Raw genomic sequence first — 144179 nt, 5'->3', positions numbered from 1 at the left:
ACTCATCATGGTTCTCACCTGTGTCTAATCCAGTCATCACTCCCTGTGTATTTAAGCCCTGCTTTTTGTTCACTCCCGGTCGATTGTTGAATGTTCATGTCTGGTTTCCTGTGGTGCATTTGCCCTTGTTTCTTGCCCTTCGTGTTCATTCTTCCCGCTGTGTGTTCGTTGGTGTTTAGTTAAGTTTTTCCCATCGTGGACTGTTCTTTTGTTCTTGTGTTTGTTTGTTTTGCTAGTTTGTTAAATAAAACCTGCTTTTGGATCCGCAACCCCTGTCTGCCTTCTCCTGCTTCCCGCATTCGTTACAAATTGCATATTTGTTTGTTTTTGAGTAGTCTGTGGGCTATATAAACATTGTATTTTATTGAAAGACTTCGTAAAATAGTAAATGATTAATTTGTGGCATGGCTCTTTCGAAAAATAAAATGCAAAATTAAAACATTGGCTCCTTAATGAAAAAAGTTTCCCGATAGCCTACCTGTACTAGTATCTCTTCAATAAGTACCAGAACCTAATGAATAAGAACTAGTGTCAGGTGAATAAGTACTAGTATCAAATGTAATACTTGTCAACAGAAAAAAGTAACATAAAAATAGATAATAGTAATTTAAGGAATAAATGTCAAAACAGCTGACAAATAGACTGTGGAGGATTTACCCAGACTGTCTTCAGTGACGAAAAGACGGCACGAGTTGCACACCGATGTAAAGATGGCGGCTGCTCGAGGTGTGAGGATATTACACGGAATTGGGCTTCATGCAATTCGAAATACAGCTTTAAAAGCAACAACGTTCCTCCAGCGACGGGCATTCCGCGTGAATGTAAGTTTTAAACGTTCCATAGTTACAGACACTTAACAAACTGACTGTCTGGTGTGGAAAAGTTGCTGCGTGATCCTCAAAACAGTTGGTGTAATTTGACCTGTGTGGCTTTCATACTGATAGTATAACGATACTCCAAAAGTAATATCAAGTCTTGAAGTTATGGTACTCCTTAAAGTAATGCTAATGTTTAAACGTTGTCAGTCTGACTGTTAGCAGATGTTGTGACGAAATTGGTGAAAGGGAAAGCTGTGACTAGAGGTCACTGTTAATCAAACGTTGGCGCGAGTACGCGCTTGGCGCAAGTGTACGATATCATGAGCGCACTTGGAGAGTGTTAACAATATACGTTTTTCACAGATTTGGAACGCGGAAGTAAATTTTATTATTTTTTTTTATTTTATTTTTTATTTTTTTTTTTTTATTGAACAGTATCATATAGGCCTACAAAAAGCATGTCAACAAATCGTACATAATTGCAATCTAACAATGAGATCAGGCGCAAAATTGCATTACATGAAATTCTTTTTTTATAATAATAAATAAATGAAACCAAAAAAAGTTTTTGTTTTTCAAATAATATTCTTCTATTATGTCAAAGTTTTTTTGCATTTTATTTTTCATCATTATAAGGGCATTTATATAAGAAATGTTCCATATGAGATTTCACTTTCAAATATTTAGGTTTGTGTATATAAAATTTCCCAAGAGTAAGGATTTTATTAACCAGAAAATCGTCTTTGTTGCTGTTCATAACAAGTCAATGGACAATGTCCTTATGAGAGGAAGAGGAACCTTTTGGTAAAGCCACTCATGAATATCAAACCATAAAACATCTACATACATACAATGGCAAAATAAATGATCAGTAGTTTCAATATTATCACAATATACACAATTATTAGTTTAAATTCCAAATCGTTTTCGTACAAATTCACTGGAAAGATAAACATCGTAAAAATTTTTTTAATGGATTTCCTTTGCTTTGGGAGTTAATGGGAATTTTAAACAATTTGTTTGTAACCTGTAAATTGTTTCTTTTGAGAAAAACTGTGAAATCAATTTTCTTTAAATTACAGTAGGGAATAAAATGTTATCAAACATATTTCTGATGGTTTTGTTTGGAAATGTAGTTTTTTGAAATCGTAACCTCCAGTTTAATGTGATGGGAGACAAAGGGTGGTGGGATTAGAATTTGAAAGGAATCCTTTGATTAGACATGTAATAGAGTTGGGGATAGCTTTCATTATAGAATTAAATGTGTTTCCGATTACAGGTTATATCGTATTTAAGACAGAAATTCTCATATGATATAAAACATCTTCTGCTATTGACTAAATGAAGCACCTTTCTCCATCCAGTCCTCATTATACAGTGATTTATTTCTTGTTGTGATATATCTATTATTCCATATTGGGATCTTATGTGGCATGCAATTATGATTGTATAAAATCTTCCAGTACAACAAGACTTCTGGTGAAACTGGGATAGTTTTATAGGGAGACGTTGGGGAGTGAAATCAAATCTAAATAAAAATTCTATCCCTCCCAATTTATTACAAATGTATCTGGGAATATGAAACCAAAGGTTGTTGTTAGTTAGAAAAATTTTAACCAGTTAATTTTCAGGGTACCATTTATTAAATCAAAGTCAATGGCTTGTAGACCTGCATCCTTGAAATCTGACAGCTGCTTCATAAAAATGGTAGTATTGTCAGCTAACTGGGGAAATGGAACTATTTGAATTTTCATCAAGAGATTCTATAATGCTTCTAAATTTCTCTCCAAAACCAAATAAATTGAAAATAAATCAGAATCAGCTTTATTGCCAAGTATGCTTACACATACAAGGAATTTGTCTCTGTGACAGGAGCTTCCAGTGCACAGTAATACAAAACAAAACAAAACAGAAACAACAGCAAGACATAGATAATAATAGAAAAATAATTATACACATAGTGACAAATTTTGTGTTTTTTGTTTCTTCTCTGGACTATCGATTTTCCGGATGTCCCAAACAGTCGGAAGGGGGGCTTCATCAGAGAAAATAACTTTGCACCAGTCTTCTGCTGTCCAATCCTTATACTTCCTGCAGAATTTCAATCTGTCGTTGATGTTTTTCTTGGAGAGAAGTGGCTTCTTTGCTGCCCTTCTTGACACCAGGCCATTGCCCAAAAGGCTTTGCCTCGCTTTTGCGTGCAGATGCACTCACACAACCTGCTGCCAATATTGAGCAAGCTCTGCACTAGTGGTGACACAATTCTGTAGCTGACTCCTCAGAAGGAGAAGGTCCTGGCACTTAATGGATAATCTGGGACATCCTGAAGCCTTCTTCACTGCTGTTGAACCGCTCTCCTTGAAGTTCATGATGATCCGGTAAATGGTTCTTTCAGGAACGATATTCTTTGCAGCAATTTCCTTGCATGTGAGGCCATGATGGCTGTGTGTTTTTCTTTAGAGGTAACCATTGCGAACAAGAACACAATGATTGTAAGCACTTCTTCCCTCCTTTTATACCAATCAGTCTGCTCTTATAATCCAATCAGAAAGATAGTGATTTCACCTTACTAGTACTCGTTCACACTTTCCCAGCTGCTGCTGATATGATTAGTGAAATTATGTTAGCTGGTCATTTTGTGCCAGGGCCAAAAAACAGTGAAATTTGGGTTTTTGTAATAAAGTTCATTATTTTGGCCAATTAAGCTTTTTGCAATGATTTAAAATGCGTCTGATCACTCTGCACAATAATCTAGAAACAATGTGGATCAACATCACTACAACTGAAGCAGAAAAATTTGCAAAACACAAATTGTATGTCACTGCCATGGCTGTACACACAGATACACACATACACATACATAGTGCAATTCTAAACCAATAATCCTCTCAGCAGTCCGAACTGTCATTTGTAGTCTTCTGATGTCTGATTTTGTAGCTGAACCAAACCAGACAGTTCTTGAAGTGTAGAGGACAGATTCAGTGACTGCTGAGTAGAACTGCATCAACAGCGCCTGTGGCAGGTTGAACTTCCTCAGCTGGCAAAGAAAGTACAACCTATGCTGGGCCTTTTTCACGATGGAGTCAATGTGTGTCTCCCACTTCAGATCCTGTGAGATGGTAGTGACCAGGAACCTGAATGACTCCACTGCTGCCACAGTGCTGTTTAGAATGGTGAGGGGGTCAGTGTTGGGGTGTTCCTCCCTTTGAGCGTGTTCAGCTCAAGGTTGTTTTGACTGCACCAGACAGCCAGCCGTTCAGCTTCCCTTCTATATGTATACTCATCGTCATCTCGGATGAGGCCGATGACAGTGGTGTCATCTGCAAACTTCAGGAGCTTGACAGTGGGGTCCTTGGTGATGCAGTCATTGGTGTAGAGGGAGAAGAGTAGTGGGGAGAGCACACATCACTGGGGGGTACCAGTGCTGATTGAACAGGTGCCGGAAGTGAATTTCCCCTGTCTCACAAGCTGCTGCCTGTCTGTCAGAAAGCTGGTGATCCACTGACTGATAGACATGTGAACAGAGAGTTCTGGAATATAGCTGGGATGATGGTGTTGAAAGCCAAACTTAAGTCCACTAAAAGGGTCCTTGCATATGACCCTGGTCTGTCCAGATGTTGCAGGATATGATGCAATCCCATGTTGACTGTATCATCCACAGACCTGTTTGCTCGATAAGCAAATTGAAGGGGATCTAGAAACGGTCCAGTGATTTTCTTCAAGTGGGCCAACACTAGTCTCTCTAATGACTTCATGAGCACAGACGTCAGAGAGGCAGGTCTGTAGTCATTAAGTCCTGTGATTTTTGGTTTCTTTGGGACAGGGATAATGATTGAGCGTTAAAAGCAGCATGGGACTTTCCACTGATCTATTGAAGATCTGTGTGAAGATGGGGGCCAGTTGGTTAGCACAGGATCGAAGACACGCTGGTGAGACGCCATCTGGGCATGAAGCCTTCCTTGTCTATTGTTTCCAAAAAAAAACAGCACACATCATCTTCGCAGATCTTAAGTGCAGTTTGAGTAGAAGGAGGGGGGTTGCAGGAGGTGTTGGTGTTTGTGTGACGTGAAGGTCAGAGTGTGTGTTGGGTGTGAGATTGGTCCTTTCAAATCTGCAGTAGAACACATTCAGGTCATCAGCCAGTTGTTGGTCCACCACAGGGTTGAGGGTAGGAGTCCTGTAATTTGTGAGTTGTTTCATGCCACTCTACACTGATGCTGGGTTGTTAGCTGAAAACTTGTTTTCCAGCTTCTCAGAGTAACTTCTTTTAGCCACTCTGATTTCCCTGTTCAGTGTGTTTCTTGCCTGATTATACAAGACTTTATCCCCACCCATTTAAGCATTCTTTTTTTGCATGACGAAGCTGTCTGAATTTTCCTGTAAACCATGGTTTATCATTATTGACTGATAAATAAGTCCTAGTAGGATTGCACATATCCTCACAGAAACTGATATATGATGTAACGGTATCTGTGAGCTCTTCCAGGTGTGTCCAGGTCTGAGGCTGCAGATTCAAAAACACTCCAATCACTGCAGTCAAAGCAGGCTTGTAGTTCCCGCTCTGCTTCATTGGTCCATCTCTAACTCTAACTACTGGCTTGGTTGATTTTAGTTTCTGCCTGTAGTTTGGATGAAGATGAACCAGACAGTGATCAGAGAGTCCCAAAGCTGCTCTAGGGACAGAGCGAAATGCATCCTTTATTGCTGTGTAGCAATGATCCAGTATATTTCTGTCTCTGGTGGGGAATGTAATGTGTTGTTTGTATTTGGGCAGTTCATGTGTGAGATTTGCTTTGTTAAAATCCCCAAGAATAATAATAACTGAGTCCGGGCCGACGGAGCTTCACCAGCGCACCGGCTCGTCTCCCTCGTCTGCGTCTCGTAGCGCGTTTAAACAATACAGCTGCACCTCTGACTAGAATGTCCAGTAAAACGTCTGAATATTCTTAAACCGGTACACGGTTGACTGGTATATGCTGCCGAATGTTCAGCAGTTCGTCCCTGGTAAACTGACTGGAAAAAGATTACTAAACACCGGACAAACAAGCAAAAACAACAAAAAAACTGAAGAGCTCCAGACCAAGGTAGCCATTTGCATTTGATATTCTCGCATTTCACAAATGGGTGTTCAGTTAAATCAAATGCCTTAAAGAAATCGAGAAATAAAATAAAAACATCCTCGTCGATAACATGACTATAATCTAAAATATCAAGCACTAAACAAATATTATTGTGGGTGGATCTTCCTTTCATAAAGTCCGATGGAGAGTCGTTTATAATTTTATGTAGGAATTTTTGTTTGTTTGATTTTATTTATCTGCTAGCATGGATAATAGTTAATTTCGTAATCAGTGTTTAATAAGCTAATGGGTCTAAAGTTATCTAACATTTTGGAGTCTTTATTCGGTTTAGGGATTAAAGTAATTACACCTTGTTTCACAGTAGGGGGTATATCATATTATCTGTTGCTTCTTTTAACATAAGTGAGAAAGGATATTTTAATAAGTCCCAGAAGTGTTTATAGAAATAGGCTGTAAGGCCATTGCTACCTGGAGATTTGTTTAACACTAAGTTGTCTACAGCTTTATCCAGCTCATCAGAGGTAATATCAGCATCAAATAACAGCACACACTCATCATCTATATGGGGAATTTGGTCTTTAATTTGGCAGAAGAAGGATTCAGCATCATCCGAGGAAAAGGCTGTGGAATATAATTTTTTATAGAAAGAGACAGCTTCCTTAGCAATCAGAGTTCGATCTGTAACTACATTGCCATTAATCAATAATGCTTTACTTGAAAGTCTCTCCTGCCTTCTTTTTTCTAAACGACACAAATATGAGATCTTATAAAGGCTCCTTCAGCTTTTTGAAGATAGATATCATCCAGTTTAGATAGCAGAGTTTGTAGTTTCTGTTTATCATTTTCAGTGAGTGATGTCCTGTTATAATAGTTGTTTATATTTTTAATGATATTAATTTCTGCTAATTTGTTGTTTCTATTGAGTGATTTTTCCAAAATGAATAGATAATTCTCTCATTTTAAATGTAAGGAATTCCCATTTGGCAATAAAGGATGTTAGAGATCATCATTCATAACATTAGAGATTATATGTTTAATACCCTCATGGAATGATTTGCATTTTCATAAATTAGAATTAAATGTCCAATACCCTTTATTATTTAAGCTAACACCAGGTTTAAGAACCTACTTAATAACAGAGTGATCTGTGAGAGGTGCTGCTGACATACAACAGTCAGAAACAAAGTTCATCACAGAGAAAGAGATTAACCAGAAATCTATTCTGACTTCTGCATTATTTGGTTTAAACCAAGAATATTGCGTGGAGTCTGGATATTTGTATGCGACAGAAATCAGACATGGTAGGTTTATAAGAGCTATGATGATATTTGGGAGGGTATCTATCCAGCCATTCATCATTTACTATGTTAAAGTCGCCACCCATAATTACGTTAGCAGTAGGATAGAAGATCTTAAGGTCATCAATAACATCAGAAACATCTGAAATCAATTGTCTGTTTTGAACTAGATTATTAAGTCCATAAACATTTATCAGAAAAATATATTGATCATCAAAGTTCAAAACACAAATTAACCAGTGACTGTTATTGCTACCCCTAGATGTCACTAATTTACTGGGTGAATTGCAAAACAGAATGGCCAACCCTGCAGCTTTAGATGAACTGTGATCAAAAATAATTTGTCTCCCCATTGGTTTACCCAGAATTTTTCGTCCTCGGGTTTTGAGTGCGCTTCTGGTTACAAAATAAAATATACTTTTTCGCCCTTACACAAAAAACATTGATTTTCTCTTAATGTTGTCTCTTAAGCCCCTAGCTTTAAGTGAAATACAAGAAAAAAATTATTCATAACAAAAACTAACTAGTAACCGCAAGAGAAAGGTAATGAGACCAACCGACTATATCAAATAAGAAAGAAGCCTGAAAAGGCAACAAATATAGAAGGAAGCCTGAAAAAAGGCAAAGTCCCTTCGTTATACAGTAATTGCATATATGTAATGCATATTTATGCTTCTAAATAAGGCGGAAACGCGTCAACACAGTCTGTGAAAAAGGTAATTCGCGTTGAGTGGGCAATGCTAAAACGGGTTTTTAGGGTTTAAAAACATTTATTTAAAGAAATATGGCTGTCCATGCACTGTTCTCATGATTGTATTTTTCTGTTTGTGTTTTGCCATTGTGAATTTTATTTATGTTCATTTTATTTTGTGTGTGTGTGTTTACCATTGTGTTGGTTATTTAAGGGTACATTTACACTACAGCGATGTACTAAAACAGAAACGTTTTTCCTTTGCATTTTTGAAAAGTCTGTGTACAGACGACAAAGCGATGGATCCACGAAAACAACTAAAAAGCTGTATTATGCATGCCAGGCCATTAGTTGTGCAAAAACGTCCACTTTGAAACCCATTTTCAAAAGTTTGTGTTGTCAGGCCCCAAAACGCCATGTCGTGTAAACAAACAGCCAAAATGGATAAAAACGTTTCAGTTTTTAATTGAAAACATTGTCGTGTAAACGGCCCCTATGAATAAAGTATATTTTTATATATACGTCGACCGTGGTGGGTCTCATCAGCAAGAACGACAAGTCAGCATACAGAGAGGAGGTGCAGCGGCTGACGAACTGGTGTAGAGCCAACAACCTGTCCCTGAATGTCGACAAAACAAAAGAGATGGTTGTTGACTTTAGGAGAGCACAAGGTGAACACACTCCGCTGAACATCGACGGCTCCTCTGTGGAGATCGTCAAGAGCACCAAATTCCTTGGTGTTCACCTGGCGGAGAACCTCACCTGGTCCCTCAACACCAGCTCTATCACCAAGAAAGCCCAGCAGCGTCTCTACTTTCTTCGAAGGCTGAGGAAAGCACATCTCCCACCCCCCATCCTCACTACATTCTGTAGAGGGACTATTGAGAGCATCCTGAGCAGCTGCATCACTGCCTGGTTTGGGACTTGCACCGTTTCGGACCGCAAAGCCCTGCAGAGGATAGTGAGGACAGCTGAGAAGATCATTGGGGTCTCTCTTCCCTCCATCAAAGACATTTACAAAAAACACTGTATCCGCAAAGCAACCAGCATTGTGGATGACCCCACATACCCCTCACCCAAACTCTTTACCCTCCTGCCGTCTGGCAAGAGGTACCGAAGCATTCGGGCCCTCACGGCCAGACTGTGTAACAGCTTCATGCCCCAAGCCATTAGACTCCTCAATACTCAGAGACTGGTTTGACACACACCGTGTCCTGAGTTGCACTTTAATTACTGTCACTTTATAACTGTCTGCTACCTCAATAACTGCTATGTGCATAGAACACTATCTCATAGTATGTTATGTTTACATTTTTAGAAACTGTCATCTTTTTGCACTACTGAGTACTGGTCGGCGCTGCACTGTGTCTATTGTCCTGTTCATTGTCAGTAATTTGTTGTACTGTCCCGTACTTTGCACATGTTTGCACGTGCACTTTATATAGGTATATATAGGTATTTTATATAGGTATTTTATTTCGTTGTGTTGTCTCATGTGGTCCTGTGTTGGTCCTTTGTTGTTTTTATGTAGCACCATGGTCCTGGAGGAACGTTGTCTCGTTTTGCTGTGTACTGTACTAACTGTATATGGTTGAAACGACAATAAAAACCACTTGACTTGACTTGATATTTCTAAAAGTGTAATAATTATTATTATTACTATTATCAATAATTATACTATCTGTTACCCCCTTTTATTACATACAGACAGACAGTCTTTAATGTTCTTCAAATTCACTCTGGAGATGTCTAAAATTCTCTTTCCGGTACTTTTAAAAGCATTTTGGTCTGACGTGAACGACTACAGACATACAGCAGGGTCATCAAATCTGACAATGCAGTAATATACAGTATTCTGTTTCCTGTGGCTCTTTTTAGTCTGACCATTCATTTCAATCACTTTATGAAGGAACTTAATGGCAGACTGACAAATAATGTTTTCACATGCAATTGACAATATAGGTTACTCAGATGGGATGAGGTGTAAGTTGTTTTAAAGTTTTTGTGAACTTAATTCATAAAGGAAAAAACACAAATTTATTAGATTATTTATAGAAATATAATTATTATATAATTTCTCTAGGTCACCATTTTTGGTTAAGGAACACACATTCCTGAACTGACCTAGAAATAAAATATGTTGAATTGAATAATTGTGTTAGATGTATTTAATCTAATAATCTAAACATAATATACACAATTTATTAATCCAATGTTTGTTATAATCTATATATATTCTTCTGACAGTCAGTTGTGTATGGTTGTGCCTTTTCAACCTTTACAGGGGCTGTTGATTTGCACTGAGAGCCCATTGGCTGCTTTAGGGGGGTGTGGGGAAGAAAGTACAGTTCTAATCCCAGCAGCTGTCATTTAAATTTCTTCACGCCCATCTCTTGACAGCTTTAGATGATGTAGCATTTGACGCGAGCACAAATTTATGAGCTTTCAAAGACATCCAAGTATCTCACGCGCATCCTGATTTCCTGGTCATGAATCTATCTTCTTCAGGATTTAGGCCTATAGAACAACAATCTTGAGCTAATGTTTCTATTCCGCACAATGGTTTTTCTTCCGCATCATTACATATCGTCAATAAATTAATGCAGTGTATACAATATTACTCATATCTGTTCATACATCCTAACAAGTGTTTAATTTGTTCTAACAAAGCTTTGAGCAATGCACATGTACTTATTTATTCTTTAACGGTATTCTTATATTTACTTATTTTGCACAACCATATGCAGTATGGACATTAATATAGGAAGGTAGCTGTTTTTGCTGTCTCATCTAACTGATTGCACACTGTACAGCATTTTATATCTATTTTTTTGTTTATGCTTTTAGCTCAATTTGCACTCATTTACTTTATTTGTAGTTCTACCTTTTTTGTTTAATACTGAAATGCCTCAATGTCCCTCAGGGTATCAGTAAAGTGCAAATCATGATGGAAAATAAATTATATTTACAGTTGAAGACAAAATTATTAGCCCCCTATGAAATTTCAATTGTTTTTCAAATATTTCCCATGTGATGTTTAACAGAGCAAGGGGATTTTAACACAATATTTCTTATTATATTTTTCCTCTGGAGAAAGCCTTATTTATTTAAATTTGCCTGGAATAAAATAATTATAAAAAAAAAAAAGAAAAACTGCTACGGTCAATATTATTAGCCCCCTTAAGAAATTATCTGTTTGATTGGCTACGGAACCAACCATTGTTATCCAGTGATTGCCTAATTAACCTAACTCGTCTAATTAACCTAATTAATCCCCCAAGCCTTTAAGTTGTACTTCAAACTGAGGATTAGTAACTTTGCAAAACAACTAGTGAAGTAAAATAAAACTGTCTTGACTTGAGAAAAATAATTGTTAATGCTCGAAAAGCAGGAGAAGGATATACACGTTTAGCAAAGCGTTTTCAGGTGTCAAGAACTGCCATGAGAAGTATTATCAAGTAGTTTGAAGAGACCCACACAGTGGAGAACAAGACTGGCAGAGGCAAGAAGTGAAAGATTTAAAAAACGTTGGAAATAAAACTGGTGAGAGAGGTTTCTAAAGACCCAAGAACAACTGCCAAGACACTAGTGAATGATTTAGCCTAATCTGGGTTTGATGTCTCAATGAAGACAGTCACTAGAGCCCTGCACAGGAATGGACTGCGAGGTTGCAGACCAAGAAAAACTCCACTTCTGAAGAAGAGACACCTCCAAGCTAGACTGAAATTTGCCAAAATTATGCACATTGGAAACGTGTCCTTTGGTCACAAAACTAGAGCTCTTTGGCCATAGAGATGTTGCCTATGTTTGGAAAGAAGGGAGAGGCGCTCAACCCAAAGAACACCGTTCCCACATTGAAACATGGTGGTGGGAGTATAATGCTGTGGGGATGTTTCAGGGCATCTGGAACTGGGAATCTCATCAGGGTCTAAGGAATCATGAAAACGAAAGACTACGAGAAGATTTTGAAAGCCAACCTCAGGCAATCTGCAACAAAACTTGGTTTGGGTCGACATTTCGTCTTCCAGCATGATAACGACCCAAAGCATACCTCACTTCTGGTGAAGAACTTCCTCCAAATGAGCAAAGTGAATGTCCTTTACTGGCCTGCACAAAGCCCAGACTTGAATCCCATAGAAAATCTGTGGGCCACTCTGAAGACTAGAGTCCATGCCAGGAGACCAACAAATCTGGAGGAGCTTGAGATATTTGCTAAGAAGGAATGGGCTGCGGCGATTCAGGAGAAATGCCTAAAACTTGTTGAGAACTACAACAAACGACTAAGGGCTGTTATCAATCAAAAGGGATACACTATTTACAATTAACATCAGAGGGCTAATAATTTTGACCTGTAGATTTTTTTTTATTCTTGGTTATAATTTTGTTTCTATTTGTATTATAAACACTTTAGGTTGCCTAATTAAACTATTATTTTTAGAAATTATATGTTTTTATATGAAATTACATTTTTCATAGGGGGCTAATCATTTTGTCTTCAACCTTCTATGGACGTCCAGATTTGAACTTGGACATCCTGGCTGCTATGAGTTTTTGAAATGCAGCTGTTGTATTTTTGTCTTACTGTATCTAACTGTCATTAAATGCTGCTGTAAAGAACTGTGTCTCACTCATTGTTTTAATCCCTGATTGATCCCTGTTCCTTGCTACAGGGATCACTTCAGCAGCAGCCGTTTGATTCTTCAGTGGAGAAGCCCCAGTTTCTAGGGGCCTCGGCAGAGTTTATTGATCACCTTGAGTTTATCCAGCCCAATGTGATCTCAGGAATTCCTGTCTATAGGGTGATGGACAGACAGGGCCAGATCATTAATCCTTCAGAAGATCCTCAGGTATGGAGTTTCATTTGAGCACATGACTGATCTTTTATGTAGTTGATTATATTTGGTGTAATTTAAAGAATTAAAAATTTGAATCAAAGTCCTGCCCTTTCACAAAATATTTTTTCTTTAAATATTTTTTAAATGTATTTTAGCTTTCAAAAGAGATGGTTTTGAATTTCTATCAAAAGATGACACTACTCAACACAATGGATCATATTCTTTACGAGTCCCAGAGGCAGGTAAGCACTGTTTAAATTTAAATGTGCCTAGAATGGAATAACATCTAATTGCATCTGATGGCTTTAATGCTTAAATCTGTGTGTTTTTGCTTTCAAGGGCCGTATCTCATTCTACATGACCAATTATGGTGAGGAGGGCACACATATTGGAAGTGCTGCGGCTCTCGACCCTAATGATTTGGTCTTTGGCCAAACCGGGAAGCTGATGAGTTTGTTTAGAAGCTAGAGTTACAATAGAAACAGAACTGACTGACATCTTAAATTTTTGATGGGAATGAAAACAAGGCTGTGCGTATAGACATACCATCTTTTCAATGACATACACTGTATAATGCTATCAAAAAGCTCCTAGATCACATCTAATTTTCAACAGCTCATGGTGTCTGGAGTTTTTGATCCACTTAAATTTCTTGGAAAGATATTTTTTCAATATCTTCAACGGAACGATCCAAAAACAATTTTAACTGCAGTAAAGCTCATTGAATATATTGTAAATCTGTCCATCACAGCCTCGTTGTCATTCCCATCAAAAATCAAAGATGGCGCAAGCGTGAATAAGGTCTATTAATCAGCTATGTTGCACTTTCTGATAAGTAGAGAGGAGCGTTGCAGATCAATTTAGTTATGAATTTATTAAACGCAACAATTCTACAACTATAAGCCTTCTGTTTCATTTGTATCACCTTCATTGTGTTTATGCTTTAGGTGTGTTGATGTACAGAGGCTTCCCTTTGGATCTGTTTATGGCACAGTGCTATGCCAATGCTGATGACCTTGGCAAGGGTCGGCAGATGCCAGTTCACTATGGCTGCAGAGATCTAAATTTTGTCACCTTCTCCTCACCACTTGCCACTCAAATTCCCCAAGGTCAGAGGTTAACGTGCCTATTATACAGACTTACATTCTTGATGTTTGGAGGACGTGTTGATGTATGTCTTTTAATCTGTTATTCCTGCTGCAGCGGCCGGGGCAGCGTACGCTATGAAGAGGGAGAACGCAAACCGAGCTGTGATCTGTTACTTTGGAGAGGGGGCAGCCAGTGAGGGAGATGCTCACGCTGGATTTAACTTCTCTGCCACTCTTGAATGTCCTCTCATATTCTTCTGCCGCAATAACAGTTACGCTATCTCCACACCGACCAATGAGCAGTACAGAGGGGATGGTATTGGTAAGTAAGTCTGTCCATTAGGAGACTCTTTTGTGAGTGTCAGTGTTTCATTTGTCTTGTATGTTTGTTTTGTAGCTGCTCGAGGTCCAGGATATGGACTGATGTCGATCCGTGTGGATGGAAACGACGTGTTCGCTGTGCACAATGCCGCAAAGGAGAAAACCAGCCCTTCATAATTGAAGCAATGACCAATAGGTACCTACATCCTCACTTCAGTCAAATAATTCAAAGTAGATGAATGCAGAATGAAAAATGATAAGATGAAACATAACAAACCTAATTCTTACTGTATGTAAGCAGCACATAAGCAATGCATACTTGTTTTGTGCAAATTTTAAAGGGAAAGTTCTCGCCCTCATGTTGTTCCAAACCCGTATGACTTTCTTTCTCCTGTGAAAAACACAAAAGAAGATATTAGGCAGAACGACAGCCTCAGTCACCATTCACTTTTATTGTATGGAATAAAGATGCAATAAAATTGAATGGTGACTTAGGCTAACATTCTGCCTAACAAGTCATACAGGTTTAGAATCAACATGAGGGTGAATAAATAATGACAGAATGTAGGCCTACATGTTTGGGTGAACTATCCTTAAAATGGGCATTATTTCCCATATATTGTGAAATATGTGGAGATTAACTTATATATTGTTTTCACCCGCCAGGATCGGTCATCACAGCACAAGTGATGACAGCTCTGCATACCGCTCTGTTGACGAGGTGAACTACTGGGACAAGCAGGACCATCCCATCTCTCGCCTGAGACACTACATGACCGCTCGAGGCTGGTGGGAGGAGGACGAGGAGAGGACCTGGAGGAAGCAGTCCCGCAAACTTGTCATGGAGGCCTTTGAGAAAGCCGAGAGGCGCCTGAAACCCAACATCAACCTGCTGTTCACTGATGTCTACAATGAGATCACTCCTCTTCTAGCCAAGCAGAAAGATGCCATGTGGAGGCACGTCCAGCAATATAAACAACAATACCCACTAGATCTCTATGAGAAATAAGCCCTATATTTTCAAAGGAAGGAGACATCTGGGCAGTGGATACAATTGTCTTGCATGTATCTGTTTGTGTGAATTGTACTTGTTGTTGTCTGTTTCACATTTTTTTGTTGCATTAGAAAGCACAGACATTAAACAGATAGTTCACACATAATGAAAACTGTCTTCATTTAACCCCAATGTTGTTCCAATATTCCAAGGATATTTATATATATTGTTATCAATCCAGTCACCACGGTTTCTATAAACAACTTGATTAATTCCCATGTGATCTTTCATTAAACTTATGGCACTCTGAAGAAAATTGCATTGAAGTTTTCTTTATTTTTGGAACTTGGGCATTTAGAACACTCTCACTGATCATCACAAGTTTTTCAGATATTCACAAATATAAAGAATCAGTGATGATTAAACAAATGGTTTTAAAATGTTAATTTATGTGTGTATATTTACCCTCAGATTTTCTGTACCAAACTGCGCCATAGAAACAATGCAAAATAATACTGTAGCGTTGAAATGACCTGGGGCTAGAAATGTTTTATGTCCTGATGTGATGACATCCCCCCTAGATGATGAAGACTCCATTTATCTGTAATTTTCTGGTTGTTAATAATGAACTGAACAAACTGTTTCTGTGTGAAACTCACTCAACTGTTACATGACATGATGATTGTTGTTTGAGCTTGATTTAGATTAGCTTTAGGCATTTGTAAATTTTAATTTAAACAATAAAAATGCTCATAAAATGTAATTACTCATTTCAGTGAAGTGCTTATTGTACATAGCCATAGCTAAAACAATGTTTTATAGTCATGGCTCCTGTTTTAAATATGGAATAACCATTGGTGATTGAAGCATTATGCAGGCTAATAATGTCCAGTGTGTTGCAGTGTTTCAATATAAATGAGTGCTGAGAGAGCCATTGGCTTTAAAGCAGATTGTTAGAAGTGGGAAAGTAAACTTAAGGTCAGTCTTTTCTTTCTGAAGAATGTTCCCTTTGTTGGTGGTGAATGTGAAGAAGGCACTTGCTCATTTGATGGTTTTTACATATTTGCTCTTAATGTTGATTTAATATTAAGGTGAAAGGGATAATTGAAAAAGAGCAACGGTCATTGTAAGTGAGTTCATGTCAAGTATATGATTACATTAAAAATGAATGGTTCTTTTATCTCGCAATTACACTATTGGGTGAATTTCATGAAAACATGTCCAGGTCACATTTTTTCCCAAAATAGAAAAAAGACAAGAAGTTAGATGCATAAAGGAAACGAAGGCCATTTTAGGATCATTAAGAATAATTTTTTCTTGCATTGTGACAATGTCAATTAAGTACATTTCTCCACATATGCTTGTCACTGTGATGCCTCCGGACTTTTATTTTTAATTCTTTGCTATTCCCATTCTCCTGAGATTGCCATCACTGTAATATATATATATATATATATATATATATATATATATATATATATATATATATATATATAAACAATCAGAATTAATTGACAAATACAGTACCACAAATACTATCATGATGTATTAATAAATTGCTATTTAAATACAATTTCATTTTTCCAAAATAGTTATGAAAATGATCATGAAAATGGAATATATATATAAGTCACATATAACTTTTAATTCTTTCTTTTGATTTTGGGATGGAAAAAAAAAAACATTCACAGAAAGGTCAAGGCTGCCAGAGTCCTTGGCAATTTGTTCAAAATTTTTCAAGTGAGGTCCTTAATCCCTCAATGCATCACTGAACTTTCTAAGGCCAACTAAGTTTCACCTAACAGTAAAACTATTTCAGTCAGTACTTTTATGTAAAAGATGTACTTATCTCTATCCATGTTTCCCTGTAAATGTCCGAAAATGCATTTCCTTTCCTTAACTAGGCCTGATGTCGAAGATGAACCAGGTACCATATAATCTCATATTATGATCACCTAGCCGATATAAATGATTAGATTATAAAATGTTTGGCAGTGTGCATTTCCTGCTTCGGGGGTAGAATAATTGGGGTACAGAATAGTAGATTTTTTATTTTTTGTTTTTTTCATCAGAGTAAATCCATCTCAGTTAATTTGAAATAGTGGATGAATACTATTACGGATCATCACACAATATTCAAATCATGGAATATGCCACAGTAATGGGTCTGATCAGCATAAATATGAGAATACAAACAGGAACAGAATGGCAGATTTGACAAGAATGTGTCATAATAACAGCTTGGGCCTGACTGTTTGAGACTGTCAGCTGCCTGCTGTTTTGTGATGCAACAGATCCTGAGCCATCAACACATGTAGGACAAACAGGTACTTGAGAATTTCTGCTGTTGCTTGGCAGTAAGTGCGGCACACAGTGTGTAAATGCAACACAAAAGTGCAAAACATGATATCAGTTCAGAATCAGTTACATTTTTGAAGAATATCTTGGCCACTCTATTTTCATAAAATGAAAGTGAATGTGGACTTTTTTTTTATTTATTTTATTCATTTATCTATTTTTTTTTTATTTTGGACATTGACAACTCCAGTTCTCGTTCACTTTCATAATATGGGTAAAGAATGGCCAGGAGGTTCCTCAAAATGTCATACATGTTTGGAACGACATGAGGTTGAGTAATGAAAAGATTTTTCATTTTTATTTTTTTTAAACTACCAGTATTATAATCCTTCTTAACCACAAACTATTTACATTATAAACAGATCATGACTGGCAACTCAATACCCGTAACTCTATGTGCGATCAAGCTTTTGTTATCACATGACATGTCTCTGCTGCTGTTTACACAACATTCATGTGCCTACATTGGATATGTCTGTTCAGAGGTGTGTGCAATGATTCGAAGTCTGGTGGGTGGCATGTTAAAACATGTGTAACTCATCGTTATCTTCTAAAAAGTAGCAGTAACACATGTTAGAAACGTATAAATGAGGGTGTGACATGTTCCAGCAGTTAAAATGTCTGCTGCAGCAGCTGCGCCCCAAGGTTTTTTATAGTCACACTGTATTTTGAAAAGTTCTCAAGGACTGTTCAAGCATTACAGGATTTTGGCTGTCAATATTTTTAACTTATGTAAAATACAATCATCTTCACTGTATTGTGAAATACTGAATACTGATAAAATATTAAATTAAATAGTAAAATAATAAAATATGCTTCCAACAAGAATAAATTGCATTCAGTTTTTAAGTGATTTTATTTTTTAAAAGGACTTAAAAGAATGTTGGAGGACTACCAAATTAAAATACACATCCTGGAAAATCAGAGGTCATTACATCAGACAAAGGCAATCCAAATTAAACCTTTGGGGTAACACTTTATGGTTCTGTACATTATGTAATGCACCATTATGTAATTGGTATCCTGAACCAATAAAGGATAATCATTTTTTACAACATTTATTATTGGTTCATGATCATTTATAAATATACTATTGATCTTTGTTAGTTAAAGTTCGTTTATAATTCATTAATGAATGTTAACACATCTTTTACTGTTAAAAATTTATAGAATTAGTATTATCCAAGATTAATGTATTCTTTAAAAGTATTGTTCATGATTAGATAATGTTAACTATTGCATTGTCTAATGTTAATGTATACAACCTTATTGCAAAGTGTAATAATATTTTATTATTTAAGATATTATATGTGAAATGGAAATGTCACATTCATTCCAAAAAAAGGAAACATGCTATCTAATTAATCAAAACACATTCTTTTTTTCCTAACACATTTATTATTTTCTGACATATTTATTCTCGTTCCTTCTGAGGTGATCCGTGGAGCAAAAAAGAACATTTACAAGAGTAACATGCAGAAATGTTTCATCTTGCAAGTAAGAGAGGAGATGAAGGTGGTTACGTAGGCAAAGATACTAATATTAGCAAATGTGGGAAATGTGGAAAATCTGATCACTTTTAAAAATAGATGACCAAACAGCCTGGCATGACTTCTGATGATTATACAACTGTGTTAATAAGGTCTGGAACAAAAGTTATGGATCTCTAAATCAGGAAAGATGTCCTTAATATAGGGATTCTTGTGCCACGGGTCAAACATATTTTTTTGTCAACAGCTTTCTAATGAGCTGCATGATTTGTTGCATCTTAGTCCATCAATCAAGTCCCAGGTCAGTGACAATATGACAAAACAACAGTCTGTGCTGTTTGTGAGCTCAGACAGCCTTTTGTGGAAAGAAAGAAAGGAAGAAAGAAAGCAAGAAAGAAAGAAGAACAGATGCATGCATTTTCTAATTGAGTGGAGTTTCAGAAGTTCACTTTCAGAAGAAAAGACTGTCATGTAAATAAATACATAAATACTGTATATCAATATATCATAAATACATAAACCTTTTACAACAGTTGGTTTTTTTTTCTTTAAAAATACATTAAATAGGGGTTTGTGGCAGCATCTGACACAATTCAGATGCAGCTGTGGAAAACAAGGCATTTTTTAACCATCATTTTTTATTTCACATGTTCATGTGTCACCTTTATGCTTGCTTTGCCCCAGCTAACAATTGTTCTTGTACTAAAGCAAACTATTTCAAGGCAAAATAGGCAGAAAATCTCTGCATCAATGTTTAAGCAACTAACAGGTGACAAGATAATCTTCATTCAGTGTTGGCATGCATGCACTCATTTGCTCAAGAGGATAATGTAGACATGTGGAAATAAAGGTTTTCCCAGACTCCTGCATTAAAGTAATCAAACCTGGTGAGGAAGTTGACCCATGACCTTTAACTAATGAAATGCTGGCAACAGGTGAATCAAATTAATGCCATTACAAGTATCTCTCGCCTGCATAATGGAAAACAGCTACATTTCAAGACAGTCGAATAACACTAGAATAATGTACTCATCTTTCTATGGTTTTAATCCTTTAATAGACAGTGCTTGCTAATTGCACAAAAAAAGGAAGATGTGAGTTGAAAAAACTATAAAAGTGCATCAACAGTCAGACTTTTAGTTTAATGATGTCTGCCTCACTCCTCTCCTGTCCTTCATTAGTCTTTACATGTATTGTCTGCTTGCTCTGAAGGCCTCCATGAGCTCGAGAGGCTTTTGAAACGCAGCAGGGCTGTGGTACTGTGTTAGCCGTAGATAAGAGCTCAGAGCAGTGTGTTATGTGTGTGTTCAGTGAAGTCTTTGATTCTCACAAACTTCAGAAATTACAAAGAAATGAGGAGTCATTTTGCCTAAATGTCCTACAGCAATAATCCATCACATCCCACAAGGAGGAGGTTGTGTCCTCAAAGTTAGCAAAGTTTTATTCTATTAAACATTTGCTATGCACCCTGAGCCTCTAGCGACTGATTGATGAAGTAATTATGGGTTGTTAAAGTGACAGTACAAGAATTACTAACCCTTCGAAATCTCACTGCTATTCTTTCATATCCATTACTTTTACATTTATTCTTTTCTTCAAAACGACTTACAGTGCATTCAAAATACATTTGATCTGGATGTATGTCCTGGTAATCAAACCCACAACCATGTCACTGAGAGTACCATGTGCTACCGTCCAAGCTACTAGGACAATGGAAAGTTCTGGTGACACAGCCTGGTCTCATTAGCATTACATGACCATGGCAACATTATTGCAAAAACTAAATTACGTGCTTCGTTTGGCTGCAGTTTTCTAGTGAAATGTCCAGCGGGGTGGCATGTAAAATTATGTCATAATCAGACAAGGTTCTAAGGTGAATATTAGATCTTAATGGGTAAAACATACCTCCCTAACCTAAAAATAATACCTAAACCTAATCAGTAGTGATCTAAAATAAAATGATAGGCGAACATCCTTACCTTAAAGGCCCATTGACTGGCCCATTGTCAAATCTCTTTCACTTTCACACATTCAATAAAAATACTGACAATGAACACAAGAAACAATGTGCACAAATTAATTTCCTCTGACTTTTCTCCTGCCTTGTTTAAACCTTCGACTGGCACTGCAGCGCATCCTGCCATGCAGCTCTCAACAGCCCAATGTGTACATTGTGTCAGGTGAGCTAGAAACGGTAATGTAAACAAGCTGTTCTGGCATGCGCGGTTGTTTCTAATGGGTGAAGATCTGAAGTAACTCTTAAATTTCAGTCTGTTCCTCTCACAACACTATCATGGCTTCAGAAGATTTAGATCTAAGGCACGAGTGTTATGGACTACTTTAAGATGCTTTGATGTAGCCTATGCTTTTGGAGCTTGGACAGCCACAATCACAGTCACAATCCTCTCATCCCTCATTTCATGGATGAAAAAGTCATTGATTTTGAACGACGAGGGTGAGTAAATGATGTCTGAAAGAGCCTGGAAATTAAATACATTTATTTCACTGGAAATTAAAGTTTGTTAGTATAATTAATCAAGTTTAAATGTCCGTCGCCGAAACAGTGCATAGACAGCCCTGTATACTTTTTTTGACTTGAGACTTGATACTTTTTTTTAGCGCTGGCCAGGATGGGCCAATCACAGTCATTTAATATAACGGGATGAGGATTTAAAAAATGCTTTTATAGAGACTGCTGAGGCTTATCTTCATTCACATGTTTGAATGCTTGCAATTATCAGTTTTTATTAAAAAATATCTATCTAGTGTAAAAATGTTTCCATTGAGATATAAAACTTTCTGATATGCGGATGAATGGAGAATTCGGTTTTCTGAGCGGACAAGCGCCCCCTAAAGGAATAAAACTTTGTCTCATGAAATACAACAATAGTTCCCCTTCTGTCGCTCTCTCCACGTTGTGTCGGAGAAGCGACACTAGGGGTCTCTCTTGAGCGCCGATATTCACCTCTGATCTATGAAAAAAGGCCAATGAGAATTGGCAGCCAGTATTTGCATGTCCCGCCCCCGGACATACGGGTATTTAAGCGGCGCAAATACGGGAGTTCATTCAGAAAATTTCTTCGGAGCCGATGGTCTGTCTGCAGTTTGCTGCGAGTTACACGCCACTTAAACATTCCTGTTTTCCTCTGACGATCTGCATGCTGTTGGATCTTGACGGCGCACAACAGCGCTTTCTCCTTCTCAGTGCACGGCGTGCACTGTTGCCCCTGAGCGCTTCGACAGCGCAGACACGTACACACACACACACACTGTGTATTAAAAGAGTTACTCTTTTACTAAAAGAGTAATTTTCTCTAAAAGTGCAAACACAGCGGCGTTGAACGTCCTTTTAAGGACGCGTCTTTTTCAAGATGCCTTTCCGCCCCTGTGTCGTTCCTGGATGCGGTAGAGCGCTCTCTGCTTCAGATGGCCACAGGCGCTGTCTCGTGTGTTTGGGCCGCGATCACACCGAGGCGGCGTTTGTGGATGGTTCATGTTCTCACTGCGAGAACATGACCATGACCACGTTGCGGTCGCGGCTCGCTTTCAACAGAAAGCAAGCCACCCCAGCTGCACCCCGCATTGCTCCTTCTTCCCACGGGTTTAAGGACGGTGCGGTTGGCGCTGGGGGCGATTTGGGGGCGGCAGCGGGTGCAGTTTCGCCGGGTAGCCCCCCCGCGAACCTCCCGTTCCCCGACACGCTCGCTGGTCTCCGTCCACGCTCGCGGCGATAGCGGCTCGCCTCACGGCCCGGCTGTCTATCCGAGCTCGCCGCTGCATCGGAGAGTGCGGTGTCTGATGCCGAGGACTCCCCTGGACTGCCGCCTTCGGGCCCGGCGCACGCCCCCTGTCTCACGAACCCCCTCCAGGACCCGGAAGGCTCCCAAGCGTTCCTGAGACAGCCGACCCAGAGCTGAAGACGTTAGCTCCGGAGGTGGTAAGACCGCTCCGTCCCCCGGTGGAGGGCCGGGAGGAGAATCCTTTGTTTTGTCATTTGCCACACCCCCTGACGGGGGCTGTGGTACCCACATTCTCAATAAAAGAGCTATTTCCTTTGCCTCTGGGTCACCTGGCCCGCAAATGCTGTTCTCACGGCAATGTGCTTTCAGATCACAACAGTCCCGGTACACCGGATGCGGCGTTCCCACCTTCCGCCTGCCCACGACTGTCCCCCAGCTGGCCGGTTCAGACGAGTCCAGAGGACGCCAACATCAGACCTCCTCCTCAGTCAAGAACCCGCCCCCTGCCGGGCGCGCGGAGCAAGGTAAGTGCTTTGAGTCTATTCTCAGCACCTCAGCCTCAGGCCGCAACAAAGCCGCCCGACGCTGCATTACCTGTTCCGCCCCGCTGCGAGGCCCCGCCGGGTACGTCCAAAATACTCGTCCCTTTGGTGCCCCTAGCGCAGAGCTGGGAAGCGTGAGCGTGCCACTCACATCCCCGGCAAGCTCAACGTCGTAGCGGACGCGCTATCACGACAACGCCTGCCCGGCGGGGAGTGGAGGCTTCATCCCCAGTCGGTCCAGCTGATTTGGGAACGGTTTGGCAAGGCCCAGGTAGACCTGTTCGCCGCCCAGGAAACCTCCCACTGCCCGCTCTGGTACACCCTAACAGAGGCTCCCCTCGGGACAGACGTGCTGGCACACAGCTGGCCCTCGGGGCTGCGCAAGTACGCATTTCCCCCAGTAAGAATTCTTGCACCGGTGCTGTGCAAGGTCAGGGAGGACGAGGAGCAAGTCACGTTGGTGGCCCCCTACTGGCCCACTCGGACTTGGTTCTCGGAACTCAGGCTCCTCGCGACAGCTCCTCCCTGGCGAATTCCCCTGAGAAAGGACCTCCTCTCTCAGGGACGGGGCACGCTCTGGCACCTGCGCCCAGACCTCTGGAACCTCCACGTCTGGTCCCTGGACGGGACGCGGAAGAGCTAGCCGGCTTACCGGCGACCGTTGTGAATACCATCAACCAAGCCAGAGCCCCCTCTACCAGGCACCTTTACGCCCTAAAGTGGCGTTTGTTCGCAGATTGGTGTTCTTCCCGAGCCGAAGACCCGCAGAGATGCGCGATTAGGTCAGTGCTTCTGTTCCTACAGGAGAGGCTGGACAGGAGGCTGTCCCCGTCCACCCTCAAGGTGTATGTTGCCGCTATCGCCACCCACCATGATCCTGTAGATGGCAAGTCTTTGGGTAAGCACGACCTGATCCTCAGGTTCCTGAGAGGCGCCGGAGGTTGAATCCCTCCCGGCCAGGCCTAGTTCCCTCCTGGGATCTCTCGGTAGTCTTGGCAGGACTCCAGAGACCTCCCTTCGAGCCTTTCGAATCAGTTGGACTCGGGGCCCTCTCTCTTAAAACGGCCCTGCTGATCGCGCTCGCCTCCATTAAGAGGGTCAGGGACCTGCAAGCGTTCTCGGTCAGCGACACTTGCCTGGAGTTCGGTCCGGCAGATACGTCTGTGATCCTAAGACCGCGACCGGGCTATGTGCCCAAGGTTCCTACCACACCATTCCGAGATCAGGTAGTGAACCTGCAAGCGCTGCCCCGGGAGGAGGCAGACCCAGCCCTTTCGTTGCTGTGTCCAGTGCGCGCCCTGCGCATTTACCTGGACCCCACATAGAGCACCAGATGCTCTGAGCAGCTCTTTGTCTGCTTTGGGGGACGGCAGAAAGGGAATGCCGTCTCCAAACAGAGGCTCGCCCACTGGGTTGTCGATGCCATCACACTGGCTTATCACACCCAGGCCGTGCCCCTACCCTTACGGGTCCGAGCTCACTCAACAAGGGGTGTTGCATCCTCGTGGGCACTGGCCAAGGGCACCTCCCTAGCAGACATCTGTAGAGCCGCGGGTTGGGCAACACCCAACACCTTCGCGAGGTTTTACAACCTCCGCGTTGAGTCGGTTGCGTCTCGTGTTTTCTCAGGTCCGAGCCCGTAGAACTCGGTAACACGTAGACCGACCGGCCGGGTGGATCGCTTGCGCCCAGCGCCCTTTTCCTGACGTCAAGGTAAAGTAGTGCGCCTTCTTCCCAGGGCGCCCCACTCTGAGTCGGGCCCCTGGTTGATTCCTCCCCAGCCCTCCGGGTCCGCGGTTCAGCGGAGGAACTCGCCGACCCAAGCCACTGCGGGTACCCTGATGGCCACCCCGTACTGGTATAGGGGCTCCACAGGTAAAATAAGAAGGCCTCCTGTTCGGACTCCCCCTGTGTGTAATTCCACGGTTCTGTCCCCTTACGAGCGGATCCCCGTGTCTCCCTTAGGCAGTTACAGCTGCCTCGGTTGCCGTGCCGTGCCCCCTTTCAAGGCTGGATCTACCACCGCACCATACTTTCCACACGAGCCCTAAGACGGCCGTGTGACCTGTCTACCACTTTTCCTCCCCAAGAAAAAGGGCAGGTGTGGTCTCCGCAGGGTCTGGGTAAGACCCCCTTCCCTATATGCGTGTAAGGGCCCCGGCCGTGATTGCTCTATGCGAGAAACATAGAGAGAAAAGAGGCCCAGCCAGGCTGGCCCGTTCCCATGTTGGCAAACATCGCCTTGTTCCCCTCCCAGGGTAACTAGAAGGACTCCGATGTTCTTATGGGGCATTGGGGAAGGGTACGTGCAGCCAGGTACAGACGATGCATGGCACTGGATGAAATCCCTGCCCGCCTCTGTATCGGCGGTCCACGTACAAGGTTCAGCACATGGCAAGATTGAAATGGGTCCCCTAGTGTCGCTTCTCCGACACAACGTGGAGAGAGCGACAGAAGGGGAACGGTTGGTTACGTATGTAACCTCCGTTCCCCGAGGGAGGGAACGACACGTTGTGTCTTTCCTCCGCCATGTCACTGAACCGAGCCACTGTTGTGGCCGGACCATTTCCGGCTCCTCAGAAAAATCCTGAATAAACTCCCGTATTTGCGCCGCTTAAATACCCGTATGTCCGGGGGCGGGACATGCAAATACTGGCTGCCAACTCTCATTGGCCTTTTTTCATAGATCAGAGGTGAATATCGGCGCTCAAGAGAGACCCCTAGTGTCGCTTCTCCGAGACAACGTGTCGTTCCCTCCCTCGAGGAACGGAGGTTACATACGTAACCAAACGTCTTTGCTGACACCATGTGCAATTTGTAATTTGTTCATGCCCATGGGTTGCTCCTGCAGCAGTATCACTTTTTATTCATTATTAATATTAGAATTAATATGTTTTTAATGTACATAGGCATAATTATACATATATAAATACATATATTTGTATGTATTTATGTAACAGAACGTATTCAAAATAACAGAACAGCCTAGTGAAAAATTTACATAATTTAAATTCAATCAATTAGATTGTTTTTCTTGTTTCAAAGGGGGGCAAGAACCAAAAAAATTGAGAACCACTGCCTCAAACCAATGCTTTAATCTAACCAACAGTGTGTCCAAATACAAAATAAGAAATGAAAAGCACATTTTCTGAGGCAACCATATCATTTTGTGTGACAGTTTAACGAGTCCAAAGTCCATTGATCAATCATGTGAGCTACACCAAAGCTAATCACATTGGAAAAAGTGTGTGAATGTAGGTGTCTTTAATACAAGCTTTAAAATGTATAGTTTTTCAAATGATGCATAAGAGTGAAAGTATTTCGATTTCATAACATAGAAGGGTGTGAACAACTGAGTGAAAAATAAGTGTTTATGAATTCATAGTCAGCCAATGTAGTCAAAGTTGTTGTAGTGTCTCTAGTGTTTATTTCACCAGGAAACTGCAGCGAAACGTAGAATGCAGCATTTAAAAGTTAGTTTGCAAATATGTAGTAATAGACAGTAGCGTTCCTTCTATGAGACTAGGTAGGGTGACAACAATAAAAATGAATTTCCTGTTACAAAAAACTTCAGGAGAAATTCAAAAAAGTCAGAAATATGAACAATTTGTGCTTGACCCTGTTTTTACAAGCCGTTTATGAAAAGCTACAATTTATGCAGCAAAACTGACATCTACCCGTAAAAAATATTTTCCAAATCAGAGAGTCAATAGGGAGTACACGAGTTTGATGCATGCTTGAACAGCTGGAGGTCTTTCTTTCTTTCTTTTCTTTCTTGTGATTTGTAACTTGGTTTCTTAATTCAAGACATTCTTTCTTCCTATGAAATAAGTTTTTGCACTGTTGTTTATAATTGACAGCAGAGAGGGCTGTATTGAATTTCTGCTTCTTTGAAATATTGTACAGACTAATTTAGTTTAATTCTCGCATGCCAGATTTGTCACAATATTAGTACAGGTCAAGATTTTTACACATGCAATTTCAGTGGTGTCCCGCAAGACGCCCAGAATATTCACATGCTCCTTAATTTTTGATATTGGAAAATAGCCTTGCCTTTTGAAACCACACATTTTGTATTGGCTGCAGATTCCTGGGCGTCTCAGTTTTAGCTTCATTTAAGCAACATCTCTTCCAGACAGATCCCCTCTGCAGAGTCAAAGCCCATAGCTTCGTTTTGACAAATGATACAGCTCAATATTTACTGAGGCATGTTCTCTTTCATCATCTCGTGTTCGAGATCCACCTATGGGAAGGGCATCCGCACCTGACCTCTGCAGAAGCATCCAATTGCACCAAGTCTGGCCTGACAGACAGAAGCGCGTGTCCATTGCTCGGTAAGGGACCCGCCCCTTACCAAGTGCATAAAACACTAGTACGCGCTATCTTACCTCAGTTGTTATTCGCTTCTCGCGACCTCTTTGCTTCGCAGCTCTACGGTTTTCGCTGACTTCACCACAGTCAACAGGAGGAAATATCCATTTGATCAGCCTCCGCCAGGCGTGAATGTCAGACGGTTGCGTTTAGTTGCGATTATTTCGGGTTGCAAGCCACCCACGCTCGCTACCTGGATTTGCTCAGGCTGCCCGCCTGTTTATCAACTTTCACCTCTCCAATGGATCACAAGCTCTCCGGTAACCCACCGGACGTGCAGTCGCGTGCATGCCCTGCCGCCTGCGGTTCACTCATTGCCGCGAGGGATGCCCATCCCTTCTGCGCGGTGTGCATGGGACTAAGACACGCGCAGGAAGCGCTTTCACTTCCTGAGAACTGCACCCATTGCCTCGCCCTGCCTAGGAAGCTTCTTCGACGAAGACTCAAGGTTGCATCCTCTCAAGGCACGGACGATCATTACGATTCGGACGCTGGAGTAGGTGAAAGCGTTACAGCTCTGGGGACTTCCCAGAGCATGCCTGCTCTCAGTTGGGCTGACCAGTCTAACGAGGGCCTACTCGAGGAAATCCTTCCCGGTATTTCCTCGTTCGACGACGAGCCGCCCGGCTCAGGCGAGGATGAGGACCCCGCTATACTTGAGGGCTCGGACGACGAGTTAGCCACCCCTTCCGCCCAAGCTCCCCCGGTTAGCGGCTCGACTACACTGTCGCACGCGGTCCTTCTCGAGGTGTGTGAGTGAGCGGCCGCTCGTCTCGGCATGGAATGGCCGGCCCTCCAGAACGCCGCCGACCAAGAGAGGGATGTGTATGACGGCAAACTCGTAGGTCCCCCTTCCGGTCCTAGGAAGCAGCTCATGCCTGTACTCCCTGCGTGCGCTAAGCACATGCGACTCTATTGGAAGGACCCGCTAGATCTTAAGCACGGCTTAGCGGGTCTGGAGGTTAAGGATATGGCAGCGTATGGCATGGGCGACCCTCCCACCATCGAGCCCTCGATCGCCAGACACCTTAACCCCTCGCAAGGAGGGTTACTGGCCCCTCCTAAGCCAGTTCTCCCTAATAAGATGGACCGCTTCTCAGCATCTGTCTTCCAGGCCTCGTACAAGGCCTCGGCTCTCGCGGTACGGGCTCTAAATGTTTCCTCCCTCCTCTCGGCCTACCAGGCCGAGCTGTTGGAGGACATGAGCACTCATTTGGAGAAAGGCGTGCCATCGCCGACGCTGTGGAAGGAGATCGTTACAGTGAACGACCTGGTCCTTCGTAATGCCCGCCAGGCCGTCCAAGCCGGCGGACGCTCCATGGCCCTATGTGTTGTGGGGGAACAGGCCCTCTGGCTCAATCTCTCTGGTCTGCCCGACAGCGAGAAAAGATGCATAGCAGGAGCCCCAGTGGAACCAGGCCAGGCTCTTTTTGGCCCTGCTGTTGCACTTATGCAACAGCGGTGCGATGATAAGAAGAAGGAGGATGAGGCGTTTAAACTGTGCCTGCCTAGAAAGGCCACTCCACACCAGCCCCCACGACGGCCCCCTCAGGCCCCAGCCACAGGACGGCCGTACCGTGACTACAGCCAGGCCTAAGGCTCGCAGCAGGCCACCCAGCCAGCAGCCTAGCCAGCAGCCCAACCATCCTCCTAAGCCCTGGGGTAAGACATCCTTCGCGGCGGCTGCAGCGAAAAAGCCCACCCACTCTACCCTGTCGGACGGGAAGAGGAAGAGGCCTACCTGATGCTCAGCTCCAGGGGCTTCTCGGTCCAGGTTTTCAGGCGACCAGTCCAGTGGACACAAGCTTGAGTTTTTTCCCCCCTTTACCCAAAAGGAGGAAGTTCTCAGCTCGAGGGCCCCTTTTCCCTCGTTCGGGTGCCCAACCCCAGTTCAATATGGACATGTCACAAGTTCAGGTGTGGTCCATAAAAAATTCCCTCCCAGCTTCCAGTTCCAGAACTGGGGGGAAATTCACTGTCCAGGTGTGCCCCTCCACTGTTGAAAAGTGCTCAACCACAGTCTCTTCACAGTTTGCACAAACCACTTCACACACATTCAATAAAGGTTCAATTCCCTGTGTGTGTTTCAAAAATAAAAACAACAAAAAAACAAGAACACAAAAATATCAAACACTGAGAGCGAAAGCTCTGCCAAGTGTTGTTGTTCCCCTGAAATTCTACATGTCGCCCCTAAGTTGTCCACTAGATGGCGCCATTGTATCACAAATGAACGATCCGGTTGTATTGCCTGCCCTAGGCAACTCGCCGGTGAGTGTGGGCTCTCTCACGTCACACGTGACAGCCTGGCAGTCTGTGTCTGCCCCAGAATGGGTGATTCGCACCATTACGAAGGGCTACAGACTTCAGTTTGCCAGAAAACCGCCACGTTTCAGCGGAGTTATATTTTCTCACACAGAAGAGAGCTCCGCGCACATTCTGAAAGACAAGATCTCTTCTCTTCTCGAGAAGGGGGCGGTGCGAGTGGTACCTCCGCATCAATGTCAACAGGGTTTTTACCGTTATTTCCTGATTCCAAAAAAGGACGGTTCACTTCGTCCTATTCTGGATCTCAGAGTGTTGAACAAACATTTAAGGAAATACAATTTCAGAATGTTAACCCACAACGTTCTCTCTCGTGCAATAAAACAGAGCGATTGGTTCACGTCGATCGATCTGAAAGATGCGTTTTTTCACAACAACGTTTACCCGCCACACAGGACGTTTCTTCGTTTCGCCTTCCAAGGCATATGTTACGAATTCACAGTACTTCCATTTGGCCTAGCACTCAGTCCAAGAGTGTTTTGTACGTGCATGCGAAGCAGGGTTAGCCCCGCTGAGAATAGCGGGGCTCAAAATCCTGACTTACATAGACGATTGGCTGATTATAGCCGATTCGAGAGAGATCGTCATGCAAAACACTGCCCGTGTGCTCGCTCACATCACAGCGCTCGGCTTCAGAGTGAATTGCAAGAGCAATTTCACTCCCGCGCAGAGAGTTACTTTTCTGGGTTTGGAGCTGAATTCGGTTACAATGTGCGCGCGTTCTCTCCTTAATGAATTGCCTCTCACAATTCAAAGAAGGGGCGAGAATACATTTTCGCGCATGTCTCAGGCTACAGGGTCTTGTGGCTGCGGCTATTCATGTCCTGCCTTTGGGCCTTCTGAGAATGAGGGCGTTCATGAAGTGGGTTTTAACTCTTCATCTCAGCCCTTTAAGCGATCTCTGCCGCTCTGTCACAGTGATGCGCTCGTGCACAGCAGCGCTGCACCACTGGAGGAACGCAGAGTTCTACGCGCATGGGACCCCTCTCGGGGCGATTATGCTGCGGAAAGTAGTGACGACAGACGCGTCCTTAACAGGATGGGGAGCCACGCAAGAGGGAAGAACAGTGAATGGTGTGTGGCCAAGCACACTTCACTCAGCCCATATAAATTATTTAGAGCTCCTCACTGTGTGGAAGGCTCTGAATCACTTTCTGCCCCGCTTGCAGGGGCATCATGTGCTGGTGCGCTAGCGACAACACGACAGCTGTAGCATATATCAACCGCCAGGGGATGCGCTCCTCCAAGCTGCATGCTCTCGCTCACAGGCTGTTAGTATGGAGCAGGCGGCATTTCCTGTTGTTACGGGCGACCCATGTCCCGGGCATACTGAACAGGGGCGCAGACCTCTTGTCAAGGGGAAACCCGCTCTACGAAGACTGGCGCCTCCATCCTCAGATAGTGTGTCTACTGTGGAGGAGGTTCAGCCAGCCGACCGTAGATCTCTTCGCCTCGCGCGAAAACGGCCATTGTCCTATGTTCTTCTCGCTACGGGACGAAGACGCCCCCCTCGGCGTGGACGCACTGGCCCACCCGTGGCCCAACGTGCTGCTCTATGCATTTCCTCCCCTTTGCCTCATAACGCCGTCTCTGGCCAGGGTGAGGGAACAGAGCTTGACCACGATTTTGATAGCTCCCAGGTGGCCCAAGGCGCCGTGGCTCTCAGAGATTATCCCTCTGCTGTATGCCCAGCCATGGCCCCTCCCACTTCGCACAGACCTTTTGTCTCAAGCTTAACGGGAAATTTATCACCCAGCACCGGACAGGGTGGCCCTCTGGGCCTGGCCCGTGAGAGGGACAACTTAAACACATTGGGGCTCCCCCCACGTGTTGTGGCCACCATTCAGTGTGCCAGAGCCTCTTCAACACGGTCTCTTTACGACTGTAAGTGGCGGATGTTCGAAGAGTGGTGTGAAGGGCGACGGGTAACGTCATATCAGTGCTCAATCACCGACATCTTATGCTTTTTGCAGGACCTTATGGACAAGGGAAGATCCTTTTCCACTATTAAGGTCTATTTAGCTGCTATCGCTGCATGTCATGTGGGGTTCGACAGCGCTACGGTGGGGCAACACCCCCTTATTCGTAGGTTTATGAAGGGTGCACGCCGCTCTCTTCCAGTCCCCAGGAGAGTCGTTCCTGAATGGGACCTCTCCATGGTGCTGGACGCAATGTCTCAACAGCCGTTTGAGCCCCTGGGGAGTATTTCCCTTAAGAATTTGTCTTTCAAGACAGCTTTGCTCTTGGCCTTGGCATCTGCCAAGCGGGTCAGTGATATGCATGCACTCTCTGTTCATCCCTCGTGCACTAAATTCTCTCTCAGTGGAGATAAGGTTTTTCTCAGGCCCAAACCGGCCTTTATGCCAAAATGCTTCCCAGCATTCACGTGTGAGGTGATTGAGCTTTCCGCGTTCCACCCAGCTCCTTTCTCCTCCACAGAGGATCAGAGGTTGAACGCTTTGTGTCCTGCACGTGCCCTGTGGGCGTACTTAGACAGGACCAGCTCGTTTAGAAAAGGCGACCAGCTTTTCATCTCTTGGGGCCCCCCGCACTCAGGGAACCCCATTTCTAAGCAACGCCTTTCTCATTGGCTTGTGGAAGCTATATCTTTGGCATATGAATCAAAGGGAGTGCAGCCCCCAGAGGGCATCAGAGCTCACTCCACTAGAGGTATGGCTGCCTCTTGGGCTCTATTTAAGGGAGTCTCTTTGCAGGACATATGTGCCGCTGCAAGCTGGGCCTCTCCCCATACGTTTGCCAGATACTACCGGCTAGATGTTACCAGAACCCCGGTAGCTCATTCTGTCCTGGGTGTCGGCTCTTTGTAGCTTTGTGCTCTTAGGCCCTCCACCCCTCTTTAAGTCTGGGCTGCCTAGTCCAGCACTTTAAAATCACTAAGCATGTTTCTACTCTGCACCTGGCACCATATATTCACCATGATAGTGCGGTCAGGTTTATTCACTGAATGCATGTTACCATATGCTATTCTTTGTTGCTAAAGTGGCTTCCTCACTTTGTGGGGTGGTTTCCGTGTGACGTGTCATGCACCGCCTTCGAGGTGACCGTCCTCTGGCTTTCAGGGCCTCATTGTAGTGTATTGGGCAATCGGGAGCTGTCCATATCTCCCATAGATGGATCTCGAACACGAGATGATGAAAGAGAACAATAGGTTACTATCGTAACCCGGTTCTCTGAAACATCGAGTGGAGAGATCCACCAGCTTGCCCCGCTTGCTGCACGATAGCTGAATATGCTCACTGAGGTAAGATAGCGCGTACTAGTGTTTAATGCACTTGGTAAGGGGCGGGTCCCTTACCGAGCATTGGACACGCGCTTCTGTCTGTCAGGCCAGACTTGGTGCAATTGGATGCTTCTGCAGAGGTCAGGTGCGGATGCCCTTCCCATAGGTGGATCTCTCCACTCGATGTTTCAGAGAACCGGGGTTACGATAGTAACCTATTGCTCTGCGTTGCTCACTATGACTAGCCCATTTAATACATTGATATATTGTGAAAATGCTAGCATTCTGAAAATACCGAACCTTTCCAAATGACTTTATCTTCTTAAGAGAATAAGACCTCTGAACTTGTGCAAAAGTATTATATGTGTTGAATATGGATGTTTTAGTAAACTATGTTTTAATCTTACTTTACACTGAAGTACAAATACAGTTGTTACGTTGCATGTTCAGTTGAATGCTAGAACACTTTATTTTGAAATCTATGATTGTTCATCTTTAAGTTATATTTACAATGTGTCCACACAGGAACAATGGACAATGTTCAAGTGCTATTCATACCATTTAAGTCTCAGTTATGAGGAGAATGTTACAACTTTATAATTTCTAAATCCAGTATAGCAGCTAGCACTGGAATTACTGGTTTAACTTTGTATTGTGTAATAGAATTGAGTGACACATATCAGTAGTGCTGTGCTAGCAAGACAGTGATGTAAACAACAAAAACATCAACTTATAAATACACATTATGTAAAAAAGAAGACATTCCCTTCTTTATGTTTCATTATAAGTCTGTTAGATGTAAAGGAACATGGATGTCTTTTAAACTGTTGACCATGCACTCTTGTCAGTGCTGGCTCAGCCCAATAAATCTTTCCATGAGTCTGTTGCAACCATTATAAATGGCTCTGCTTAATGCAGAGTTTCTAAAATCCTGGAAAGGAGAAGTTCCATTTCTCAGTTTGGTCTAGGTTTTGTTGTTCCCTTGATGAGATGTGTTTGATAGTAGCACTATCAAAATACACCACCATATGCATTCTGTCTTTATACGGCAAGTGCCTTCTGGGTTTGATGTTTGTTCTCACAAAATACTGATCATATTGCCTTTTCAAAAAAATATCTGTGCTTTAGAATGTTAGGTCCATATTGTTGAGCTTATTTAATTGTGGTTTACAGGAAAAAGCATTCCAAACTGTTAAAAAACTTGAAGGTGGTTTTATCTCTCTACCATCTATTTTTGGGTCTTGTTGCAAATGACCCTGAAAAACAAAAAGGACTGTTCAGTGATAAATCAGTACAGAGCCACAGTTCACAGTCACTTAGCAGGGCCAGATGCGTTTTAAACATATGGTTCCATGTCCTTCTATGTCTCTCATTGACACTGAGATTATTAAGTCTGCACAGATTGCTTTCTCCATTACCGTTGCTGAAGCAGATGTCAGATCTCCACATTTGGGTCTGTGAAGCCTTTCTTGCCTTCATTCACAAGGACGGGTTTTTCTGTCCGTGTGTGCCACACTAGAATCTACAAAAAGAAAAGAGTAATTCTGGTTTATTTAGAGTAGAGAGATGAACACACTGGGGGGGAATTGATCAATATCAATTCTTGAATCAAGATCAATCTTCTACTTAAAGGGGTCATAACATGAGGAATAAAATGTTCCTTGATCTTTTGACATATTACATACTGTAAGTTTGAAAACTCAAAACTTCCTCCTCACTGCAAAAACGAAACAGCCAAAATGACTCGTTGTCTACTTCCTGCACACTGTTGTAGACATTTGCATCAGACCACCTCCATAACAACACAGCAACTCTTACTTTACCTTATTACTTCTGTAGCCCTGCCCAATAGCTGTGAGCATTGAGATGGCAAGAAGAGAGCAGGTCTGACAAAAGCAGAGAGCAAATCATAACAGCTGCTGTTTACTGTCAAGTCTTAAAGGAGAAACAGCACCAAAACAGAGCATTTCTGATAGGGCCTGAATGAGAGTGGAAAAGATAATGTTTTACAAATATACAGTATGCCTGTTTTTTGTATTTATTTTTTTTATATATAAAAAAGACATGCCATGACCCCTTTAATTCCAATCCCTCGACAATTCAAGTAAATCACTAACATTTGCGACAAATTTTAGTGCTATGCCAATAAAAATATCTTCCATTTGCAACTGGCTGGTACATTTTTTCATATTTCACTTCCAGGCCTGCTGTCAGGGGTGTCAAAGGGTACAGATGACCCAGGCCCAAGTCCCAGGGTTGCCCATGCAAAGGTCTATGGTTGACCCGTAATGGGATCAAGTACAACAATGGACTTATATCACTGAAAATAGAATGTGTATGTATTTACATGATAAATACATTAATTGTTATCATTAAAACACATTAAACTGTGTTTTCTGCAGAACAAAGAAAGTCATACATATGGGATGGGATGAGGGTGTTCTTTATGAAGTGTTCAAGTCATGTCAGAATGATCTTATTTATGAGATTAGTGTACATGAACAACACCACAACAAGTCGTAAAGCCAGTGAGATTGTAGCTTGTAGATAAATAGCTTGTATGAGCTTTACCTTAAAGTTTTTAACAATAATGATAATTCTCTTCAATTGCCTGGTCAAGTTCTTAATGGTAAAAATAATAACCAGTGAAGGAAGACGAATGAATTAAAGCTGCTATAGCAAGCAGCCCCCTCTGTTGGTCAAAATAAACAGCACACGGTTGACTTTTCTTCTAAGGCTTAGGTTCTTGCCATGTAATAAATGCTGCCTTCATGTGCTATCGGAATTTTCCCACTTCTGAAGTGGTAATTACAAGTATGTTGTGTTCACGTATTTTGTTGTCAGAAAGAACAGGAAACACGTACGACTCCAGGCTAATTCATTCATATTTGATTAGATACGTTTATCTTGACACCATAATACATTTCACTCTGCTTGCTGACGATAATGGAATTTTGGTTAAATACAAGCTATTTTTACGGTTTAAAAATCTACAACATGCATAGAATGGTTGCTGATATACATAAATGAATATGACCAAAACGGCAAGCCCTAAAAATGAGCTGTATTTAGAGCATTGCAACCAAAGTACCAAGTACCAATTTACAAGCAAGTACCAAAATGCAAATGAGACTCAATGAAACAATATAAAGTGAACAGTAGTGAAAAGGGTATTGTGAGCACTTCAGCGCAGTTTTTCCAGCATTAAAATACTTTCTCCTATCAAGTCAAGTCAAGCCATTTTTATTAGTACAGTATAGTGCATTTCACAACACACATACTGTAGTTTCAAAGCAGCTTTGCAGAACATTATGCTGTAATGTCTTAAAGTCCTTATTTAGCAGTTTAATTTGCAATTCTATTTGACGAAGCGATGGGCTCAAAAATGTCATGCTTTACCTTTATGAATAAATGCATTAACAATCAAGTTAAAGAGCCTTTAGTAGAGAGGGACTAAGCTGGGTAGGAGTGCACATGCATATACATATACATTGTATTAACATATTTTTTATCATTATGCTGAAAACACACATTCACCCTTCACATTTGTGAATGTTTCCTCACCTTAGTGCAGTTGGCAGCTTTTGGTTCAAGGTCATTGAGAGTGACCAGCTCTCTGAGTAAGCTGCTCTCCTGGTAGCCTCCCTTCACCCCCCGCAACTTAAAATAGGCCTGAGGCTTGAACAGAATGAGATGCATGTTAATGGCAAAACCTGCCATGTCGATGGCAAAGGGCCGGTGAGGGTCGAACACTGTTTTCCAGCCATACACTTTCCCTGCTGCATTGACCTTCGGAGATTCATACCGTAGACCTCCAACAAACGCTACAGGCCACACAGATACCTTGCGGGTCGAGCGCATCTGACAGAATGAGAAAGACAGAAAAAGAGATATTTTAGTTAAACTTCAACTGTTAGTTGGTTCTCGCCTCCTCCTTTCCATTGAACAGCTTTACACTGGTGCCGAAACCCGGGAAGGAGGAGGGATACGCCGTAGTAGAGTTCTCGCCACTACCATCTCTACCCTCATGCCAACCCAGATGTGTATAACTTTCTTTCTTCAGCAAAACACAAACAAAGATTTTTAGAAGAACATCTCAATACTGTAGGTCCATACAATGAAAGAGAATGGTGGACGGATCTATGCAGCTCCAAATATCTCATAAAGGAAACATACAGTAGAAGTTATCCATCTCTCCAGTGGTTATATCCATAACTTCAGAAGCAATATAATAGGTGTGGGTGAGAAACAGATACAAATGTAAGTCCTTTTTTAACTCTAAATCTCCACTTTCACATCTAAAAGTAGGGCTGGGTAATATGTCTTAATAAATTATATTTTTTAGCAAATTGACAATATTTGATATATATCTCGATAATTATGCATTTTCTCTAAAATGGTTCAAAAGTGTGTGTGTTTTTTTTGTATATATATATATATATATATATATATATATATATATATATATATTTAGATATTGTAGTTACCGTGAAATTGGGAGAAATATCCCTGCTTGAACTGCTATTTTTCCATTGTGATCAATGGACAGCATCTCTGCTTGGGTGTGGCAACAGGTGATCACACACGCTCTCTCTCTCTCTCTCTCTCTCTCACACACACACACACACTGTCTCTCTCACTCACACTCTCTCTCTCACTCACACACACACACACATCCATCCGTCCATCCTTGTTTATATATATATTTAGAAACAGCACAAGCCATGATACTATTTCCGAAGTGAACTTTTTTAATTACTAATGATGGCTTGGACACGTGAGGGCTTGGTTTGAACCAAATGACTAGTTCTGATCAGTCACATAAGAAAGTAGTTTCATGCACAAATGCGTTTTTATGACCGTTATCAGTTTTACCAATTTTTTTGTTAATTTACTTATTCATTGAACTGTTGTATATAAGCAATATCACACTCGTAATCGTGCTATATGGCCCTAAATCAGCACTGCTGTGATTACCTACGTATATATACACACACACACACAGGGTTGGGAGGGTTACTTTTGAAATGTATTTTACTACAGATTACAGAATAATTCTGTAAAATGTCATTTGTAATGTATTCCTTTAGATTACTCAAGATCAGAAACATATTCTAAAAAGATAAATCAAACTGATCTTTCTTCAAAATATCATCAAGAATAGGATTTTGTCCTAATATTAAAGGCTTTTTGTTTTACATCAAAAGTGCTGTTGTATTTACTTCAACTTCACAAGGAGATTTTATTTCTACACATGGTGCGCCTCAATTAAGTCAGGGCATTGATCAGGGAGTCGGCCATTTTTAAGGCTGTCTCAATTGCAAAATCATTCCAGTGCACTAAAATTTTGCTCCCTTAAAAATCCCACAATGTACTGTAAAAACCAGGGATCATCGTTACTCACTATGTTGCCTTACCGGAAACGTCCTCATGTCTTATGAAATTTTTCGTGGTTAGATGATGAGCACAAGTGTAAAACTATGAAGCCTTATTTTCTCTTTAAAAGAGATTTTGTTTGTAAAGTCTTTCATTCATAATTACCATGAAATTTAAACAATCTTTCAAATATTTAAGTTGTTAAAAGAAGGTTTAATATACACTCCTTTTTATTTTTATTTCTTTATTTATGCCATTTATGTTATAATAACAATGTACGTTTGAATATCTTCAACGAAAATGAATGATAGTGTAATTTATACAGCTATGGTGCTGATTTATTAAACCACATCTGAGCTTCAATGCACAAGCTCGTTAACCTTTTGTGGGTGATTGAGTGTTAAGTGTCCCAATGTTCAGTGGATAAACACCCTTGCCAGTGCCCAAATCTGTGTTCACAATATACTGATTCATGACATAGGGAGCTAGGGAGCTGATAGATACACAGGGACCGAAAAGGCAACGTGCATTTGACAATTTACAAATGCTCCGCATTCCTGAAATGCTGTAATCGCCTCCTTTTCTGTTATATGGTGCATTTGTAGATTCATATAATAACTTGTAGCAGTTACTAATGTTTCGAATTGTGTGAATGCTTCAACCTGCATTGCTTTAATTTCACAATGCACGTGAACTGATCTGAGAGTGCCGCCATACCCGTGCACACAGATCAGCGTGTCACCGTTTTGTTCTGTATCACACACAGACCATGTTACTGTCTTTAAATCACAGTTTTGATTAATTGTGCAGCGTGCAAGGATCGTGAAATTAGTCTACTGATGCGCTCTTTATGAAACTTAATGGCCAAATAAAAGCACATTAAAATCATTGTGATATTCACAATATGATCAGAAAAACATTACATCGTCAGAAAAATTATCTCATTTATATCACCCAGCTCTATCTAAAAGTGAAAGATTTTGAGTAAAAATGGACTTGAATATTGTTCTGTTTCTCACTCCCACCCATTACAGTATATTTCTTCTGAAGATATGGCTTTGAACACTGGAGTCATATGGATTACTTTTATGTTTCCTTTATGTGATTTTTGGAGCTACAAATGTCTGATACCATTCACTTGCATTTTACACTCTTACAGTCGAGATATTGTTCTGCTGAAGAAAGAAAGTCTTGCACATCTGGGATGCCATCAGGGTGAGTAAATAATAATAATAGAATTTTCATTTTTGGGTGAAAAAAAAAAGATATAAATGAATAAAGATTTAAATGTAAATTTTAAAAATAGAAATTAATTTTTAAAAAGCAGTTTACTGGGGACATTGAGATATTAAGGCATGACCTTCGGTAAAGTTGCTTTAAACCATACAAATAAATAAAAATGACTTGACATTTCATTGTCCCTCCCACATTAAAATGTATTTTAAATAAAATTTATTTTAATGTAATGTTTTTTTTTTTATGTGTAATCATGTGTTACATGTATTTTATTATTGTGTATTTGAAATGTATTTTAATGTTTACTTAATGTATTAAGTAAGATTTAAATGTAAACATATGACTCTGTCAGGGGTGTAAAAAGTACTCAAATTATACTTAAGTGAAAGTATGGATACTGAGTGAAAGTTTCATACTTGAAAAATCATACTTGAGTGTAAGTAAAAAAGTATTCACATTAAATTGTACTTAAGTATTAAAAAAAGTTTATATTTTTTTCCCAGCTAGTTTGGAAAGACGCCTTTTTACTGTCTCTGTTGACTGTCATATTTCTCCCACAGTGGCATTCGCAAACTGGTCTAAGAATCATGTGACAATTACTAGATTTTGCGAAATAATTTTGATGTGGCCTGTTGTTTGTAACACAGCAATTTCGTGGTGGAATGCACACTAGAGGTGCTAAAACAACAATGATTATTATCCCCTTTCACTCAAATCACGAGTAAACCGGCAGATTATCAGTTCATAAACACTTTTTGCTCTGTGCCTCACACAGTGATATCTTTTGACATATAAACAATTTTACTATAGTGCGTGACTAATTTTAATGTTTGCATTACATAACCAACTACATTTACAAGCTTGTTTAAGAGTGATCAAATTGCATGGAAGCTCAACTGATAGAGTGTTGCATATGCAATGCAAAGGACTGGGGAACGAGTCCTGAAGAGAATACGAGTCTACACGTGAGTCCAAAGTGTCATAGAAGCACCACAAAATTACGTGGTTGCTTCAGAAATTGTGTTTTCCATCTAACACTTGCTTTTTCTGACACTATCGGTTAAGTTTAGGTTTAATGTTAAGGGTAGGGAGGATGGTTTTGTTGATTTAAATCTCAATAAAACATTAACCTGAAAAACCTCATCTGTTCATGAGAACCTTTCACTCGCATTCAGAGCCACACAGTGTGCATTTCACATCGGAACTGCACTGAGATGTGTATTGAACCACATAAAATTGGTCACAGTCAACTCACAAATTGTGATGTCAGAGCACCCATCCCCTTAAGACATAGAGAAAGATAAAAACAAATAATAATAAGAAAAAGCCTGAAGAAATTTTGTAATGTTGTTGGTTTGTTAATTGTATTCTGAGGTTTGCTATCAAACCTTGCTGTTGAGCAGATGGATGAATTCAATAAAATTCCTATTTTAATATTTCGATTGAATATTTACTCTGATTCCATTATATTTATTATCATTATTATTATCAATATCATTGCTGGTTTTACAGTTATTATTAGAATTGATAGTTACCTAACAACAACAAGAATAATAATTCAGCAAATAAATAAAAATTCATAGATATGATTTAAATATGAAGGCAAGTGTAGACATAAATTACATGTACATTAAAACATTTTGTTAATATATATATACAGTGAGGAAAATAAGTATTTGAACACCCTGCTATTTTGCAAGTTCTCCCACTTAGAAATCATGGAGGGGTCTGAAATTGTCATCGTAGGTGCATGTCCACTGTGAGAGACATAATCTAAAAAAAAAATCCAGAAATCACAATGTATGATTTTTTAACTATTTATTTGTACGATACAGCTGCAAATAAGTATTTGAACACCTCAGAAATTCAATGTTAATATTTGGTACAGTAGCCTTTGTTTGCAATTACAGAGGTCAAACGTTTCCTGTAGTTTTTCACCAGGTTTGCACACACTGCAGGAGGGATTTTGGCCCACTCCTCCACACAGATCTTCTCTAGATCAGTCAGGTTTCTGGGCTGTCGCTGAGAAACACGGAGTTTGAGCTCCCTCCAAAGATTCTCTATTGGGTATAGGTCTGGAGACTGGCTAGGCCACGCCAGAACCTTGATATGCTTCTTACAGAGCCACTCCTTGGTTATCCTGGCTGTGTGCTTCGGGTCATTGTCATGTTGGAAGACCCAGCCTCGACCCATCTTCAATGCTCTAACTGAGGGAAGGAGGTTGTTCCCCAAAATCTCGCAATACATGGCCCCGGTCATCCTCTCCTTAATACAGTGCAGTCGCCCTGTCCCATGTGCAGAAAAACACCCCCAAAGCATGATGCTACCACCCCCATACTTCACAGTAGGGATGGTGTTCTTGGGATGGTACTCATCATTCTTCTTCCTCCAAACACGGTTAGTGGAATTATGACCAAAAAGTTCTATTTTGGTCTCATCTGACCACATGACTTTCTCCCATGACTCCTCTGGATCATCCAAATGGTCATTGGCAAACTTAAGACGGGCCTTGACATGTGCTGGTTTAAGCAGGGGAACCTTCCGTGCCATGCATGATTTCAAACCATGACGTCTTAGTGTATTACCAACAGTAACCTTGGAAGCGGTGGTCCCAGCTCTTTTCAGGTCATTGACCAGCTCCTCCCGTGTAGTTCTGGGCTGATTTCTCACCTTTCTTAGGATCATTGAGACCACCACGAGGTGAGATCTTGCATGGAGCCCCAGTCCGAGGGAGATTGACAGTCATGTTTAGCTTCTTCCATTTTCTAATGATTGCTCCAACAGTGGACCTTTTTCACCAAGCTGCTTGGCAATTTCCCCGTAGCCCTTTCCAGCCTTGTGGAGGTGTACAATTTTGTCTCTAGTGTCTTTGGACAGCTCTTTGGTCTTGGTCATGTTAGTAGTTGGATTCTTACTGATTGTATGGGGTGGACAGGTGTCTTTATGCACCTAATGACCTCAAATAGGTGCATCTAATTTAGGATAATAAATGGAGTGGAGGTGGACATTTTAAAGGCAGACTAACAGGTCTTTGAGGGTCAGAATTCTAGCTGATAGACAAGTGTTCAAATACTTATTTGCAGCTGTATCATACAAATAAATAGTTAAAAATCATACATTGTGATTTCTGGATTTTTTTTTTAGATTATGTCTCTCACAGTGGACATGCACCTCACGATGACAATTTTAGACCCCTCCATGTTTTCTAAGTGGGAGAACTTGCAAAATAGCAGGGTGTTCAAATACTTATTTTCCTCACTGTATATATATATATATATATATATATATATATATATATATATATAATTGAATGAAAATTTTTGACCTCATAACTGTCTAATATGTAGAATTATCAGGCATTTAGAATAAAGTTTAATACAAAAACCCTCAGTTTCTCACTTCGTGCTCATAATTTTGTAAGGCAGGGTGCCAATGTGTTTGCATTCAAAGGCAAAGAGCAAATGTATGATCTTTGAGAAAATCAACAAACTAACTTTCTCGCAATTAGCAACTCTTCCTGAGGCACCACACCCCACTGAGCAAAGATTGCAAATTCACACCTCATTGTTGCCCTTCCACATCTGTCCCATTCTCTCCTCTCTCCCCTCACCCATTCCTCTTCAGCTCAGAATCACCTAAGATCTGTATGTAACAAAAGTCTATATCTGATGTATACAAATAATGTAACTAGTGTAACATGTTTGGAACAATTTAAAATGTCTCAGTGCGTCTGGTATAGTGCTCTTATTCCCAGGTTTGTAAACTTAATGACAACAAAGTTATAAGGTCTTTGCCAAATGCTTTATAATTCTGGAGGTCTGTCCCCATCCCTGCTTGTATGTTAATAAGGTATGTCCCCAGGACTTCCAAACCTAACCACTCCCAAAATCCCCTTTGTCCATGGTTTGGGTATTGAAGGAGGTGTGACACATTGCTCGGGGTTCTCTGTAGTCAGAGGAGCCCACACAGTTTACTGTGTGTAATTTATATCAGGTGATTGCAATTCGATAAAATGTCTAACTTATCACTGTCTAATTGGAATTGATGAATTGATTGTTACCTGGTCAATAAATTGTCAACATTTGATTTGATTCTGACTGACTCTGACATTGTGTTTCCCAAACAGATTAAACGATTCGTATGTTACCGCAAGTCTGCGTCAGATTAGTGACGACTAATATTTGGCATTGATTCAAGTGTACTTGGTTTGCAAAGACAAAAAGGGAATTTCCGTTTAGAACAGCAAATGCTGCTTGACCAATCTAAATTCGGGTGTGTCTTACCTCTATTTTAATTTGATGTTTCTCCAGATAAGTGTACGTGGGAAACCACGCATGGCCAATCCAAAGCTATTACAAGAGAAGTTATGTTGGTCAACTTACATCTGTTATAGTGGCCGTGACCTCTGCTGTAGAAAACGTTAAGTTACATTCAAGTGTATGCAATTCCATGGGGCTATACTGTAGTATCTTTGATTGTGTATACGTGAACGTGACCGATCTCAGGTATACAGCAATTACCTCTGTTTGATGATCCAATACTGGCCGCTTGTGATCGTGAGACCCGCGGTGTAGAGAAAAACACGCGAGGACTTCAAAGCGACATAGTTTCTTAATCTAAACGGGTAAAATATAATTAAAGGAGTTAAAAGAATAATCAAACATTCGCTCACATTTAATGATGCTCTGATTTCATTAAAAACCTTTTTCATTTATGGAGTCAGATGAAATAACGAGGTAATACATAAGAGAAAATGTATTTCATTTAATATTGTTGTGTTGCGTAACAAGAAAGACAGTAACACGCAGAGACCTTCACCCGTATTATTGGAGACCACCATTGGACCGATAAACGGGCTTACACTTTTGAAAGAATACATCACATTCTTGGGTTAGGTGGTCACATACGGTCTAGTTGCACAAATAATTCAACCTAACCGAAGCTCTAATCAGATCCAAAATTCTGCCTCTGCAGATGGTCAGAACTCCACACAGCCGTCGTGCGACACTCTGCCATTTGTCAATCTGTAATTTGTTGGATGCAGTAAAAGGGCGGCTTCAGGCCAGTAAGATGAAAGAAAATTATCTGCAAAAATGTAGAGTACTTTTCAAGTTTAAATAAAATTGTATGGAGTAAAAAAAAAGTATTGGAAATGTAAGTAAACAAGTATTCTGTTTAAACTGCACTCAAGTAAAACAATAATAATACTTAAGTATTATCCTTAAAATAATATATTTACTTAATTATTTAACACCCCTGGACACCATTACACCACTGAAAACCCTAAGGTGACAGGGTTTATTCGCCATATTGTAACGACTCCTGTCTGTCAAGCTCAAAAAAGGACAATAAAACACCATAAAAAAGTACAATATATAGATACAACACTATAATCCAAGATTCTAAAATGATTCAATCACTTCATGCAAAACAAAATTTAAGTCATTGTGAATGCTCAAATAAAATCACATTAATACAGTAAAATGCTTAAGCCAAATTTGGCAGCCTGCTACAGTGATAACATAAAATTATAGTTTTATGTTGATTTTCTGTCCTTTTTCAAGCTTGATAGACCGGAGTTATAATGAACAAACATTCTGGCGAATAAACCCTTTGATGCCAGTTCCTGATAAAAATTCCCATAATGTGTTCCATGGAAGAAAGGATGTCCTATGGGTTAGGACTGGAGTGACATCAGGGTGAGAAAATATTAACTGAATTTTCATTTTGGGTGAACATTCCTTTCATTATCATTTTAATAGGTTTACAATGTAAGCATACAAATTAAATACACTAATACAATAATTTGACAATATGAATGTTATTATAGTCCAGACTTAAACACTCAGTTTTATACAATAAAACAGGAAACAGGCGGTCCCTGCTCCGTCTCTCTACCGATCAAGGATCATTGGCCTTAAAAGGGTTGAAGACAACTATGTTTTTTAAGGGTACTGAATGCCACAAAAATCTCACAGCCAAGCCAGTATGGCCTGCTTTTCATAGTGTGCTGTTCATAAGCACAGGTCTAATTACACCTCAGGACTGCAGATCATGTTTTGGACAGCGTGGTGACTCGGACATAGAAACAAACAGATCTTAACAACAGGATTCATCCTGAACAGGTCATGGGAGGTGATCAAAGACCAGAAGAGAGACAATGAGAGACACAAAACTAGTGAGTGAGCTAGGGAGAGAAAGATACTCCTTTAATCTTCCAGCTTCAAACACTCACTACCCTCCACCATCCAAATGCTTTGTGTGTCGTACAGTGCAAGTGGTGCCCATCTTAAAAGGAATGAATAGTGAAGGCTAAAGCTGGCCAGTGAAGCATTTGTCTTTATACACATAATGCATCACCCACCGTATCCAAGAAAAGCTTTTTACAAAGAACTACAAAAGGACTGTCAATGGAGAAGCATAGTGTTTCTTTATCTCATTTACAAACAACACTCACTCAGTTTGTAAATTAAATAAATAAATGTATTAAGACTCAGCGAAATGTCTTTACATTGATGGTTTTACTGACTGAATTGTTATAGGCTGTCCACATTGATTCAAATCCAGCTCATATAATTGAATGTGACCCTTATGGACCATATCATGCATTAAGTGAAAAGTCCTGACCAAAATGTCACCCTCAGTTTGATTACTTCCTGCGCAACTAATTGTCACATCCCTTCATTTTCACAGACTCTTAGTTTGACACTTTCGTGGACATTTATGTTGTAGTTTGTCCACACACTACAATTCCCAGTAGGCATCATCATAATCACATTCACCTGTTTCCTATCATTGTTCCCAGCTGTTCCTTGTGTTGTCATTTCCCATGTCTGTACATATTCCCCGTCTTTCATCATTCATGGTCTAGTCTCATCTATATTATCATGTACATTTGACTCATTGTTGTATTTATCCTTGTACCTATCGAGTTCCTATATATATATATATATATATATATATATATATATATATATATATATATATATATATTTATTTATTGTCTGTGATTCTTCATTAAGCTCTTCATTTGGGTTCAAACGTTATCCCTCTCCATGTTCATTCTCCATTTTTCATTAAAGAAGGAGGCACACCTTCCCTACCTCGTGGTGGAAACAAAAACAGCTGGATTGGAAAACATAACTCTTAAAAAGGAAGCATGCTCATTGCAGATTCAGGATGAAATGAATCTTTCCTAAACTAGCTGTCAAAGGGGAGGGCTGCCGAAGCCAGGCTGCCCTAGTTTAGTGTAATAAACGACTGCCTTTTGCTTCTCATCTGAGCTTCTTCAATTCAGAATTCAGTGTGAAATAAAGGAGACAAAGGGGAGAATCTAGACATGTTCAACTCACTTTTCAGAATAGTAGATTTTGAAATGATTCTGTCAAGTCATAAAGGTGATGAGAATAGTCAGAGGAAAGTACCTTACGGTCCTCAAAGGGACAGTTCACCCAAAAATGAATATTCAGCCTTATGTTGTTCATGGTGATTAAATGATGAAACAATTCTCATTTTTGGGTGAACTGTCCCTTTAAGCTCAGAACTGAGCACTATCAGCCAGTCAACAGTGATAGTGACAGTGCACAAGAAAGGCAGGAGAAGAGGGGGTAAAAATAAATAGCATCTGTAAATAAGGCTTGTCATTCTGAGTGCCTACTTAAGTGTTTTAAATACAAGCTTAATAATTAATTCACCCTGGCAGGGATTGTTGTTTTTAACAAGGCCAGATACATTTTTCATGAGATATTACCCTACAATATTTGTTATATCCAAAGATAAAAGGAATTACAGCTTCATCTGTGGTGAAGATGATGCTGTCTCATTGTGGGTCACTGATTTGAGGCTATGCACCTATGTGACTCTTAAGTTTGACAGGGAGCTAGGTTGCAGCAAACCTTTCTCAGTGCAAATGCATTTTAATACATTATGTATAAGCTATGATGCAGTTTCCCTTAGAATTCATATATTTAAAGGCAATGGAATGGCAAAATCTTTGTGCAGTGTCCATTTGGAGCATGCAATTGAAAGCAAGCATATTCATCTTTTAAAATGCACGAGCCACATGTCAACAGAAACTGACAGCTTTTGTTCAACCCTAATTATAGCCTTTCTTCCTGCTGTTGCCAGTGTTTTCAAAAGTATTTTCTTGATCATCCCTTTCGCCACTATCAATTATCTTGGTCATAACAGCTTCTCAGATTGAGGGAATCTATTATAAAGAGGGTTTCATAAGGAGAGAGCATTCTGGGTGATCTGAAGACAAAGGTAATGACAGTCCTGACATGTATTAACACCTACCTTCAGCACTACAAGATTTGAAACCACAGTCGTTGATCACATCTCATGTGATAAAGTAGCCTAATGCATTGTACTGTAAAGTGTTGCTAACGTAGGAAAGTCCATGGGTATTTGACACATTTGGTCATGGATATTTTTTCCTATACAAACTTCAAGAATTTAGACTAAAATAGTATTTTTATAATATATTACATTGTATATTTAAAAGTTTATATCTTAGGACCTCAAAAATATTTTAACAGTATGGCAAATTTCCATCATTTTAAATTAAGCAATCTTTAAATGTGCAATCAGTATTGTTTTCCTCATTAAAAAAGTTTTACTCCAAAATACATTTATTGTAATTTTGAAACAGGTTTATAAAATCATGACCACTCACATAATATGAGGACTCAAGTCATATCAGTAACCTTATAAAAGCTGTTTTATTCTACATGGGGAAGGGGCACCCTCATGGGGATTGCCATTTTGAATCACAGGTGCAGCTGAATCCTACTTGCTTAGTCAGTAACCATCTTGTTATTGGACACTTTCATCTTTGGATTAAATTAATCATGGCTGATTGTGAATAGTACATTTCTACATTGGCATCTGTATCCGAAAACTATTGATTTTGAATGATGCTGTATCCACATCACTAGGTGTCACTGTAAGTCAAAGATGACAAGGAACAATTTACTGCATGAACTTTTAAATAGTGTACATATAAAGAGCTCAGAATAAATTAGAAATATTTAATTTAAATGAACGACTATAACATTTAAAAATTAAGTAAAAAAAAAAAGTATTTTTTATTCATAGCAAAGTTAAGAATCTTTAAATAAATCTAATTTAAACCATTTGTTTAAATATTACTTTTGTCAGGAATAATTTTTTGAACTGGTCACTGGTCACAGCTTTTTACCTTAACTAATTCATTTTTATGGTCATGCTGTGTGATAAATTAATTTGTAAAAGGACTAATATTTCACATGATAATATAAGGTTATCAAATCTGCATGCATAAATATAAAAGAATTAGCAAAATGCTGTTTAAATAGTTGTAGATATAGCATAGCATGTAACACTGCAAGACATTTCAAACTTTTCAAAAGTATTTCATACCAACTACATCCATGTAATGAATGTAGAAAATGAAACACAGTATTTTATCCTGCTATAAAGGAGTTACACTTGGTAATGGATGTGAATATAATATACTAAAACAGATGGACATGCAGTAGAAATACTCAGACAAAGCTTATTATTTAATCAACGCAGAGTCCTTGGAAGTGCAGTCACTTTACAACACCCATTAATTGATGCTACTGTTCACAAATTTATGAATCCTGTCTTAACTCACCTCCTCAAAGAGCTCTAAGCTGTATGTATTATCATCATCTGCAAAGTAGACAATTCCAGACTGGCTGCTGTTGGAGTTGAAGGTCTCCCGTAACCATCTGAGAGCCAGGTTCCTCTGCATGGTTCCTCGAGGAATCCGGGGATCTCTCATGTCCCCTCGCAGTTTATAGTTCCGTGGGGTCTCCACATTGAGGTGTGTGTAGTTAAGCCCCGTCTCCCTAAGCAACCTTGTGACTAGAGGGGTTCTTCTCTGAGAGTCCTCCACGAGGATCCAGTGAAGGTTGGGCACATGGAGGAAGGTGTTGGCCAATCGTGTAAGCTCGGCCTTCTGAACTGGACGGCTATATGTCGGGGTGATGACATGGATGGTGGGCAATACATCAGACCAGGGTGGAGGTCTTGTGTACACATACTCCGTACGGACCACCTCCACTATGTCCTTGTCTTGTGAGCAGTATTCCTTTGAGTCCGTGGCTGCACCAGTTTCATGTCTGGTCTCTGTCCCAACATCTGCAGGTCATAGAAAGACAATTAAGACATTAGCACACCCCAGGGCTGCTCTTACCATGCCTGACACATGCCACAAACCTTAGAGGAGTACCTGCTAGCCATTGTCGGTGGATGGTTAGTCGTTCTGGTATGATTAAGATCTCTTTTACTAGATGGTGACAGACTGAAGAGGGTGAAAGCAGGAACCATAAGATCAAAATACTCCATAGGGGTAGATGGCACTTATTCAAACCCATAATGCCCAAGTTGACTTCTCCTTGATCTACATTTTAATCCTTAAAAGGGATAGTTGACAAAAAATAAAAAATGACATTCTGTCATCATTTACTCACTCTTATCTCATCCCAAACCCAAATGTATTTCTTCTGAGGAACACAAAAGGACATGTTAGGCAGAATGTTTGCTTCAATCACGATCCACTTTCATTGATTAGAAAAGAAAAATGCAATGAAAGTGAATTGTAAATGAGGTAAACTCTGTTCTGCCAAGCATTCCCTTTTGTGTTCCACAGAAAAAGTAACACAAGTTTGAAACAGCACGAGTTGTGTTTAAACTATGACAGAACTATCCCTTTAAATCTGCAGCTCTGGGAAAATATTTAGAGACCACTGCACATTATCGGTTTATCTGGAATTACTATTTATAGGTATGTGTTTGAGTAAAATGATTTTTTTGTTTTATATATTCTATAAACTACTGACAAGTTTTCTCTCAAATTCCAAATAAAAATACTGTCATTTAGAGCATTTATTTGCATAAAATTACAACTGGTAAAATAACAAAAAAGATGCTGTGTTTTCAGACCTCGAATAATGCAAAGAAGAGAATTACATATTCATTTTTAAACACAATAAGTTTTAACTTAGGAAGAGTTCAGAATTCAATATTTGGAAAAAACAATTCTCAAAGTTGGGGAACATAGTAATAGCAGAAGGAAGCAAGTTTTTTCCAGGATAACCTTGTTCGTGGCTTGATTCATGTATCCTTCACAAAGATGAATCTGCCCAACTCCAGCCTTGCTTAAACACTCCCAAATCATCTCCGATCCTCCACAAAATTTCACAGTGGGTGTGAGACACTGTGGCTTGTAGGCCTCTCTAGGTCTCCTTCTAACCATTAGATGACCAGGTGTTGGGCAAAGCTGAAAACTGGACTCATCAGGGAAGATGACCTTGCTCTAGTCCTCTATGGTCCAATCCTTATGGCCTTTTGTAAACCTCAGCTTGGCTCTTCTTTGCTTCTCATTAATGAAGGGCTTTTTTCTAGCTTTACACAACTTCAGCTCTGCCCCTTTTCTTTTTTAGGTCCCTTAAAGTCATCCTACGGTTGTTGAGTGACGTTCGAAAGAGTTGGCGGTCATCCCGGTCAGTGGAGAGTCGTCACTGCCGGTCAGTAGCTTTGTTGTCCCCAATGTCTGCAACATGACCTTGTTCTTATGAACCACCATCTTTGAAATTTTAAAGATGGAAGCAACCTGATGCTCACTGTATCCCTCTGTCAGTAAAGCCATGAACCCCTCTTTTCCTCACTGAAACTTTTTTGTATGATCAATAGATTTTTTTTATAAAATTACTTTTGAGGTACTACTAGCACTGTTTTTATTATCCAGCTGGTCCTATTGCAAGAGGACAGTGATGACCACAGCAGTGTTTTTTTTTTTAATACTTTTCCTTGTTAAATAAAATTAGGTTCAACTGATCACCTAATCAGTACCTCGTTAAGTAGAATTAGGTGTGCTTGTGCTGGAATTCAACAGACACTGGAATGGAATGGCTGCCATACTGAGATGCTGATTTAAGAAATATTTGGAGTGGTCTTTAAGTCCATGTCTGATAGTTTTGAGGCCATCTACATGCTAGTGTATTTCTAAAACTTCACAAAATTAATATTTAGCAGATGTCTAAAAACTTTTATATATATATAAAAAATAATAATAATATATATATATATATATATATATATATATATATATATATATATATATATATATATATATATATATATAAAAAGTGAAGACAATTTTAAGAATCTTACACTTAGAGGTATGTCCACATTTTTGTCCAATTAAAGGGTGAACTATACTTTGGGTGAACTATCCATTTAAATGCTTTCAAGAATGAGCATGTCTACTCCCTCTAATACAGTGTTTCCCAACCACCGTGTCGTGGCACACTAGTGTGCCGTAAAAGATGTTCAGGTGTGTCTTGGAAAATGATCAGATTGCACAAAATAAATCAGGGCTCCAGACTGCGACTAAATATTTTCCTAGCAGTGTGATTAAACTTTGCAAGAGGTAGCACTAGTGTGACTACATAGTTGGCCAACTATCTGACTGTGTGCTGTTGCTTTTTGTTGCGTATGAGAATGATCAAATGGCAAACGTTCCAAACGTTTTTTTCCACTCAACACCAGGTCGACCAACTCCGGTACTGATGCGAACATCTGTAGAATTTGGTGGCACCAGTGCTACTGCTCTTAAATGTTAGTCTGGAGCGCAGTAAATAAATACATAAATAAAAAAATATTATTTGCTGTGGCATTGCAAGAATTAATTTGCAAGAACAAATCTACAAATTAGAAAAGAAGCAAATTTGTTGTTTTTTCATTACCCAATTAGCGCTCTTGCCACCTGTGACCTCATTATACAGCATACCTACTGTTCGTGACAATGGTTATGTGGGAAAGTGGGATAGAGGAGTTTTTGTTCATAAATAGTGTGCCATGACAGAAAAAAGGTTGGGAAACACTGCTCTAACACTACCTCTCATTGACTTGCAATAATACCAGTAAATAGCAAACCAATGTGCTTGTCAAACCATTTCATGGAGTCTTTAATAAAGCATACAAGATAGCTTTTGCTAGGAATGTTTATGGAGTATTAGCAAATATCTTTTTTCAGAATATTTGCACTTGTCACAAAATGATGGTGATCGCACTGATACTGTAGCTAATATAGGACAGAAATGATGGTGGCATCTCACATTTCAGATTTTTATCACTGTTCAATTAGTTCCCTGCTCTCACTTTAGACATTTTAGCACCACGTAGATTAGCATTCTCTATTAACAGTCCAGATGTTCTCTTCCTCCTAGGCATCATACAGACCCATGATAATCGCTTCTTGATAGGTTCTATGAATATACATATCTAAATCTCCAATAACTGATGGTATTCATGTGCAGTTTTGGGGAGTATTGAAATACATGTAAAGGGATAACGTATTTAAAATACAAAATATATGTATTACTGTATTTCACTACAGTTACAATTTAAATAATTGGTAATTAGAATACAGTTACATTTAAAAAGTGTTTTGATTACTGAAGAGATAATTTTCATTTTATTGTCATTTGTTTCATTTAATATTTAGTCCTTTCAGATGAATTTTTTTTTTTACATATAAATCATGCGATCCAAAGTGCATTTGAACAGCGGTGAAACACTTTCTTATGATTGTTACATTCATACGAGCAGACAGAGAAGTAAGTTTGAAGTAAGTTTGAAGCAGAAGAAATAGAAATAAACCTTGTGTAAAATGCTATTTCTAGCCATTTTACATGCAAGATACCAGGCAAGATAAATGTTTTTTATCAAGAAAATTCACATTGGATCACAATTTCTTTTTTCTAAAATATCCATATATTAGAAGAAAAAATCCTATTCTTGATAATAATTTTTTGATTGCTTTGTTGTAAAAATATCTAAAAATCATTAAAACAAGATACATTTGATTGATCTTGTTTTAGAAACAACACCGCATAAGATATTTAAGTTTTTCTGAGAATGTATTTTTAACATGTGTATTTTGTCTTACTGTACTGTTTTTATAGTCAAAACAAGTGAAAAAATCTACCAGTGCTGAAGTAATCCAAAGTCTTTAGAATAATCTAACACGTTTCAAATTACATTTTAAAGCATGTATTCTGTAATCTGTAGAGGAATACATTTCAAAAGTAACCCTCCCAACCCTGTTGATGTACAAATACATGGGTCATCAAGTGTTGGTTGTGTTACTCCATGTAGGAGGAGCTCGAGATGGCCAGAGAGTGATGGATCGTTGTGAAGTATTACTTTGTAGGCTTTGCCCCCATAAGCCCTTAAATAACAATATATGTGTACAGCTTGTCATGTGTGTGAATCATTACTTACATAAGTGTTTCAATGTGGGTGCTAAAATAAACTGTGTAGATATGCTAACTGGTTATTTTTACTTAAAGCCACCAGAAATTCACCACAGTGAGGGTTTTATTGAAAAAAATCTTTTGCAGTTTATCTTTCGAATGAATGAGGACCTCTCGAAAGCTGCTGGATAATTTCATTGGAGTCATTTGAATTCTTAAAATGAGGCCCATGTACTCAGAAACTCAGCTAGCTAAGTGGAGGAAAGTAGAAGTTTTTATCTGCAGAACATACATTGTATGTATAGTGACTTTTTAAAATGGGTCACATGAAATGAAAGTGTACTATGCTGAGAGACTAATAAAAAAATATTTTTTTTGGAGAGAAAACTAATTTTAATTCGTGTTTCATGGAAAACATCTTGGTTAGCACCTCTTTAACACTGTTTAAAAGATGATTTTCAGTGAGAGGAATAATATGCAAATTTACTTGAAGCAGGACTGTATTTGTAAAAGAGAAAGGGGTTCTTATAAGGCACAGGTAAATCAATAAATCTGAGTTTATCTGAGAGTCTTCTAAGGGTGTTGCACACCCGATGAGAAGTGCCTGCCGCGTCATGTCACAGGTAGGACAAAACACAAGTATTGTACATAAAACGCAGCATTCTGTATACGCAAGCTCAAGTCTAAAGTCAACTCCAGATGAGATGTAAAATGGGTGACTTTTACCATTATACTTACCATTATTTTTTTTTAGGTGGAATAATAAATCCTTATTATTTATGTCTAAATTATTAATTATTAATATTTTGGACCCACTTTATATTAGGTGGCCTTAACTACTATGTCATTCACCATTTGCTACAATCCACTTATTATGTACATACATGTTGTTGCAATGTTATTACATTTAAAGTTCCTGCATTTTATTACATTTGTAGTTACACTGTTAACTTTACCCCTAACCCAACCCAACCGTTACCCCGAAACCAAAATCTAACCCCCAATCCTAACCCTACCCTTACTCCTAAACTAACCGAATTGTAAGATTTTTTTGAGTGATTAAACAGTTTGAAATATATATATATATATATATATATATATTTTTTATTATATATTATTTATTTATTTATTTTTTTTTTGTAATTGGCATTGACAACAGAACTTTATATCAATGTATATTAACACTGTTTGTACCCTTTCGGATGGCAAGCAGAGGTGCAATTGCACTTTGGTGCCACACAGTGATGAGGAGGGTCCATGGTAACACAATCAATACGATGGCAAGAATATCTCTTCTCTTCGGCATCTCCAGGGTTGGTGCTATGCCTGGTCATTACCTGAGAGTGGGAATTAAACAGAGACAGAAAAAGGTAGAGATTGTAAATGAGAGGATATGTGAGAGCCTGAGTGTGGCCTCTTGAGAATGAATGTAAAATGTTATCAAAAAGATCACTTTGAATTAGATTTCAGCTCCATATCATCAAGTAAAATGATAATACAATATAGGATGTTTGCCTCAGATGCCTTATTCCAAAATGAATTAAATTATTTTCCTCAAAATTCTAAAAAAATACCCCATAATGACAACGTGAAAGAACTTTGTTTGAAATCTTTGCAAATTTATTAAAAAGAAAAAAAAGAAAAAATCACATGTACATAAGTATTCACAGCCTTTGCCATGACACTCAAAATTGAGCTCATGTGCATCCTGTTTCCACTGATCATCCTTGAACTTGATTTGAGTCCACCTGTGGTAAATTCAGTTGATTGGACATGATTTGGAAAGGCACACACCTGTCTATATAAGGTCCCACAGTTAACAGTAGATGTCAGAGCACAAACCAAGCCATGAAGTCCAAGGAATTGTCTGTAGACCTCCGAGACAGGATTGTATCGAGGCACAGATAGGTCCCATTAGACCACAGATAGGTCCCATTAGCACAGTGGCCTCCATCATCCGTAAATGAAAGAAGTTTGGAACTACCAGGACTCTTCCTAGAGCTGGCCCCCTGGCCAAACGGAGAGATCGGGGGAGAAGGGCCTTAGTCAGGGAGGTGACCAAGAACCTCATGGTCACTCTGACCGAGCTCCAGTGTTTCTCTGTGGAGAGAGGAGAACCTTCCAGAAGAACAACCATCCCTGCAGCACTCCACCAATCAGGCCTGTATGGTAGAGTGGCTAGACGGAAGCCACTCCTCGGTAAAAGGCACATGACAGCCTGCACGGAGTTTGCCAAAAGGCACCTGAAGGACTCTCAGACCATGAGAAACAAAATTCTCTGGTCTGATGAAACAAAGATTGAACTCTTTAGCCTGAATGGCAAATGTCATGTCTGGAGGAAACCAGGCACCGCTCATCATCTGGCCAATACCATCCCTACAGTGAAGCATGGTGGTGGCAGCATCATGCTGTGGGGATGTTTTCCAGCAGCAGGAACTGGGAGACTAGTCAGGATCGAGGGAAAGATGAATGCAGCAATGTACAGAGACATCCTTGATGAAAACTTGCTCCAGAGAGCTCTGGACCTCAGACTGGGGTGAAGGTCCATCTTCCAACAGGACAACGACCCTAAGCACACAGCCAAGATAACAAAGGAGTGGCTACGGGACAACTCTGTGAATGTTCTTGAGTGGCCCAGCCAGAGCCCAACTTTAACATCTCTGGGGAGATCTGAAAATGGCTGTGCTGATTTGCAAGAGGTAGCACTAGTGTGACTACCTCTTGAGTAGCCTGGTACGCTCCCCATCCAACCTGATGGAGCTTGAGAGGTCCTGCAAAGAAGAATGGGAGAAACCGCCCAAAAATAGGTGTGCCAAGGTTGTAGCATCATACACAAAAAGGCTGTAATTGATGCCAAAGGTGCTTCAACAAATTATTGAGCAAAGGCTGTGAATACTTAGGTACATGTGATTTTTTACATTTTTTATTTTTAATAAATTTGCTTTCACGTTGTCATTATGGGGTATTGCTTGTAGAATTTTGAGGAAAATAATGAATTTAATCAATTTTGGAATAAGGCTGTAACATAACAAAATGTAGAAAAAGTGAAGTGCTGTGAATACTTTCCGGATGCACTGTATAATGCACTACAAAATAAAATAATAAAATAAAATGATAAATAAATAAATTAATTAATTCTATCAGTATTCTGTATTTAGGCTGTATTTATGTCTTGTTTTCTAGGAAAAATATATGAACATTCTTTTCAATCAGTATATTTTCTCTTGTTTCCCTCCAAAAATCTAAACATGCTTCAAGCAGGATACATTTTATTAGGTTAGGTAACTGTGTCTTTTAAGTTTCTCATTAAACTATTATTTATATTGTGAAGCCGGTTCTCGCCTCCTCCTTGCCCATCTAAATCCCTTGACACTGGTGCCGAAACCCGGGAAGGAGGAGGGATGCCCGTCGCGGAGTCCTCGACACTGCCGGCCACCCAGGGGAGTAGACTGGATGCGGTAAACAGCCGCCGTCCGCGAGGCGAGTGGGGACTGGTCTCCCCGACCGCCTGGAGAGATGGAGCCCCTGCCAGGGGCGGAGGAGAACCCTGCCATCCCCCAGAAATGCGGAGGGGTCGAAAGAAGAACGCCGTCCACAAGGGGAGGAGGGAAGTGACTCCCCGACCACCTAGAGCGGTAGGGCCGCTGCCAGGGGCGGAGGAGTGTCCCCACGAGTCGCCGGGAACGCAGAGGGGCGTTCTGTCCGCCGGTGGTTGTGGGTCTGACTCTGGTCCGCCCGGGGAGGAGTGGCTGTCGTCGCCTGAGAGGGTGGAGGAGTTATCTAAACCCCTTTACAGTAACTTTTTTTTATTTACTTGAGAATCAAATTATGCAAGATGAAAATTAGAGTTGAGAATTAATTTATTAAGAATAAGTTAACTTTTCTTATCTCACTGGCAAAAAGTTTTCAGTTGTTTTAATCAAAAAACACACTCAGTTGTGTTAAATTTATGCTTAAAACAAGAAGAAATTATCTACCAATAGGGTAAGAGAAATAAAAGTAAACTTTATGTATTTATTTTCATTATTTATTAAATATATTTTATGCATTTTTAAATCTCAAGTAAATGTACCTTATTGTAACAACGTTTCAATAGATTTTTGCAATGTAGACATAAAAACAAAAGGGGGGAGCACAAATAAAAAAATGTAAAAATCTTGAATGCACATGCAGCACTCTTTATGGTAAATGATGTGCACTTATATAGCGCTTTTTTTAACCTTCGAGGTTACCAAAGCACTTTACACTGTATCCCAATCACCCATTCACACACACACTCATACACCAATGACGGCAGAGCTGCCATGCAAGGCGCTAGCCTGCCATTGGGAGCAACTTGGGGTTCAGTGTCTTGCCCAAGGACACTTCGGCATGTGGAGTCGTGTGGGCCGGGAATCGAACCGCCAACCCTGTGATTAGCATCCGACCCGCTCCACCACCTGAGCCACAGCCGCCCCTTTATGTGTGTTATAGATGAAACGGTGTGTGAGTTTGTGCGCACATATGATCCGCTCACCCTTGGTCACACACGGCAGATGGTCACAAGTGTAAGATCCAGCTGTGATGGCCACATGCTGGAGGTCATCCACCGCACTGCTGGCTCCCAGAGCATCCCATGCTGTACTCCAAACTACCTAAAACATACAGTACCAAAACAGAATTTAAAAACCTAACAAAAGACCTACAAGCCATTCCGAATACACAAAAAGTGCTGTTTTACCAATTCACCCTTTTACAGATGTCATCTTTGATTCATAAACTGATTCTCTCACTTCATCTCAGTTTTTGCACAAAAAAGTTAATAAATAAAAAACCACAAGGTTTAGTTTATAAAACAGTAACTTTGTTGTTCTTCTTCCTCCTCCTATTCAACTATCACAGTGACACATGTTCCTTGGCAACAGATCACAATATTAATACTGTACCTGGTAAAGCAATTCAGAGATGATAAATGAATCATTTTGCATTTATTTCCTCTCACTCTCCCTTAATCTCAGTGGTAATATTTGCTATACAAGAACAGATTAATTAGCTGTCAGCAGCTCTCTGTGCCAAACCTCGTCCTAAGAGAATAATAATTCTGTTATTAAACTATTATCATTGAAACTCATCCAGTATCCACACACACATATGAAAACTGTTATGATGATGCTGTGCCTTGAACCAAGCCTGTCTATGTGTGTAGGCTGTATCACAAATGCTGTTTGACTGCAGTAGCGACTGTATTTTTAGCTTCTCTGAAGGCAGATAAGTTGAAGAAGAGAACAATAGAGAGAAAGAAAGAGAGAGTTCCAATAGCAGTTGGCAGCAAAAAATTTCAGCTCCAGCTGTAACTAAAATTTTTGCCAGAGAATGACTCAAACACTTAAATGATTAGAAACTAAACTAAGAACAAAAGAGGTAGAAGATTTTTAAGGTAAGACCTCTATGAAACGTAAAGATAAAAAATAAAAATAAAAATTACATATGTTCAATACATCAAGCTAACTGCTAGCCAAGTTAACATTCCATGGTAGTTAGCACTGCTGATAGCACTGTTAGTACTAAGGCAGTAGCATCTTTCAAAAATGAAGAGGAGCTGGAGATAATGTATCCAGAAGAAGTTTTATCAATCAAAGATAAGAAGAAGATGAAAGAGATTATCCTGAGAGAGAACCCAGTGATGCTGCTGTCTGACTACAGTGGAACAGAGCCCAACAGAGTTCGGTGTAACCTGCTTTCTTCACTGATCAACCATCTGCCTGGATGTAATAGGAATGGTCAGTGTGGGAATGAGGAAGCATGGTTAAGGTATCTTCATTCTCTTTTAGATATAAGAAATAATATTCCCTTCTGTCAGTTACTCAACGTTGTGTCGAATTAAGTGACAAAAGGGGTCTTCCTGGGACGCCAAATGTACCTCCTGGCCAATGTCAAGTTGGCAGACAGAATTTGCATGCCCCGCCACGGACATACGGGTATAAAGGGAAACGGGGCAGCGAGTGCCAGTCAGAATTTTTCTTCTGAGCTGAATGGTTGTGCAACAGCAAAGCTGAGTTCACCACTGTTTCACTCACCTCTGTTGACAAGAAGCACTGCTGCTGGATCTACGGCGCTTTCCAGCTGGCGTTTTCTCTCTCTGCACGCTGTGCAGTCCATGCCCCTGGGCACTTCGACAGCGCTTTCATTGCCTGAAAGAGTGTTTCTCTTCCTAAAATGAGTTTGAGTTCCCACTCATAAAAGAGCAATACACAGCAGGCGTTGAACGTCCTTTTCAGAACTTTTTAAAGATGTTTTTCTGCCTCTGTGTAGTTCCTGGATGCGGTTGATAGAACATAGCCATGGCTACATTGCGGTTGTGGCTTTCTTTCCTCAAGGGAGAAAGCCACTTCAGCCACCCCCCGTGTCGTTCCTTCTGCCCACGGGATTGAGGATGACCCGTCTGGCGATAAAGGCGATTTGGGGATGACGACGAGCTCGGTTTCGCCGGGGGTAAATCCCCACGAACCACCCTCCCCCTGGCACGCTTGCTTGCTTCCATCTTAGCTCGGGATGAGTGCGGCTTGCCTCGCGGCCAGCCGGCATTCTCCCTTGAGCCCCCGGAATTGGATGACGATATCGGCGCTGCATCAGAGAGCATCACAGCGGCATCTGATGCTGATGACTCATCTGGGCTGCACCTTCGTGTCTGCTCTCCCAGTCTGAGGCTGATGTGCAGATGTCCGCTATGCTTTCCTGGGCCGCTGACTGGAAACTTCTGTCCCCGTATCCCGGCTACTTGATCGGTTCCTCGGGTCAGGGCCAGAAGCAGATGGCGCCCCACACCCTGCCTGCTCGCCGAGGGTGTCCACCTGCGGATAAACAACAGGTAGCTCCGCCTCAAACCAGGCCCAGCTCTCAGCCACAGCATTATGCACCTCGGTGGCTGGCGTATGCCCCCCGTCTCCAGGACCCCTTCCAGGACCAGGAAAGCTCCGAAGTGCTCCTGAGACAGGTGACCCAGGCAGTCAGACGTTCACTCCGGAGGTGGTACCAAGACCACTCCATCCCGGGAGAATCCTTGTTTCATTTGCCGCAACCTCATTCTCATTAAAGAGCGATTTCTTCACACCCTGGGTCACCCAGCCGGTGCGCGCCATTCTCATGGCACCCTGGCCCCAAAACTCTACAGTACCGGCTCCCCGGATGCAGTTTCCTCGCCTCCGGCCCCGCGACTGCTAATCCCTGGTAGGCCAGTGCTGATGAGTTCCGAAGACACCTCTCTAGGACCTCTTCCTCAGTCTCTAACCCGCCCCCTGCTGGGTGCGTGGAGCAAGGTGCTTTTACCAGACCTCTGCTTTCTGCGGACCGGAGTTAAAAAAAGATCCTGAGGTGACGAGCAGTGTGGAGACCTGCTCCACAATAGTCACAAACTAAGCCCTCAGCTCAAGCATCCCTGTAGAACATAGACACCCTGTCTCTCCTGCATCGCCAATGATCAAGGCTTTGAGAGATAACATCGCTGAGCTGTAGCAGGACTACTTCCTGTTTAAAGAGGAACCTACCAACAACCTCTGCCAGCTCCAAAACTAGACTAGCAACCTCAGCACGCAACAACTTCAATAGCTCTGCTCTGCTGTCAGACAGCTGGAGGAAAACAACCAGGAGCTACGAGAGTAGCCGAGAAGGTTGAGACAGGAGCTCATCAAGAGAGATCAACACAGCAATATGCTGGAGAAACAACTGGAGGAGATGAGACAACAGCTACACACAAACACTGAACACATCAGAAAAACAACACAACACCAGCAGTGTGTCAACATACAAAAACACCATCCCATGCAACGCATAAGGTTTTTCAGGTCTCTCAAGCTTCTCAGAACTCCAAGAGAAAAGACTTTAGCACCAGACAGAGATATCCACAGACCACAACAACATGAGAAGAGACAAGTGAAGAGACTACACAACGTCATCATCGTCTGTGACTCTAACGTCAACCATCTGGACCAGAAACAACTGTTCTCCAGGAGAACTGTAAGGAAACTCTCGTGTCCCACCTCTCACTCTGCTTTGAAGCTGCTGAGAGAGCATGTTTTGGGAACACCTCAGCACCAGGAGAGTGGATGCTGCCAAAGCTCTCATCAATGTGGCGAAATCAGCACGAAGAATCATCATCTCTACACTGCTGCCTCACAGAGCCTTCCACAAAACATCATAATTGCCATTAATGCAGAGATAGCTGATGTGTGTGCACTCATGCAGAATGTACATATAGTAAATCATCAGCGTATCACTCATGAGCACCTTTGTGACCATCTCCACATTCATCGAGAGGGCATGAGACTATTTGCTAAAACAAACAAAGATGTAACATTGAAAAGCTCTGAGAACACACCCCTGACTGTGAGGAGAGGGTGAGTCAGCATGCCGGCAGACAGACAGACAGCTACGCTTTTTTTATTTTACTTTATCTTCTCTTTTTGTTATACAGTTGTTATTCTAAGGTACTTCGTTTAAAAATCGCAATGTCATCACTTAAAATCACAAGCTACAACATTCAGGGAATGTTTTCAGCTGCTTTTGGAGAAAAAAAGCAAGAACCCTGATTTTGTAAATATTGTACATAGTTCAGATATCATAATATTACTTGAGACATGGAGTTGAATAGAGTCTAAAACCTACACAACTACAGAGAATTACATATGCCATCAGTGAAACACCCTCATGTTAAAAATGGATGATTTTCAGGAATAATTATGGTTTGGTTTAAAGAACATAATTTTCATTATATTCAGCCTGTTAAAAAGGGAGAACACATATTTGGATTAAAATAAAAAGGAACTAATTTGTACAGACGAGGATACTTACCTGTGTGCCACCTACATCCCCCCCACATGAGTCACCCTATTATAATGAGGGTATCTTCTCCACATTACAATCTGAGATCATTAAGTTTCAGTATCTTGGCTCAATCCTGAAAATAGGGGATCTGAAGTCAAGAACTGGGAAAGAACTGGATTATATTAGTTCAGGTGGAGATAAGTATATTATTAACATAACAAATATAAATCAATATAAGTGTTACACTAAACCACGTCAGAACTACGACAACACAATAAATAGAAATGGAAAACAAGTTATGCAGCTCTGTAAAATCGTAGTTATATACATAGTGAATGGTAGAACAAAGGGTGTTTTTCTGGGTCGATTTACCTACTGCTCTCTTTAGGCAGTAGCACTGTGGACTATGCCATCACAGATCTAGACCAAAGCAAGATCAATAACTTCACATTGATGCCACAACTACCTCTCTCAGACCACTGTAACATTGTCTTTAGTCTGAACAAGTCAGTCAGTTGTGTACCATCTTCAAAGCAGAAGTCTAAACTATATCCCCTCCCAACCAGATTCTTCTGGAGAAGACAGTCCAGCCCAGTATGAAGCTGAACTCCACAGGATGTATGCTGAGAACATGATTGATGTGTTTCTACAATCCACATTTGGGATCAGTTTGGCAACAAAACAATTGACTAACATTTTTTTTTCAGAGTTGCCATTAAATCATTGTATAAAATAAAACTGAACAGGAGAAAAAGGAAATCACAAAAATTGACTGGTTTGATAAATTATGTCAAATGTTAAGAAAAGAGCTACGATTGTTATCAAATAAAAACACAAAGACCATGCAAATCAACTAACATGTACCATCTATCAACATATGCTTAAGTCGCTGCTAAAAAGCAAAAGACCCGAACATATTACAACCAGGCTCAACAATATAGAAGAAGCAGTTAATCAAAATTAATTGTGGGAATTATGGAACAATTTATATAAGTCCAGCAAAGAAGAACAAATTCCCATCTGTAACACATCGACAAAACATTTTGGAAACCTTTATATACAAAATGAACAAAACCCCACCCAAACAATTTTGAATTCCCAACTATATAATCTGGAATGCACAATAAAGGGTCAATTAAACCATTTGGACAACCCCATGTCACTGAAAAAATCTTGTGGCTCAGATAGAATATGCAATGAGATGTTGAAACATGGCAGCCCCAAACTGAATGAGGCCATTCTCTATTTAATTTGCTCTTAAAATCAGGACACTTTCCTGATAATTGGAAATCAATCTGCAAACAAGTTGACAAATTTAACCCCAAAAAATACAGGCGCATTTCAGTGAGCAGTAATCTTGGCAAACTATTTTGTTGCATTATAAATTACAAATTAACCCAATATCGCCAAGAAAACAAGACTTTACACAACTGTCAAACTGGATTCATGCCAAAACAGAGAACAACTGGTCATATACACTGATCAGACACAACCTTAAATCCACCTGCCTAATATTGTGTAGGTCCCCATCATGCCGCCAAAACATCGCCAACCCGCATCTCAGAATACCATTCTGAGATGCTATTCTTCTCACCACAATTGTACAGAGCGGTAATCTGAGTTACCGTAGACTTTGTCAGTTTGAACCAGTCTGGCCATTCTCTGTTGACCTTTCTCATTAACAAGGTATTCCCATCCACAGAAATTCCCCTCACTGGATGTTTTTTGTTTTTGGCACCATTCTGAGTAAATTCAAGAGACTGTTCTCTGTGAAAATCCCAGTAGATCAGCAGTTCCAGAAATACTGAAACCAGCCCATCTGGCACCAACAATCATGACGGTCCAAATCACTGAGATAAACTTTTTTCCCCATTCTGATGGTTGATGTGAACATTAAATAAAGCTCCAGGCCAATATCAAAATGATTTTATGCACTGCATTGCTGCCACACAATTGGCTGATTAGATACTCGCATGGATGTTTGTTGGTGCCAGATGGGCTGGTTTGAGTGTTTCTGTAACTGCTGATCTCCTTGGACATTTACGCACAACAGACTCTAGAATTATTCCTATAAACCATGGCTATCATTATTGAATGATAAAAATGTCCTAGTAGGGATGCACATATCCTCACAGAAACTGATATGTGATGTCAAAATAACTGAGAGCTCGCCCAGGTCTGTGGCTGAAGCCTTAAAAACACTGCAATCAGTGCAGTCAAAGCAGGCTTGTAGTTCCAGCACTGCTTCATTGTTCAATATCTTTACAGTCCTCATTACAGGCTTAGCTGATCCTAGTTTCTGCTTGTAGGCCGGGAGAAATTGAACCAGACAATGATCAAAGAGTCCTAAACCTGCACGTGGGACAGAGTGATATATATATCGTTTACAGCAGTGTAGCCGTGGTCCTTTCTCTGGTGGGGCATGTGATGTGTTGTTTGTATTTTGGCAGTTCACAGGTGAGGTTAGCTTTATTAAAATCTCCCCAAATAATAACAAGTGAGTCCGGGTATTGTTGCTCCATGTCTGTGATGTGATTAGCCAGCTGTTGCAACGCTACGTTCATGCATACTTATGGTGGGATGTACACACTCAACAGAATAAACGAGGAAAACTCGAGTCTTCAGGCGAATAGAACTTGAGTCTTAAGGCGAGTAGAGAGGCTTACAGTTGAGGAAGAGTGCTTCTAAATTAGGGCAGCACATCTTTTTCAATGCTGTTACATCTGTACACCAACTTTCGTTGATGCAAAAGCATGTTCCACCACCTCTCATTTTCCCCGATGATTCCGCAATGCGATCCGCTCTGAACAGCTGAAAGCCCGGCTTTCATGTAACGCACTGTCCGGGATCGCTTCATTCAGCCAGGTTTCAGTAAAACACAGAGCAGCAGTGTTAGAAAAGTCCTTATTTTTTTGAGTGAGCAGAAGCAGTTCATCCATTCTGTTGGCATGGGTGTGGATATTCACCAGATGAATACTCGGCAGCGGAGTCCTCAATCTGTGTTGATGAAGCTTCACAAGCATGCCGGCTCTCTTCCCTCACGTGCATCTTTTGGATCCCATGCAGAGCACTGCTGCACCTCCAACTAATGTGTCTAAACTGTAAACCCGAACAGTACTACTAACTTATAAACATTATTGGTGTAGCAATCAATCCAGTTATTTAGTTGACCCAACAATAAACTTCTACGTTTTCTTAACGAGTAATGATGTTTTAATTTTTATTTGAGTGTATTTTTTTGAGTAAACATTGCCAGCATCCTAATTTATGCCTACATCTTTTTTACATTTACGGACTTTCCAAAATATGTCAGAGCAATAGCCTAGCGGGCTGCGCTCATGACATGTGGTGTTAATGCATCGTGATCCGATTTCGAATCTTGGTTCATGAGGTCCTTTCCCGATTACATTCCCTCTCTTCAACAAACACAAGCTAAATTAAATTCAGGCAGGCAAATTTTATACAAACACAAAACACAACCCAAGAAGAAAATCTCCATTATTGACATAACTCAAAGAAACAAACAAATTCAAAACAAACTACACTTCCTGTATTCTTAATCTTTTTTTTTAAATACAATCTGGCACCATATCTGACCAAAATTAAAGACTACCATCACTGGAAGCTCCTTACAAAGAATTGTGTAAGAGAGCAAAGTCTGGCGGTATAGATGGGTAGACACAGACATAACTGAAGACCCACAGAGAACAGACTATTCACACAGCACTCAAGGAGTCATAGAGGATGAACTACACTTCCTCAGTGAGTGAAGAAAATATGAGACCATTAGAAATGCACACTTTACACTAATAGAACAGATATTGCCTGAATTCAGCAGAATGAGTAACATAGAGAAACTCTATGTTACTTATATGTTCTTAGAGAAAAGGCTGAATCTGTAGATTTAGCAGCAATTTATATTGATAATCTATTTTATATCTAAGTAGATGTGCAGTCTTCTTGTCATGATCTGAGGGAGAGAGGGTGACCCCTCACTAAATACTGAAAGTGTCAGTTTAATTTACTGTTACACACTGTTCTCTATAGTTACTTCTCTTTACACTTTGTGCACTACCCTGTATGTTGTTTTAAGTACATAATACGTTTCTAAATTATTATTATTTATTTATTTCTATTATTAATATTACAGAATGCTTTGGCAACATTTGTACATTGTATACAGTAATGCCAATAAAGCTAATTTCAATTTGAAAGAGAGAGACAGATGTTTTTTCTTATTCTTTTTGTTGTTGTTGAGAGAATCAAAGAACATAGTGTACAGTAAGGTTGCAACAGTATGAGATTTTTACGGTACGATAACATCTCAGAAAATACCATGGTTTCATGGTATACGGTATTACACAACTATAATTATCAGTTACAATGACCCTTAAAGGAGTGAATACAGAATTATTATTTTTTTGGTTAATAAATGCTTCATTATAATTTAAACTTGAAACTTTTAATTGAAGAAGGAGTAAAAAAAGTCTCCCTTTTGAAAATAAATAGATTAAATAAGCTAACAGAATTATAATAATAAACCGAATTAAAAACATGATGCAACTATAACATGTTATATAACTAAATCATGTTAACAAGACATGTTAAATGAACTACTAAATTAAAAATAACATCAGCTGTGTAAGCTTTTAAAGTAATGTCCTATGATAATTAATAATTAACATATACTGTAGGTGCGCTCCTGTCTGTACCTTTAACTCAGTGGTTCTCAACTAGTTTTGCTTCAGGACCCAGATTTTACTTTGGAAATCAAGTGGTGACACACTGTAGTAAAAACGTAACCTGTATTTAATGTATCCTGGGTCGCATTTCCTTTTATGATGCATAGCTTTGTACATGATTTTCAAGTACATCAAGTGACATTATTTTTGTTGATGTCAACAACAAAATCTACTGGAAGATTTCTCTCCCCCCTTTTAAAAATTGAAGAGCATATTTACTTATTTATATGAGCCTATTCTTATCCCGTTTGTTTCCTAATTTCAAACATAATTCAAACAGAACATATGTATTACATAGTAGGAAAGGCTGCTCATTACCATGTAAAAGTATTAATGGAAAGGAGGAGGCAAGAATCAGCTTGACAATATAAATAATATTTTAATAAGGAACTTAAACAAAAAGACAAACACACAAAGGTGTCGGGCAGCTGCCCGTAAATCTTTTTCTCTGGGTCCCACTGCAGTCTCCAGTCGGCCTTTATCCCTCTCGTAGGCTTGATTAACCAGATTAGGGGCTGGGTGTGTAGCATCATGACCTGGCCCCGCCCTTCGCCCTGTTAGGTCAGGTCAGTGTAGCTAGTCTTAAATAATAGTAATAATAATAACAAATTATTGTATTTATAAAACAATTAAAAAATAAATACTTTTGCTGATTGCGAGATTATCATAAAATCTGCCTCGGCAGTCCTAAATAGGCTATCACTTGGGCGGCCGCAAAAAGTCTGACCCCCTTGCCTCTCTTTGACATTTTCTCCACTGCATGTGTGTGTGTGGTGCAAGTTGACAAGTCTGACAGGCAGACGAGGAGGAAAGGAGATGCGCGCACAGGTAAAATTCTCCGTCCGGTTGCATTTTTCTCTCAATATTGTAGATAAGCAAATATACATGGTATGATAACCGTCAATTTTCAACCGGAATACCACTGCAACCCTAGTCTACAGTATCTACAACAACAAAAATGTCTGGTAAGAATTTTAAGGTTTAAAACAATACTAACTATTTAATATATTAGCCATAGATAGTAATGATATAATCTATAAGCTAAAAAAAAAAGATCAAAAGCAATATCACCAGAGCAAGAGAGCTATTGTGGTTGCATTGAATATCAGTACGGTTATGATGTGAGGATTTCATGCAAAACCAGTCAAATCTAAACCTAAGAAACAGAATAGATTTGAAGGCAATTTAGACAGAATGTTTTTTAATTTCAGACATTCATTCAGACATTCATTGATTGACCTGTTATTATGCTGTACTTAGCCGTGACTGTCTGGCAAAATGTGTTTAATCAGTTTATGCCCACTTATTCCATAACAAATTGAACTAATAGCAGATCAGCTGGTTCACCTATCTGCAGACCACCCTCTGTTGGCAGACAGATTTTTCAAGCTTAAAGGGATTCAATATGAAACCATCTCAAAATGCAAGATGCTGAGTCTACATCTTCAGATGACCATGCAGTGCAGGATCCCTAAGCAATCAAAAAGGCTAATTTTACTGAAATAATGCTGCTCCCTAGAAATGGCACAAAGCTGACTTTTTGTATGCTGAATGTTTTAATCAGGATCAGGGCCGTGGTGTGACTAAAGAAGAGAATGAGAGAACAGGTAAGAAGATGAGGAACAGGTGAGCAGGTAATCAGAGCCAGGTATGAGGATTATGGGAAATGGAATTCAGAGTGTTGAAGTCAATACTTAGTTGATGGACCCCTCTGTTGGTGAGTGGAAGGAACTACAGTGGCGGGATTCGTGACAATTAGTTTGATTTTGTAATTTTACATGCCTTTTTATATATACCATATGCATATATTTTATGTTTCTTGAGGTTCACTTATATTATAGTAGCCTAAAATTATAAAAACAAATTGCACAATAAACATAATATATACTGTATATTATATTACATTTATTACATATATTTTATATATTATAGTGTTGTTAAAGGTACTGGTACTTTGGTACCAAGTCGATACTAAAATAAAAAAAGATATAACAATACCAATGTTTCTGCTGTACCAAGCACCGACACTATACTGTACCCGTATGACTGACACACAACAGGTTTCAAATGCTCACATGCTTATTTTGAACACAAGCTCTGTTACTCCTTGTACACTGAAATCGACAATTAATCAAATTAAAATCATAACATATCCTAGTGTGATTTATTAAACCACTGAAGGCTGCAGTCTAACTGTGAACTGTGAATAAAGCTGCATACTTTAAATACATCCGACCGCTCATCCATAAAAACTCCAAACATTGAGAACCATTCACGTTGTATGAGTTGACAGAACAGAGCACCAATCCACTGTAATGTGCGTATTAAATGTAGACTATTAAAATCACAGCATCTGCTTTTTAATCTCAGCTCAGCTTTATTTATATCACATTTAAAACAAGAGTTGACCAAAGTGCTTTTCAGTAATAAAATTTAAAAAATACAATTTCAAAATGACCACATACACAAACACCAGTTTTCTAAAATACAAACACTTCAAAAGTGTGTCCTACATTTTATTTGTCAGACTCAAATGCCAGTGTAAAGAGATAAGATTTCAGACATGACTTGATCACACTGTGCCTGCAAACTCTTTATCCAGAAAAGTGAAGCTTGCGGCTAAAAAAACCAGGTCATAATAAAAGATATCAAAATATCACAAGCAAGACGACTGTTAACTCAAAGTTTGGCAGAAAAAAGAATTGCAATGGCATTCTATTTTCACTTATTAAAATGTTTAAGAATTTATTGATTAGAAACAATTTTGATGATGAAATTAAACTTTAAAAAATGTTCTGGAAAGTTCTGGAAAATAATAATAAGGATTAATCTATAATTATTAAAATAATTATTAAATAATAAAAAATAAATTTAATAGCACATTATCATATTAGCATATTTTTGCTATCGCAAAAAATTTCTCTATCGCCTAGGTGGCTTTCTCAGTCACATACAGTGAGGAAAATAAGTATTTGAACACCCTGCTATTTTGCAAGTTCTCCCACTTAGAAATCATGGAGGGGTCTGAAATTGTCATCGTAGGTGCATGTCCACTGTGAGAGACATAATCTAAAAAAAAAAATCCAGAAATCACAATGTATGATTTTTTAACTATTTATTTGTATGAGACAGCAGCAAATAAGTATTTGAACACCTGAGAAAATCAATGTTAATATTTGGTACAGTAGCCTTTGTTTGCAATTACAGAGGTCAAATGTTTCCTGTAGTTTTTCACCAGGTTTGCACACACTGCAGGAGGGATTTTGGCCCACTCCTCCACACAGATCTTCTCTAGATCAGTCAGGTTTCTGGGCTGTCACTGAGAAACACGGAGTTTGAGCTCCCTCCAAAGATTCTCTATTGGGTTTAGGTCTGGAGACTGGCTAGGCCACGCCAGAACCTTGATATGCTTCTTACAGAGCCACTCCTTGGTTATCCTGGCTGTGTGCTTCGGGTCATTGTCATGTTGGAAGACCCAGCCTCGACCCATCTTCAATGCTCTAACTGAGGGAAGGAGGTTGTTCCCCAAAATCTCGCAATACATGGCCCCGGTCATCCTCTCCTTAATACAGTGCAGTCGCCCTGTCCCATGTGCAGAAAAACACCCCCAAAGCAAAGCATGATGCTACCACCCCCATGCTTCACAGTAGGGATGGTGTTCTTGGGATGGTACTCATCATTCTTCTTCCTCCAAACACGGTTAGTGGAATTATGGCCAAAAAGTTCTATTTTGGTCTCATCTGACCACATGACTTTCTCCCATGACTCCTCTGGATCATCCAAATGGTCATTGGCAAACTTAAGACGGGCCTTGACATGTGCTGGTTTAAGCTGGGGAACCTTCCATGCCATGCATGATTTCAAACCATGACGTCTTAGTGTATTACCAACAGTAACCTTGGAAACGGTGGTCCCAGCTCTTTTCAGGTCATTGACCAGCTCCTCCTGTGTAGTTCTGGGCTGATTTCTCACGTTTCTTAGGATCATTGAGACCCCACGAGGTGAGATCTTGCATGGAGCCCCAGTCCGAGGGAGATTGACAGTCATGTTTAGCTTCTTCCATTTTCTAATGATTGCTCCAACAGTGGACCTTTTTTCACCAAGCTGCTTGGCAATTTCCCCGTAGCCCTTTCCAGTCTTGTGGAGGTGTACAATTTTGTCTCTAATGTCTTTGGACAGCTCTTTGGTCTTGGCCATGTTAGTAGTTGGATTCTTACTGATTATATGGGGTGGACAGGTGTCTTTATGCAGCTAACGACCTCAAACAGGTGCATCTAATTTAGGATAATAAATGGAGTGGAGGTGGACATTTTAAAGGCAGACTAACAGGTCTTTGAGGGTCAGAATTCTAGCTGATAGACAGGTGTTCAAATACTTATTTGCAGCTGTATCATACAAATAAATAGTTAAAAAATCATACATTGTGATTTCTGGATTTTTTTTTTAGATTATGTCTCTCACAGTGGACATGCACCTACGATGACAATTTCAGACCCCTCCATGATTTCCAAGTGGGAGAACTTGCAAAATAGCAGGGTGTTCAAATACTTATTTTCCTCACTGTAAATATTCTAACTCTTGTTTTATGCCTGCCTTGAACATCTGCATCTGTGGAGCGTGTGTTCTCATTAATGAATGCAGCATGGACACTGGATAAATCTCGACTCATGAAGGCAATGCTTTTTGTATGTCTTAATTTTGGACTGACTGCTCTTCATTGATAAACTCTTGAAAGACAAGCACACACTGAGAAAAATTGTCAGCGAAAACTACAGGGTGACAACAGTTACAAATACGGATGCATCCTCTACTTCGCATTGATCTGCGCCTAGGTAAGGATACTCCTATTACATTTTTGCTAGGAGGGGCCTGTCCCGTTTTTCACAAGCAGGAATCTGGTCACCCTATATCGAGAACTGGTATCAAAACCAACATCTGAAATTTTGGTACCGTGACAACACTTATATATTATATAGTCATTTATTTGTAAAACATTATTCCACTCTCATTCTGACCCTCTGTCAGAAATGCTCAGTTTTGGTGCTACTTCTCCTTTAAGACTTATCGTTATGATTGGCTCTCTGCTCTTGACTGACCTGCTCTCTCCTTGCCATCTCATTGTTCACCACTACTGGGAGGGGCCACGGAAATGATAAGGTAAAGTAGGCTTTGATATGTTGTTGTGGAGGTGGTCAGATGCAAATGTCTATCACAGTGTGACATCACAATGTGGCGGAAGTTGAGAATTAGTCATTTTGGCAGCTTGGTTTCAACAAATGCTCTGTTTGCAGCGAGAAGGAAGTTTTGAGTTCTGAAACTTACAGTAAGTTTTTATAGTGCAATGAACTCTTATACAGTGTCTCAAGATCAAAGAAAATGTGATCCCTCATGTCATGATCCCTTTAAATATACATACAAATTAAATAGACAAAATACATATATAAAATTACAAGTAAATTACATTGCAAGTAACAGTGTGGTAATTATAGCCTAAATTAAGCTTTCACTTGTAGGGGCTAAATAGTTATATAACTTAATAGTTCAATTTTTGTAACTGTTACGATGTTGGTGCATTGATGCAGTCATCACATCAATGATAACATTCAATTATTTTATTGTCATCCTACCATGCTGTAGATTATTTATACATATTTTTTTAGTATGGGGAAAATCATGTCATAACAGGATTGAGAACAAAATATCTCTGGTAAGTAAAGCGATTTAATATTTTAAAATAGTCTTTTACTATAATCAGTTAGATATCAACTCCGATTAAATCAAATGTATGACACAGAACCAACTAATATACCTTTCATCCTTGGTTAAGTTTATGCTAGATACAAGCTGCTACAACAAGAAACATGGGATTTGTGCCTATAATGCTTTATATATAAATAAAAAAGTCATAGGACACCAAAGTGTAAGTACAAATAACTAAACGAACAGGGTAATAACACAGTCTGAATCACAGACAGCAGCACTAGTCCCCGTCTGACTGGGTGGCCCTGACAGTGTAATACATCAACCACACTTAACAAGCAGTGAATAGAAAGCCTGCAGGTAGGTGACTACCAGCTCATCGTGAAGAGAACCTGCCAAAATGTCTCTGGACTGACACAGATGCTGGGGTCTTTCACATCAGTCAACCTCCCTCTAAGTTTATGTGGGGAGTCTGGCGAATTGTGCATTACTTACAAGATAATTTGGAGTTCTGTGGCCTGGGGATTTGTAATCTGGGTAATGAACTGATAAAGCAGATTTTTTCAAATGCTGATATTTCTCCTGCATCTCCTTATAATTAGCTAATTGGAACGCACTCCCAGACCTGAGAGCATGGAATCGAACATATTAAAGCTCCATCCGGCTCATTTTCTGTCCCTGCTTATATACTCACTAATTTCTTGACTGCTGGCCATCGCTTTATATGTGTCGCAGTAATGACTTGGAATTCTGCTAGAAAGGTGGCCTGATGGTTCATTATTGATATTTAAAAAGCCCATTTACCTGGTGATCTAAGCTAAGATTAACAGTAAAAATGTAATCTTGACACAAGCAGTTACTGCACTGAAAATGGACATGTGATCGTCTGGTGTTTTTGATTTTACAAGGGGGCTTTATGATAAAAGGTATTTCTAATAATGGGCAGTGGTGGCTTAGTGGTTGAGGCTCAGGGTTACTGACCAGAAGGTTGGGGGTTCAAGCCCCAGCACCACCAAGATGCCACTGTTGGGCCCTTGAGCAAGGCACTTACCTCCAGGTTGCTCTGGGGGGATTGTCCCTGTAATAAGTGCACTGTAAGTCGCTTTGGATAAAAGCCTCTGCCAAATGCATAAATGTAATAAGAAGTGGTGATTATGATTCTTGAGATGGATCTGGTTCTATCTTGTTTCATTTATGAGGATTGCAAAAAATGTGAAAACTATTCTTAGGTTTGTTTTCATACTGCAGCAGATATTTATGGTCCAGTCTAGTATTTGCCATGGTGCTAAAGGAGATGACTAAAAGGAAGTTTAAACACAATTTTGAGGGCAACTTTGAGATCACAGGAAGTGCAAACATTCTGTTGAGAAGACATTTGAAACCACAAACATCCACTGAAAATAAATGTTAACTAAAAATTGTGATTCATGTGGCAACCTCTAAATAAACTAAAATATTATACAGCATCACCGAATCGACCTGAATACATCAGGTTACACAAACAAAACCAACCATATCTCATGAAAAGTCATGCATATTTAACGAGTTGCCGATTTCGAATGATGTCGTACGATTTCAAATGAATGCATTAATATGATTAGATCGCGTGCAAATGACCAGATGTGTAATGCGGAAGTAAGCGCGAGTTCCGTGTACGAGGCGTCAAGGACATACTTATTAATATTATGCCCTTATCTAAACCTAACCTATCAGTAGTGTGTAAACAAGATAGGAAGCTGCTGTGTGACAGAAGCAAGTATTTTGTCATATTAGATTGAAACGATGTTGAGCGATGTCATTGGCTGTAGGGAAAGTCATTCAATAAAATACGAATTTGCCAAATTTAGAAAAGTAGTATGAATATTTACGATTTCATCATGAGTGTGTTGACAAATCTCCCTTTAAGGTTTAGATCAGGTAGAAATAGCTTCTTAAAGGTGAACTCAGTAATTTTTTCCCCCACTAAAACTGTTTACTCTCAAAGAATTGAATTGTAATCTTGAAACATATGTATAGAATCATGACCACTCACATGAGATGAGGACTCTAGTCATATCAATTACCTATTAAATGCTTTTTTATATACTACATGGGGCAGGGGCGCCCTGATGAGGGCTGCCATTTAGAATCACACGACCAGCTGAATACTACTCGCTTAATCTAACTGTCTTGTTATTGGACACTTTCACTTTTGGATTCAGTTAATCATGGCTGATTGTGAATAGTGAATTTCTACACCGGCATCTGTTACTGAAAACTATTGATTTTGAATGATGCTGCATCCACACACCTAGGTGTCACTGTAAGTCCAAGATGACATGAGTGCACCTTTAAAGTAACAACTGAGTCTATCTGAGTCAGTCTGTTTATCTGTCACTGCAATAGAGATAATTAATTATGTAAGGCTTTGTTCACACTGCAAGAAAAATCCGATTTCTTTCTCAAATTTGATTTTTTTATACTGATTGTTCAAACTGCAGTTTATATGAGGACAGATCAAATTTTTTGCTGTTCAGACTGCAATCGCTTTTGCAAGCATGTCTACATATGTTGTCATAGTAATAATGCAAACTAGCATATGTTTACCATGCGTGAGTGTTTATCAATGGATGTTTTTCATGAGAGCATCCAAATATAAACACATTTTTCACAGAAAATGACTTAAAAAGAAATGACATATGCAATGTTTATTACTGCAGGATTTTCATCTGCCCCCTTTTTGCCAGACATCCCTTATTTATTCCCATACAGGTCAGTTGCATTTTGTCCTGTATTTAATCAGGTTGCAAAATTTCCCATATTGATGGCTTTGTGTCTCATTTAGAAGCACGATTGTGTCAGACAGTGGGACTTTTGAAGAGGATTCCTGAATTGAAGCACTCAAAATGCTGAAGCGTCATTGTATTCGTGTGAGACATTGAACCTCATCGAGCTGGTGTGTGTTACCGCACCTTATATTGTATCTCTTTAGGTGAGTAATGTCTGTATTATTTTATAAGAGGTTTGCACTTCTTTGAATGCCCTTTAACACATACAGTACACAACTTTTGGGTGTGTTCCACTCAGAAGAGATCATCTGTTCCCCTCATAGACTTTACCTTCCACTGTCGGAGGGCTGAAAGGTTTACTAAAATGGTCCTACATCATGGACATTATTATTGTTTTCCCTTTCGAAATTTCCTGCAACATTTTTGCCGTTTGGAATGCAGTAGCTTAGTACATGTCCTCTCCTGTTGCACACAACAAATGACAAAAAAAATACTAAATTCCTACCAATGTGGTTTGGATCATGCATGTTTTGTTTTTTGTCTTGTTCAGACTACAAAAACCTAAACAGATTTTTTTTCAATTGCCTCTGTGTGTTTCCTACACATGACTAGTGAAGTTCTTACATTTAAACATAAGTCACTGTAAGCACCATGTACACAGATTTATATCTCTTAATTTTTATGTAGCAGCTCTATGTTTTGTTCCGCTCAGTGTTTTTAAATAATATAATCAGCCAGAAGGAGATGAAGGAGAATGCTATTCCCACTTTGATTTAGAGGGGAGTATTTTTTTCAGAAAGGGTAAGTGAAGTAGGTTTGAGCCAGAGATAAATCTGATTGATGGAGAGAGTCCTGTCTTCGGCATACTAGCTCAGCACTGACGGGAGATTCAAAGGCTAGCCTCAGGCTGGCCACGTCACAGTGAGAAGCAGCACTAAGACCTGTCGTCCTTCCACTATTTCATTTATTTTTCTGTTTGCAGATTGTAATCTGAAGGGCCAGGCACAAAATTCAGTCTGAGGCCAAAGATAAGCAACTGGAATTGGTGCTCAGAGCAATGTGCTATCTTGTAGTTGGATTAGGGATATTAATTAAAACGCTGTGCCTCTTTAATCAACCTACTGTTTATTAAAGCAATACAATAAATAGTGGTAACCTGCAATTGTAATTTATATTCCCAATCTGTCACTCACTCGATGTTGTATCAATGTAGTGAAACTAGGGGTCGCTCTTGGGAGCTCCAACCACCTTAGATATTTGAGAAAAGGCCAATGAGAATTGGCAAGTGGATTTTGCATGCCACTCCCCCGGACATATGGGTATAAAAGGAGCTGTCTCGCAACCACTCATTCAGATTTTTTCTTTGGAGCCGAGTGGTTGTGTTCATGGAGCTGAATTCCTCTGCCGGTCCATTCACCTCTAAGAAGCTAATTGCTGTTGGATATGCGGCACATTTCAGCGGCTTTCTCTCCTTCATGAGCAGTCGCTGCAGATTACACCCCTGGGGCGAGATTATATATTATATAATATATTCCAGCAAAAGAGTATATATTCTCTAATCAAGCAGACACATTGACGTGAATGTCTTTTTAAAGACGCGTCTTTTTAAAGATGCCCTACCATCTCTGTGTAGTTGGGTACAGTCGTTATCTTTCCATCTCTAATGGCCGCGATCGCTGCCTCACGTATCTGGGCCCTAATCACGCTGAGGAAGCACTCATCGCGAGAACATGACCATGGCAGTGTTGCGGTCGAGGCTTTCTTCCGGGGGGACACCACTTCATCAGTCCCCCTCACCAGACTGGCATGGTTGGCGGTGGAGGCGATTTTTGGGGCTCCAATAGGTTCGGTTCTGCCGGGTAATCCCCAGATTGTCCCCTTAGTGCCCCTCACCTGAAGCTTGGACGTGTGGCTAGTGCTTTCCAACCCATATCTTTGGTTATCCGACTTGGCTCTGTGATTCAGTTCACCAGACGTCCACCTCGGTTCCGCGGCACCTAAGTGGTCTACCGCCTGCGGTGGTAAACATGATCACTCAGGCCAGAGTGCCCACCACAAGGCAGCTCTATGTCCTGAAGTGGCATGTGTCTGCAAGTTGGTGTTCTTCCCGAGGGGAAGACCCCCAGAGATTTGCAGTCGGGTCAGAGCTTTTCCTCCTGCAGGAAAAGTTGGAGGGGCGGCTGTCCCCCTCCACCTTGAAGGTGTATGTAGCCATTATATCGGCACATTACAATGCAGTAGACAGTAAGTATTTAGGGAAGCATGACTTGATCATCAGGTTCCTGAGAGGCACCAGGAGGATGAACCCTCCTAGGCCGCACCTCTTTCCCTAATAGGACCTCTCTGTGGTCCTTCTGGGCCTTTGGAGAGCCCCATTTGAGCCCCTAGAATCAGTGTCATTGAAGGCTGTCTCATTGACGACTGCCCTCCTGACCGTGCTCACTTCCATCAAGAGGTTCGGGGACCTGCAGGCATTCTCTGTCAGTGATAATTACCTGGAATTTGATCTGGAAGACTCCGACACAGCTATGTGCCCAAGGTTCCCACAACCCATTTCAGCGATTAGGTGGTGAGCCTGCAAGCGCTGCACCGGGAGGAGGCAGACCCAGCCTTGTTGTTGTTGTGTCCGGTGCATGCTTTGCGCATCTTCTTGAAACGCACGCAGAGCTTTAGGCGCTCTGAGCAGCTCTTTGTCTGCTTTGGCGGACAGCGTAAAGGGAACGCTGTCTCCAATCAGAAGCTTACCCACTGGATCATGGATGCCATCGCTTTGGCATACCAGGCCTAGGTCTTGCCTGCTCCTTTGGGAATTCGATGAGAGTGGTATCCTTGTGGGCACTCCCAACGGCACCTCTCTAGCAGACATCTGCAGGGCAGCGGGCTGGGCAACACCCAATACCTTAGTGAGATTTTAAAATCTCTGGCTTGAGCCGGTTTCTTCCCGTTATTTGTCAGGTACGACTAGGTAAGATTGGGAATACGGCAGCTGGCTGGGTGTATCGCTTCTGTACAGCGCCTTTCCCCGCCATGCGAGTTCCTATGAACCTGTGAACCCTGGATGTCCTTCCTCCCTAGACCTCTGGCTCACAAATTCGTTGGAGGAATTCGTAGTCGGACCCAGTACGTGTATGCCATGTACTAGGGTAGGTGCTCCACAGGTGCTGTTTACCCCAGTGACCCCCTGTGATGTATCTTTCGTGGTATGGTCTCCCTATCGGTAGACCCGCATCTCCCTTGGGCAGAGCCCTCTCTGCCCTGGTCGCTGTCTTTGTAGAGCTCTTCCCCTTTAAGCCAGGACTTACTGCCGCGCCACTTCTATGTGCCGCTGTGAGCATATGTGACGTATTTGCCACATGTTAACCTCCCCTTTGGGCAGGATGTGGTAAAGAATAGGAATGGAAAAGAACACCTTCCCCAACACATATAATGAGCGTTGAAAGGCCCAAGCCGAAAAAGTACTCTGTTGAGAGAAAACATAGAGAGAAAAGTCTGTGACTGGTGCAGCCTGATCCCATAATACATAAGGTGGGACTGAGGGATCAAAGGATCAAGGTGGAGTCCAGGGCTCAGAGGGTCCAGGCAGGGTCAGAGGGTCAAACGTTCCTTTCCTGATCAGGAGATCAAAGGGTGGGCACAATGGCGGGAACCAATTCCAGCTCAAATAGACAAGTGAGAGATGGAACTCATTGCCATAATCATACGCTAGATTTAATTCTGTCATATGGAGTTGATGTTGATAATATAGAAATTCTGCCACAGCACGATGACATCTCGGACAATGCCTTGACTCTTGTATGTTGCGGTCAGCTAATGTTACTCAATCTACACCACACTATCGTTCAGGTAGAACTATTCTTTCAAACACTAAAGATAGCTTCACTAATAATCTTCCAGATCTTTCTTGTACACTCAGTAAACCCCAATTTTATTTGTTTCCCTGTCTCAACCTTGGGACGCCTATCCTGAGGTCACCAGAACCGGAAGGATCCTGCTCTATTCCTGCATCGTGTTGGACTCCACTGCGTGTCACTGTGTGATGAGGACTAATAGCAGCTGGTGCCAGCCAAACATCCCTTCAGTCTATTACGATGGACTTCAGAGGATGAACTGATGCCAACTCCAACCATAAGACATGGGATGCTTCATATGCCACTGCCTGAACCTTGGATTTAAGATAGACCTCACCGAAATTGAACTTGAAATTGCCAGGTTGAACTGCGATGCACCTCACTGATCTCTGCCTGCATCACCTCAGTCTAATGATGGGCTACACTCTTGAAATGGAATACATAGACTACCAATTAATTACATCAGCCAACTAACAAGGACAATTTCATCTATGTGAACTTTTGCAGTTAATCCAGGATGAACTTCAAAGACATTAGTCATTAATCTTACAGTTCATTACAAAATCTTTGTTTAAACACTGGCCCTTAACACTTAGTTTAATCATTTTAAACCATGACTTTCACTATACTTAAGTAATACTGGCATTATGTTTGTGATGTTCGCCAGAGGGGAACTGGCCCCCACAGTGAGTCTGGTTTCTCCCAAGGTTATTTTTCGCCATTCACCAACATTATGGAGTTTTGTGTTCCTTGCCACAGTCGCCTTCAGCTTGCTCACTGGGGTTATAAATACAATTTATATTAAAGTAATTATTCAATTACTTATTTTTAAACACAATTCAAAATTGTATTTTATCAAACTACACAATGATGACAAAGACATTATAGATATTACAGTTTTATCTTCTGTTAATGCCTGATCTTCTGTAAAACTGCAAAACTTGAAATGATGTGTGTTGTGAAAGGTGCTATACAAATAAAAATTACTTGACTTCACTCTGGAAAGAACGAGGCCTGCAACACTGGTTCATTGGCCAGAGGTGAGCCTCCTTGCAACCTTGCATCTTGCATGGAGCAGACTGAAGCTTGGTTGTGATGTGGCATGGAGCAGGCTGAGGCATAGCTGTTATGTGGCATGGAGCAGGCTGAGGCGTTGCTGTGATGTGGCATGGAGCAGGCTGAGGCATAGCTGTTATGTGGCATGAAGCAGACTCAGGATCCGGGGCAAAAGATGGCACTAGCTCGGCGGTCATGACGTGGGACTCTGACTTGGCGGCCATGACGGGGGACTCTGGCTTGGCGGCCATGATGTGGGACTCCAGCTCAGCGGCTATGACGTGGGACTCCGGCATGGAATCCGCCTCCCCCGCAGTGAACGTAGAACCAATTATATGCAGGGCAAGGTCAATATACTGAGCCAGATTGAGGGGTCTGCGACCGCCAGGCATCAGGGAAGAGATTGGCTCATTCAATCCCACCCAGAAAATGTTGTTGAGGGCGACTTCATTAAAGTCCATCCAGCAGGCTAGAGTGCAGAAGTCTTCCACATCATTTTCCAGGGATCGATTCCCCTGGTGAAAATGAAGAAGCTTGATTGCTGATTTCATTTTGGTGGGTTGGGTATTCTGTAATGTAGTCGAAGAGACGATAATGTGTGATGAACCCAAGTGCAGTTTTATTTACAAAGTGATATCCAAAAAACCATAACTCTAAACGTGAACAAAACAAAAACATGAATTTGACAAAACTTGACTTGAACAAAATATAAACATGAACTTGACTTGACTTGACTATGAACTTGGCATAACCAATAACATGATGTTACACAAACAAACAATACCTGACCATGGACAATGGTAAACACAAGGCTTAAATACATGGGCAAGGGTAACAAGACAAACAAGTTAACCAATGATAGAACTTATAACAAGGTAACTAGACAATAAACTAATGAAAACAAGACACATGAATATGGAGGGAAACATGAAATCACATGACCAGGGGACCAAATGACATGAAACACATGAACAAACACATTAAACAGATTAAATAAAAATTTTGACTAGAATTATTTCGATGTTGAAGGTTTCCTGCCACGAATAGTCATGCTCATGATTTTACCACAGGTAAGGGGTGTTCTTAGTGTTCATACAATGCAAACACAATTTTTCAAAAGTGTATTATTAACAATTATCTGCATACAGATATTTCGCCAAGTAAAACAGTTCATTATGCTAACTGTAGGCTGTTGTATGGTGTCATTTTACAATGACATCGGCTGCTTCTCATGCAATCAGAATTTGTGAAGAAGAAAATCTCTTCAATTTATTACAACATTTTGTTTTTGCTGTTAATGTACCAAAACATATCACAAAATATGAACTTCTGGAACAAAGATATTAAACGAATCTGACAGAGCAGGAATTTGTCTTCACACAGAGAGTTGTATTAAAAAACATAGATTCATTAGAGAAAAACATAGATTCATTTTATTCTGTGCCTGTAATTCAGAAAACATGTAGAGATGGATTCTTTAAGAAAAAGGTGAATGGTTTCAATTATTGCCATATACTGTACCATAATAGATTCACTCATTTATCTTTGCAAATTAGAGCGACTATAAATTTAACTGTGACTATTTACTGTAGGTGCCACACAGCACAGCTATTTGCACTCAAATGCTGTAGTCTGGTTAAAACACAGACAATGAAGACATACTGCACCCCCAAGAACTGCTGTGATGGCGAGAGGTGTAAAGACACTGTGGATATAATTTTTTCCCATGCAGATGACCCGGGTTAGATTCTGCCTTTTATCCCACTTTTTCCCATCCTGTTTCCTGTCTCCACTCTTAATATTTTATTTAATATTACTTAAAATAATACATAAAATTAAATAAAGGTTGATTTCCTTGCAGTAAAGGTTGAGGTGTTGAGAAAATAAAATTGATCTGGGTAAAATTTACCATGTTTTTCTGTAGTAGTATTGTAGTAACTATATACAGTATACATATAATAATAATATTTGCTACTATTTGCACCAGGGTGCAAATAGCATTGTACACTTTATGCACTTATTGTAAAGAAGATACTTTTGGTTGTTATTTACACTTATACACTAAATAGACTCAAATTCAAACTCTACTTAAATTGGCCAGAATTTCAAATGAGAATTCTGTAGATTTTTGTTGTCCAAAACCTAGATAAAAGTCACAAGATAATGTCTTGTAGACAATTTTTACTCAATTTTCGATATATTATGTTTTTTTTCTTATCTTTTTTTTTTTTTTTTTGGAAAAGATCAGTCATTTGAAGATAATTGATAAATAATACTGACTGAAGGCATTAGAGACAGAAAAAAATAATTTACCATTGATATACAGATGTTTAAGAGAAAGTAATAAAGTGTGTAATGTAATCTCATTAAAACTGCTTTTCATTTTGCCTTGAGAAGCATCAGAACCAGCTCTGGTTCTGATGCTTTAAATAGCTACAATATTAATACACCCAGATTTTATCCTTTGAAGACTGAACTCTCAGGCAAACATTAACACTCTACAGTTTGCAGTAGCAAATGCAGTTGTTTGATCCCACACCCCTTACAGTGATGTGGGCCATCTTCCTGACCACATTAATATACTAACAACTTTGAATTATTTCATTCATCATATGGTCAAGGGTCATTAAAGCACAACCCGCTACATTTTTCCTAAACAAGCAACTGTCTAGTGAAATAAACTGTTCTCTGGATGTTGTTATTAGCCTTCCAGCACTATTCTTTATATCACTGAACACAGCATCTTAAGTTGCTAACTCAAAGTTAATCAGACTAGGAGAAAGCAGTGAAGCCCTTTTAATGAGGCAGATCTTGAGGAATCCTCGCTCAAGGGATCTTATGAGTCATAGCTTCCGAAAATATACATGGACATGCTGGAAAAGAAATTCAGAATTATGAATTTGATCATTGATAATTAAACCACAGGGAAATCACCTGTGGTTGAGACGTTTTTTTCTAAGCTTTTTACGCCCCCGATGGAGACAAATTGGTGTAGGTTTTAATGAGTGAGTGGATACAGAAGGTGTGTGTTCCTAACTAAATCTAGGGCAGTTGTCTTTATAACATTACTCCTTTTAGTACCATTCATAATAGCATACTGTAGTAAGCTGACATACTCTTCTGATTCTAAAGCAGCTTATTCAGGAATACAGCAATCATGGATGGATAGTCAATCATGCCAATGGATGCGGGGCCCCTGAATGTCAGGGGCCTCAAGCTAAAATGCCAGCTTAGGCCCAACAATTGAAAACAAGCTAATGCAAATGTGAAATTGCATTAGGTAGACAAACAGCACTTGAATGTGTGCCTGTGACTGAACAAGGAGTGTGTTTACATGTACGACCTAATGATTATGTTTAATAAGCTGACAACTTATGGTCATGTAAGATCATAAATTGTTCAAGCAAAAAGTGATCGGCACACATAGATTTTTGCCCATTACCCCGATTTCGCACTGCATGTAAACACATTTACTGTCATCCTTTCTAGCTTATTTAATGTGCAGAGAATAAAGAGGCTGGTTTATAGAGAATAAAGGCTCCCCGGGGCCTTGCAGGGCCAGAATCCATCCTTGACAGCATTGCATGGGAAATTTCTAGATAAACTTGAACACAGTACACATGTTCTGCAAGGATAGTTAGTCTATTTTTGTTAGGGTAAAAGTCAGTAATATTTAAAATAGCTATTTGAGAAATAAACACTGAGATTTGCTAGAACATGACCATGAATCTCTTGTCATTCAAAGATAAGTTAGATGGCCTTGGAGAACTGAAAAGAGTTTCTCACACTCTAGTCAATTGCATATTTGTGTGGGATACATTTCAGTGAATAACGGATAAATATAATGAATTTACTATGTTAAGGAGAGGTAGGAACACATTTCCTGATGTCTCGTCATTTGTCAATATCAAGAAGAGGAATCCCGGGACCTTTACACACCATTTAAGATACTGTAATTTATATCGCAACACACCTAATGGTGCTCTATGCGATTTTCTCTGCAAACATCAGTACAATTCTGTTGCTCTCTTAATTGCAAAATTACTCAGACCAATGATGTGAGTTATTTTGTCCTTTAGCTTGCTATCACAAGCTTTAAACCATAGGTGTGCCTGTGAAAGCCACAGGAACACAGTGATTTACGTTGCCTTCCTTAATTATCTATATTAAATTAATTTAAGAATTAAAGAATATAGCCATTAGCACCAACTCTGTTGAATGAATTGTTAAGGATATATAGGCAACTGTAGCAATACATTTCATAAGAATGCCCAAAAATATTCATGTTATCCACTGTGAATGGACATACAGCATGTGGACTAAGGGATGCCTGAAAACAGCAACTACAGAAAGGATATTTCTCTGTCTGTGAAATGAATGGGAAGAGTTCTTGTTTACTGGTATATGGGTTTAGAATAGTCCTTTCAATATGATGCATCTTGCCGAAGCATCATTAAAACTCTCTTTTATACTCTTGCACATTATTTTGCACTACTGCGTATACACTACAGATACGATGAACAAAGACACTCTCTGAGTGAGGCATGCCAGCATTACATCAACTCAGGACAGCAAATCCATTTGACCAGAGCTCCATGCATTCATTTCCACATCATTACATTCCATAAAACTAAGTATCACATCTTAGAAGTAAAAATAGAAGTAAAATTGTCACTGTATTACTCACAGTATGATTTCTTAGAAATATGTGACTTAAAGCTCTATAGAAAACAACCAGAGAATAAGCACCTGTAACACAAATGTACATAAAAATATACTGCCTGATCCAAAGGTTTGAGAGCAGACTTTTTTTGTTATTATTTATTACAAATCGTATAATCAGCATAATAATGTCAATGAAAAGTCAAATTATTGAAATGCAATGAATTTTAGAATTTCTTAGATGACAGCATGCACTCAAACTGGGATGGACTTTACAAGTTTGTGCAAAACCTAATGATTCATGTTTTTATTCCAGAATGATTTAAGAATGCTATGAAGAGCATTTTGTTAACATGGTTGATGTCACAAATTTTTTTTTTATTAGTGACCAAGAAAAACCTCAGAATCTGAAATATTTCATAACAATCCTTTATTTCAGATTTTTAAATTCCTTAAAACCTTTTCTATGTGGTTTCAAACTTTTGAACACCAGTATGAATTGTATCACTGGTTCATCTTTGTTTTCTTCTTCATCATACTTTCCATGTGAATGTGCTTTGACATTTGAAATAGCCAGAGGAATCTTTAGAATATGATAAATAAAAAATAATCCATGGCTCAGTTAATAATGGATATGTTGTATGATGGCTACCCCAGAGATTTTGTCCTTGAACAAGGACATTTTATAAAGATATCCTACTTTTGACCTGAAAGGATTTTCTCTTCTCATCTAATATTTTCGGGCATTTTCAGTCAGCAATGCACAGTGCTTACACCAATGTCACATTTTAATGTGCTCAGCACCAGATTAATACAACAGAAGGAAAGAACTGCTGACACACAGATATGTGGGGTATCGGCAGCTGCAGATGTACGGTGTCAGTGGTTCACAGCCAAAGGAGTGACATTGCAAAGAAACCTGACACCTGACTAGCTTCTTAACTCTCCGTAGCAAAACTACCAGTGTCATCATTTACCAACTCTGGCACTGAACAAGCAGAGAGACATATCCAGCTGCAGACCTGCAGCACCACCAGTTTCAGAACCCCAGTTTCAGAACCCCAGCGCCAGAACCTGAAGTGAGGGGCGGAGTTATTGACAATGAGACAAGCATGGCGGAGAGCATGGTGAGTTGTGTAACGTTGTCTAACGTTTTTGACATCATGTTGTGAAAAATTATCGCATATATTAAGTTCAGCGTTTATCTGCTAAATATTTAATTTGTGCATAACTTTATCATCTTAATGAAGCTTGAATATGTTGTCATACTTTATTGTATTAAAAAACAAATTCTACAGATGGTTCGATACATTTTTGCGTGTTGTAAACGAGCCTTGCGGTGACATTTTGAAGACATCTTGTGAAGGTGTTAAAGTGTTTGTTCCACGTTCCTCTGTTATATGCATTGTTTGTGAGTTAATGTTACCTTATAGTTGAGGTTTTTTTTTACGTTGAGATTATTGTGTGGTGCTTTCATCTCTTGTAGAGACATTTCGAATGAATGAAGACCACAAGGAAAAGGCCCGCAACAATCTCCTGGAACAGTCAGAAGCTTCCAGAGAGCCCTTTCTATTTCATTTTGTGTTCAGGGATGACATGGAATTATTTTAGCAAGAATGTAAGGACAAAATGGGCCTGAGAGTGAATTCCTCATTTGATACATTTTAAGTTTAATTTATAAAGGATTGTCATGAAAAAATGGGCCTAGGGGTGAATTGGTCATTTGTTGTATATATTTTTATTGTTTCTTTTAAAATTATGCTGAATTTTCTCTCTTTTTTAGTTTTTTGACATGTTTTATTTTACATAAAGAAAAATGCATGCTGCACATGTTCTTGTGAAATAAAGTATATTTTATATAAAATGCCCATAAGTTTCAAGCATTTTTTTTCACCATCATGATCAGGAAGAAACTCTCATAATACAATGAAACGGATAACTATATACAATTATATTAAACAAGATCAATGTTTTAAAATGCTTATTGTACTGTACCTTAATGTATCATTATAACATACGTATAAAGTATGATGTTTCGTTTGTAATAAAAGCAAAGTTCTCTCCAAAACGTTAGGTGGCGCTACTCGGTTTCGAACGTAAGCTCCGCCCCTCGCTTCAGGTTCTGGCGCTGGGGTTCTGAAACTGGTGGTGTAGCACTGATCTATATATATAACTGGATAGCTCATGACGTCACAACAGTGAAGCTACTGCGCCGCCATCTTGGTATTCCCTAACGTTCTGTATTCCTATGGGTCTCAATGGGAAATCGTCTGTTTTGGTGAGTAATTTTTACCTATCCAGTCACATAAAAAAAAATGTTTTATGTCTGCATACACTGCATCACAATGCAATCTTCCTAAATATGTAATTCATTATTTATTTTGACTTTCATTTTTTCCCCCCTGCTTATTCTAAATGTGAGCGTGTTATGTTACTCTTTATTGCAGCAGCATTACGTTTAGCGGCGCACGTGTTACCTCAATAGAAACAAGTTTAAGAAACTGAGGTAAGATATCAGTGGACATTTTCAAACATATTTTTAGCAGGCTTTAAAGTTTTTATTCTGAATACATAATTATGTTTTGTAGCTTTTGTTTACGTTGAACGTGCATTGTGGTTATTTTCTTAGGATAAATGAATATTAGCTATGCAGCTAACGTTAACTTAGGAAAATAACCACAATGAATAACAGTATAACTCACCAAGTTAGCTTTTTTGGTCAAGTTGAATATCTAATTGCAGATCAACACCGGTTACATATGATAACTTTAATGTGGGCTTTCATTAATTGTCTGTGTGTGATTTGTACTTTTTGCAGTGCAGGCCTGAATACGGTCCAGCTCACGGGCATCATTTATAAAGTGATCAATTGGAATAGACGAGGAGCAGGGCTGGACTGGTAATCTGGCCTACCGGACATTTTTCCGGTGGACCGACGCACTTTGGGGCCGATCAGGGTGGACTGACTGGCCATCGGGATAACCGAGCAGGCCGCTGTGTCGGCCGCGATAAGGTAAACGAGCCGCCGCGTTAGCGAACACTCTCCCCCCAACAACTTTTGGGCCAGTTATGTCAAATCCCGGGCCGATTTCTCTTTCCAGTCCAGCAATGACAAGGAGCACATGGATATTGTTGAAGTTAAACAAGGTAAGTTTGCCGTTTGGATTTCAATAAAGATCGCACTGAATGTTAGATAAAACTGGAATTGGTTTGCAACAGGAGGAAAAGCTGTATGAGGAGACAGTTGTCAGCCTGGCTTCACTGAAGAGCTGTTTTAACAGAGTAAAAAATATGTTTTATTTGCAATGAAGATACTTTTGCAACATGCAGTATAAGTCTCATAAAATTACTGTGTTTCAGATAGTATAACATAACATTTTAAGTAATAACATTTAATAATAATAGAAAAGTTGACCCAAATATGTAAATACTGTCATCATATACTCAACCTCATGTCCTTCCAAATCCATGTGACTTTCTTATGCAGAACCCCCAAAAATGTATTTTGTATTCCATATAAGGAAAGTAAATGGTGAGCAAAATAGCTTGTTTTGGTCACCAATGGCATTCATTGTATGGACAAAAACATTTTTTAAAATGTCATCTTCTGTGTTTCACAGAAAACATCATATAGGTTTGGAAGGACATGAGGTTGAGTAAATAGCTGTGCGTAAGGTCTTAAGTTGGGGTATAAAGTTCAAGGCTTCGTAACTACTAGTTAGTTTGCAACTAAGTCGGTGCTTAATTTGGTTGCTCCACCTGTTCTTAAGGCAAGTCTTAACTAGTAAGTTGTAAACTCTCCATAAAGTGATGCGTAGTCGCATACTATGACGTTTACCTGCATTGATCCAATAAGCACCTTCATATTTGTACACAGAAGTATTAAAAATCCATGAACTTGAATTAAACAGGTAGCGCACAGAATCATCTTCATAGTTATTTTAACTGTATGCTATGTACCCCACCACAGCCTCTTTGAACATGGACAAACTGGGAAGACATACAGTGATGTTTTTCTCTGTGTCTTCTGTTTCAGGCTGAACGTCACTGCCTGAAATGCCAGCATATCAGAAGATGTTGCCTCGAGTGTCACTGTGCTATCCGGTGGAGAACTGTTGCCACTAGCTCTGATGGCATGTTTTGCTAAAAATTCTTTTGAAAGCTGAATAATGTGGGATTGTTGTTAAATCCATTAGCAGATTTGTTCCCACATATCTGCAAATTTTTATTGTATTGTTCAGTTTAAGTCAATTTTTGTATGTACGTGGAAGCTTTTGTTATTGAACAAATAAATATGTATGATTTCCTTGAGTGTGCATATGTCAATAAACTTATTTCTAATTATGATTTAAAAGATCAGGGGATTGTTGAACTAATTAAATGGTCACAAGCTGGTATGTACATATTCCAGAAATGAATGCAAATGGATAATTCCATTAAGTAAAGGTAAATTAATTTATGTGTGTGTGTGTGTGTGTGTGTATATATATATATATATATATATATGTGTGCACACACACACTATGAACTTGTGTGTGTGTATACTATACTAAATTTTTATAATTTGTTCTTCTGGATTTATTCTTAAGAGCTACTGTCTAGTTACAATATAACACAAAGCTAGTCGTTTTTATTAAGAACTTTAAAATTTGTTGATGTGCATGCACCCCCCCCTAAATTAGTTCACATTTAATATATAATCTAGTCAAAAATGATTAATAATGTTGGCAAATTATGCAGATGTATAATTTGACAACATTATGAACAAGGAGCATCAACAGATTTAAACTATGAAGGCAGAGAAACATTGCATCCTGTAACAATCTGCAGATGGATAACTTTGCTTTAAAAAGGGGTATTAATACACTTTGGTGTTGTATTTTTACTGTTGATTATTAAAGATTATGATCGTTATGCCCACTCTACATGGGGATAACGACTAATGTGTGTTTAATATGTACATAGTCATAAATTACAACCTGTGGGCACTTTAGCCACATCCTTAAGTGAGTGTTGTTTCACGGTTAAACGCTGCACATGCCGCGATGCCCTCTGTCGGTAGGGAATAGTAAGATGGCCGCCAGAGCACTTCCGGTAGCTTCACCTACTGCTGGCAGTTTAGAATTCTATGAGCAATCCAGTTATATATATATATAGATAACTAGTGTGGTGTAGCCTACTCTCCAAAACGTTAGGTGGCGCTACTCGGTTTAGAACGTAAGCTCCGCCCCTCACTTCAGGTTCTGGCGCTGGGGTTCTGAAACTGGGATTCTGAAACTGGTGGTGCTGCGGGTCTGCAGCTGGATACCATTGCAAGCAGAGAGTGAAGATGGGAGACATGATACAATGCTAGAGTAAATCACAGAAACAGAAACAGAAAAAAGCCTGCTGTGAGAAAAAGGTAAGATGAACACAAAGGAAAAAAGAGACGATTAAAATGATTGAAAAGCAGCATTCTATATGTGTTTCTTATGTTTATTTAGGCCTATTATTAGTGGTGCTTGCTTAGTCAATTTATCAAATCCTAACCCTAAGTTATAAACTTTAGAGTGTAACTTGTCCAGCACTGTTTGTTCTACAGACATTAAGCCTCGTCACTGCTGCCATTAAAATGCAGAGTGTGCCTCTCTTCGGGAAGCCAGCTTAACGACTCGGTTACTTAGCGTAACCTCGGTTCCCTGAGAGGAGGGAACGAGTATTGCGTAAGTAGCTTACGCTATGGGAAAACTAGAAGTCTTTATGTAAAACGCATTGCAGCTGCACAGCAGACAGCGATGAGCGAGGCAGCTTGGTCATTGGCTGTGCCGCGGCAACTGCTCGAACCAATGACGGGGCGACTCTGAACGCGCGACCAATGGGCGCATGCCTCGCATTCGTGCGCTCAGAGCCTGCCGAAATTAGCATAGGCAGGCTATATAATGGGCACCCCGTCATGCGAGTTCCTTTAGGTTCAATCGACTGAAGCGAACTGACCAAGCACAAGCACGGCAGCTTACACAATACTCATTCCCTCCTCTCAGGGAACCGAGGTTACGCTAGTAACCGAGTCGTTCCCTATCGAGAGGTCTCTCCTATTGCGTAAGTAGCTTACGCTATGGGAACACCATGTAAAACGCAGTGCGTGCTGACTTCGCTCTATAAAACCAGAGGCAGGTGCCTGAGCTTTAAAGCAAAGTGATTATTCCCCGAGCCGGCCAATGGCGAGCTATATACTGGGATATTACAGAGCGTCCTTGCCTAAGGCGGGCTCTTTGTACAAACACAAGCACACATCTTATGTACTGAGCTTTTTATGTACTGGTACGCATAATAAATCCTCTAAGTCGGTCAGAGACGGACCTTATAAGGGAGGAGGTGATGCCCAGCATACACACACTCTATTCCATTCTATAGTCAGGCTGATAGAATGTTGGAATGCAATGAGGGGACCTGTAGGTTATAAAACCTGATAAATGTCGAAGGCGAGGCCCAGCCTGCCGCCGCACAAATATCTTCAATGGGTATCCCACTCGACCACGCCCACGAGGAGGCCATGCTCCTCGTAGAGTGAGCTCTGATGCCTAAGGGGCATTGAAGGCCCTTGGCTTCATAAGCCAGCCTATAGCATCCACTATCCAGCTGATATTCTTTGCTTTGAGACAGCGAGACCCTTAGTTCGGCCGCCAAAGCATACGAATAATTGTTCCGTCTGTCTGAACAGGGCAGAACGTTCCAAATATACTCTGAGCGCCCTGACCGGGCAGAGTAAATTTGCGTCGCCTTCGTCTGCTGGGGACTATAGCACTGCCAGAGATATCACCTGTGCTCTGAAGGGTGTAGAGAGCACTTTAGGAATATACCCGTGCTTTGGCCTAAGGACAACTCTGCAGTCGTTAGGTCCAAATTCCAGGCAAGCAGCACTTGATGACAGCGCGTGCAGGTCGCCCACTCTTTTAACTGAAGCGAGCGCCAGCAAGAGCGTGGTTTTGAGCGAGAGCTGCTTAAGGTGCACGGTTCAGAGAGGTTCGAACGGGGCACCCTTGAGTGCGTCCAGGACCGTGGCCAGGTCCCAGATCGGCACCGAAGGTGGGCGAGGAGGGTTCATCCTCCTAGCGCCTCTTAGGAAACGAACGATCAGATCATTTTTCCCTAATGAATGTCCTTTATCAGGATTGTGTGACGCTGCTATGGCAGCCACATAGACTTTGAGCGTGGAGGGTGTGCGGCCCGCCTCCAGCAGCTCCTGCATAAAGGCGAGTACACTTGGTATCTCGCGACGCTTTGGGGTTCAAACTCTTGGTATCACACCAGTCACTGAACACTTTCCACTTTCGGGCATACAAGCGCCTTGTAGAGGGCGCCGCGCTCAGTAATGGTTCTCAGAACTCCACTGGGAGGTTCTCGGAACCCGCTGAGGGGCCATGCATGGAGGGCCCACAGATCGGGGTGGGGATGAAGAATCATCCCGCTGGCCTGTCCGAGGAGGTCTTGCCTCAGTGGAATCGGCCATGGGGCAGATTGCATCATCTGTATCAGTTCTGGAAACCACATCTGGTTTTTCCAGAGTGGGGCTACCAGGAGCACTGCACATTTCACCTCCCTGATCCGACTGATGACCTGAGGTAGCATCGCAATCGGGGGAAAAGCATACAAGGGGCGGCTCGGCCAAACTTGGGTGAGCGCGTCCGTGCTTTTTGAGAAGAAGAGAGGACAGTGCGCGTTTTCCTTGGAGGCGAAGAGGTCGACCTCTGCCTCGCCAAAGGTTTGCCATAACCACTGAACCGTCAGAGGGTGGAGAGACCATTCTCCTGGGAGAACCTTGTCTCTGGATAGCATGTCCGCTCCTTGGTTCAGGACACCTGGCACGTGCGCTGCCCCTAGCGAGTGCAGGTGGTGTTGTGACCATAGGATGAGCTCCCTGGCCATAGAGTGCAGGGAGCTTGACCTGAGTCCACCTTGGCGATTTATATACGAAACTACCGTCATGTTGTCCATTCGGACCAGGACGTGTTCGTTTTTTAGGTACGGAAGCAGGGCTCTGAGAGCCAAGGCGACCGCTTTCATTTCCAGACAGTTTATGTGTAGGCGCTTTTCCGGGTTTGACCAAAACCCGGAGACAGGCCTGCCCTTGTAAAGGGCCCCCCATCCTATTTTGGAGGCATCTGTCATGATCACTTTTCTCTGCGTACTCACGCCCAGACTCACACCGGTTTGATACCAGTTGATGGCTTTCCAGGGCGTCAGGGCTTTTATACAGCCATGATTCGCTCTGATCAAAAAGTGGCCCGAGCACCACACGTGAGTGGGGACACGGCTCTTGAGCCAGCGCTGGAGAGGACGCATGTGCAACAATCCTAGCTGGAGTACAGCTGATGCCGAGGCCATGAGACCGAAGCATTCTTTGAAATCGCTTGACGGGCGCGGCGCGCCGTTCTGAACGATGTTGCAAGGCGTCGAATAGAGAGCGCCGCTCTGATGAGAGGCGCGCTGTCATCTGCACTGAGTCTAGCACTATTCCCAGAAAAGAGATATTCTGGCTGGGGGATAGCACGCTCTTTGCAAAATTGATTCTCAGACCCAGGCATTCTAGATGGCTGATAATCCAAGATCTGTGCATCATTAACTGGTCCTCTGATTGTGCTATGATTAGCCAATCGTCGAGGTAATTCAGTATTCGCACTCCCCGCTGTCTCAGGGGGGAAAGTGCCGCGTCCATACATTTCGTGAATGCATGGGGGGCCAATGATAGGCCGAATGGTAGCACTGTGTACTGGTATGACTGTCCCTCGAAAGCAAATCTCAGAAAGGGCCTGTGATGAGGCGCTATCGGAATGTGAAAGTAAGCGTCTTTCAAATCCACTGATAGAAACCAATCCCCGGTGCGAACTTGCGCGAGGATATGTTTGGTTGTTAACATTCTGAACGAGCGAATCATTAAAGCTTTGTTCAGATGTCTGAGATCCAGGGTGGGGCGAAGGCCACCGTCCTTTTTCGGGACCAGAAAATAGCGGCTGTAAAAACCAATGAAAAGCGGGGTGGTCTGCGAGCGAACTGAAGTGAGTATCCGTGTTTTATTATGTTCAAAACCCATTTCAGCATGTCGGGGATTTTTTCCCAGGCTTCTGCTCGCACAGATATGGGCTGAATGCTGGCTGGGGGCGTGTCGCAGTGACGTATGGGCCCCACCGGCAAATCGCTTTGTGCTAACACAGAGTCTACGGCTCTCAGAGGCGCAGGTGCGCGCTGAGCAGCCGTATTGAGTGCCGAGTGCAGGGGTGCGTGTGAGAGTACAGGTACGTGCGCTATCTCCGAGATGCTCACAGCATGAGTCGGAGAGATGCTTGAAACTGTATGAACAGTGTTTTGGGGTGGGGGTGCATACATCATAATAGGCACGCGCGCCACATTCATAAAGCTTTCCGCATTTAGCGGGAGTTTCTTTGCTCGCGCATTGCATCTGTGATGCTTATGGCATGAAATAGAGAGCTGTTTGAAACCGTATGGGTAGCTGTGTGTAGGGGTGCGTGCAGTACAGCAGGCACGCGCGCTACACTTATAGTATTTCCCGTTTTTACTGGGGAAGTGTTTATAACTGTGGGAACAGTGCTTGTGTGTAGTGGTGCATACATGACAATAGGCACACGATCTACATTTTTGGGACATCCAGCCTGAACTGGGGAGGTATTTGGCACTGTTTGGACAGTACTGATATGTGGGAATGCGACTTTAGTGTGGACATGTGAACCCTTAGTGACACAGGCAGAAAATGACTCTTTTCGTGATTTCTGTGTGTCGCCGTAAAAACGGCGTTTGATTGCAGGTGAGCGAGTTTTATGACTGGCCCATTGACTGCTGTATAGACATTTCCAGCCGCCTGTAAGGGGACTGGGTAATGTTTTAGATGTTTGAGAGAGAGCGGTCCGGCTTTTGCGAGACACGTACTCTCTCTTTTTCTTCCTGTTGCTAGGAAGACTTACGAGGCTCTGTGTTCAGAGTGATTCTGGGCCGAGGACCTCGTACCTCGGCTTTCTTCGGCCAGCGGAATGCGAGCGGCGTCGAGCGTCCTTTTCAGGTTTGCTCTTCGGCTGGGAGACGGACGGCTCTGCCCTGGCTCGCTGCTGCTGCTGGGGCGGTTTCTGAGACGAGCTGGAGCGCTTGGGCAGGAAGTGATGCATAGCTTGCGAATCTTTTGACAGGATACGGACAATTTCCGAGTCCATGCTGGTGGCCAGTCATCGGATGCAGCGTCAAGAGAGAGGCTGTCATCCTTTCCATCGTCGTCCCCTGATGTGCCGAACGAGATGAGACCCACCGCTTTGTTGGAGGGGTGCAGGTCCGCTCTCGTGAAATGGACTGGCGGCGGGGAGATTTCTGGTAGCGGTGATGCACGCGGGGACTGGGCCGGCGTGACGTCACCGAAGTCGGCGTGCTCTGGCAGCCTCTGTGAGCGGCGCTTTTTCTTGCGCGGCTCGAACGGAGGTGGCAGCACGGTGGAAGCCAGCTTGTTTGCGGTGAAAACGGCAAAGCGAGCATGCAGCTCGGCGAGGCCCAAGGAGTCGCATTCGGGGCATCCGCCCTGAATGAGTGCAGCTTCTGCGTGGTCCAGACCCAGGCAGCGTGTGCAGATGATGTGCCGATCTCCATCGTGAAGAGGGCCTCTGCACGAGGCGCAGGCTGAAAGCATTTGAAACAACGCCTTGGAAAATTACTCTTTTACTTTTAAAAGCGTTGCGGGGCGAGCACTTGCAGTAAAGGATATGCGATGCGCGCCGGATGGCGTAGCAGAAGGCTTCGAAGGCATCTGAATGCGCCGGCATCCTCTTAGCAGTCCCGCTGTAAGCTTGTCAACGGCGGCGAAAGACTCCAACAATCCGGAGGATCCAGCGAAGAGAAGGTCTTCGCTGAAGGAGATTAAATCTAAAGGAACTCGCATGACGGGGTGCCCATTATATAGCCTGCCTATGCTAATTTCGGCAGGCTCTGAGCGCGCGAACGCGAGGCGCGCGCCCATTGGTCGCGCGTTCAGAGTCGCCCCGTCATTGGGAGTCCTCGCTCATCGCTGTCTGCTTTGCAGCTGCAATGCGTTTTACATAAAGACTTCAATATTTCTCAAGAAACGGAGTTTTCCCATAGCGTAAGCTACTTACGCAATAGGAGAGACCTCTCGATAGGGAACTCGTGCCACACCAATAGCGAAGCACATTATAGCGACCACAAGGTACCTCAGATCCATGAGTGGAGCATGTTGCTGATGCCGGAACCCATTCATTATACCAGGACCTTGCCCTCTCTGCACTCTCTGCTGTCACATAGCCCCAGTGCACCACGAGGGAGCCAGATTCCCCTTTATTTTGGACACCAATTCCCCACGGACACTTTATTTCCCTTGATGAACATTTTATGTTTAGTATTATTATTTCCAATAAATGCCTCTCTGAGACCTGACGCCTCTTGCTCACCTCGCAATACAGGCCTTATGATTTCTGTCTGCTGGATGATAAACAGATAAAAAAATCCCACACTAACATTTAAGGAGACCAGAATATCATAGAGACTTTAGGGTGGGCTCTTTTGACTTGGGACAGTTGGCAACCACCTAGCCACCACATAAAAACACCACAGCAAAAATCTAGTACATCCTAGCATTGTGACAGCAAGTTTTGCATGGGAATTCACATTTTCCTCAGCAAAATTTTAAATCTAGTTATTGTTTTATAATATTTTCATATTGTATATTTTATTATATATAGTAATATGGTTCTAAATTGATTTTGTTACATATTTTAATTTCTTCATATGTTTGTCTCTTTTAGTTGTGGTAAAGAGCAAACAGCATTAATTGAGGTTATATAGTACCTTTATCAGCCAAGGTTGGGAGATATATGGCTTACCTCAGACCAAACCATCAAAAGGTAAAAGGGTGGAAAACACAAGCTCTAATAAATCTCTATAGAGATGCTCACTTTATCTATCGAGAAGAGCAATTTAAACAAGTTGGGAGGTCAAAGAAGCCATGAAGGTGGTTGTAATCAGCTGTGTGTTCACTCAAAGGTCTTAAATGAGTGCCTCCTGGTGTTATTCAGAGGACCGTTTATTCTTAAAAAAACATTTTATTCCTAAAAATGAAAATTCTGTCTTTATTTACATTAGTACCATAAACAAAATTGTCATTATGAACGGTCATTGTTTTGGTTGTAAGTTTTAGAGCATCTTTAAAGTTGTTGGGTAAGTTACTCTAAAAAAGTAATTAATTCCGATACTAATTACTCTCTAAAACCATTAGCAACCTCGACCAGATGAAAAATATAAGTATAGACATCAAACTGTTCTTTTAATTCTTTCAAATAAATGATTTAGAATCTAATAAATTATTCATAAACTGGCCAAAGATTTTAAAGGGGTAGCGTTAAATTAGAAAACATATATTTTAACATTAGACATAAAATTTTTAATTCACTTGTTTTATATAGAATTGTTCTTTAGTCTATAAAGTATTTAAAACAATTTCATCAGAAGTACTGTAACTGTAATTAAATGACTGAAAATTAGAAGTAATCCCTTACTTTACAGTAATCAATTACTTAGAAATGTATTACAACCAACACTGATTATGACAAATAATGGTCCAGTCTCCACGATTAAATAAAACACAATTCAAGGAATCAATCTAGTCTGTTATTCAAATGGCTATAGCTTTTGTACCACATGATCTACAAAACCATGCACAAAGGCAAAAAGGTTAATGCTTCTCTCACTTGTAATACTGTCATCTAAAGCCCTATTCAGACGGCAACTATTTTACATGGGGATATGAGGTAATTCCAGCATTTACAGGGGGTAGTCAGGGATTTTATTGCCGTCCGCATCCAAAATGTTTGTGTTTTTCTCCCACCTCCCATTAGAAAATTCCTCGTCAAATTACCAACTCTTTTTTGACAAACACCAAGGTTGTGTTAATTACCATCCGAATCCACATCTTTGAGTTTACGTATATTCCAAAAGTAATTTTTTGACCACTGCTAAGTGCCATATGCTTGTGCTGCGCACGGTAACAGTCAGAACCCTTCTAATAGGAGAGCCTACAAGCTTAGTCTAAAATAGCATAATGTGGTGCTCCCATAGCCATTCTATGGCGGTACACTGCAGAGGAGACAAGAGGTCGTTCTTTTTGTATGGATATCTATGGAGGAGATGCCTCAGTGTGCTGAATAATCTACTTTTGTGAGGAAACAGCTCATCATTTAATGAATTGACAGCCTTTCCACTAATCTTCAACATATTTTATACTTTATAAACAATATGTGGTGTTTACTACGATAAATGTATTTTTTATAAGAGAAGTGACAGACGATTTTGCGATAGGTAGGTGTCAGTTTACGGCTCTCCCCATTCATTTGTATGCTATCTGCAAACGGTGACTGTACTGTCGTAACTTGCTAGTTGACCGTCACCAGAGATTATTTAGACTTGACACTTCTATTTGTAACGAACCCCGCTCCTTCGGTTCACCCTATTCCCTCGAGCTTACATGCTCGTTCAGTTCCCTCGAGTTCCCGCACTCGTTCTGATTCCTCGAGCTCTCATGCTCACTCGCATTCTTCCCCCTCGGGCTCATATGCCCGCTCCCAATCGCCAGAGTATTGAATACACCTGCACTCGCCTCAATCACCACACTCATTGTATACACCTGCACCCGCCTCTATAAATACCACAGCACATTCGTTTCACTGGGGTTGGTTATTGTTTAGTTACCCCTTCACTTTGCCAGCTCTAGTGTTCCCCTAGCTCCCCTGTTTATTCTACTCATTAGTTTACCCGCAACTCTATTCTGATTACCCCGGCTCTGACCCCTTCGCTTTCCTCGACCACTCTATTTGTAGATTTGCCCTTTTGCCCTATCCTGATTCCCCGGCCTCGACCTTACGCTTCCTCGATGATTCTCCCTCTGGATTTTCCCTACTGTACCTTCGCCTGCTCTTTAAATAAAAGCAGTGTTTGTTCACATTGTGACTGTCTCATCTTGTGTGTGTGTGTGCGGGTTACACTATTAAAATTAATGGGAGAAACTGGAACGCTCAAACAAGCAGCTCTGAGCACCAGCCTTAATTTATTATACCAGTATTGTCCAATTTTATTGCTGATTTCAAATATGTTCTTTGATCATAATCTTGACCAACCGTATTAGAGATGTTTGGTCTTTCTCCATTCAAGTAGATAGGAGCTGCACTGGTATGACTGGAAATAACCTCCTGAGAGCATTCCAAATATGGCCGACATTGGACTGACTTGCTGGAAAGACTTTGCGTTACACTCTCTCCTATTGCAGAGCTGTGGAGGTTGTTATCTAATATGTAAAAGATTATCTGGTAACAACTCTAGCGGTAATGGACAGTTGTGAAAATTGGAGGATTGTGTTATGTTTTAAACAATTCACAATAATTAAATAACGTCACTCCTCCACTACAGTGAGTGGGAACACTTAAGTAGATGGGAAAGATAAACGAGAGCCAGATTGAGATTGAAATGGTCCTTTATATGGTAGCAATGTAATAACATTTTAATATAAATAACATTTTAATATAGAAACATGTACTTACTATACAGTATACATTTATACAGTACATAGGGTTTGCATGACTACTCGTTTAATTTTCAACACTTTTTAAACACTGACAGATAATTCCAAAAGATATCCATCATTTTGATTTATAAAGTATAAGAAAACCATTTTAAACATAGCTCCTAAAATTTAATTTTAGCTATCTTTACTATTCTTGATATGTGTGGCTTTCATCTCTCCTTGCGTGCGCTTAGGTGAAAGCACGCAACTGAAGTGATACGGGTGACAAAACATGCGTACCCCCATTGGCTTGCGTTGATAAACAGTCTTGACCCTGCAGTTTCTTCATTCATTTGATTGCTCTTCGCAATAATTTTTGGCTTGTACACTCTTTATCCGCAAGGCTTTGCTTTAAAAATGCTAGTTTCACTTAAGTGTAATTCCAAACATATTTGAACGCAAATACAGAGGACACAGTTTGTGGATTGATGAATTTTCCATATAACAAGTGCAAATGTAATCATGTGACTGACAAATTGTCTCGTTCGTTCCCCATAATTGTCATCCGAACGAATGAGTTTTATCACAGAGGAGCCATGAAAATGTACTTTTACAGACGTCACCCTGAGAATCAATTGCCATCCGAATAGGCCCTAAGACCGGCTGTTTGATTTGAGAAATGGACCAAATACATGAAACAGAGCTGAATTCATTTCCAAGAGCTGAGGGACAGATTGAATAGAAAATATTGATTGCTTTTGCGCAACATAACATTAAAATTCATCCCTGACTTAGCAGTATTCCAATTCTTTACTTCGAATAAAAATTCCTTGAGCTCATATATAAATGACCACGTTTTTTGGTTCCGAATTCACAAGACCGCACGCATGGACAAATAGACATTATACAACACAGCGCTAGTTTATATTTTGTACTTAATTGTTCAGGGCCAGTGTACACATTAAAAATTTTCCAAATATTTTGCAACCATAGGCATGTAGAAGATTGTGAGCATTATATATACCTTAATATTTTCAGTATTTTTTTTATTTTGCTTTTGGAAATAAGAACTACCACATTATATTAGGGAGGTTCTGGTGTACTGCCTCAGGGCTTCCAACTGCTAAAAAGTTGGGCATCCATCTTCCAAATCCCCATAGAGGCTTGTGGAATTATTTGTATCAGCAGCTGAGGTTCTCCTCCCTCAGGTTCACCATGAGGCCTATCATGAGTTCTCCACCACTGCTTTTTTATTTTTGGAGAGCCTCCAGTTCCCATATTAAGGGAAATGCTAATTAGTATTCCTTGATGACATAGTTTAAATTGGCTTCATGAGCTTGTTAAATCTCAATCAGAGTCTCTCTCACAAAACCCATGCTGAATTTAGTCAGTCACAGAAAATTGGTAGAAACCGATCCAAATTTACCCCTAACATTTTAACATAGCACAAGGCAAACATGTCTTGTACACTCATGTCCTCAGCTTCTTCTCATTTATTTTCCATTTTTATTACACAGCTCTCTGGAATACTCGATGCTGATTGGTCAATGTTGCATCCAGTGGTCTGATATTGCTCTGTAACAACCACACATCCACATAACATTAGGGTTCTGCAATTTGCGAATTTCTACTACTTCTTGCAATCTCGACGTAAGCTAATAAATACATTTCAACTCAAAGCAATGTTTATTTGGCAAGTAGTCTTGTAATAGGCTGAATAATGAGGAGTCAGATGGTAATTTTCACAAAATAAACACCAACAGAACTCCGATGCAAACCAGAGATTGATTTCAGCTGTTCAATGATTTGTTTCTTCTCAAATTACATAATTTCAACGCAAATCAATATTTATGTCCATTTATTTATTTATTTGCTTAGTAGCCGTGTAATAAGCAGGATACTGTACTGTCAGCCAGTTGTTATTGCACGATAACCTTCAGAGTGATATAAGACCCCTCTGCTTCCCATTGGGTTTCTGATCACACTGTCGGTGTTTATAGTGAGATAACAACCAGCTGACTGTACATTATCCCATACAAATCTCCCTTTTTTACTTTCACACACATTTGTCATGCATTAATTTCTATGCATATTTCCACCTTTTTCCTGAATGCGTAAGTGTTCCACGATTCGACTGTTTTAAATTTCCGGTCTCTAGTGTTTTCACTCGCATCGGCATGTATTCTTAGCAGGAAATTTAAAGTTTAATGTATTATTACATTTGTAAACATTATAAAAAACATGCCGATGTTTGAAAAATGAAAAGTTCTTGAAAATGTTTGATGAAAAGCGCCGATACTTCACAGAGTCAAGATGACAGTTTTTTATTGACAGTGCCTCAAATGAGTCTATAGATGACATGAAGCCATGGTCCGAGGTTAGTTATGTTTATATCATATTAGCCTCTTTCACACGTACAGCCTTTTCCAGAAAATGTACTACATTTTTCAGGTTAGAGGTTGTGCATGAACACAACCTTTTTGAAAATACTTGTACATTTTGCTTTGGCAATTTCCCTTAATGAACTTTCCACATTGATGATATGTGTGAACAGCACATATGGTACATTTACCAGTAATGGCAACCCAACAATTTTCCTGTAATTTACCAGGTTGCATGTGTGTAAAGTGCCATGCACCAGACTGTGTTACGTGGACTGCTGACACAGGTGCAAGCAGACTTCTGCGTGCTAGAAGCAACTGTATTGGCCACACGTAACCTTCACCAACGCTCCCAGAAAAAGGTGTCATATACAGACTTTAGGTTCCCAGCACCCCTAAGGGGGGAACAGGCGATACATGACCAACATGGGAGCAAGCCAGCCAGCTTTCTCTCTCTATGTTTCTCGCATAGAGTGTAAAGCGGCTGGGGCTATCTTAACACTATGAAACACATCGGGGAAGGCGATCTTTCCCGGTCCTATTATTTCAGGGGGAAAAGACCCTGCGGAGATCACATCCTGCCCAGACTAGGGGGAGGTGAAATGTGGCATATACACCATATGGGCTGTCAAGCCACATATGAGAGTAGCGCAGAGGCAGGTCCTACATGATAAGGGAGGAGCTCTACAAACACAGCGACCGGGGCCATGCAGACGTGGGTCCACTGACAGGGGGACTGTACCATGGAAAATACATCACAAGGAGTTGCCTGAAGAGAGAATTAAGCCTGTGAAGCCCTACCCCAGTACAGAGCAATTTTGGCTCATAGTGGGTCTGGTCAGGAATTCCTCAGCTGAATTCGCAAGCCAGAAGGCTAAGGAGGAAAACATCCAGGAAGCGAGAGCGTAGTGGCTAACCTGGTAGAGAAAGCACACTGGATCAACTTGGAGAAGGGCGCTAGGTGCAAGCGGAAAGGGCTGTTCCGTATTACTGAGTTCTACTGGCTCGTACCTGACAAAACAAGGGACGAGACCGACTCAACCCTGAGATTGTAGAATCTCGCAAATGTGTTGGGTGTCGCCCAGCCCACTGCTCTCCAGATGTCTGCTAGGGAAGTGCCGTTGGCCAGTACCCACGAGGATGCCACACTTCTCGTCTAGTGTGCTCGAACCTGTAAGGGGCGGGCACGGTCTGGGTCTGGCAGGCCAGAGAAATGGCGTCAACGGCCCAGTGAGCTAACCTCTGTTTGGAGATGGCGTTCCCTTTCCACTATCTGCCGAAGCAGACAAAGAGCTGCTCAGAACATCTAAAGCTCTGCAAACTCAAAGAGCACCAACTGCATGCGCTCATTCGTGAGGCATGCTGTCATTGAGACTGAGTCAAACTCCATGCCAGGAAAAGAGATGCTCTGAACCGGGATGAGCTTGCTCTTTTCCCAGTTGACCTGAAGCCCTAGACGGCTGAGGTGCCTGAGCACCTGGTCCCTGTGAGCACATAATAACTCTCAAGAGTGAGCTAGGATGAGCCAGTCATCAAGGTAGTTGAGTATGCGGAATCCCACTTCCCGTAACAGGGCAAGGGTATCCTCTGCAACCTTCTTGAAGACATGAGGGGACAGGGACAGGCAAAAGGGGAGTACCTTGTACTGATAGGCCTGGCCGCCGAACGCGAACCGTAGGAAGGGTCAGTGTTGAGGCAAGATGGAGATGTGGAAGTACGCGTCCTTCAGGTCTACCACCACGAACCAATCTTGATGCCGAACACAGGTCAGAATCTGTTTTTGCCTGAGCATTTTGAACGGGAGTTTGTGTAAAGCCTGGTTGAGAACTCGCAAGTGGCTGCAACCCATCGCCTTTTTTGGGTTAAATGAAGGGCTGAAGAAACCCTTCTTCATCTCAGCTGGAGGGACGGGCTCTATCACATCCTTGAGTATCAGGGTTATAATCTCTGCCCGTAAGGTGCTGGCGCTCGCAACTGCTCTGTCCACCTGGGGGACCTCCGTGTACCCATGGGTCTGCCCCACCATCAAGTGTAGTGAGAGTTGTTTCCGGGCAGTAAAAGGTGCCCTCCAAGACCTCGTCATGAACCTCTGGGAAGAAAGGTACTGGGGGGCTTGGCTGGCACCCTGACCCGAGGTACCAATCCTTAATTCGTGAAGGCTGTGGGAAGGACGGAGGGTTTCAGTCCAAGTCCACACTCACGGCAGCCCGGGCAAGCATGTCGGCCATCTGCGCATCGGCCTCAGACTGGGCGGGCTGACCTGAAGGTGGCAGCCCAGTCGAGTCCTCTGCATCAGATGCCTGAATGCTCTCCGATGCAGCGGCTATGTCATCATTCAATTCCGGGGGCTCGAGGGAGAATGCAGGCTGGCTGCACTCATTTCGAGCCTGGACGGAATCAAGTGAGCATGACGGGGGGCGGGTTGTTAGTGGGGATTTACCCGCGAAACTGATCCCGCTGTCATCGCCTTCATCGCCAACCAGGTCGTCCTCAATCCCGTTGGAAGAAGGAGCATAGGAAGGGGGACATGGGGGATGGCTGAAGTGGCATTCACCTTGAGGAATGAAAGCCGCGACCGCAACGCTGCCATGGTCATGTTCTCGCAGTGAGTACATGAACATCCACAAATGCTGCCTCAGTGTGATCGCTACCTAGGCACACGAGGCAGCATCTATGACCATCAGTCTTGGAGAGATATCAACTGCATCCAGGAACAACACAGAGGCGGAAGAGCATCTTTAAAAAGATGCATCCTGAAAAGGACGTTCAACGCCTGCTGTGTATTGCTCTTTTATAAACTCTTTAGAGAAACAAAGTCTTTTAGGAGGAAACACTCTTTTAGAGGGAAGCGCTGTCGAAGCGCCCAGGGGTGTGGACTGCACAACGTGCAGAGAAGGAGAAATCTGCTGGTGATGCGCCGTAGATCCAACAGCAGTGCTTCGCCAACAGAGGTGAGTGGAACAGTAGTGAGATTCAGCTTGCTGTTGCACAACCGCTCGGCTCCGAAGAAAAAACGTGACTGACAGACGCATGCCCACTTCCCTTTATACCCGTATGTCCGGGGCGGAACATGCAAATTCTGTCTGCCAATTTCTCATTGGCCTTTTCTCAAGTTCAGAGGTACGTGAGGCTCTCAAGAAAGACCCCTTGTGTCACTACATTCGACACAACGTCGAGTGAGTGACAGAAGGGGAACGGGCAATTAGAATCATAATGGTGGCTCAGTACCAGTGGTTGCTCAGGAAATTTATGGATAGCTTCTTGAGATAGAATAGTTTTTTGCATTGCTTACCAGATGTGTGCAAACAGGCTAGGAGCATGGAAGTAGGCTACTTGCAGTAAACGCTCAACACTGAAAATGATGGGATTACTTCAAAGAGCAGAATGAAAACACACAGAAATGAGGAAAAGATTAAGTGTGGATTTACTAAACATGCTATGGCTCATTTTATTGCATTGTTCCCAACCATGCAAATGCTAAGAAAACCGTGTCACAGCTAAATACCCATAGCCTCCTTGAACATACATGCAAACAACCCACGACGCAATGGTTTTGTCTCAGTCAGTGTTGGACATTCATGGATGTAATTGAGCATTTAACTGAAATATATACATCTCCACACAAACTCTCTGTAGTATCGCAGTAAGCTATAATTGAACATATGCGCAATGAGACATGCAAGATATGGGGATTTTCTCATGATATCTGATCAGTTTTACATCATTTTTCATGTGGGAATGTTTCCTGATGGTTTCTTAATGAATAGATAAAGAACAGTATATTAAAAGAGCTTATTTTGGCTTTGCAGATGAATACTTCATAGTTGTGTGGTATCCATTATGTTGTGAGTGCAGACATGCCTTTTTTTAAAAAAACCTGCTCAGCAGCTAAGGGTTTGTTTGACAAGCAAGCAATTGTCTTGTTCAGTGAAAATGCATGTCTGATCCTTAATGTCTATTTTTGGATTTCAAGGAATAAAGAAAATCATATTGATTTGGAACAACATAGGGGTGAGTAAATGATGACAGAATTATACTTATATTTATGTGAAATATACTTGTATTTATACCTGAAATGTTTTAAGACTAAACAAGAGCCTATTTACACTTAGTGGCTATCTTGACTGGGTTGCTATCTGATTATTGGGAGGTATTCACATTTCATTGACACATAAATGTGTCACCGCAAATGTGATACATGATGCTAATCCTATATGATGCTAATTTCGAGCAGCGCATATTTTTCACCATTTGATAAATTTTGTTTCTAAAAGTTTAAGAGTGTTGAGTGTTGTTTTCGCCCCATATGACAACTATTTGAGTTTCACATATTCTCCATCCATGTAAAGTTTACGTTAGTGATGAGCATTCTGGCTCTTTTCAGTGAGCCGACTCATTCGGCTCAGCTCACCAAAAAGAGCTGGTTCTTTTGGCTCCCAAACGGCTCTATAAAAAAATATATTTTTTCAAGTCAAACAGTTAGCGATAGTTTGACTATGATTGGTGTTAAAACAATTCGAATTAAATTATTTGGGTTCACAGTTTGCATATGCTGGTGTAGATTGCGCCAACTGGCTTTATATGAGATTTTGTTTTGGCAAATTCTACACTGTGCTCTAACATTGTCTACATTATTAAAATGCATCCAAATACTACTGTGCTTCTGATTCATTTTCCACTTTCCAGCTGTTGTTTTCACAGCTGTCCTTCTTCTTTCTCCTCGTCTGCTAAGTGTGTGTCTGTGAGTGAGTTGGCTCCGCCCTCCCTCACGCATCTTTGGTTCATTGGCAATGCTTGTCCAATTGACAGGAACAACAGGTGAGGCAGTTTTGATTTTGTAATAGATCTTTTGATTATTCATATCTTAATTGTTGTATAATTTTATAAATAGATTCGGCTCTTCTGATATGCGAGCAGGCTCCCAATGTTCACCTACAAGAGCTGTCTCTTAGAACCGACTTGTTCGCAAACGACCCATCAATAGTTTACGTATGTAGCCTGAACAGCTAGATGATTTACAGTCGGCCGAGTTGCGTCTATGTGATTGGACAGTTGATATGGAGGGCATTTACACTTGGTCTTTTTATGATTGAATAGCTATAAAAATCTGTGTTTAGAATATACCATCTAAACCATACAGGGAAAGGGTTAACAAATGAATTGACATGGGGTGAGCATTTTAACACAAAAACCAGTGAGTCAGATGCATAAGATATATAAAATACAAAATATCCAGATAATTAAAATTAAAATTAAGAAAAATAAATAGATTAATCTTAAATTAAATATTAACTTAAATGATCAAAACTGTGAAAACCAAATAAAACATCTTTATAAAGCAAAGAAAAACTAGTTAAAATAGAGGTACGTACAAACAAATAAAATGTTCTCCAAAATACTGGAACGCGGACACATTCCCAAAAAAGGTGAGGGACAGATTCATCTACAGCATTACAGAAGGAGCAAAGTGGATCTATTTCACGGAGCATGTTTCTTAAATAAAGATTGACTGGGTAAAAATGGTGTAACAGTTTAAAGGACACCTTAACCTAACCTATTTGTGAGTTAAAGACCATACGACCTGCGTCAGACATGCTTGTGTCCCGTCTCGGGTGTGTTGCGTCATAAAAGTAAAATGTTTAGGTCACTGTGTCGAGTTAAATATAGTTTAATACTTAACACGTCTTGAGATCCCTTAGTTCGCATTTGCACTCCTTCAAGTGTTTTGAATGCAAGAATGTAACGCACGTTTGTGATGTGTGTCCGCGGAAAGGTTGTTAATGTTTTGTTCACTGTAATAAACTTTGTGTTTTTTCACTTACTGCCCTCTGGAGTAAACAGGTGGTACTACAAACTTACATTAATTAATTAACGCCAAGGAACCAAGCAACAAAAAGAACGCATCGCAAGGAAACGTAATGACATGCAAGTACATCTCCAGACTTTTGCTGAAAGTGCTGTTGTATTAGTTAAATACTTTGGTAATATGATTGCAAATTGATTTAGACTCAAAGAAGGATAAATGGTTCTGTTTTTTTGTTTTTTTTTTACTGTCATGCTGCAAAAACATGATTAGAAAGGACTGACTTAGCAAAAGACCAATCATAAATCACTATATCACTCAAAGGGATAGTTCACCAAAAACATTATCTCATTTACTAACCCTCATGCAATCCCAGATGTATATGAATTTCTTTCTTCTGCTGAACAAAAATGTGTTAAATCAATATTTAAGTTCTTTATCATTATAATTTTCCTCCCTGCCCAGTAGGTGGTGATATGCATGAACAATGTGAATGTGAAAGTGAATGTAGTGATTGATCATAAAAAAGGACTTTAATATTGTTCTGTTTGTCACCCATATTTTTCATATCGCTTCTAAAGATATGGATTTAACCAGAGGAGTCTTGGATATGGATTACTTTTATGCTGCCTTCATGTGATTTGGATGCTGCCCATTCACTTGCATTGTGAAGACCTATACAGAGTAAATGACAAGATAATTAAAAATTTTGTATAAACTTTTTCTTTAAGCCATTTCCTCAAATTGTTCTCTGTTCTGAGCACAGTTAGCTCACCATTCTAAAAATATGGATCAGGAATGGTTTGTTATCATACCCTACTGAACCGCATTCAAGTGGAAACTCGCCTTTACTCGCCATGCTCAGAACCTTTCGGCATGATGGTGAAAAAATGCTTATTATATAGTTATAGTTACATAAGTTGATCTAAATTAGCCTCGTAATTAAACCCATTACCATTAATATCTCTCAGCTTTTATCGACTGTATTTATCTAATTTTAAATTGCCTATACTGCTATTCTATGAATTCTTATAACATACTGAGTGGTAAAGTATGTTTGAATGGATAAAATATATTCATACGATGGTAGTATGGTGCTGAGTTCAAAGGTAGGAAAAGGCACAACAGCTGTTAGACCGTTGCTGTTATTTAACTATAAGTAGTGATGGGAAATCCGATTCTGTTCCGCAAACCGGTTCTTTCGGGTTCAAAAAAACTATTCACCGGTTAATTTACGTCATCACATAATGACGTCACTATATATAATGCTAATACGCCGCCGTCGTAGAATACGCGCACAAACACATTCAATAAAGCCATATGTAAGGGCATATTGCTGATTATAACATTTTATTTAATTAAGTTAATTAATTATATATTTTAATATAATAAGTGATTATTGTCATCAGTGTTTCATTCAGTGATCTTACAATACATGCTACATTAAAGTTTTGTTATTAAAGCACCCAATACTGTCACTGATCTACAAACGTGGATGTTCTACAAATATTTAAATCATAAAAAGATTAAACTAGTCTTAATCAACTCACCCTTTTTACAGAAATCATGATCCAGCTCATCACAACTTCAGATATAATCTGCATGCACAATACTCAATATAAAAATGTGTTTACATCTCTCAACTGAAACGTTTCACCAATTCATTCAAGTCCTCGGTTCACGTATGCTCATCAGCTGCTCCCTGATCAGCAGTTCTCAGTATTATGTCTGAAAGAGGTGATATTTCAGTTCAGTGTACTGGTGACTCGCAAACTGCTGTGATCAACTAAATGTACTGCTGACGTGAGAGCTGCTGTCCTCGGATCAGTGTACTGTTGCCTCGAAAACTGCTGTGAATGACTCAATGTACTGTTGACTCAAAAGCTGCTGTCCTCGGATCAGTGTACTGTTGACTTGAGAACTACTGCTAACGACTCAATGTACTGTTGACTCGAGAGTTGTAGACTGGATCATCTTCATACGTTGATGAAACATTTATACAATCAATTCATAAACATGTTCTCCTTCTGTCACTCAGTCAACGTTGTGTCGATGTTCTGACATTAGGGGTCAATCTTGAGAGCCTCGAACACCTCCCATTCTTTGAGAAAAGGCCAATGAGAATTAGCGAGTGGATTTGCATGCCACTCCCCCGGACATAAGGGTATAAAAGGAGCTGGATTGCAATTCCATTCAGATTTCTGACAAATACGCATTCCCCCCAGTGATCCTTCTTGCACAGACCCTGTGCAAGGTCTGGGAGGACGAGGAACAAGTCACCCTCGTGGCCCCATACTGGCCCACCCAGGCTTGGTTCTCGGACCTCACGCTCCTCATGACAGCACCTCCCTGGCAGATTCCTCTGAGGAAGGACCTTCTTTCTCAGGGATGGGGCACAATCTGGCACCCGTGCCCAGACCTCTGGAATCTCCATGACTGGCCCTTGGATGTGACGTGGAAGATCTAAGTGGCCTACCTCCAGCAGTCTTAGACACGATCACTCAATCCAGAGCTCCCTCTATCAGGCAGCTTTATGTCCTGAAGAGGATTTTGTTCACGAATTGGCCAGCTGTCCCCCTCCACCTTGAAAGTATACATAGCAGCTATAGCTGCACACCACAACGCAGTGGATGGTAAGTCACTAGGGAAACACCACCTGATCATCATATTCCTCAGAGGCACCCGGAGGCTGAATCCTCCCAGGCCATGCCTCTTCCCCTCATGGGATCTCGCCATGGTCCTCTTGGGCATTCGGAGAGCTCCAATTGAGCCCCTAAAGTCAGTCTATCTGATAGCCCTCTCTTGCACCTGCATCAGCAGTTCACGTAACACGGTTCAGCTGTTGTGGTGTTTTTCTATAGGGACCCCTAGTGTCACTACATCGACATACCTTCGCGTTGTGTCCCTCTTGCTACAACACTGTACTAGCCGCTGAAATGGCTGGACCTTGTCTCGGCTCCTCAGCACAAAACCTGAATGGAATTGCATTCCAGCTCCTTTTATACTCGTATGTCCAGGGGAGTGGCATGCAAATTCCACTCGCCAATTCTCATTGGCCTTTTCTCAAAGAATGGGAGGTGTTCAGGGCTCTCATGAGCAACCCCTAGTGTCACTACATCAACACAACGTCTCTGTAACACAGTTAAAGGATGGGCAAGGAGGAGGCAAGAACCGGCTTGTCAATATAAATAATATTTAATGAAACTCAAAACCAAAACACACAAACATAAACACACACGACGGACATGCCCGTAATTCTCTCTCTCTCTAACCATTGTCACCGGCCGCCTTTATCCCTCGCGCGCCTCATCAGGCCGATTGGGGACCGGGCGCGCGATATTCCGCCCCGGCCCCGCCCCCCTCCGCTCCACAGTCTCATTCCCTCCATCAGAGAACAGAGGTTACGACAGTAACCATGACGTTCCAGTATGTTTTATTTGTTACACTTTCTGTTGTTCAGAAAAATACACCTGAAACATACATTTCGTCCCTTAATTACATGCATGCTCAATGTCAGCAGCTCAGTATGTTGGACACCTCCAAAAGAGGCGATTCTCAGTTCAGTGTACTGTTGAATCGAGAACTGTTATGAGTGAGTCATTGTACTTTTGACTCAAGAACTGCTGCGACCCAAGCATTCAGTCCAATTTGTGGACTGGTTGGAGCGGTTCATTGCAAAGAAGAGTTGGCTAAAGCAGATATCACCAGTTCTAGGATCATTTTACTCCCGGTTATCGGCTCATATCGATTCTGAGTGTCAAAAACATCCAAGAGACAGGTTAAGATAGTGTAACTTGTGGATCAGTGTTGACTCAAGATGTGAACTGTTTCAAACGATTCAGTCCGATTTAGTGAACTAGTTCAACTCATTGTCTAAAAAGAACTGGTTCAAAAGAACGATTCGTTCACAAACTGGACATCACTATTTCCAAGTACTGCTGATCAGCCTGGGTCTGTGTTAAGCTGTACTCTCTAGCACAAACACTGCAGGGGCAGGATGTGCCACTGAAAAACTGCTGTGCTGGAAAGGATAGTCTTTCAATTCAATTCATCTCATCTGCAACCACCTTGTGCTATCAGAGGTGTGTATGCCCACCTTTATGTGTTGCTGTGTGTGTTTGTGACAGCCATCATGTGTCTGTCTTTTCTAAAGCTGCTAGACTTCTCTTTGACACTCATTTAGTGGTGCTAGACACTCACAAGCAAACGGGAGGTACATGACAGCTGGACTCATGGATTGATAGGGCTGATTAGCCATCTGTCCTTTTAAGGAACGAGACTGTAATGTATTACTGTATGTTTTACTGTAACTGATTTCAGGATTGTTGCTGTTTCTGCCTTTCTTGTTTCCATTAGAAGAGCTGCCAAGTGTTGACCAACCAAGAAATGCACTGAAATTACAGAGTCAATCTACAACAATGATGAAAACACCTTCCCTTTTAACAAATTACCACTACATTACAAATGTCAAATAAACACGTGAAAGGCCTTCAAAACTAATGGACTTGGCTTTAGACCACAGGCAAGTTATAAACAAATGCTAAAAATGCTTTAAATTACTCCATCTTCTAACAGAAAAAATCTTCACTTCAAATACACAGAATTATTGATCTTTCACATAACGTCAAATATCCCAAATGACACAAATATTTTTAAAGAGCCCATATTATGCTAATTTACAGGTTCATGATTTTATTTTGAGGGTCTATTAGAATAGGCTTACATGCTTTAATGTTCAAAAACACATAATTTTTCACATACTGCACTATTTCTTCTAAACCTACTTTCATCCTCTGGCTCAAATGCTCTGATTTAGGTCCTGCCTCTTTAAAGCCCCCCTTTCCGAAAAGTCCAGTCTGCTCTGATTGGTCAGCTGGCCTAGTCTGTTGTATAGAATGTGGATCGGAAATGTAATGCCCCTTACCATAACGTGAAAACTATTGTACCTCTAGTAACAGTGGCGTCGGTTTTTGCTGTACCAGTTTGAGTCCGAAAATGAAAGTTTGGAAGAACAAGCTTATCGACCTGAACCACCTTTGCAAGCACAACTTGAGCAGGACTTTCACAGTGGTAAGTTTTAAATTTTTAGCTTTCTGACAAGTACAATCTTGATTATTGTGAACCTAACAAGGCTTCAAGTAAAAGATACATAGTGCATCTAAGTTAGTCATCTTTTGCTGGAATGGGTGTAGCCGAACTTTTGTCGGCAGAACTATGAACGAAGAACAGAGGCTTACTCCCGGTTGGACATTACCGGTGGTATTAGAGAGATAGTGAGCAAGTTAGCCGTGGACTACCATGGAGAACTTCCATACTTATATTTATATAAGACTCTTGAGACTGACCATTTTGTTACACAGTTTTGGGTAAAACCGGCCTACAGCTGAATTGTAAACCCTTACCAAAACAATTACATTACATAGTAAGTTAGCTGAGCACTACCATGGATCGTATATATAAAATGTACGTTTGTAAAAATAAATCCATCTCCACACTTGATTAATATTCATGATACTCAGAACAACAAACAATCTGCATAATTCTACACAATTGTAGGTAAAATTGTGCCCGCAGCTGATTGACAAAACTGTTTCATCACAATAACATTAGCTAGCAGGTTAGCAGAGGCCTGCATCTGCGCACTGTGTGTACACCATAGCTACAACACAAAACTCTGCATTTGAACCCTTGGTAGCAGATAAATCCACAAATATTGAAGCATACTTACAGGTTGTGATCCTGAAGCACCAAACTGTCCAAACAAAGTGGGCACTGCATCATCTTTAAGGAGTAACCATCTTGAAAATCCGACATTGTTTGTGGTTTTACTGCTAAATAATTAAAATAAATTTTAACTACTGATTCTTAAATTCATCTACCTTTGAAAGTCCAAACAAAGAGGTTTTGCTTTTGCAGTGAAGAAAAGTCTTCTTGATATGGAAACAACACTAACCCAACTTATCATGGCCTCTGCTATAACTACGTTTGTTTGAGGGTGGGCTAAAGAAGCCCTTAGGTGGGCATTATGCAAATATGTTACATAGTGAGGTAGATACTTTACGGAAGAAATGGCTGGACTACAACCATCCGTTTCTTGTACTTCATGAGCAGTGCTGTCTGTGGGAGAGGATAACTCCCTTTTGCTTGGACATTGCTTTGTAAATTTGCAGACCTTTTACATGCACAAACAGCTATATTACACACTAAAGGAAAGGTAAAATCCCAAAAAGCATAATAAGGCCTCTTTAAAGTGAATATTTACATTTAAAGATAAATGAATATGCACATTTGAACAACCTTTTCTTCTTCAGTGCTTTTCTGTATTTTTCCACAACAATTTGTATTTACAAAATGCAAGTTTTACAATTAACAGGCCTAACAACAATTATTACATCTGGTATACTCTCCCTACATCTGTCAAGCTTTTAAATCCATTCTCACTGCCTAGGAATCTTCAGAGGGCTAAAGTGGTGGGTCGAACCATAGCAAAAACTGAAACTACCCACAACCTTGTTGTACATTAATTTCAATAATTTACTGCAAAATAAGTTACAGTAGGCTCACAAACAGTATATGTCTCACATAGCTATAAGCATTTAGCATGACATCTGTTTTGAACATCAGTTCTTCCACTGCACATACTGTACATCGGTTTCAATCTGAGTCTTAAGAGGATTTTATTATTGGTCACTTCATGAATTTTAACTGAATGGGAAGCTAACAGATCATGAAAAGCCAAGTGTAAATACCCTCCGAGATGCATTTGAGACATACAGCAATCCTCAGTAAAGGAATAGTGAGTAGATCGTATCAGTTTTGCAGAGACATAGTATTTATATGGCAAAGCATAAATGGAATGTGCATACACAATCATATAGCAATCTGTTATTCTCAAGATGCATAAATTATACTGTAAATACACTCTAGTTTAGTCTAGAGACCATTTCAGATATAAAAACTTGTAACCGTCCACCCAAAATGGAAAATGTTGTCATCATTTCCACATACTCATGTTCCAAAACTGTATGACTTTCTTTATTTTGTGGAACATCAAAAGGATATTTGAGGCAGAATGACAGCCTCAGTCACCATTCACTTTCATTGTTTGGAGAAAAAGATTCAATGACAGTGAATGCAGACCGATGATGTTATTCTAGAATTTTCATTTTGGAGTGAACTATGCCTTTAAGGCTGTTTTTTAGTTAATTTTTGCTCAGCCAATAATTAAAGTCATTTTGTGGAACAAGTCGATAATGTTTGATGAAGCATTTCATTTGCTCTTCTCTACATTTTGTTTTCCACAAAGTAAGCACAAAAGGGCAAAACGACTGTAATTGCAAAGGCAGAACGGAGGCTCGTAGCAGCTGGGAATACTCACAAGTAATAGTGTGCCCTTTCTCCTCCGGCCAAAGTGGACACTTTAGTAATCCAGAGACTCAATAATCCTCACAAGTCCCAGGCAAACTGGAGGGGGGGGTGGAGAGCATGGAATCGGAGGATGGGGATGTGTTTCTCAGATTGTCAGGGGCTGTCAGAGGCTCTGAGAGGCAGCTGCCCTGGCATCCAGACCACGTGGGCTGTCACGTCCTCAGCATGCGGCTGTGGAGACAAGAGGGGTCATCTGTGAGGGAGAGAGAAAGGCTCATTCTCATTCTCAGACAAAGGCGTGCATTGACAATGGGAACAAGGGTTAGGGCAGGATTTGAGTGGGCATCATTCATTACTGGAGGTAATAAATGGTGGGAATACTGTATGTATAAACATTAGGCTGAACAAAATGTTGCGCATGGCTTTGTTCACACTGCACCTGATTCCAATTTGTTTTTCAAATATAATCTTTAAGATTTACACCGCATTGGCATTTTGCAAGTGACGAAAAGAGAACTGTTTGTTCAGATTTACTCAGTATCCCATATATCTACATTGGATGTCATAGTAATGACTTAAGCATCAGCATGATGCCAAGATACTTTCTTCTACAACAATTGAGAATAGCTCTCAGTGTGGAAAGAAATGATAGAAAGCTGGAAATCTTGCTCATGTCATATCATGATACAATGACAACATAATTTTCTGTTGCATTATTGTATTTTATATATTCATGCATGTGTTCAGTTTGAAACCACTCAATCATCATATACACTTTATATTGAATGTTCTAAAGTTCACTTTAAGTGGTTAGGGTTAGAAAAGAGATGCAGACAGTTATGTGTATTGTGTACGTTACATATGACAAAAAAACAAAAAAAAAAAACCAACTTGAAAACCATTTCCAAATATTTTAAGTAGACTTCAACCCATATACAAATGTGGTTTGGATAAGATATGCAATTTTTCTTTTTCTTTTGCTGTTTACACTACAAAGAGCTAAATTACTTTGAGTCAGATACAGCATTTGCTTGAAAAAAATAAATGATTGTGCACTATTTAAGATGTACAGTAAGTCATACAACTGCAGTTCTTATAAATAAACTGTTATGGGTAGATTTATTTTTTTTATTAGTATGGCAATTAACACTTGTATAAGAGAACCATGAGAAGGTGAGAATGAACAATGCATGCACATTCTTTGTACATGCTTTGTAAACTGGTTTTCATTGTGCTGGTATACAGTTTTTGCAAAATCTTTATGCCTAGGTGAGAAGTTTGCAATAACCTGCAGAAACTGTCATAGATTGTTTTTACACTTAAATAGTTTTGACACAAGCCTGCATTATAGATAGAGTTTCTTCTAAACCAGCTTTAAGGGAACCAACTTTTGATTTGGATTTTTCCACCATCTGCTGCCTATACTTTTTGTTGGAGGCTTTGTCCCTGCTATTCTGACATCTCATTTAATGCTGTCTATTTGTATTCACTATTAATGAAGGAGAAAGTGTCTTCTGAGTCAGTAAAGAAAGGTATATGCTTCTGGCTTTGAGCTGTATATTAATTCAGTGTAATGGACTAAATCACATTTGAATAATATAACTAAAAACTAATTAAAAAAGTAAATGAGTAGTTTAAGCTGGTAAATTGATGCATGTCCAAATATATTTGAAATATATATAATTTGTGACATCTATCATTTTACAAGTTTTTCGGAGTAAGCACTCATACGTCTCTAAGCCGTCTGGAACACTTTGTCTGGAAACATCTGGCTTACATTATTTGGAAAGTGTTTTGTCCTTATTATTTTGTATAAACATATGATAAACATATTGACAGTTGCAGATTCACATGCATTTTGTGAATTTGGAACCCATTGTCAGGAAAACTGTGTTCTAATTATTGTACAAACATCTGATAAACTTAAAAACAAATAGCAGATTCGGATACGTTCTATGTGAATTTGTAGAACATAACTGTGTTTTGGAAGTGTAATGTTCCATGTATTATACATAAACATCTGGAAAAAAAAAAAAAACACGTCTTAAAAATAAGAGCAGATTCACAATTTGCACAACATCTGGAGCACATCAGGAAGGTGTTGCATATCATTGTGTAAAAACATCTGATAAGCAGAGTGCATCATCAGTGCATGAAGCAGAGTGCATCATCAGAAAAGCATAGCATTCTAACTATTGTGTTTTAACATCCGATCAACATCTTAAAAATAGCATATTCACAAACATTCTAAGTGAATCAGGAGCACATCATCAGGAAAGTGTTGCATTCTAATTATTGTGTGGAAACATCTGATCCTTAAAATCTTATAAAAGAGCAGATTCACATACTGTGCATTCTTTGTGAAACTGGTCTACATAGTCTGGAAAGCATCTCATTCTTATAGTGCACAAACAACTGATAAACATCTAAGCAAATGAGCAGATTCACATACAGTCTATATGCATGTGGTCCTCATGTTCAGAAAAGCTAACATTATAATTATTTTGTTTAAACTTTGAATACAGATCTTAAAAGGATCGTATTTTCCATACATTCTATGTGAATCAGATGCACATTGTCTGGAAAGTGTTGCATTCTACTTATGTGTACAAACATCTGATTAACATCTTAAAATGAGTAGATTCACATCCATTCTATGTAAAACTTAAGCAAATTATCCAGAAAGTGGTGTACAAGCATAAACATTTACAAGGAGCAGATTTGCATATTTTCTAAATCCTGACCTGGCATTTTAGAGATGTACTGTGTAGTAGATCAAAATACTCTTCCACTCTACATCAATGCTATCAGGGCTGTGAACTTTTTTTTTTTTTTAGCAATTTTTGGTGCTTATATGGTTTTTACATGAACATATCCCAGAGGACTGTTAAACTAGTGTCCTCTGAGAGTCACTTCATGTGCACTTATGTGCTAACAGTAAGGGGTGTACAGCTGGATGTGACCTGTGACGGATGAGGGGATTAATATTGATCGTGTGCCAGCCCACAGACATGGGGGATGATGAATCAACAGTCCATTGCTTTCTATCTGTTGCCATGTTGTCATTGAGCTCCCCAATCCCCCCTACAGTCAACGTTTCTTACAACATCAACTGCACCATTAATCCAGTGGTAGAGAGCTTGGAAAAAAAAAAAAAAAACATGTCAACCTTAAAGAAAGTCTAATTTTCTCACTCTCATGATTTTCAAACCCATATGACCATAGAAAGAAAGTAAGTCAGGTTTGGAACAACATGAGGTTGAGTAAATGAGGATACAATGTTCTTTTTTGGGTGAACTATATCTTTAATATCCCAATGAAACTATACTGCTGTCGGACCACTTCACACATCTCCATCTCTGAAATGCACAGGTCTTTTACAGTCTGTGTTTGTCTCCATGGAAACTACTCCTTTATGGGGGATATGTAGTGGAACCCTGAAGTCAGGGGGGAGGGATAGGAGTGATTGGAGAGAAACAGAATATTTTATAGGGAAATAAATCCATATTTCCTTGGATCGCACAGGTATCACTTAAATTCTAAGGTAGTGCTTGCTTGCTCTCTGAGGAGAAACCATATTTTAATATATTTCAGTGTATGTTTTTATAAGAGTTCTGAATAAATATGTGAAATGTTGCAGTTAAACACTGCATTGATCCAGTCTGGTATCAAGTTCCATTGCATCTACAAATCATGGGTGTCAATTAAATCTGATAATGGTTCCTTCAAACACTTCTGTCGACAGACACATTCAGAATTCTGATGTCAAAATTGCATGTTACAAGCTTTATCACAGTGGGTGGAAAAAGCAAAGATGCAGTGCAATGACAATAGACTGTCTGCTAAATGTTTGATGTGTGTGGTAAAGTGATGCTTTCGATAATGGCTGGGTCCTGGTTTGCAAGAATGTATCTGTCATTTAAAAGAAAATTGGTAGGTTTTGTAATGCCAGAGAATGCATCACCCATCTTAATCGTCTTGGTTACTGTCATAACCTCCATTCCCTGATGAAGGGAGCGAGACTTTGTGTCGATGTAGTGACAACTTCTGCTACCTACCCCCCAACCTCTGCCCACCCACCTGAGGATAGGTGTCAAGAGAGTGAATGCTTGATGGAGATCTATGAGGAGAAGGGAGGCACGTCCTACCAGTAGGCAATCGGCTACATCCCTCAGTTAATCTGCTTCTATTTGAGTATAATCTTAACCGCTGGTCATGATGATACCAATTTCTCTTCTTTACAAAGCCATGAAACAATAGAAAGAAGTGGACAATAATGGCTCCTATCCAAGAGGACTCTCATCCACTTTTACTGCACACAGAAATGTATTTTATTTCGAGATGGTATTTGATTGCTCAGAGGATAAGGAGTGTTCACCTTATGCACTGTGAAATTGAAACATGGGGATGTGTGATTGAAAACACGTATTTGAAGAGCAGTGAGCACCACCTGAGGAGATTTTCAATACTTGATGCAGTAACAGTGGAAATCCTGAGGACACAGGTGTCCAAACTTTGAAAGAATACAAAGATAGCTTCACCACTGGATTCAATAGGTCTGACTAGTAATACAAATGCCGATACGTCTATGTGCCTTGCTGTCTTGTGTTCTTTTCACTACATATGACCTAACCCACAGCAAGGGGGCCTATTTATTGACTTTGGACACAGTTGAATTGCTGAGGCAAAGTTGAAACTTCTCTTAGCTTCCCTTGAAGGAAAATCCTCTTTGAAACATTCTGCAGAGAAAGAAAGAGGGTTCCACTAAAACCTGCCAGCTGCAAGCATGCTGATATCAGCCATATCTGGGTATTTGCAATTCTCTTGGTCTAGGCTTTGAGTTCTGGCACACCTGTGAGGTTTAGCTCCACTCACTCGCCTGGTTCGTGGGTTTCAGAATGCATGACTTTTTTTTTAGCTAGTGGGTTTGAATCACACCCCTCATCCTGTGTAAACAGATATGCCAATCCATGCGGGATACCAGCCAAGTAATAAAGGTGGACAGGAAGGCAGGTTCTCACCAAATTCTTCTCAAGGATATTTGGTAGGACATAAGTATATCAATTACTGTAAAACAACACTGCTGAAATAAGATGACCTTTTTGCTCACCAAGGTGAAGCAAATGTTTGAATGTGCTATTAGTAACAAAAATAAATCCAAATTAAGCATGACAGTTATTGTTTAAATTGCAGTGAAAAACATTAATTGGGCATTCACAGAAGTCCTTATGTTCTTTCATTATCTTTTACTGAAATATTCATGTTCCTTCTTCTTTTTGTCAGTTATGTGAACTGGGGTGTTTTATGTTACATTTTATGTTGTTTAGTTCAGTGGTTCTCAACTGTTGGTATTGACCCAAAAATGGGTAGCTGATATTTCAGACTGGTCTCATGAAAATGAGATGACCATGGCAACATTTTTGCAAAACAAAATTACGTGCTTTATTACATGCAGTTTCCCAGTGAAATGTCCAGTGAGGGACACCAAAAGTTAGTTAACTGTGTCATATTTAAACAAGGTTTTAATGCTGGAGGTTTTATTAAGTAAAACATACCTCCCTAACCTAAAACTTTAACCTAAAACAAACCAGCAGTGTCCTGAAAGAAAATGAGAGGTTACCAAAACAGACACTCTTGCCCTAAACCAACACCTAAACCAAACCGATAGTGTCCTAATATTTTCTTAAGCATCCATATAATTTTGTGTCGATTCTATGGTACTTTGTCTCACATGTTAACTTGTCTGTTTGGCTTGGGCTCAAACCAGTGTTATTACAGTTTTTATTTTTTTTATTTAGTTTTATATCAATCTGTCATTCCAAATTAGTTTTAGTTTTAACTTGTTTTCACAGTTTGTCTGTTAGTTTTAGTTTAGTTTTCATTTTCTCAGTTTTAGTTTAGTTTTAGTTATTTTAGTTTTAGTATTTTTCATGGCTGCCAAAGCAGAAGCATTTACTGGTATAATTAAAAAATGTCTTACATCATTACATTTCTCAGGGCAGTCTTGTTGTTACCTCTATCTATTTTTATTATCATATTTAATTTGGATTGTAAATGTTGCACATTTTATAACATAGGGTGAATAAATAAAAAAAACACTTTGACTTTGAATATGGGTAAAGTGACAAAAGTTAACTAAGTGACAAAAGTTAAACTTGATCCCCATTGTATCTATGTGATATTCCTTAGATTATTTTAAATCATTTATTTACTAATCTTTGGGAAGTAAACAATTAAAGGGATAGTTCACCCAAAAAGGAAATTTCTCTCATCATTTACTCACCCTCATGCCATCCCAGATGTGTGTGACTTTCTTTCTTCTGCAGAACACAACGTAAGATTTTTAGAAGAATACCTCAGCTCTGTAGTTCTATACAAATGCAAGTCATCATGTTACAAAACTGTCTGTTCTCACCCAAAACTGATTCGATTTCATCAGAAGACATGAAATAAACCAATTAAGGATTACTTTATGATGCCTTTATGTGCTTTTTAGAGCTTCAAAGCTTTGGACCATTGACTCGTGTTGTATGGACCTACAGAGCTGAGATATTCTTATAATATCTTTGTTTGTGTTCAGCAGAAGAAAAAAAGTCAAACACATCTAGGATGTCATGAAGGTGAGCAAATAATAAGAGAATTGTCATTTTTTAGCAAAATCTCTCTTTTAGTAATTTTTTTTTTTTTTATCTCATGTTTAAAATTGATGATTTTTACATGTGGATATGTGGCAGAGCTCATTTCATGACCACTGGTGGGAAATGCAATGGTAAAGAAAATCACAGAAATTTTAGGTGTACTGTTTGCTAATGTTACATAATGATTTATTATGTAAAAGTGTTACAAAATATTAGAAAATACATTTTAAATACTTGAATAATTTTTCTCTGGGATTTGGTCAAATTAGGGTCTTCAAAAGTTCTACTTCTAAGTATTAAGAATTTCTTAATATTTGATTTTCTCTAAGGTAGAAGACATCCTAAGCTTTCTTCAAAGGTATAATGTCAAGTTATGTGTGTTTGGATCATGATTAAAAGTGCCAAGACATTTCCAATTTCCAAAAGTTTCCTACTTCGCCCAAAACTAAAACTAAACTAAAACTGAAATGAAAACAAGATAATTTCTAATTTTGTCTTAGTTAGTTTTAGAGTAAAAAAAAAGGATTTTAGTTTAATTTTATTTTAGTTTTCGTTAAATATAAAAACAAGTCCAACATTCTATCAGGTAAGCCACGCAAGCTAATCATGTTGAAATAAGTGCGTAAATGTTGGTGGATCTGTAATGCAAGGGTTAAAAATGATTGTTTTTCAAATAATGCATTAGATAAAAAGAATGTTAGCAATAGAGTGAAAATAAGTGTTTATTAAGTAATTATCAGCCGTTGTACTGTAAAAGTAAAAAAAGCACAGGTAGCTCCTCTACTGTTAATTTCAACAGGAAACTGCGGTGAAACTCAGAACACGGCATGTAAATCTCAGTTTGCAAAAATTTTCATTCTATGAGACTTGGTGGATCCTTTTTGATAGGGTCACAGACAATTTACAAAATTGTTAATTTTCATATTCAGCCTATACTACATAGTATAATTGATTTCCATATTTCTGGGTCTATGCAGTTTATGGGCAGATTACATTTTAGTGTTTGATTTGTAGGACAATTTTGTTTACTTTTATATGATTACTGTAACAATTTTAGTATTGTGTTGGGCCACCTCTTGGTGTCCTATGTAAAATATGGGTCCTGAAACAAAACCAGTTAGGAACCACTGATTTAGTTATTGTTTATTTCATATTTAAACATATTTTCTGTCCACTGCTCCTGAAAGGGCCACTCATGATGAAATGTCGCCTTTTGTTTTGCCACCTGTGTAATGATGGCTTTGTTAATTTCCTGTAAGTTTTTATATAATAATTTTTTTTTTTTAACTGCATGATATACAGGCACCAAAATTAAATCCTGTAATGCCTGAAAGATGGTCATTGTAATTTTTACTTAGAATTTCTGGCAACCACAGGAGACACATCAGATTACTGGAGTTGTTTTCTCAGGAGAAACACAAGATAAGCAGGTGACTTCAGCCAAAGTTTTAATTTGATCCTTTAATCTCATTACTGTCTTGGAGACTAAATTAAAATGTTAAAGTGACCTCATGTGTGATATTTCTTTCATATATGGTCTATATTCTATCTTGCAGTTTTGTATTCTTGGAAGGATGATACTCATTTTGCAGTGAATAGTAGCTTTTAAGGAGCTATCTAAAGAAATAGCCCTCATATTTAACTCCAGTCCTTCCTCAATAAGAACCAGACACCAAAGTGAGATATTGTCACAGTCAGCACAGCGGATAGCAGTAGCTGTCACTCAGCTCTCCCAGTCACTTTAATGGCAGCAAGGATTCAATTAATTCAAGCAAAATGGGAGCACCAGTTCATTTTCAGCCTTGACAAGCTGCTCACTGCAGCTCTGTTTACCCTGCCTCTCTCCTTGTGTTCTGCCCCAGGCACTACACTGCCCGAATACCAATAGCAGCGATCATCACCCATGCCTGAACTCAAACATTCCCAGAGTGCACCCACACACCCTTGCTTAAAACTATTTTTGATGAGGTGCCACTGAGAAGGGACTGATGGGAAATTATGGTGTTTATGGCTTACAGTTTAATTTATACTAGCCAAGATGCCCAGTTTAAGGGCATCTACAAGTTTACGCTGCATCAGAGAACACTGCAAATCAATTGGTTTCTATGGGAATGGTGGGTCACAAGGACTTCAAGGGTTTGTGAAAGTGATGCTCCATTATGAATAATCCTGCAACATATTCTGAAGTAGGCGCCCAATGAGAATTTCAAAAAGCAAGGTCCAGTTGCTTTCGGAAATTCCCTTTTGTTTTTTGTGTTTTCATGTTCCTGCTAGATTTCAAAATAAAAAAACACTTTCCACACCCGCAACATGAATCTTACCTATTTTCTTTTATTTTTCTATGTGTAAAGCTGACTAGGAAACCATATGTATTGTAAGAAGCGCTTTACAAATAAAACTGCATTTAACCGAATAATGGCCAAATGTTCTGTCAGAGTGTGTAGGCACCCATAGACAGTCTATGCACACTGCGTACACAATTATTAGGCAATTGAGTATTCTGATCTTATAATTTTTTCCATGCAATTTTCCATATAAATGCTTATTGGATTCAATCATTTTCAGGTGATATATATTTGTGTAATGAGGGAGGGTGTGGCGAAAGTGACCTATATCAAGATATGCATAATTATTAGGCAGCTTCATTACCTCAGTTAAAATGGGCCAAAAAAGAGATTTAACTGGTATTGAAAAGTTTAAAAATTTAAAATGACTTTCAGATGGATGCAACACTCTTGAAATAGCTAAACTATTGATGCGTGACCACCAGACAATCAAACGTTTTGTTGTGAATAACTGGGGTGCAAAAAACACATGAAGAAGAAACGGCACAATTAAATGCAAAAGACTTGAGAAGAATTAAACGTGAAGCTACCAGGAACCCGTTACCCTCCAGTGCCACCATATTCCAGAACTGCAACCTACCTGTACTGTCCAGAAGTACAAGGTGTCTAGTGCTCAGAGACATGGCCAAGATCAAGAAGGCTGAAACAGGACCCCCACAGAATAAGTTTCACAAGTTGAAGCATCAAGATCGGGCAAAGAAATACCTGAAGACAGATTTTTCAAAGGATGTATGGACAGATGAAATGAGGGTGACTCTTGATGGACCAGATGGATGGGCTCGTGGCTGGATCACTAATGGACACAGGGCACCACTTCGAGTCAGGTGCCAGCAAGGTGGAGGAGGGGTACTTGTGTGGGATGCTATCATTAAGGATGAGGTAGTTGGACCTTTTCGAGTGGAAGATGGACTGAAACTCAACTCCCAAACCTACTGCCAGTTTCTGGAAAGTACTTTCTTCAAGCAGTGGTACAGGAAGAAGTCCTTAGCATTCAAGAAGGCCATGATCTTTATGCAGGACAATGCTCCATCACATGCATCCAAGAACTCCACTGCTTGGCAAGCCGGTAAGGTCCTCAAAGATGCCCAAATAATGACTTGGCCCCCTTCTTCACCTGACTTAAATCATATTGAGAACTTGTGGGCCCTTCTCAAACGTGAGTGTGGCAGGGCAGAGGGCGGGGCCAGGTCATCATTCTGCACACCCGGCCCCTAATAAGGCTGATTAAGCCTGAGAGGGATAAGGTCAACCGGAGACGCAGGTGCATCAGAGAGAGAGAGAGAGAGTTACAACTGTCCGATACCTGTGTGTGTGTCTTTTTGTTTCAATTTATTATTAAATTATCATTTATATTATCAAGCCGGTCCTCGCTTCCTCCTTTCGCCATTCCTTTACAGTGAGATTTACAGTGAGGGAAGACAATACACCTCTTTGAACAGCATTTGGTAGGCTGTTGTTCAAGGAACTGACAGACTCCATGGATGCTCACGGCAGTTATTGAAAAAAGTGTGGCTATATTGGTCACAGAGTATATTTGAAAGGCCAAACATTTTATTTATTTTTCATTTTGTGTTACTTATTTGTTGTGTATACCCTTAAAACTGAGAATAAACAATTGAGTTGGGAGAAATTATTTTTGTAATTTAGTTGCCTAATAATTGTGCACACTTATATATTCTCCTGAGAAAGACAAAACTCATTTTTCCTTTGTTAAACTTTCAGGTTTGAGGTTTAATAAGATTTTGGATTGACTGAGAGCATTGTGTTTGTTCAACAATAAAATGAATCCAGAGGAATACAATTTGCCTAATAATTGTGCACGCAGTGTATATCAATGTTCTATTTAATATATGTTCAAGGATGTTACTGCATGAAACATGATGGTGTTATAAACCCCTCTTACTTGTGAAGTACTTTATACTTATATAAATCCCTATAATAGCCTGTTTCTGCTCATTCAAACAATCTCTTAGTTGAAAAATAGATAAGGGCAGTTATTCCACCTACCCATGCACACCTACAGTTCTGTACACTCACTAATATCTTGCGCTTGAATGTGCTCTAGATATTCCACAAATATCATGAAAGGTATCTCTCCCACTCCATAAAGTTACAGCTGAACATACACTCAACTGTCATGCACTGTATATATTGCACGGTGGTGTTTTGGAGTGGTTGTGCCTATTAAAGTTCAGGAATTCAGTTTCATGTCAAGGTAGTACTGACTAACAAGACCACTGAATGGAAAATAATTCCATATAACTGCCACTCATGAATTAATCTTATATTCCAATAATTTATAATGCTGACAATTTGATCTATTCAGGTCAATATAACATAGGTTATAACACAACATAGGAAGTGTCATGCATAACATTTTCATACTATACACTGTGGTTATAAGGTGGCTTCTTGCAAATAAGAACTACTAGTGGTGCAGTCAACCAAACAATGAGAAATCCCATTACCATGCTCCAGCAATTGAATTGAATGCGGATTGAAATTGTGTGTGGCTCACTCAGTGACCTGACTGGATGGTTAAAGAGCTACTGTTTATTATGCAGTGAGTGAAAATAATTTTGCCTGCCACTGTCTGCATGTCAGCATAATTACACCCACAAGGGGGGACCATGATATTCTGTTGATTATGGCCATAATAATATGATGGAAATGATAAGGGGGGACCATGATAATCAGTTGATTATGGCCATGATAAAATGCTGAAAATTGATTTTGATTATACCATAGCATTAACGTATCTATTAAAGCTGAAGTGTATATTTCTCGGTCACTAGCGTCACTAAATGGAATCGCAAATATACAGACTGTTTTCCATCAGGTTTCCAAAACAATCCCCCATCTGCTATTGGTCGGCCAGATAGTCCCACCCAATTTGCACACCATAGGTTTACTTTTACATTTATTAATATAGCTGATGCCTTTTTCAAAGCGACTTATAAATGAGGAGAACAACAGTTGTGAATCATCCTAGGGAGGCACTAGTAACACAAGTGCTGTAATACAAGTTTCAAAATTGTTTAGAGAACTACCCCTAGCAAGGAGGATGAGAGACTTTTTTTTAATGATGTTAGAGAACCAGCTGCTCGGGTGGAGTTTGGCAGGTCATTCCACCAGCAAGGAACAGTTGATGTAAAAGTCCTGGTCAGTGATTTTTTGCTTTTTGAGATGGCACTACGAGCTGTTCACCCGCAGAACTGAACACGAGCAACCATTGGCAGCCCGTGCATCAGTCAGTGTTACTGAGTTAGGCTATTCGGGTTGCAAGTAAAACAAACCAAGTAATGTTTTAATAGCACCACAGAGCCAAAGTATTTAAATGTTTTTGTGGAAATCAATCTACAAATGGCTTTGCGTATTAGGCTAAGATATGAGAAAGCATTTTAATATTGCAGAAAAAAAGATAAATTAATTACAGAAAGCATTACAATAGCCAGTAGCAGAGGTGGGTAGTAACACGCTACATTTACTCCGTTACATTTACTTGAGTAACGTTTTGGGGTAAAATTACTTTATGAGTATGTTTTATGGTCGGTAGCCTACTTTTCACTCTTTCTCAAGTAAATTTCTGATACATTTTTTTACTTTTACTTTGTCACAACGTGTAGCGTTCCTATCGTTACATTACTGGTTTTAATTGAATAATTGTTAATATATGCATATTTTATTTTTTAATGGAAGTCTTAAGACAGTGGAACTTCACAGCTGCATGCTGTCACTAGATTCAACACTACAGCAGCAAGCGCGCAAAACAAACATTTCTTCACTCCACTCAATGTCTTCATGTTACACCAAGCTAAGGACATATTTCAAGATTAAAATTGCAGCTACATCTTAAGAAAACACAATGAGGTTTTAGTGATTGTAATAATGTTGGCTTGTCTGTGTCATGGTGATACTCATTTCTTTTCAGGGAGAATCTGTAACAATGGGCTCAGTTTCTAAGTTAAAATTTTTATATCAGCACTTCAACAAATCAGTGCCTACTGTATAAACCCTTGTATACATCCTCGTTAAGTGCAAATGTTTTGCCCTGCCTATTGCGATTGTGAGCACAGCGTTTGACAGATGTCTTATGGACAACACGCTTCTAAACACAGAGAAAAGGTGCAATTTACCCTTAGTGTACAGACTAGATTCTTTTGATACTGACAATGCTGGAGCTACATAGAACTAAATTCACACAGGACGTAAAAAGCTGTGGAATAACGACAGAAGGCATGAATAAAGCATGATCTTACTTCAGTTTATAATTAAACATTATATATAATTTGGAACTGTGTGACATTGTTTACATTTTTCACCATAATACTTACTAGAAAAGGTTTTCCAAACTTCTCGTCTAACTGACAGATATGTCCAAATTTGTGAAGCATCCTGAAAGTGATAATTCACATTTAATTAATATTCTGTCACAATTTCCCATCCCTCATGTTCTTCCAAACCCAAAATATGTAAGACAGAATGTTAGGGACGAACAGTCTCAGTCACCATTTTCTTTCAAAATATGGAGGTGGGAAAAAAACATGCAGTGAAAGTAAATGATGATTAAGGTTAGCATACTGTCTAAAATATCCTTAAAGGAAATTTCTTCCCAAAATTTAAAATTCTTGCATAATTTACTCACCCTAATTCCATCCCAGATGTGTTTTGTTTTTTTCATCTTCTTCTGCTGAACACAAATATTTTTAGAATAATATCTCAGCTCTATTCATAGAATGCAAGTGAATGATGAACAAAACTTTGAAGCTCTTCTCAAATTGGCTCCCTCCTTTCTTCTCCTTCACGACCTCTTTCTTTGAATTTCCATTCACTTCTTTGACTTGCTTTTTGTTGAATTTCTCACTCTTTGAAGCCTCTCCCTCAAACTTGGCAATTTTGGCCTTTTTGGGGCCCTCAGATTTTGTACTGAATGGCTTTATGCACATAAAGACAGCATTAAAGGAATTCAAATCACACTGGTTCAATCTATGTCTTCAGAAGGGATCTGATAAGTGTGGGTGTGAAACAGATCAATATTTAAATCCTTTTTTTTTACTAATAAATATCCACTTTCACATTCCTCTTCTTGTGTTTCTAGTGATTCAATTCTTTGTGCATATCACCACCTACTGGGCAGGAAGGATAATTAATTGTAAAAAAGAACTTTATAGTATAAAGTTAGAGATATTTATCTGTTTCTCAACCACACCTAATATATTGCTTCTGAAAATCTGTCATATGAATTACCTATATTCTGACTCTATATGCTTCTGGTCACAATTCACTTACATTGTATGGACCAACAGAGCTAAGATATTCTTCTAAAATCTTCATTTGTGTTCTGCAGAAGAAAGAAAGTCATACACATCTGGGATGGCATAAGGGTGAGAAAATGGTAGCATTAAAAAAAATTGGTGAACTTTCCCTTTCATTTGATGCACGGAAGAATTCATGTGGGTTTGGAACAGCATGGTGGTGAATTATGACAATTTAAATTATTAACAAGAATATTATTATTATTATTATTATTATTATTATTATTATTATTAATAATAATCATTCTGTAATGCATGTTAAATGTGTGTCATGTACTGGAATATAGGAGAGTAAACATTAATTATGTTATATGTGAAAGTAACTAGCAGGTTTGGGAGGGTTAGTTTTGAAATGTATTCCACTACAGATTACAGAATACATGCTGTAAAATGTCATTTGTAACGCATTCCATTAGATTACTACTTTGGATTACTTCTTTAGCACTGGTAAATTTGTTCATTTATTTTGACTATAAAAACTCTGCCAGTACAGTAAGACAAAATACACATGTTAAAAATACATTCTCTGAAAAACCTAAATATCTTATGCAGTGTTGTTTCTAAAACAAGCTCAATTAAATTGATCTTGTTTTAAGGATTTTTAGATACTTTTACAACAAAACAAAACAAAAATTATTATCAAGAATACGATTTTTGCCCTTATATCAAAGGTCTTACTAGAAAAGGAGAAATCATGATCCAACACGAATTTTCTTTATAAAAAAAATATGATCGTGCCTGGTAATGTGCATGTAGGTTACTAGTGTAACCCCCCTTCCCTGATGGAGGGAACGAGGCGTTGTGTCCCCCCTTGCCACAACACTGTTCCAAGCCGCTGTAATGGCCAAACCTTGTTCTCGGCTCCTCAGTGCAGAACCTGACTGAGCAGATGCACAATCCCAGCCTTTTATACCCATATGTCCGGGTACGGGACATGCAAATTTTGTTCGCATGGGGAAGCCGTTCTTTTCCAACTCCTATTCTTTCAGGGGGAAAAGACCCTGCGGAGACACATACAGCCCAGGCTGGGGGGAGGTTAAATGTGGCAAATACATCACATGGACTTTCAGGACACATGTGGAAGAGGCGCGGTGGTAGATCCTACCTAGCGAGGGAGGAGTTGCTATAAACACAGCGACCGGTACGATTCCAGTACAGAGTAGTTAGTACTCGTAGTGGGTCTAGTCAGGAATTCCTCTGCTGAATTAATGAACCAGAGGGCTAGGGAGGAAAGACATCCAGGGAGCGTGAGTTTAGTGGACTCACCTGGGAGAAAAAGCACACGTTTTTGCCTCAGTGGAGGGGAAAGGTGCTAGCGCAAGCGGTAGACACGGTCAGTCATCAAACCTGACAAAACACGGGACGAAACTGACTCAACCCGGAGATTGTAGAATTTCGCAAAGGTATTGGGTGTTGCCCAGCCCACTGCTCTACAGATGTCTGCAAGAGAGGTGCTGTTGGCCAGTGCCCACGAGAATGCCACACTTCTTGTAGAGTGTGCTCGACAGCATCGACTATGCAATGGCATCGACTACTCAGTGGACAAGCCTCTGTTTGGAGACAAACAGATGCCAAAGCAAACAAAGAGCTGCCCAGAGAGTGCCCAGAGCTCTGTGTTGCCTCCAAATAGGTAGAGAAATGCTGGACAAAGCATTGAAAAGGCTGGGTCTGACTCCTCTCGGGGGAGCGCTTGCAGGTTCACTACCTGGTCCCTGAAAGGGGTCGTAGGAACCTTGGGCACATAGCCCAGTCGAGGTCTTAGGATGACATGAGCATCTGCCGGACCAAACTCCAGGCAAGTGTCGCTGACAGAGAATGCTTGCAGGTCTTCAACCCTCTTGATGGAAGCGAGCACAATCAGGAGGGCCGTCTTCTGGGAGAGGGCACTTAGCTCGACTGATTCTAGTGGCTCGAAGGGGATTCTCGCATTTGTCTTGAGAGGACTTGCCTCTGACCTGAGTGAGTACCAGAACGGGCAATGGTAGTTCTCCTGGGAATAGAACAGGTCTACCTTTGCTTTGCCATAGCGGTCCCAGATCAGCTGAACCACCTGGGGGTGGAGCCTCAACTCTCCGCTGTCATGTTGAGGCTGCCCGGGATTTGAGTGGCGTGCCGCAACCTCAGTCGGTGCTGACTCCAAAAGAGGAGATGGCAGGCGAGTTGTGACATATGACGAGAGCGCACAGGGCCATGGCAATTTATGTGCGCTACCATTGCGGTGCTGTCTGAACGGATCAAGACGTGCTTGCCTCGGATCAGCGGGAGAAACATCAGCTGGGCAAGAAATAAAGCCAGCAACTCTAGGCAGTTGATGTGCCAATGTAGCCACGGGCCCGACCAGGAACCTGTTTGGAGGCATCTGTGGTGACCACGATGCACCTGGACACCTGCTGCAGAGGGTCTCCTGTCCGCAGGAAACAGAGGTCTGTCCAGGGGTTGAATAACTGAAACCAATCGTCTAGCCATGAGGCTTGAGGGGAGGATGGAGGGTTCTCACGGCGGCCCAGGCAAACATATCGGACATCTGAGCGTTAGCCTTAGACTAGGCGGGCAAGCCCGGCTGAGTCCTCTGCGTCAGATGCCACGACGCTCTCCGATGTAACGGCGACGTCATCATCCAGCTCTATGGCTCCATCGGAGACATCAGACTGGGCGTGAAGCGAACTGGTCTCACGTCGAGCCCGGACGGAAGCAATCGAGCATGCTGGGGGGTGGGTGGTTCATGGGGATTTACCCTGCGAATCCACGCCTGCTGGACTCCCTAAATTGCCTCCATCGCCAGCCGGGTCGTCCTCAATCTCGTGGGAAGAGGGAGCAATGTGGGGGCCGGCTGGAGAGGCGTTTCCTTTCAGAAAGGAAAGCCACGACCACAACAATGCCATGGTCAGGTTATCGCAATGAGTACATGAACCATCCACAAATGCTGCCTAGGTGTGATCGCGACCCAGACACACAAGGCAGTGCCTATGGCCGTCAGAAACTGAGAGATATCTGCCACATCCAGGAACAACACAAATTTGGAAGGGCATCTTGATTAAGTGCCATAGATCCAACAGGAAAGCTCTCTTTTAGAGGTGAGTGGAACAGAAGTGAGATCTCAGCTCACTGAACACACAGAACCGCTCGGCTCCGAAGAAAGAATGTGACTCAACAGATGCACGATCCCCGCCTTTTATACCCGTATGTCCGGGGACGGGACATACAAATTCTGTTTACCAATTTGGCATTGGCCTTTTTCAAAAGCTCATAATTTGATGCACACCTAATTACAGAAATGCACCTGTGGAAATTGTCTCCCTCCAACCCCACTATTTCCTTCTCTCTCACTCTCTCAAAATGTGCATGCATTCTGAACACTTTATATCCTGTCATCTCCAAACAGAGGCATCTGGGGTCCAATCACAATTCTGCCACAGTCCCACTCCACACTAGCAAAATTGTCCTTGAAATTACCACCTAGTCCACATCTATTTGGTGAGTGGTAGAAGCTCTGTACAACTCATGCACAGCCCATATAATCAAACACCACAAAGAGAGGCAACAAGTTTCTGTGTAAGCAAGAGATAAAGAGAGAATGAAATGGAGAGAGAGAGAGAGTGGGAGAGAGAGAGAGAGAGAGAGAGAGAGAGAGAGAGAGAGAGAGAGAGAAGAGGCATGTTTCATGTTTAACACTAAATTAGATTGCCTGCATCTGCTCCCTAAAGGACCCTGGAAAATAAGAGCATCCCTGTCACTTTGTTCTTTTCTTATTGTCTTCTCTGTGATGTTCCACTTCTGCAGTCAGCAGAGAGGAGCTTATAACAGCTGAGAAGGTTTCGGTTTTGTGCCATTGGGTGCTTCTACTAATTATGTATGTTTGAAACGAACCCAGTATATATTGGAGATGCTGCTCAGTGCATTATACTAGCCAACTCAGAGTGTGTTGCTCTGATCTTTAAAAGAGATACACACTCATCAAGGAATGTCTCATGTTCTGTAGTCTAATACTGAAGCAGTTCTCTTTCCTAAGAGATGTTAGAGAGTTCTCTGGTTAAACGTTTCAGTCATGTAAACTAGGTTGTTTTACTTCTGCTATGGACAGAATATATAATATATATTTTTTTCTCCTTACTGTATCTTTACATCTCTTTGTCTTGCCTCCTAAATATGTCTGTCTGTGTGCATACAATCATGCATATTCTTAAACTACAGATGCACTCTCACCAACCACCAACATTTCTTTATTAAGATTTCAATAAAGCATCACAAAAAAATAAATAATTAAATAAAGTATTGTTTTCATTCACATCGAATTCAAATGTGCTTGTGGCAGGGCGGAGGGCAGGGCCAGGTTGTGATCCTACACACCCGGTCCCGTATTAGGCTAATTAAGCCTCCGTGAGGGATAAAGGTTGACTGCAGAGGATCGTGCGGGAGAGAGAGATCATTTACGGACATGTCCGTCATGTGTGTGTTTATGTTGTCTTTAAAGTTTATCATTAAACTGTTATTTATGTTGAAAAGCCGGTTCTCGCCTCCTCCTATCCATTGATCTCTTTACACTGGTGCCGAAAACCCGGGAAAGGAGGAGGGATACGCCGTAGAAGAGTTCTCGCCACTACCGTCCACCCAAACGGAGCAGCCGCGGCCATCTGCTGGGGGACGAGGAGCCCAGCCGCCTGAAAGAGGACGATGGCCACCGCCAACCGCGAGGGGAGAAGGGGCTCCTAACCGACCGCCTGGAGCGGTCAGGGCCGCTGCCAGGGGAGGAGGAGTTCCCTACCAGCAGCTGAAACATGGCGGGGTTTAAGACCGCCGACCGGCGGGGCGTTCCGTCTGCCAGGGGCTGGAGGTCTGCCTCGGATCCGCCTGGAGAGGCGCGGCTGTCGTCCGATAGAGGGTGGAGGAGTGGCCGAGGAACAAGCTACGGCGTATCGGAGAACTGGCAAGTAAGATTTTATTTACATTTTTTTCTCATCTCACTCTCCTCTCTCTCTCTCTCTCTCTCTCACTGTCGCTCTGCGTTAGCCTTTTCCCTCTTTTAAATTTTACAGTGTTTTATTGGGGGGTACTACACTGTTACAGGAAGTGCCCCCCCATTTTAATTATTTCTGTTTCCCTCCCCTTGTCCCCTCCCTCGTCCAGGTAGATGGGGATGACCTCCCGGCAGACCAGACTTAAAGCACGCCCTCCCCCAGGGAAAGGGGGGGGGGGTGTACGTCAGGCCGGGGGCTCCCCAGCCTGAGAGAACGAGGGAAGAATGTGGCAGGGCCGGGTCGTGATCCTACACACCCGGTCCCGTATTAGGCTAATTAAGCCTCCGTGAGGGATAAAGGTCGACTGCAGAGGATCGTGCGGGAGAGAGAGATGTGTGTGTTTATGTTGTCTTTTAAGTTTATCAATAAACTATTATTTATGTTGAAAAGCCGGTTCTCGCCTCCTCCTTTCCATTGATCTCTTTACAGTACCGCTTCTGTGTTTATGGTCTGTTAGGTTTAGCTTTCGTTAGTTTTACCTCTGTTATTTTTAGTTTTAGCTTACCTGGTATATTTATTTTAAAGCTGATATATGTAATGTTTTCAGTATTTTTTTTTTCTAGTTTTCCACTGTAATATGCATTGCCAACTGTAAATAAGACATTTGTAGGTTGATTTTGCCAAAAAGTGTGCCAAAACACTGGGGCTCTGTAAAGCTATCAAAATATTCCTCTGTTTGTTGGAACAGCTCGTCAAGCCCAACATGGCAGCACTGTAACACTGGCTTAAACAAAAGAGTGAGTTTTGGGCAGGGCTATCAGTTTGTACAGCCAATAGCAGACAGAGGGAGTTTTCTGGAATCTGTTTAAAAACAGTGATTATTATGCAGTTCCATTTGGTGTCACTGGTGGTGGAGAAAATACACCCTTCAGATTTAAAATGACAGTTTCCCTGTCTTGTCGCTCACTTCGACGTTGTGTCGAATGAAGTGGCACTAGCGGACTTTCTTGAATACCTCGGTTACCTCTGAACTTGAAGGCCAATGAAAATTTGGCAGACAGAATTTGCATGTCCCTCCCCTGGACATACGGGTCAAAATCATCCATCTGCTCATTCATATTTCTTCTTCTGAGCCGAGCGGTTGTGCGTTCAGCGAGCTGAGATCACTATGATTCCACTCAACTCTTTACAGCGTTTGCTGTGGGATATACGGCGCATATCAGCGCTTTCTCCTTCTCTGCACAGCAGTGCAGCTTTGCCCCTGGGCGCTTCGACAGCGTTTCCTTAAAGAGTAAAAGAGTATATTTTCTCTAAAAGAGTATACACATTGGCTTTGAAAGTCTTTTTATGCATCTTTTAAAGATGCGGCAGTTATCTCTCCGCTTCTGACGATCATAAGTGCTACCTCACGTGCCTGGGCTGCGATCACACACAGGCAGAATTTTAGGAATAATTAATGTTCTCAGTGCAAGAACATAACCATGGCAACGTTGCGGTCGTAGCTTTCTTTCCTCCGAGAGAAAGCCACTTCAGCCGCTCGCCGTGCCTCCTTCCTATGGGATTGGGGCCGGTGTGGCTGGAGATGAAGGCGATTTGGGGAGTGCAGCGGGCTCAGTTTCACCGGGTAAATCCCCACGAATCACCCGCCCCCCAAAATGCTCGTTTGCTTCCGTTAGGGCTCGAGGTGAGAGCGGCTCGCCTCACGGCCAGTCTGTTTACTCCCTCGGACCCTGCAGCTGGATGATGATTTCGCCGCTGCATCGGAGAGCGTCACAGCGGCATCTGATGCTGCACTGGGCTGCCACCTTTGGGTCTGTTCGTCCAGTCTGAGTCTGACGCGCTGATATCACTATGCTTGCCCGGGCCGCCGTGAGCGCGGTGCAGGACTGGAAGCCTCCATCCCCCCCTCCCCCCTCACGGCTAGATGATTGGTTCCTCTGGTCAGGGAGCCACTCACAGCCACGCCCCCCCACAACCCCCCCCCTTCCTTTCACGATTCCTTTCTTCCCGGAGGTGCATGACGAGTTGACGAAACCGTAGAGGGCACCTTTTACTGCCCGAAACTGGCTTCCTCGCTCCTCCGCTCTCACTACCCTCGATGGCGGAGCGGCCTCAAGAGGTCTCTGCCTTGCATGCCATGGCCCCCCTGCAAATCCACCAGGCCAAGGCACTTAAAGATCTGCAGTTGTGTAGTCCTGTTCCTGATGTGCTCGTCGACCGATTGTGCCCCCCAGGCCACGAAGGTCACAGCGCCGGCACTCGGATGGGCGACGGCCACACTCGTGGTCCAGGAACGACATCGGTGGCTGAACCTGGTCGAGATGCGTGACTCCGACAAAGCCTGCTTTCTCAGCGCCCCCTATCTCCCAGTTCGGCTTATTTGGCGACACCGTTGAAGACTCTGCCCAGCAGTCTTCGGCAGTGAGGAAGCAGACAGAGGCCATCTCCCACATCATGCCTCACTGCCGTTCCAGTGCGAGCCATACTCCATCTGCTCACCAAGGGCATCCCCTTGCAGCTTCTAAACAACAGGCAGCTCAAGGTAAGTGCTTTGAGTTTTTTTCTCAGCACAATTGTTTCGGGATGCTACTTTGCTCTCCGACATATTATCTGCTCCCCCCACTGCAAAGCCCCACCGGGTACATAATACATGATCGTCCCCTTAGTGCCCCCGACTCGGAGCTTGGACGCGTCACTTACAATTCCAGCCCATTGCGCTGGTGGGCCAGGACCATCCAACTAGGCGACGCGATTCAGTTCGCCAGGCACTCACCCTGCAGGGGTGAAATAGAGCCGTCCCTCCAGCCGAGATGAAGCCAGGGTTCAACAGCCCTCACTTAATCGTACCCAAGACAGTCTGTGCGTGATGGCCAATCTTGGACCTGCGAGTTCTGAACCGTGCCTCACACAGACTCTCATTCAAAGGTACTCACGTGGAAACTTATTCTAACGTGTGCACAGCATCTATATTGGTTTGCAGCGGCAGACCTGAAGGATATGTACTTTCACGTCTCACTTTGCCTCGGCACAAACCCTTCTTACGGCTCACGTCCGTTAACACATTAACTGAGATTAATTATGTTCAAATATGTTAAAGCCAGTTAATCAACACAAGCAGACACATTTATGTAATTTCATTTGAATAAACTGCCTTTTGTTGTATCTTTTTTACATTTGCTAACTCCTCCATGGCAAGGCCTTCACCCTCAGAGCGCAAGACAGAAAACTCATATTCAAGTTTGGCATTTCGACTGACATGCTCTGCAGTCTTGTTAGATTCAAGAGAACATGGAGGAGATAGAGTAGCTCATAGGTGACTGCAGTCAGACAGCAGCTTGAATTTTATCTGCATTGACATAGATTTATGCGTGTGTGGGGGTGAGCGCCTGACATATTTTCAGTGTATGTGTATTCATGTTTACTTTTTCAGGAGCGAATTAAAAAGACCTCCACACTGTGTGTGCATGTTTCAAAGATAATGGAATCCTTCTACAGTCTTGCTGGCTTTGGTGAATTGAGGCTACAATTAACACAGTGTGGTAAAAAAAGCACACTAGGGAGTCTGTGCAAACAAAGTTGAACTTGCCAAGGAGGCAATCATTTTGCAATGATTATTTATTCCTTTCAGCACCCTGAACGCTTAGGAGAAAATCAATAATGCAAAATCATATGCAAACACCCGACCAAACACCACTTGCAAATCACTCACCGTAAAATATACACAACACTAAGACAAACAGAGAAATGAGTTTGGTCAAAGATGGAGCTGTTACAGGAGCCTGTGGGTCAGTTTCAAACAGTAATGCCCTTCAGATCCAAAAAAAGCATGCAGCATGTGAAACACAAGGATAAATTGGAATATTGATTGTTCAAGGTGTCTCAGGCTGCTGAAAGATATCCTCTGGTTTGTGTTGTTTTCTTCTCTTTCTTATTGGAATTTCAGAGTCTCTTCAACTTACATCAACATATAAAACTTTCATTTATAGTAAATTTTTAATGATAGGATGATCAGAACTTTAGCAATATAGGAAAAAAAATATTTTATATTCAAGGTTTAAAAAGGGAAAACAAAAGTGAAGGGGGGGGGGACTATTATTATACCATAGCATAACACATTTTAACACCCCTTTTGCTGTTGTGTCTTTAACAAACAACAGAATAAACATTTTCATCCCCATCACTCACTTTTTTCCAGGAACATAAGGTTTAATGCCTGCATGCAGTGAAGCTCTATTGTAATCTCTAAGCATACTCTCTTTTGGTGCAACACAGGGGTTCTTGCTATTACTTTATTCTGTAATATTTATAGGTTTTCGTGGACTTTTTAATGTAAATGAAAGTGGGTTAACACATTTTTTCTATTAGTTAAAGTTTTTTTAATCATCTAAAGAGACAAGGTGCTCATAGTGGTGCATTCAGCATCCAGGTCTTCATGCTGACTGACCTAATATTAAGAAATACTACTGCTGTCTATAAAATTAGCTCTATAACTACCTTTAACCCTACTTGAAATGTGAGACCCAAATTGTCATGAGACAAGGCTGCACAGTCTGCCTCAACAGCATCTGCAGCGTCTTAGCAAGATTGTGTAAGTGGCAATTTGGGCCTTATTGAACTGAGCTAAAAGCAGGGTAACCTATTTGTCATGCTGTACGCAGCCCCAGACGGCAATTCAGGGCATTGGGTGGTTGTTTTATGAACTAGTAGCAGGGGGCATAAATGTATCAGGCTCTCTGGTGCACATAACATGGTTCAAGATAATTATTCTGATTCACCGAAATGACACAGACCAGTAGAATTCTTCTCATCATTCTCTGTATTTTAACCAATAGCTCTAAATCAGATGATAAATTGGAGCTTTTCAAAGACAGATGCAGAATTTTACAATTGAGATTATGGGCAAGCTAATGTAGGGGAGAAACTTCACACTTGTGGCATCATGTGACGGGACAGATTACGCTCCATCACAGCAGCCATAGGCTTTTATCACAGCCCACGTGTTGTCACATCCGGCTCCGTATATTAGCGTAAGCAATCATCCACCCATCATTCTGTCTATGGATGTTCACAGTTTTTCTAAATAAATTAAGCCAATTTGGATGCACTTGGCAGTAAACATCAGCCGTTTAATAGTTTCTTTGGAGTAACAGCACTTCACCATGTGTTATCTAGCACTTTAATGTGTAATAGTATCTGAGCGAGCCAATTATCAGCGGAAAGTTTTTCCAGTTCATGAGAAGCTGCATGCGCTGTTCAGCTTACTCCCAGAGGATTATTGTGCTCAACCCAAGGCCAAGGAGACAGTGTTTAAGTGTTTTAATGCCATTGTTTTCACTATTGCAGCATGCACATCTCCCATTTGTGAATTTAATTCAGTTGTAGACACTGGGACAGTTTCATCTGTATGATTTATTTACATTGCATTCGGTCGCGACTCGCGATTGGATGCTTCAATCATCATACTCAAACCATGAGGATATAACCCCACATTTACAATGATTTAACCAGTTAATTTCTGAAATTGGACTCTGGGATGGAAACGTTTCTTTATTTGAATTTTTTTTTATGGATCTAATATCATACATGGAGATTATATAAAGTAAGTAAATGAAAGCAATGGGATCATTATCATTGCAAATGCTCTGAAGAATCTTTACTCAGAATATAGCCTAAGTTTATTTTGTGGCTTACTGTATACCCTTGTGTTGTTCTAATGCACTTTAATGTGTAAATGTACACTTGTTTGCATTATATTCTTGCATTCCTCTACTAAAAATGTTACTTGCACTCTGTGAAGTGGTCCTTGTGCAAATACATCCTGTTCAAAATAATAAAACAACATGACATATTTTTTCAATACTTCATTATCCAGGAGTAATGATTGAACGGTGAGGTAGGTCTGTATAGATTAAGTATTTGAGATTAATTGTACATAAATACACAATAATTCCAAACTGCCGTTGAAACAGACTGCAGTGGATGTTGTTTAACGCAACTAAGTGAAGCTTCCATTCTGCAAATGCGGAAGTGTGATGAATTGCTATTGCTGCCATTGGACTATGTGTTTGTAAATGTATTGATTCTCAGTTTAAAATGTCTGCACTGTCCGTTTATCATTACATACCACATACACTCACCGTTTCATACAGGTGTAACCCAGGTTAAAATTCTAACAGTCACAGAAATATACATATGCACCTTCAAGTAGCCTATATTAAATAAAAATTAACCTTAATATAACATTCTAGGATACTAAACTAATCAATTAAAATGTATAAATCATGTGAATGGTAAAAAGGAAGACAGGCCCTTTAAGAATCGGGCACATGCGATTAGATGAGAGAAAGCTCAAGATGAATGGAGAGGAGATGCTGGAATTGATCGGTTGAGTGAAGAAGAAAACTTTGATTATATGTTTGAAAAAGTCAATTAAAGTTGTTCCAGAGTGCTATAGTTGTGAAATATACTAATCGTTTCATATACACATGTGTGATTGACTTGGTGTTTATTCAAGTTTGTTAATTCAAAACTGATTTGGTGAGTTCATAAAAAAAATAAAAATCTTTCAAATATGTATTTTTCTAACTGTTATTGGTGAAAAGTGAGTGTTTTAGTTCATTTATGTGAGGATGAGATGTGAATTATTTGTGAATGCTTATCCAGAGCCACATGTGCTGTTTTAATCAACATGTGCCGCCACCATTTTATTCAGAGCCATATATGCGGTGTTAATCAACATTTGCTGCCACCATTTTGAGAAAACCCTATGGTTGTGACTTGGAGAGTATTTATGTTTCAAAAAAATCTAAACCACGCGAGTAAAAAGAAAGAACACGCGAGCGCGTTTTAAACCATCGGGTGCATATCTACACTTGCGCACGTTCATTGCCGCACGAGGAAACAGTGTTGCCAACTATTTTCAATGGAAAGTAGCTAAAGCCTGCTCGGAAAGTAGCTAAATGTCGCCAGATGACGTCATGCGTCATTAGCATATTAATGACGTCATCGCGTCGTATTTGCATTCTGCCTAATTTGTCGGTACTGTAGCCTACTTCAGTTTATAATAACGGTTGTCTCCCCTAAACCGTGCTCATACTGTTTTTATATAAGTATATAGCCGAATGTCCAGTAAAACGGTTCTCAATTACATATTTTCTGTTAGACAACGGAACGGAACTTAGCTAACGTTACATGTTTATGAGTTTGAAGAAGGTTTATTGTTGTGTTTGGATAAGTAAAATGTATAGAGTCTGTAAATATACGATCTGAAGTCGGAGAGTTCAGAAACCTAACCGAATGAACTAAAACTCTGATTAGTAGTGAATATAAGCGCATGCCAAGAAAAAACGGTCAAATTAAATGTTTTGAATTAAAACAAAGGAGAAGGCAGCTGCTATGTGATCACTGATTGGTTCCTGCTAACACAGCGTGCACATGCGCAGCTCATTCATGTCTGTCCGCTGGCGTGCAGTCAACGGAATGTGCTGCTCCTCTCAGCCGCTCACTGAACAGAGCAGACGCAGCGGGGAAGTAAGACCTCACGCTTGCAGTACTGGCGATATTTGGAATTTGGAAAGTTGCTAAGGTTTGTCCAAAAAGTCGCTAGATTTGTCGCTAGTCGCTTTTTTGAAAAAATGTCGCTAAAGGGGTCTGAAAAGTCGCTAAAAATAGCGACAAAGTCGCTAAGTTGGCAACAATGCGAGGAAACGGGAAGATCCCGCGCGCGCAATACAAGATCTCGCACGCGAGGACATGCCTGATTGGATAGCACGCGCAAGACAATTCCCTCGCTATCTAATCTCATCTGCTGCTTTTGCTCGCTCAAACAGTGACTCACATGCAGCGGGTATGGTATACAAATCATGCTAAAATAAGAAATAAATACATAAATAAATAAGTACAGGATAAATGTCTTGATAAAACAAATATAATTTGTTTTTAATGAAAGTTATTCCTGAATTTATTTTTGTATGACTTTTTTTCCCTTTATTTATTATTTTCTCTTTTTATTTATTATTTTCTCTTTTTATTTGTATTCTTTAAAAAAATATATATATATTTATTTATGCATTCATTTATTTTTATATTTATTTATTCCCAAATGTATGTATTTCTATATTTAAATATTCCCACGTTTATTTATTTTTGTATTTACTCTTACATTTCTGTCTCTTGTATGATAATGATGTGGGCGGGTCCTGCTTACCATTGGCTTATTGTAGATTGAAGCGTATGCTCGATTACTCTTGACTTGTTTTGATGTGACGTTAGGTCATAGCCATATCGCGTGTAAACTATAGCTATTTGTTTGGCTAAAAACACAAGTGCTTCAGTCAAGCCAAGATTTATTGGTTATACTACAATCACAAAATAAATGGGGAGCTGTTTCTTCAACAAAACCACAAAATGAGCAAGTTTCATAAATGATATGATTTAACCTTGTCCTTTTCTTTTTTTTTCTGTGTATATAACTTCATATTTTGATGTCTGCAAATCCATAATATTGTTTTCTGTTGTTATGATTGTTCATTGTAAAAGATACAACCATGCTTCATTTCCCTGATCGTTTATGTATGTATACATCTGCAATAAAAAAAAAAAACTCTTCACATATAGAGAGTTGCGCGACATGCGAATGAAGTCGATAACCATGCATCAAATGACTATGTTTCATTTAGAGTAGAGGTGCTTATTGGTGTTTTATAAATAAATCCTCTTATAACAGGCATCACGTAACAGAAGACTTCCGGAAATGGGCAACATAGTAAAACTATATGCTTTTTGCCAATCTGGAATATGTATAACAGTGAGCAGAAAATCTTTGTTTATTGATGAGTGGTGGCAGAAAGGCTTATGGTCAGTGACGCATGTTATGGATAACTTTGGGAATATAATGAGTCTCAATAATTTTTGTGTTATATACAGTATAAGTGTCTGACCTTGTATGATAAAAGTATTAAAAGTATTCCATTGTCAATTATTAAATTAGTTAAGGAACAAAATATTCAGTGGTAAATCCTAAATTGCATGATCTCATGATATAAAATGTAGACTTTGCAGTTAAAATATTCTCAAATTTTTTTTTTGAGAGATGGTTTACAACAACAATGTTTTTCAGGTCCTGTAAAGAGATCTTACATTTTTCATCATTTGGAGAAGAAAGAAATGAGTGAAATTAGAACCAATGT

General features: G+C 40.5%; 2 protein-coding genes and 1 pseudogene across 2 annotated transcripts; 2 read left to right on the top strand and 1 right to left on the bottom strand.

The window, feature by feature from the left end:
• Window positions 1-710: 710 nt before the first annotated feature.
• LOC127622941 (2-oxoisovalerate dehydrogenase subunit alpha, mitochondrial-like) lies at window positions 711-15141 on the top strand (annotated as a pseudogene).
• A 16085-nt stretch (window positions 15142-31226) lies between these two features.
• LOC127623038 (uncharacterized) lies at window positions 31227-32777 on the top strand. The gene has a single exon (XM_052097245.1). The coding sequence runs from the start codon at window positions 31227-31229 to the stop codon at window positions 32775-32777; it is 1551 nt and encodes a 516-aa protein (XP_051953205.1).
• A 1440-nt stretch (window positions 32778-34217) lies between these two features.
• On the bottom strand, window positions 34218-115840 carry LOC127622943 (galactosylgalactosylxylosylprotein 3-beta-glucuronosyltransferase 1). Its single transcript, XM_052097135.1, has 6 exons — window positions 115749-115840; window positions 58589-58706; window positions 55267-55409; window positions 49443-49951; window positions 36755-37051; window positions 34218-34712 (listed from the first exon to the last, which is right to left on the bottom strand). Exons 3-6 carry the CDS (start codon window positions 55376-55378, stop codon window positions 34626-34628), a joined length of 1005 nt encoding a protein of 334 aa, XP_051953095.1. The 5' UTR covers window positions 55379-55409; window positions 58589-58706; window positions 115749-115840; the 3' UTR covers window positions 34218-34625.
• Window positions 115841-144179: the final 28339 nt, after the last annotated feature.

Source organism: Xyrauchen texanus, chromosome 29, assembly GCF_025860055.1.
Source record: "Xyrauchen texanus isolate HMW12.3.18 chromosome 29, RBS_HiC_50CHRs, whole genome shotgun sequence".
NCBI classification, from domain to species: Eukaryota; Metazoa; Chordata; class Actinopteri; order Cypriniformes; family Catostomidae; genus Xyrauchen; species Xyrauchen texanus.
Note: the sequence above shows the minus strand (reverse complement) of the source record. Positions and strands in the feature narration are given on the sequence as shown.

Coding starts and splice junctions, on each gene's coding strand:
- LOC127623038 (XM_052097245.1), top strand. CDS start 31,227: ATGGAGCAGGCGGCATTTCCTGTTGTTACGGGCGACCCATGTCCCGGG.
- LOC127622943 (XM_052097135.1), bottom strand. CDS start 55,378: ATGCCGAAGAGAAGAGATATTCTTGCCATCGTATTGATTGTGTTACCA. Junction 49,952..55,266: donor TCTGCTTGCCATCCGAAAGG/GTACAAACAGTG, acceptor TATGACCTGCAG/ATGTTGGGACAGAGACCAGA. Junction 37,052..49,442: donor GCTTAGAGCTCTTTGAGGAG/GTGAGTTAAGAC, acceptor TCATTCTGTCAG/ATGCGCTCGACCCGCAAGGT.